Source organism: Erythrolamprus reginae, chromosome 2 (assembly GCF_031021105.1).
Source record: "Erythrolamprus reginae isolate rEryReg1 chromosome 2, rEryReg1.hap1, whole genome shotgun sequence".
In the NCBI taxonomy this organism is placed as follows: domain Eukaryota; kingdom Metazoa; phylum Chordata; class Lepidosauria; order Squamata; family Dipsadidae; genus Erythrolamprus; species Erythrolamprus reginae.
The window spans coordinates 19,412,597-19,556,775 of NC_091951.1; the positions used below are offsets into that span (position 1 = coordinate 19,412,597).

Genomic DNA, 144,179 nt, shown 5'->3' on the forward strand with positions numbered 1-144,179 from the left:
CTATCAGCTCTTTATGTGGAACCGTATCAAAGGCTTTGCTGAAGTCCAGATAGGCAATATCCACGGCACCACCTTGATCCAACACCTTTGTGACATAGTCAAAGAACTCAATGAGATTAGTCTGACACGATTTGCCTTCAGTAAAGCCATGCTGATTTGGGTCCAATAAGTTATTGGTTTTTAGGTGCTGATTTATCCTCTTTTTGAGTAGAGTCTCCATCATTTTAACTACAACTGATGTCAAGCTAACTGGCCTGTAGTTTCCAGCTTCTTCTCTACTGCCCTTCTTGTGGATAGGCACAACACTGGCCATTCTCCAATCCTCAGGAACATCTCCTGTTAACAGGGATTGGTTAAACAAATCAGTCAGGGGGGTAGCAATGACAGATCTGAGTTCTTTAAGAACTCTGGGATGGATGCCATCTGGACCCATTGCCTTATTTATCTTTAATCTTTCAAGTTCTTCTAAGACATCGGCTTCTAAGATCACTGGAGCTGAATCCGTACAGCTGGAAGCAATGCTATATCCCTCTATAGTATTATTTTGTAAGGTGTCCTTTGAGAAAACTGAACAGAAGTAGCTATTGAAATGGTCAGCGATCTCCTTATTCCCATTAATGCATGTATTATTCCCGGTACTAAGCTTTGTGATGCTGCAGTTTTTCTTCTTCCTATCACTAATATATCTGAAGAAGGTTTTATCCCCCTTCTTTACAGATTTTGCTATTTCTTCCTCTTTTGAGGCTTTAGCAACATATATTATCTGTTTCGCCTCCTTCTGTCTCATTTTATACACCTCTCTATCAGCTATACTTCCAGACTCTTTATACCTCCTATAGGCAGCCTTTTTTTCATTGACTATAGCCCTTACATCATTGCTAAACCATGGCGGATTCTAAGATCACTGGAGCTGAATCCGTACAGCTGGAAGCAATGCTATATCCCTCTATAGTATTATTTTGTAAGGTGTCTTTTGAGAAAACTGAACAGAAGTAGCTATTGGAATGGTCAGCAAATGTTTTATTATCTATCTATCTATCTATCTATCTATCTATCTATCTATCTATTTATTAGATTTGTATGCCGCCTCTCTCCGTAGACTCAGGGCAGCTCACAGCAATAATGCATAATTTGTATGCTCTAGTCAGTACTACCAGAGATGAAGCTACACAAGATGAGGTTTACAACTCTTTATGCTTGTTTGGCAATTATGGAGGAAATTGATTGCCCTTAAAATGGAATCCAAATGTTTGGTATCGATAAAAGCACTGTATATATGTAAGGACTTGTTTAGAGTGATGTTTGGTTCAATTTAAGAGCAATTCTTACCAAATGTAAAAGGAAGAGTGAATGTTTGTTGTAAGGCCCCATGAATCAAGAGAAACATAGAAGTTACTGCTGAGTAATTTTTAAATAGTTCTCTACAGTGCCAAGCTGTATGGGGGCTTTGAGAACCTCTTAGGATGTTTGCAGCAATCCACATTCCATTCTGAGGCTTTTCAAAGCTTCATTGCCTTGAAAACGTTCACAGGCTGGTTTCCTGCATTCCAGATATCTGTCAAGCTATCATCCCCTCTCCCTCCCCTCCCATTTATATTTTTTACTCACTTGCTCACCCCCTCCTGTTCTGGTTTCATCCAACAACACTCAGCTGTACATTTCCACCCCGTGCCAACCCAGTAAAGCAGTGGAAGTCATATGCCCGTGTCTGGAGGCTGTTAGGATTTGGATGGGTGCAGCGGCAAGCAGCCACTTACCTCACTACTCTGATGGCCCTGCATGAGATTTGGCTTCTGTGCATGCACAGCTAGCCAAATCTCGTGAGATTTCAGCTCTTTTCAGTGATTTTTTTGCTTCCATGCATGTGCAGAAGCAAAAATCAGCAAAAATCGATGAAATCCCACGAGTGCAAGTGAGATTTTCTTTTCAGCTTCTTCTTTGCACATGGAAACCTAGAAGTAGTTCAGGATCCCTAGAGGAGATGTTGCTTCTTACAGTAATTATTAAAATCCTGGGCTGTGAGATCTTGCCCGATATATCTCCAGTGATTGCCTTTGCTGCAAACATCAGACTGAAGCAACTTGAAAGGGATCTCACATCGGGAAAGGATAAATGTCTCAGGTCACATTCCATGTTGCACAAATTTTGGGAGCATTCAGGGTGAAGTTCTGTTTATCTCCCTCTCAGTCAAGAAATTCACTCTCATTTCCATCTTGTGAGAGTGCTTTGATTTCTTCAAACTCACTTGTTCTTCCTTAGAATTAGGAAGATAATTGATTCAGTCCCATGAACTATGGACCTTCTCCTTCTGTTTCTGCTTCTGCTAATGTCCCAGCCAGTCTCTGGGAAGCTGAGAAGGAAGTGCCTGAAGACTTTTCAGAAACATGGGGGAATGAAACTATGGAGCTATTACAGGCCAGGAGACCACCTCATCAGTATAGTCTCCTTTGCCACAATGATATCTGATATAATGCTGTCTTTCAACACAGCTCCTTATAATCAACGTCCCTCGTAAGTCATTCAGTAGGGATGGAGTTGCATTCATAATACTGTTTCCAGTCATAACACTCTTCTTTTCTTTCATTTACTGCTATATTGCAGGACTTGCTTTAATTTATTGAATCATTTGGATTACCATAGCTTCTCTCTTATATCTTATTTTTTGAGACCCAAATCAAGATCTACCGCCCCCCCCCAAGTCTTGTACAACCCTGAATTAATCACAACTAGTTTATTGAAAGGTTTGTATTTGCCTCTGTCCAATCCATTTCCTTATTTTTATAACCATTCATTGATATTCAATGCCTGATCCTAGTAAGAATAGATTGTGGTTTTGTTTTTAGAATTGCTCTTCTTGGTCACTTATGGTAAGTCCTCTTTGCTCATGATTCTATTTTAATGGTTGAATGATTTTGAATCTTGATCACTGCACAAATTAAACTGAGCACTATTACAAAGAATGATATATTTGTTAATATTACATCTTCATCCCACCTCCCTAACCTTAATAAAAATTAAACAGTAATTTATTTTACAGTATTGCATTTATTGCTCCAGAAAGAAACCTATACTTCATGTTTGCCATTCAACAAGTCAACAAGAATTCTCAGCTTTTGTACAATCTCACACTTGGCTACAACATCCATGACAATTGTTTGAACACCTGTGCCACTTCAGATGCCTTGCTGGACATGCTCTCAACTGGAGAAGCCAATGTTCCCAACTACAGCTGTGGCAAGAAGGACAACCTGATGGCTGCTCTTGATGGATCTCTTGATGACATTTCTATTCAGATGTCAACATTACTAGGCACCTACAAATTGCCACAGGTATGTTTATATGTTTCTCCATCTGGTAAAGTGAGCAGGTTGTTGTTGGGTAGGTAATAGATTTACTCATATCTTTTCTTTGGAATTCAACAAGTGCTTTTCACCACGGCCATTGTTGACTCGAGGAAGACATGGATAAACTGGACACAATGTTAAATATGGAATATTTCACCAAATCTCTAAAATCAACTGATTTGCAATTGAAGTGCTCTAGATATAACGTTTCTATTATCTGAATGTTAATTTTATTAGAAAAGAGAAAGGCCAGTATCTTAGATCCCAGATTAGAAAAATGATTATTATCAAACTTCCTAATATTCTGCATTTTGTATTATTTATCTTAAGTGTTATGAACCACAAACTATTCTAATAAGTTTGTGAGAACCACACTGGATGTGTTAAAAGCTTACATTTAATCTAAATATAATACACTATTATTTATTGCTTCTTCAGATAAGTTATGGAATTGTTTCAGAGGCTCTGAGTGATAAAAGTCAAATTCCTTTTTTCCATAAGATGCTCCCCCCAAATGGGTTCCAATACTCAGGAGTTGTCTATATTCTTCTCCATTTCAAATGGACTTTGATTGGTCTCTTTTCAACAGACACAGAGGAGGGAGAGAATTTCATGAGAACTATCACTCCAATGCTTGTCAGAAATGGAATTTGTGTTGTTATCTCACATCAATTCTCAATGGCTAGAGCTACAGAATCTCTCAGAAATGCCATCTCTAGGTGGAGAAAAGTCAATGTCTTTGTTCACTTCATAGAATTTCTTTCCCTTATGGATAGTGTTCGCCACATCTATTTAACATTTGATGGTTTGCCAGGACCCATTGAAGGGAAAGTCTGGATCACCACAACAGTTGAGAAAGTGACAATGACGAGGCATACACTTCACAAATATATGCATAGTTTTTGGGTCTTTTCTTTTCAGGAAAGAAAATGGACAGACAATGATGCCTTTCAACCAAATCTTTATAGGGATTCCAAATTTGAAGACCAGTCTTTTCGCTGTTCTTTTTCAAAGCATGTCCTTTCTGTCAAGGGCCGGAAACGATGTACACAGATAGCACCACTGGACATGCAAGAGAAAAAGAACAGAATTCTGATAAAGAATGACCACCGTGTTTATAGTGTTGTTAAGACTCTGGCCCATGCCTTGAATGTTGCACATTCCTCATTATCTAGGAAGAGAAAAATAAAAGAGAAACAGATGTTGGGGGCTCCAACGCTAGAGCCATGGCAGGTATGGGGTCCTGACAAGGATCCATTAAACTTAGTTTCTATTTAGAAAAAAAATCAAATGTCTATGTAGGGGAACCATTTCAAATTTCTTATTCTTTGAAACACCAACAGCTTTGGCCAACCTGAGGCCAGATTTAGTTCACATGATTATGTGCCAAAGAGCAGGCACTGCAACAATTATATTTGGATATTAAACACTACTGTTATAAAATTATTTAAATGTATACATTTTAAATATATTCCTGTGCTTATGTGTTTGTAATTAGCACGATAGAATTTTATATTCATAAATTTCAGCTAAACTGTGAATTTAGCCTACACCTCCTCACTGCAGGAATCAAATTAAAATTTATCAGACTGATGGCTGCTCAGTCTTTGCATTTAGCAGTGGTGGCACAGTGGTTACAATGTAAGTATTGCTGTCTAACTAACTGCTCACTGCCAGGAGTTTGATCCTGACCAGCGCAAGAGTTACGCAGCCTTTCATCTTTCTAGGGTTGGTAAAATGGGGGACTAGTTTGTTGGGGGTAATATGCTGAGTCTATAAAACACGTAGAGAGGGCTGTAAAAACACTGTGAAGTGGTATCTATGTAAGTCTAAGTGCTATTGCTATTTAGGCAAATAGTGAAAGGGGGTACTGAACATCTCTTATACACTGGTTGAGCTTTAAAATTGCTCCTCCTTTTAGGATGTTTTAAGTTGCTTTCAAAATTCTTGTATGTCTCAATTCTAGTTTCATCCCTTTCTGGAGAAGAATGAATTTTACAATTTTTCCTGGGAGAAACTGTACTTGGACCAAAGTGGAAATGTAGCAGCAGATCTGAATATCATAAGTTGGTTGCTTTTCCCCAAGAAGGATCCCATCAAAGAGCAACTGGGGAGTCTTGAAAGACAAAAGCTTCTTGTCAATCAGGATGCTCTTTCACGGATAAAGTTGCTCAACAAGGTGCTTCAAAATATTGAATGTTTTGAATGATTTGATGTTGATGTTAGTGTCCCCTGAAAGAGCAGGCTCAGATAGTTTGAAAGAGCCCATATCTGGCCAGAGTTATTTATGACTTTGTTTTACACCACTCGGATAAACTTCCTGCTGCTAGAGAGTAAACTCCAAAATTTTCAAACAAAATGGAACCACAATGACTTGCCTGATATCTGATAATGCCTTAATCTAGAAAAATGTAGGAATGAAAGTTGCCTTTATCCCCCAACCCAAAAGTCCCTTTTGACAATTGAAATAATGAGGGTTACTTTGTAATGAAATGCTACTTAGATGTGGTCTTTGGCTTCTAAGCCATCTACAAACCCCTTGAATGCAATTGCTAATCATGATTGTCAGTTACCTTAAGCTTCCCTCTAAAACAAAAAATTCTCCAAATGTAAGTCATAAATAAATGTGGGTCTGTTTTTCCAATTCATCTTCCATGTTTCTAATTTTGGGTAGTAGTGAAGGACAAGGGGTTCTGGAGTGCTATGGTTCTTGGGGCCTCAAAGAGTTGGACACAAGTAGTGACTAACAACAATAGAAAGGATCTTGTCTTGAATACCTAACTGGGCCTTATACACAGGGTTCAAATTCATAGTTCTATGTTTTCCTGATCTGTTGCTCAGAAGTTTCTTTCTTAAGGACAGTATCATTTTATTTTAATCAATCTAATGAACAAAAATTTGGCAGATAATTTGGAATGGATGTTGTTTTTCTCGTTAGTCTCTCCCTCAGTCCAAATGTGTGGACAATTGTCACCCTGGATTTGTCAAACGGGCTCGGAAAGAAGAACCAATCTGCTGCTATGATTGCATTCCTTGTCCAGAGGGGACCATCTCCACACAGGAAGGTGAGTGACACCAGAGGAAAACGCATTAGATTCAACCAGAACACTTGATCAAAGTGCATGTTAAAAGACATATCTGAACTTGACTATTTTATTCTTCATTGCTATTTTTAACATTAAATTTATTCCATAAATAAGAAATAAATACAAAGGAATAAGGTCATGTAGAATAAGACATGAAGAATGTAATGGATTGGGCAAGATGAATTCTGCTAAAGGAAGTATCTTTTCTATTTGTCACCTTGTTTACCTTGTTCCTTCCTTGTTTACCATCTAAATTCTTGAGGATTGGTTTCAGGTCAATGGGTTTTGCTCATTCAAACCAATTTTATCTTACAGGCCAAAAAGATATACCAGTCAGACATTCAGTCAGTCAGTCAATATTTATTAACAGAGCCACATAACAGAATGATCTCAAGAATAATAATCATCCAGAAATAATCATAACCATTTTCAATTATCTCATCCATAATAACCACAATAATCATAACTGTTTTCAATCTTTTCATTCATAAAATTCACTTTCAAAGCCCTACTTTGCATAGGACCAGTTACCTCTGGGACCTCTTCTCTGTGCAAGCCTGCCTTTTTTGTTGGAGCTCCTGCCTTATTGAACACCCTCCCCATTGAAACCCACCCTCCTAAACAGCCCCCACTCCTGAACCTCTGGAGGTTGTTCTTCCAAGCATTCAGATGTAGTGATTACAACAATATTTATTTATTTATTTATTTATTTATTTATTATTTATTTATTTATTAATAGAGTTGAAAGGGACCGTTAGGTCATCGAGTCCAACCCCCTGCCTGAGCAGGAAATACACACAGCATCAGTGAAGGGTGGTTGTGGTATCAATTATTTCACTTTTTGGATTTATTTATTGTTGTTGATATTTTCACAGTTGTGTATATATTGCATTTTAAAAACTGGACTGTTAATGGAGGAAGAGTAATTCCAAATCCAATCGAGCACTTGTAAGAGCTCATATTAAGACTTACAAAGTGGTGCTCAAGGCAGCAAGATGCGTGTATCATGCCGCCTTGATTGCATCAGTGGAATCCCGCCCGGCCACTCTGTTTAGGGTGACCCGCTCCCTTCTTAACCAGGGCAGAGTTGGGGAACCCTTACAGAGTAGTGCCGAGGATTTTAACACGTTTTTCGCTGATAAAATTGCTTGGATTCAGGCAGACCTCGACTCCAATTGGATAACAAAGTCGACTGACAACGAGTCAGTTGAGGTGACTGGGGCCCGTCCTTCTCCACCTGTCTGGGAAGAGTTTGATCTGGTGGCACCTGATGAAGTAGACAAGGCCATTGATTGGAGCTGTCAGTTCCGCCACCTGCTTACTGGATCTGTGTCCCTCCTGGCTGGTTTTAGCCAGCAGGGAGGTGACACGCAGCTGGGTCCGGGAGATTGTCAACGCTTCTTTGGGGAGGGGGTCCTTTCCGGATCCCTACAAGGAGGCACCTATGTGCCCCCTCCTCAAGAAGCCTTCCCTGGACCCAGCTATTCTTAACAACTACCGGCCAGTCTCCAACCTTCCTTTTATGAGGAATGTTGTTGAGAAAGTGGTGGTGCTCCAACTCCAGTGGTCCTTGGAAGAAGCCGATTATCTAGGTCCTCAGTAGTCAGGATTCAGGCCCGGCTACAGCATGGAAACTGCTCTGGTCGCGTTGATGGATGATCTCTGGCGGGCCCGGGACAGCGGTTTATCCTCTGTCCTGGTGCTTCTTGACCTCTCAGCGGCTTTCGATACCATCAACCATGAAATCCTTCTACGCCGGCTGGGAGTGGGAGGCACTGTCCTTCAGTGGTTCTCCTCCTACCTCTCCAGTCAGTCACAGTCTGTGTTAGTGGGGGATCAGAGGTCGACTTCTAGGCTTCTCCCTTGTGGAGTGCCTCATGGGTCGGTCCTCTCCCCCCTGGTATTTAATATCTACATGAAACCGCTGGGCGAGATCATCCAAGGGCATGGGGTGAGGTATCATCAGTATGTGGATGATACCCAATAGTACTTCTCCACCCCATGTCCAGCCAACGAAGAAGTGGATATCATGTGCCGGTGCCTGGAGGCTGTTGAGTTCTGGATGGGTGTCAACAGACTCAAACCTAACCCTGATAAGACGGAGTGGCTGTGGGTTTTGCCTCCTAAGGACAATTCCATCTGTCCGTCCATTACCTTGGGGTGGGGAATCACTGACCCCTCAGAGAGGGTCCGCAACTTGGGCATCCTCCTCGATCCACAGCTCACATTAGAGAAACATCTTTCAGCTGTGGCGAGGGGGACGTTTGCCCAGGTTCGCCTGGTGCACCAGTTGCGGCCCTATTTGGACCGGGAGTCACCGCTCACAGTCACTCATGCCCTCATCACCTCGAGGCTCGACTACTGTAACACTCTCTACATGGGGCTACCTTTGAAGAGTGTTCGGAAACTTCAGATCGTGCAGAATGCAGCTGCGAGAGCAATCATGGGCTTTCCTAAATATGCCCATGTTACACCAACACTCTGCAGTCTGCATTGGTTGCTGTTCAGTTTCCAGTCACAATTCAAAGTGTTGGTTATGACCTATAAAGCCCTTCATTGCATCGGACCAGGATATCTCCGGGACCTCCTTCTGACGCATGAATCCCAGCGACCAGTTAGGTCCCACAGAGTGGGCCTTCTCCGTGTCCCATCAACTAAACAATGTCATTTGGTGGGGCCCAGGGAAAGAGCCTTCTCTGTGGCGGCCCAGGCCCTCTAGAACCAACTCCCCCCAGAGATCAGAATTGCCCCCACCCTCCTCGCATTTCGTAAGTTCCTTAAAACCCACCTTTGTCGTCAGGCATGGGGCAATTTAGATATACCTTCCCCCCAGGCCTAGACAATTTATGCATGGTATGTTTGTGTGTATGCTTGGTTTTTAATAAGGTTCTTTTAGTAATTTAAATATTAGATTTGTTTTATGCTGTTTCTTCTTATTGTTGTTAGCTGCCCCGAGTCTACAGATAGGGGCAGCATACAAATCTAATAAATAAATAAATAAATAAATAAATAAATAAATAAATAATTGGCTACATTTGTTTCAAGATGGACAACCAGAATTTTTTCTTTCTTTCTATGTCTATATCTATATTTCAGTCTATGTCTTACTTGTCTCTCAGTATCAGCTGTCATCGAAATAAGGTCTTTCTTGCAATGTGAAAGGACAGACTATAAAAATAATATTACTTACTGTTTTCCCAGATACTGAAAAATGCACGAAGTGCCCAGATGATAAATATCCAACTGATGACAGAATCCAATGTATCCACAAAAGAATAACCTTCCTGTCCTATGAAGAACATATGGCCATCATCCTGACCTCCTTTGCTTTACTCTTGTTTCTAACTACAGCCCTTGTTTTAGTGATATTCCTTAAATACCTAGAAACCCCCATTGTCAAAGCTAACAACCGTGACCTGTCCTACATCCTCCTGGTTTCCCTCTTGCTCTGCTTCTTGTCCTCCTTTTTCTTCATTGGCCAACCAAGGAAAGCCACTTGCCTTCTCCGACAAACAATGTTCAGCATTATCTTCTCAGTAGCTGTGTCTTGTGTGTTAGCCAAAACAATCATGGTAGTGCTGGCTTTCCTGGCTACTAAACCAGGGAACAGGGTGAGGAGATGGTTGGGGAAGAGCTTGGCCAACTCCATCATCCTTTCTGGTTCTGCTGGAAAAATTTTAATTTGTGCAATCTGGCTGGGAATTTCTCCCCCATTTCCTGACTCTGACATGTATTCCCAGTCTGGAGAAATCATCCTTCAATGCAATGAAGGCTCTGTCACCATGTTTTATGTTGTTCTCAGCTACATGGGTTTCCTTGCTGCCATTTGTTTCACAGTGGCTTTCCTGGCCAGGAACCTGCCTGGGGCATTCAATGAAGCCAAACTGATCACCTTCAGCATGCTGGTCTTCTGCAGCGTCTGGATCTCCTTCTTGCCCACCTACTTGAGCACCAAAGGGAAATACATGGCGGCCGTGCAGGTTTTCTCCATCTTGGCTTCTGGTGCTGGCCTGCTGGGCTGCATCTTCTTCCCCAAGTGCTACATTATCATCCTGAGACCAGATCTAAATACTAAGGAACATTTAATGATAAAAGTCAGTATCTGATCATGAAATAGTTTCTCAGACTCATAACATTATTTACTTATTGCAGTTATTGTTGAGTTTGCCTGCTTTTTTTGACAAGGTTACCGTATTTTTCGGAGTATGAAATGCATCAGAGGATAAGATGCACCTTGGTTTTGGGGGAGGAAAACAGGGGGGGGGGATTCCACGTCATCCTACCAGCATCCTTCGCCTGTTCAGCTTCAGCATATTAGTTTGGTGGTTGTCAGTGTGTGCCCATGCATGTTTGCTTTGGTCAGGCATGGCTTCTTGGAGCTGCTAATCAGCTTCAAAAGCACAGCTGATCTTGTGTGGGGGAAAAAGATAACCATCAAAGTGTAAAATAAATTAATTAATATTTGAAATTGTCATGAAACTAGGGAAGGATAATATAAGAAATGATATTTTATTATGATATAAGACAAACAGATTGACTTAATAAACAAATAAACAGACAAATGTTTGAAACAAGTTTACTGGTCAGTGGATGGGATACTGTTCAGTTCATTTAAAAGGAAAGAAAATCAAATTTTTCCAACTTCATAAAATCTTTATTTTTTGTAATCTTTTGTAATAAACAACAAAGAGGTGATTTTACAGTTGTTTTTGGAAAACTTTATAAATGCTTTGTGAAAGTGATTTAATGACTATGAAGTTAATTACAAAGAATCTCTGGTGTGGGAAAAACATGTCTTGTTTGTTAATCAATTGAAAAACAAAACCTTGAAAAGGTTAAACTATTGCGGTTAATATGGGAAATAATTGGAGACAAAAAAGTAAAGAGTAAAGAGTTATATAGACAGAAAAGATAGAAGTACAGTCAAACCTCATCTTACGAACCTAATTGGTTCCAGGGGGAGGTTCGTAAGACAAAAGGTTCGTAAGACGAAACATTGTTTCCCATAGGAAACAACGTAAAGTCAATTAATCCATGCAACCCCAAAAAAAACCCCACAAAAAAACCGCTGCCGCCCGGCTGTCACCTTGTTTTAAAAGGTGACAGCCGGGCGGCGGGGCTTCCCAGCACCCCCCCAACCCCGAACTTTTGCCGAACTTCCGGGTTCGGGGTTGGGTGGGTGCTGGGATTCCGCGCGGCTGTTTTAAAAGGTCACAGCCACGCTGGGGGGCTTCCCAGCACCCCCCCGAACCCCGAACTTTTGCCGAACTTCTGGGTTCGGGGTTGGGGGGGTGCTGGGAAGCCCCCCAGCGCGTCTGTGACCTTTTAAAACAGCTGCGCGGCTTCCCAGCTGTCTCCCGAAGCCGAACACCAAAGCCGAACTTCCGTGTTCGGCGTTCGGAGACAGCTGGGAAGCGGCGCGGCTGTTTTAAAAGGTCACAGCCAGGCTGGGGGGCTTCCCAGGAACCTCCCGAACCGAACCCGGGGTTCAGAAAAATTTTGTCTCTTCTTATGAACTTTTTTTGAGTTATGAACCGGCGTTCGGGAGGCTGCTGGGAAGCCCCGCCGTCCGGCTGTCACCTTTTAAAACAGCCGCGCGGCTTCCCAGCTGTCTCCGAACACCGGTTCGTAACTTGAAAAAAGTTCGTAAGAAGAGGCAAAATTTTTCTGAACCCCGGGTTTGTATCACGAGTTGTTCGTAAGACGAGGGGTTCGTATCTTGAGGTACCACTGTATAAGGTTTATAGGAGAGGCACCATTAAATTAAAAATGTATGGCATATATCATCAGTCTGGTAAATATGAGATGAACAAGGTAAGAAGTACTCAAGGAGAGCAAAGAGAGAGAAAGAGGAGATAGAAAGATGAAAGGGGGGGAAAGGAGTGGAGAGAAGTAGGAGGGGAGAGAGAAGGAATAATATGATAGATGGAGGAGATGGAGATAGAAGGAGGCAAATGTAATGGAATGAAGGAAAACAGTCTGATGAACAAGATAAAAATAGGTGTGAAACAGGATATTGACGTTTGAATAAAAACACATAAATATGTATCTAATTGACATTTTAAGATATATGTGTTGACATAAAAATGGAAATTGTGGAGAAAAAATATAAAACGTTTAAAAAAGACAAGTGGGGTCTTCTCCCAAGTAATCCGGTAGATCTCTGTTGTTGTTGCTCGGGTTTAGTAGAGAAAGCATTTTCTCTTCCTCTTCCCTGATCATCTGCAAGCTTTCACCAGCTGAAGCCTCTTCTAAAATTCTTTTGGCCAGCTGTTTAGAGCCATTAATTAACCAGTTCCTGACATGGCAGGAATGAGCTCATCCTCCCTTGAGCTGACCTCTAAGGAAGAATCTGGGGAGTTGTCCAAGGGAGACATCACACAGCCAGCTTTCTGTATAATAAACAATGACATTTTAAAGTATAAAGGTACTTGGTGTTTTACATGAATAGAGAAGGGTGTGTGTAAAGGGAAAAAACATATTTGCTTATTATTTATTTATTTATTTATTTACTTATTTACTTATTTACTTATTTATTTATTTATCTATTTATTTATTTATTTATTTATTTATTTATTGTTCGTTTGTTTGTAAAATCCATATGCCGCCCAATTCTACTTGGACTTCAATTTCTATCTGTCCCTTAACCTATTCCATATTTACCCAAAGATAGAGTGGATAATTATCAATTTCCAGTCCCTTTGTCTCAAATACCATTCCAAAATTGATATTTCTAGGGTAAATGAGATTTTACTTTTGCATGACCAATTTTAAAATCACTTTCAATTTGGGATTAGTATATGGGGATCTAATAGAAAAGTAAATTACAAAGAGAACCCACAGCCACTCCATCTTATCAGGGTTGAGTTTGAGTCTGTTGACACCCATCCAGGCCCCAACAGCCTCCAGGCACTGGCACATCACTTCCACTGCTTCATTGACTGGACATGGGGTGGAGATGTACAGCTGGGTATCATCAGCGTACTGTTGATATCTCACCACATGCCCTTGGTTGATCTCCCCCAGCCGTTTCATATAAATATTAAATAGCAGGGGGGAGAGGACCGACCCCTGAGGCACCCCACAAGGGAGAGACCTCAAGGTCGACCTCTGACCCCCCACTAACACTGACTGTGACCGACTGGAGAGGTAGGAGGAGAACCCAACCACAGGTGGCCTCATTTTCTCTTGTAATAATCCTTCAGTTGTTGTCTTCTAGGCATCACTCTATGCATGCATGGATGTGTCATTAATTTTTGTTCAGAATCCAAGGATGATACAGATGATTGATCACCTCCTGGGCTGTCTGCCAAACTCCCCTCTTCCCTGTCACTCACGCTTCCTTGGTCAGAGGAGACTTCGTTGGCAGATTCCATCAGGAGCAAAACAGGCCTGCGGCATGTGGATGTTTCCCCCACACCCACCTGCACATTCCTTGGAGCAGGAGCTGGGCCAGAGCTAACCACAACAGAGATCTAATAGAAAAGTAAATTACAAACAGATCCTATTCTTAACATTAGGCAGGGGCAGTTGCCTTGTTCTCAGAGCAAGCAGATGAAGAGCAGGCGAAGCTGGATCTGGGAGGGGTGGAACCAGTTGGGCAGGGAGGGGCAGGGAAAGTGGTGCAATCAGCCAGATTTCCAAACTGGGCAAAATGTTAACAAACAGTTTGGTCTAACCGGTGTGAACCAGATTAATACCATTTCTGATTAATATATGAAGATATTTTATTTGTTTGTTTGTTTATTTATTTATTTTATTTGTCAAACAGGTATAGGATAGTAGTAGTTTGTTTTGTTTTTTAAATTTTATTTTTTTAAATTTTATTTATTTGTCAAACAATTATAGGGTGGTAATTTACAAATAAACATTAGATAGGTAATGATAAAAATAATGATAGAATACAATAGAACATTAGGACAGGGATGGAAGGCACGATGGTGCACTTGTGCATACCCCTTACAAACCTTTTAGAAAGCGGAAGAGGTCAATTGTAGATAATCTAAGTTTAAAGGTTTGGAGGTTCGGAGTAGAAACCACAGAGTCAGGTAGAGCATTCCAGGCGTTGATTGCTGAAGTCATATTTTTTTGCTGTCTAGTTTGGTGCAGTTGACATTTAGTTTAAATCTATTATGTGCTTGTGCGTTGGAGAATCTAATGGAAAAGTAAATCAAAAACAGGTCCTAGTCTTAACATTAGGCAGGTTTTTTTATTTTTTTATTTTTTATTAAATTTTATTTACATAAATAAATACATAAGACAATAGAAAAGACAAGACAATTACAAAAAATTAAAAACAATAGAAAGTGGGTGAGTGCACAACAGGTCTGTATATTAATATAAACCAAGTATATTCTCTATAGCCAATTTATAGATACCTTAATAATCTGAATTGCTGATAGAGTAACAAAAAATAGAAAAAGATATCAGAGAAAAAAGACGAGCAATAGTCTTAATCATTTACTCATAACTTTATCTTCTATATACATTAGACTTTCACCAGATAGGTTTCATTTGCATAGTTAGAAATTTACTGTTTGTTTGTTGGGCTGGATCTTTTGCCAAGCCAGTGATAAAGTAGATTCCAGCAATTATAAAATTGAGATTCCTCATTGCCTCGTAGTTCGAATGTTAATTTAGCCATTTCTGCGCATTGTGTAATCTTCTCCAGTATTAGTTCTTCCTGTGGTATTTTTTTTTAACATTAGGCGGTGTTCAAGGTTACAGATTTTTCCCTTAGAATCAGGAGACAGGCAGCACTGGAATTAATTGTGATCATTCTAAGATGGTGCCAAATTCTATAGTTTTGGGTGACCTTCCCCAGATGTTTCTGGAGACAAGAGAGTACATTGAAGGACAACACCAAATTTCCTGGGTGTCGAACTCTCTTCCTTCAGCATCATTTTCTAGAGATGTCCAGAAAACAAGGACCACAACCACTTCAATCCAATGCCCTCTAAGCATAGAGCTATGATTTTTCAGAATGTTTTTCTCCAGTTTCTCCTCCACACATGGTGTCCCAGAAGTAGTTCAGGATCCCCAGAGGAGGTGCTGCTTCTTACAGTAGCTATTAAAATCCTGGTTCTGCAAGATCCCTCTTGATATTCCTCCAGTGATTGCCTTTGATGTAAACATCAGACAGAAGCAACTTGAAATGGATCTCATCTTGCATCAGAAAAGGATAAATATCTCAGGTCACACTCCATGTTGCACAAATTTTGGGGGCATTCAGGGACTGAGCTTCTTGAATGTACTTTTCCTTTCTCCTCTTTCCAGGTGAAGTTCTGTTTATGTCCCTCTTAGTCACGAAATTCATTCTCATTTCCATCTTGTGAGAGTGCTTTGATTTCTTGGAACTTTCTTGTACTTCCTTAGAATTAGGAAGAGAATTGATTCAGCCCCGTGAATTATGGACTTTCTCCTTTTGTTTCTGCTTCTGCTGATGTCCCAGCCAGTCTCTGGGAAGCTGAGAAGGAAGTGCCTGCAGAGTTTTCAGAAACATGGGGGAAGAAACCTATGGAGCTATTACAGGCCAGGATACCACCTCATCAGTATAGTCTCCTTTGCCACAATGATATCTGATATAATGCTGTCTTTCAACACAGCTCCTTATAATCAACCTCTCTCGTAAGTCATTCAGTGTGATGGAGTTGCCTTCTCTCCGTTTCCAGTCATAATACTCTTCTTTTCTTTCACTTGGTCCTATATTGTAGGAGCTGTTTTTATTTATTGAGTCATTTGGATTACCATGGCTTCTCTCTTATATCTTATTTTTTGAGACCCAAATCTAAATCTAACCCCCACCCTCAAAGTCGTATACAATCCTGAATTAATCACAATTGATTTATTGAAATGTTTCTATTTATTTATTTATTTATTTATTAATCAGATCTGTATACCGCCCCTCTCCGTAGACTCAGGGCGGCTAACAACAATAATAATAATACAATGTAAACAAATCTAATATTTAAGTTAATTTTAAAAAACCGAATTTAAAAAAAAACAATCATACATACTGACATACCATGCATAAATTTTATAAGCCTAGGGGGAAGGGGAAGTCTGAATTCCCCCATGCCTGATGACATGTCCTTACCTCTGTCCAATCCATTTTCCTATTTTTATAACCATTCATTGATATTAAATGCCTGGTTCTAGTAAGAATAGATTATGGCTTTGTTTTTAGAATTGCATTTCTGGGTAACTTATGGTAAGTCCTCTTTGCTGATGATTCTATTTTAATGGTTGAATTATTTTAAATCTTGATCACTCCACAAATTAAATTGAGCACTATTACAAAGAATAATATATTTGTGAATATTACATCTTCACCCCACCTTCCTAACCTTAATAAAAATTAAACAGAAATTTATTTTACAGTATTGCATTTACTGCTCCAGTAAGACCCCTATGCTTCATTTTTGCCATTCAACAAGTCAACAAGAATTTTCAACTTTTGTACAATCTCACACTTGGCTACAACATCCATGACAATTATTTGAACACGCTTGGGACTTCAGATGCCTTGCTGGACATGCTCTCAACTGGAGAAGCCAATATTCCCAACTACAGCTGTGGCAAGATGGACAACCTGATGGCTGTTCTTGATGGATCTCCTGATAACATCTCCATTCAGATGTCAACATTAGTAGGCACCTACAAAGTGCCACAGGTTTGATTGTGTGTTTCTCTATCTGGTGAAGTGATCAGGTTGTTGGTGGGTGGGTAGTAGATTCAATCATATATTTTCTTTGGAATTCAAGAACTGCTTTTCAAAATGGCCATTGTTGACTCGAGTAAGACATGGATAAACTGGAACAATGTTAAATATGGAACATTTCACCAAATCTCTAAAATCAACTGATTTGCAATTGAAGTGCTCTAGATATAACATATCTATTGTCGGAATGTTAATTTTATTAGAAAAGAGAAAAACCAGTACTATAAATCTCTGATTAGACAAATGCTTATTATCAAACTTCCTAATATTCTGCATTTTGTATTCTTTATCTTATTTATTTATTCTTTATTTGTATTCTATTCTAATTTGTTTGTGAGAACCACACTGGATTTGTTAAAAGCTTACATTTGGACTTCATCTACCGGTAATCTAAATATAATACACTATTCTTTATTGCTTCTTCAGATAAGTTATGGAATTGTTTCAGAGGCTCTGAATGATAAAAGTCAAATTCCCTTTTCCCATAAGATGCTCCCCTCAAATGGGTTCCAATACTCAGGAATTGTCTATATCCTCCTCCATTTCAGATGGACTTTGATTGGTCTCTTTTCAACAGACACAGAGGAGGGAGAGAATTTCATGAGAACTTTCACCCCTATGCTTGTCAGAAATGGAATTTGTATAGTTATCTCACATCAATTCTCAATGGCTAGAGCTACAGAATCTCTCAGAAATGCCATCTCTAGGTGGAGAAAAGTCAATGTCTTTGTTCACTTCATTGAATTTCTTTCCCTTATGGATAGTGTTCGCCACATCTATTTAACAATGGAAGGTTTGCCAGGACCCATTGAAGGGAAAGTCTGGATCACCACAACAGTTGAGAAACTGACAATGGCAAGACATACACTTCACAAATATATGCATAGTTTTTGGGTCTTCACTTTTCAGGAAAGAAAATGGACAGATGATGATACCTTTCAACCCAATATTTTTAGGGATTCCAAATTTGAAGACCAGTCTTTTCGCTGTTCTTTTTCAAAGCATGTCCTTTCTGTCCAGGGCCGGAGACGATGCACCCAGATAGCACCACTGGACATGCAAGAGAAAAAGAACAGAATTCTGATAAAGAATGACCACCGTGTTTATAGTGTTGTTAAGACTCTGGCCCATGCCTTGAATGTTGCATATTCCTCATTATCAAGGAAGAGAACAATGGAGGAGAAAGGGAGATTGGAGGCTTTAAGGCTAGAGCCATGGCAGGTATGGGGTCCTGACATGGATCCATCAAAACTAGTTCTTCTTTAGAAAAAAATGCAATGCCCATGTAGGGGAACCATTTCAACTTACTTGTTCTGCAAAACGCGAACAGGTTTGGCCAAGTTGAGGCCAGATTTAGTTCAAAGGGTTGTGTTCCAAAGAGCAGGGATTATCACAATTACATTTTGACATTACATTCTTCTATTATAAAATTTTTAAAAATGTATACATTGTAAATAAAGTCCTGTACTTATGGGTTTATAATTAGCATGATAGAATTTTATATTCCTATATTTCAGCTAAATTTGGGAGCATTTAGCATAACCCCTCCTCACTGCAGGAGTCCAACTAAAGCTTTTCAGACTGATGGCTGGTCATTTAGTTGTGGTGGCACAGTGGTTACAATGTAAGTATTGTTGCCAGGAGTTCAATTCTGACCAGCTCAAAGTTGACTCAGTCTTCCATCCTTCCAAGGTTGGTAAAATGGGGAGCCAGATTGTTGGGGGCAATATGCTGATTCTGTAAACCATTTAGAGATGGCTGTAAAAGCATTGTTAAGTGGTATAAAGTTTAAGTGCATAGTGAAGGGAGGACTGAATATCTTTGTTTCACTGACTGAGCTTTAAAATTGACCCCTCTTTTAGGATGTTTCAAATTGCTTTCAAAATTCTTGGATGTTTCAATTCTAGTTCCATCCCTTTCTGGAGAAGAATGAGTTTTACAATTTTTCCTGGGAGAAACTGTACTTGGACCAAAGTGGTAATGTAGCAGCAGATCTGAATATCATAAGTTGGTTGCTTTTCCCCAAGAAGGATCCCATCAAAGAGCAACTAGGGAGTCTCGAAAGACAAAAGCTTATTATCAACCAAGATGCTCTTTCACGGCTAAAATTGCTCAACAAGGTGGTTGAAAATATTGGAAACTTTTCCTTATCTGTATAGTTTGTTTCAGTGTCCCCTAAAAGAGCAGACTCAGATATTTTTAAAGAGTCCATATCTGATGCCCAACGGCGTCATAAATGCCGCAATTTTGTTTTTCATTTCTGGGCATAATTTACTTAATTTATTCATTTATTTTATTTATTTGTCAAGACATGTAGAAGATAGTAGGCATTGGTATAAACATAAAGCAAAGTAGGTGCAGGTAAATTTGGCCAATAGGACAGTAAGACAGGGACTTACATACACCCCTTACAGACCTCTTAGCAATGGGGTGATGTTGACTGTAGATAGTCTAAGGTTAAAGTTTTTGGTAGTGCATTCCAGGCGTTGGTCACTCTGCTGCTAAAGTCAAATTTTCTGCAGTTGAGTTTGGAGTGGTTTACATTGAGTTTGAATCTATTGTACGCTTGTGTATTGTTGTGGTTGAAGCTGAAGTAATCATTGACTAGTAGGACATTGTGGCAGATGATTTTATGAACTACATTTAGATTAGATTGAAGGCGATGAAGTTCTATGCCAGTGATGGCAAACCTATGGCATGGGTGCCACAGGTGGTGTGCGGAGCCATATCTACTGGCACGCAAGATGTTGCCCTAGCTCAGCTCCAACGTGCATGTATGTGTCATCCAGCTGATTTTTGGGTCACACAGAGACTCTGGAAGGGCGTTTTTGTCTTCCAGAGAGCCTCCAGGGAGATGGGGGAGGGCATTTTCACTCTCCCCAGGCTCCAGGGAAGCCTTTGGAGCCTGGGGAGGGTGAAACACGAGCCTACTGGGCCCACCAGAAGTTGGGAGACAGGCCATTTCCAGCCTCCAGAGGGCCTCCAGGGAGTGGGTGAAGCTGTTTTTGCCCTTCCCAGGCATTGAATTATGGGTGTGGGCACTCACACATGCAAGATAGCACATCAGGGCCGCCGATAGGCCAGTATTACTGGTACTGGCGTCAGGGGCCCAGCCAAATTGAAAAATGGGAGGGGGCGGTTTGGCCCAGCACCATGTGACGGCTCCCTGGCGCCCGCAGGAGTCATTGTGCCCAGCACCGTTCCCTGCTGTAGGCTGCACACGCCTGCACCAGCACACCCCAAAATGCCCCCCCGAGCACCCTTTTCCAAGGGCGCGCATGGAGCCGTGGCCACCCCCCCTGCACCTCTAGCCCCTCGTGCCCCTGGCTACTTGCCGCTGCCCCCTGCCCGCCCGCCCGATCTGCCTCTCTTTCTCCTCCACTTCCCACCTTCACCGAGAGCACTTTTGTCCCGGGCTCTCAGCGAGGGGGCTACAGGAGAGGCGGGGACGGCATTCTCACAGCGGGGGCCAGCGAAAGTGATTTTCAATGTCGGGGGCGTGGGCCGACGTGCGCTCTCCCCATCCCCCTGTCAACCTGCCCAGAACATTCAAAGTAAGAAAAACCTTCGCCGGCGAAGGTTTTTCTTACTTTGAATGTTCCGGGCGGGCTGGCAGGGGGATGGGGAGAGCGCACGCCGGCCCGCACGCCCGACATTGAAAATCACTTTCACCAGACTCCGGAGAACAAGAGGGAGTGAGAGCAACAGAGCAAGATAGAGAGAAAGTGAGAAAGAGAGAGAGAGAGAAAGAGGGGGGAGGGAAAGAGATAGCAAGAGAGAGAGAACGAGAGAGAAAGAGTGAGAAAAAGAAAACAAGAGAGAAAGAGTGAGAGAGAGAAAGCAAGAGAGAGAGAAAGAAAACAAGAGAGGGAAAGTGAGAAAACCAGAGAGAGAGCAAGAGGGGGAGATAGAGGAAGAGAGAGAAAGAAAGAGAGAGAGAGATGAGAGAGGAAGGAAGAGAGTGAAAGAGAGGAAGAAAGGAAGATAGAGAAAGAGAGAGAGAGAGAGAAAAAGAAAGAAAGAAAGAAAAAGAAAGAGAGAGAGAGAGATAAGAGAGGAAGGAAGAGAGTGAGAGAGAGGAAGAAAGAGAGAGAGAAGAGTGGAAGGAAGAGAGAGAGAGAAATGATAGAAAAAAGGGGAGAAAAAAGAAAAATGAGAAAATGATTGAGGCAGAGAATGACAGGAAAGAGAGAAACAGAGAGAGAAGTGACTCTTGATTTAAAGCATATGGTAAAAGCACTTAAACAATAACAGAAAAAAACCCCAGCCCTCACCTGTTTTTATTAATAGTTTTGCTGGTTGTTTTAGTTTTAATAGTAATGGATTTTGGTTTTTTAAAATTATTAATTTATTTTAATAAAAAAGAAGGGATTTATTTATTTATTTGTTTGTTTGTTTGTTTGTTTGTTTGATTGTTCGTTCGTTCGTTCGTTCATTTATTTATTTATTTATTTATTTATTTATTTATTTATTTATTTATTTATTTATTTATTTATTTATTTATTTATTTATTTATTTATTTATTTATTTATTTATTTATTTATTTATTTCTATGCCGCCCAGTCCCAAGTTTTTCCTTATTTCCAGATTGCATTTCCTCTTGGTGAAGTTCCGCCCATTGCTTCTTGTACTGCCACAGGTGGCATGGAGAATAAATAGATGCCATCTGCTCTGTGGCAGCCCTTTAAGGATTGGGAAACTACTATTATATTCCCCCTCAGATTTCTATTTGTTGAGCTAAACATACTGGTTCTCTTAGCCCTTGGTCATAGGATTTAGCCTCTAGGCCAGGGGTGTCAAACTCGATTTCATTGAGGGCCACATCAGGGCTGTGTTTGACCTCAGAGGGCTGGGGGAGGGCTTGCCTAGGGTGTGTGGCCATGGTGGGCATGGCACGGGATTTGGGGGGCAGTAGTTTTAAAATGGCGGGCGGGGGGGCCAGACACTTAGGCTGTATGGGGCCCCAAAATTCCTGATGGCGGCCCTGTAGAACATGCACACGCTCTTTCAGCACCTGAGCAAAAAAAAAGGTTTGCCTTCACTGTTCTAGTTTCTCCAAGCCAAAAATGCCAAGTCTGATGGAATAAGGTATTGCGTTGAGAGTAGAGGAGTGGAGGACCATTCCTTTGAAATATTTCTGGACTCTCAATCATATTAATGTCCAATATGCAGTGCAGGTTCCAGACAGGTGAGCTGTATTCAAGAATTGGTCTAACAAATGCTTTGTATGCTCAGATTTATTTTATTTATTTATTATTTAGATTTTTATGCCGCCCCTCTCCACGGACTCGGGGCGGCTCACAACAAGGCATAAACAAATCGTAACAAATCCAAATAAATTTAAATATTTAAAAAAGTTTAAAAAGAACCCCAATATACTAACAAGCACACACACAAACATACCATACATAAATTGTACATGCCCGGGGGAGATGTTTCAGTTCCCCCATGCCTGACGACAGAGGTGGGTTTTAAGAACTTTATGGAAGGCAGGGAGAGTAGGGGCAGTTCTAATCTCCGGGGGGAGTTGGTTCCCGAGAGTCGGGGCCGCCACAGAGATGGCTCTTCCCCTGGGGCCCGCCAACCGACATTGTTTAGTTGACGGGACCCGGAGAAGGCCCACTCTGTGGGACCTAATCGGTCGCTGGGATTCGTGCGGCAGGAGGCGGTCTCGGAGATTAGCAGATTAGTTCAGATAATGTTGCCATTGAAGCAGCTATGCAAGATTAGAGCAAACTAGCAGTAACACAATCTGGGAGCCACCCCTGCTCCTGCTGCTAAGAAGTTGTTCAATCAAAGTAGAACCAAAATGACTGGTCAGATATGACATAATGCCTTAAACTAGAAATATGAAGGGATGAAAATGACTTTGACCCCCCCCCAAAAAAACTTTCTATAATGAGATAAAGAGTGTCAATGTGTAATGAAATGCTACTTAGATTTGGTCTTTGGCTTGTAAGCCATCTAAAACCCCTTGAATGCAATTGCTTATCTTGATTGTCAGCTGCCTTTTAAGTCTTCCACTAAAACAGAGAGTTCTCCAAATTTAAGTCATAAATAAATGTGGGTCTGTCTTTCTATGTCATCTAATTGTAGTTCTAATTCTGGGAGATAGTGGAAGCCAGGATTTTTTTTTTTTTTAAAAATCTATCTTTCTTGAGGGCTCAAAGAGTTGGACAAAAGTAGCAACTAACTATAAAACTGTAATTCTTCAATAGAAAGGACCTTGTCTTGAATACCTAACTGGGCTTTAGAAATATCCCTTTCCTACACAGAGCTCAACTTCATGTCCCATGTGCTGGAGCAAAAGTTAGCTGGCTTACCCTTGTTAAGTGACATGTTCTCATTATTTCATCTCTCTATGATTCTAGAAACAAGGCAGTAATCTTTAGTCTTATTTTACCAGCATGGCAGCTGAATGGATTGAAAATATAAATGTACAGATATGACTGAATAATACCTCATTTAAGATTGTCAGCACTAGTTTGTGAGGATTTTTTTCTTTATATCTTAACTGGAACAAGAATTTGGATTGTTTTCAAAGGGGAGTGGCTTTGCAATATTTTATGTTTTCCTGATCCGTAGTTCAGAAGTTTCTTTCTTAAGCAGTTTCATTTTATTTTAATCAATCTAATAAACAAAAAATTGGCAGATATTTTGGAATGAATTTTGTTTTTCTGCTTAGTCTCTGCCTCAGTCCAAATGTGCGGACAATTGTCACCCTGGATTTGTAAAACGGGCTCGGAAAGAAGAACCAATCTGCTGCTATGATTGCATTCCTTGTCCAGAGGGGACCATCTCCACACAGGAAGGTGAGTGACACCAGAGGAAAGGGCATTGGATTCAACCAGTACATTTGATCAAATGTTAAAAGACATATCCGAACTTGAGTATTTTATTCTTTATTGTTATTTTAAACATGTCCAGTTTATTCTATATTGGGAAGAATAAGATCTTGGAAAAAAAGGCAGGAAGAGATGGAAGAAAGTAGTGGATTGGGCAAGATGAATTCTTCTAAAGGAAGTATCTTTTCTACTTGCCAGCTTGAAAATTTCCTTCCTTGTCTACCATCAAAATTAATTGAAACTTGAGGATTGGTTTAGGTCAAAGGAGCTTTGTTCATCCAAGCCAATTTTATCTACAGACCAAAAGTTATACCAGTCAGTCAATCAATCAGACAGACAGACAGACAGACAGACAGACAATATTTATGAAGGTCCTAGAGCCACATAACAGAATGATCTACTTGGGAGGACTAGAGTGTTTAGGTTCAAGAGGCAAAAGAAAGCATAAGACTTGTTCTTCTTGGGCCTACTTGGATTGGAACAAAGAAGCACCCACTTGCATAAAATTCAAACCAAAAACAAAACTATATTTGAATGATCTCATTATGTCTGTATGTATGTTTGTATGTTTTTGGTAGTTTTTTTTCTCATTATAAATTTAAAAAAGTTCTATCTCTACCGACTGAATTTTGGTATTAAGTTCTGTTGTAGTTCAGACCATATCCAGTCTTGACCAAGATTGGTGCCTATCTGAATAGAAAGTGAATTTTTTAAGGTTAGGATTTCTGTCTCTCCAGCTGTCTTTAAGTTTTAATTCCTTAATTAAGTCAAAAAAGGCTTTGGGTAATATTCTTTTCTTATGATTATTCCTTCTATCGTTATTATAGTCCAGTTCCTTGTCGATTATTCCATTAAAATCCCCTAGTAAGCAAATATTATCCATGGCATATTCTTTTATGATATTAAGTAGTTTTTTATAAAATCTTTCTTGGCCTTCGTTCGGGGCATAGATATTGATTAAGGTTATTGTTTCCAGTTCTTTTTGTAATTCTAATATCAGGACTCTACCTTCTCTATCTTTATATTTCAATTTAGCTTGAATATTGGGATTGATATAACAAATCACACCTCTCTTTTTTTCCGGAGCTAGAGATGAAAACAGGTTTCCAAGTTTATTTCTTTTAAGAAGATGTTCAAATTTATTTTTGATATGTACTTCTTGCATTGCAATGATATCTAAATTTAATTTAGCAATTTTGTTCAGAATTTGATTTCTTTTTTTTGGTGCGTTCAATCCATGTTAGACGTTTTTTGTGCCAAATTTAAGTTATCTGTAATTTGGTCTAGTTGCCCTAGTACTTCTAGTCTCTTTTGGTAAGCCTGCGTAGCCATTATTTCCAGTAGTTAAATTATCAATAGCCATTGTTCCTTCCGATCTATTTGGGATCTGGTCCGCTAGTTGTTCGCTTGTTGGGGTAGGATTCCTGGTTTCTTTATTGTTTATTGTTTCGGTCGTCCGATCATTGGTAAAATGTTTTTCAAAAAATTCTTCGGCTTTATCGACCGAATCTATCTTTATCTTTTTATCTTGCCAGGACACAAGCATTCCCTCTGGGACAAGCCATCTAAAGTTAATATTGTGCCTGGTCAGTTTGGCTGATAAGAAAGTGTATGGCCTACGTAGGTCTCTGACGTGCTTCGGGACTTGTTTTAGGATAACCAATTGTCTCCCTTTGTAATCTATGGGGTCTTCCCATGCTCTATGAAGAATTTCGTCTCTGACTGATTTTTTAACTAGTTTAATATGGACTTCCTTGGGGAGGTTATGGCGTCTGGCGTAATTAGTGTTGATTCTATAGACTTCGTCAATTTCATTTAGCATTGTGTCCTTTTCAATGCCCAGCGCCTTTGAAAGGATGTCGGCCATAATGTCTGGTAAATCCTCACTTTTCTCCTCCCTAAGATTTTGGAATCTGAGAAAGTGGTTAGCTTTTTCTCTCTCTAGTTGGATTACGGTATTTTCTAGTTCTTTATTGGCATGTACTAATTTTTCAGTTAGGTCTTCCATTTGTTTATGATCCTGGTCAATCCTATCTTCCAGATCCTGAATTTTTTGTTCTTGTTTTAACATCTGTTGTTGAAAAGCCTCATGCCTTTTATCCATATTTTGCATCCTTTCTTTTAATTCAGATGTATCGCTTCTTACTTCACCTATTTCTTTTTTAATTTTATCTCAGACCACAATGCGCTTAAAGTAATATGGAAAGGAATCAAACAATGTCCCAGATGGACGCTTCAAAAATCTATACTTAACCAGGAAAGTTTTAAACAGAAACTCCAAGTGGAAATGAAATTTTTCTTCCAAGAAAACATTAAAGAACACACCAGTCTTCAAAATGTATGGGACACAGCCAAAGCCGTAACTAGAGGAATAGCTATTTCATACATGGCTAAAGAACATAAACTAAAAAAGCAGAAATCGATTAAACTAGAAGAGTACAGATTGCTAGAAGAAAACTTACAAAAATATCCCCCCAAAAAAGAATTTAAACAAAAAATGTCACAAATAAAACATGAGTTAAACTTAATCGAACAACAAAACCTAGCACAACAAATTAAAAGTAGCAATCAATACAATTTTGAAAATGCCAACAAACCTAGCAAATGGTTAGCCAATAAACTCAAAAAACAAAAAGAAAAGAAACTCATAAACTGTCTTAAGACAACAAACGGGGAAATATGTCATGACTTGGAAAGGAAAAAACAGATTGCCAGTGACTTTTATAGTAAGCTTTATGATAATACTGAAAATACACCTAATATTGAACATGACCAAAAAATACAAGAAATTTTAGAACAAGCTAATCTCCCTAAAGTACCTCAAGAAATGAAAGAAATAATAAATAAGCCGATCACTGACATAGAATTAAAAGAAGCAATCAAAGGGCAAAAAAATAACAAAGCCCCGGGCCCCGATGGTATTCCATCTGAATTCTACAAATATTTCCCCAAAGAAATGGAAAAGGCCCTGCTTGAAACCTTAAACGAGGCCTTAGATAGAGGCATTATTCCAACATCCTGGACAGAAGCAAACCTAGCGCTAATATCGAAAAAAGATACGGACCCTACACATATAGCTAACTACTGCCCTATTTCTCTTTTAAACGCCGACTACAAAATCTTTAGCTCCATTTTAGCTAGTAGAATTAAAGGATTCCTAAACCAATTCATACATTCGGACCAAAACGGCTTCCTCCCTGGGAGACAGCTAAAGAATAACATTAGAATAGTATTGGACACCCTGGAATACTACGAAGCCCACAGTGAAAAACAAGTGGCACTAATATTTCTCGACGCCCAGAAGGCTTTTGACAACGTGTCCTGGAAATTTATATTAAAACAACTTGAATATATGGAATTTGGCCCTAAATTCATAAACGCAATAAAAGCCATATATACCGATCAATCAGCATATATCATCCTTAATGGAGATATATCAACAAAAATTTCCCTACACAAAGGAACGAGACAAGGGTGTCCACTGTCCCCACTACTGTTTATACTAACATTAGAAGTACTAACTAGAATTATTAGAAAAAAGGAAGATATAAAAGGGCTAAAGTGCAAAAATGAAACCTACAAGCTACAAGCTTTCGCGGACGACCTGGTATTTATTATAGAAGACCCTTTAGAATCAGGACCCAAATTACTGACCATCCTACAGGAATATGGCACAGTGGCAGGCCTTAAAATAAATAAAACTAAAACTCAAATCTTAACCAAAAATATGAGAGAACCGCAGAAAGCTATCTTAACAGCCAAACTTGATATTCAAATAGTTAAAAAAATTAAATATCTTGGTATTAATTTGACTAATAAAGTGTCTAGCCTAAAAGAAAACAACTACAATAAATTAATAGATAAAATACAATCTGACTTGTTGAAATGGAAAAATTTACAACTCTCCTTACTAGGGAGGATTGCGGCTATAAAACTTAACATCTTGCCTAAATTACTGTTCCTATTCCAAACAATCCCAATTCAATTGAAACAGGATTTTTTTTATAAAATTGAACAAAATTACCAGTAACTTTATCTGGCAGAACAAGCGTCCTCGAATTCGATTAAAATATCTACAAGATAGAAAAGAAGAAGGAGGTCTGGCACTTCCAATTTGGAAAGACTATTACATTGCCGCATCACTAACTTGGATGACGGAATGGATGAGCTTATCCAACATCAGATTACTTAGCTTAGAAGGTCACGACCTCCATTTAGGATGGCACTACTATCTTTGGGACGAGAAGCCGAAGACCCATAAATACTTTACTAATCATCTGATTAGGAAATCATTAATAAATACCTGGAAAAAAAATCAAGTCTAAACTTTACAAAGGAATCCCCACATGGTATGCCCCACTAGAAGCATATGTGCATCCTAACTTCCATAAAAAAAATAATATAATAAGGTACAAGGATATATTAAATGCCAATGGTGAAATTAGGTCAAGAATAGAATTAGAAAACTTTGGACAAAAAACGGAATGGTGGGAATACTTACAGATACAAACTAAATTTAACAAGGATAAAAGTAATCCTGGAATAATTAAAAATGCCCCGCTAGATAAACTCTGTACAGATTCCCAGGAACAATTAATTAAAAAATTCTATTGTTACTTAAATTATAACGAATTGGACAATATTAACACAAAAATTAATGTAAAACAATGGAATCTGGACTTCAAAAAAGAGATTAAAGAAGAGGAATGGCAAATACTTTGGAGCAGAAATTATAAATTGACTATTGCCACATCCTACAAAGAGAATTTAGTTAAAATGTTTTACAGGTGGCATATTACCCCGATTAAATTAACTAAATTAAACAATAAACTCTCACCTTATTGTTGGAAGTGTCACCAAGAAATAGGCACCTATTTCCATTTATGGTGGCAATGCACAAAAGCTAAAACCTATTGGAATAAAATCAGAACCTGGATTGATGAAATACTTAATATGACAATAGAAAAAACTCCTGAATGTTTTCTTTTGGGCATTATTAGACAAAAGCTACCTAAATTCCAAATTCATCTAATCGTCCACTTAATAACAGCAGCCAGATTAACCTTTGCGCAGTGGTGGAAGAATGAGGAGATACCGTCGAACGACGCAATAATAAAAAAAATTACATACTGCGCAGAGATGTCGAAATTAACTATATTAGTGAGAAACTAAACTATGACTACATTCAATAATTGCTGGGATCCTTTCTACAACTGGTTGGGGGAAAAGAGTGAGAATAACCCATCATAAGATCGATACGATGATATAAACACGACCAGTTACAAATCTGGTATATAGCTATTTCATATTTTAGATAGTATTAAGAGACTTTATATATAGATTGATAGTATCTTCACCACTACTCCTTAAAATCTTATAACTTGATTAACTCAACACTAGCATCTACCAAACTAGATAAACAAGCCGAACCATGGTAACGAGCTAATGAAATAGGAATCAGTTCTCGTTTTTAGTACAGCTCCCCCGGACATTCGCCAATCCTTTAACTTTCCTACCTTTTCTCTCTGTTCTTTCTATCTTTTTCCCTCCTTCTCTCTACCCTTTTCCTACCTACCTCTTTCCCTCCCTCTTTCTTATTTTTAAGTTTGTATTTTGTTAATTGATATGTTACCTGATTACTTTCTATTGTTACGACCATTAATTTCATGTTTTGTATACGATGTTGTATTCTGTATTATTTATACAATAAATTTTTTTATTAAAAAAAAAAAAATTTTTAAAAGTAAAAAATAAAAAAAGAATGAAACAAAGTCAGTATTTCTTGGCAGCGTTCCCAGTTAAATTGGCTAATAGATAAAAGAGTGTCTGCGGCTGGGAGCCAAATCTAATTTAGACATTCTTCAGTGCTGTAATAGTTTTCTAATCACAGAGTCACCAATCTTCAGATGTTCCTCAGACAGTTGCATCTCTGCATAAACCTAAAGGGATAACAGCAGTTAGCCAGCAAAGCATTTCTGGAGCTATATCTGCTGGCACGTGAGCCATTGTCCTAGCTCAGCTCCAATGTGCATATGTATGCCAGCCAGCTGATTTTTGGATCATACAAAGGCTCTGGGAGGGCATTTTAGTTTCCAGAGAGCCTCTAGGGGATGTGGGAGGATATTTTTAAACTCCCCCACCTCCAGCAAAGCCTTTGGAATCTGGGGAGGGTGAAACATGAGCTTACTGGGCCCACCAGAAGTTGGGAAACAGGCCATTTCCGGCCTCCAGAGGGCCTCCAGGGGGTGGGGGAAGCTGTTATCACCATCCCCAGACATTGAATTAAGGGTGTAGGCAATCACGCATGCATGGTAGAAGGTGCCCACGCTCTTTCGGCACCTGATGAAAAAAAGGTTCGCCATCACTGGTATATCTTTTTATGTGACAACACTAAAGAAATGACATTTGGCTACAATTTAAAATAGTGAGTATACAGCTTGAATAACATTGTAATTGTGCTGTCCTCAGAAAATAATGCAACACACAGCCATTACAGGCTAAATTGCTAATATTAAACTGGACTGTAAGCTGTCTACATTTCATTTAAGAGGGGCAACCAGAAAAAAAACCCTGTCTATATCTATATTTCAGTTTACAAATTATTATGGCTTTCTTGTCTCTCGGCATCAGCTGTCATCCAAAGAAGGTCTTTGTTGGAATGTGAAAGGAGAGACGATAAAAATAATATTACTTACTGCTTTCTCAGATACTGAAAAATGCACCAAGTGTCCAGATGATAAATATCCAACTGATGACAGAATCCAATGTATTTCCAAAAGAATAACCTTCCTGTCCTATGAAGAACATCTGGGCATCATCCTGGTCTCCTTTGCTGTATTCTTGCTTCTAACAACAGGCCTTGTTTTAGTCATATTCCTTAAATATCTAGAAACCCCCATTGTCAAAGCTAACAACCGTGACCTGTCCTACATCCTCCTGGTTTCCCTCTTGCTCTGCTTCTTGTCCTCCTTTTTCTTCATTGGCCAACCAAGGAAATTCACCTGCCTTCTCCGACAAACAATGTTCAGCATCATCTTTTCAGTAGCTGTGTCTTGTGTGTTAGCCAAAACAATCATGGTAGTGCTGGCCTTCCTGGCCACGAAACCAGGGAACAGAGTGAGGAGATGGTTAGGGAAGAGCTTGGCCAACTCCATCATCCTTTCTGGTTCTGCTGGAAAAATTGTAATTTGTGCAATCTGGCTGGGAATTTCTCCTCCATTTCCTGACTCTGACTTGCATTCCCAGCCTGGAGAGATTATTCTTCAGTGCAATGAAGGCTCTGTCACCATGTTTTATGTTGTTCTCAGCTACATGGGTTTCCTTGCTGCCATTTGCTTCACAGTGGCTTTCCTGGCCAGGAACCTGCCTGGGGCATTCAATGAAGCCAAACTGATCACCTTCAGCATGCTGGTCTTCTGCAGCGTCTGGATCTCCTTCCTGCCCACCTACTTGAGCACCAAAGGGAAATACATGGTGGCCGTGCAGGTTTTCTCCATCTTGGCTTCTGGTGCTGGCCTGCTGGGCTGCATCTTCTTCCCCAAGTGCTACATTATCATCCTGAGACCAGATCTAAATACTAAGGGGCATTTAATGATAAAAGTCAATATCTGATCATGAAGTGGCTTCTCGAGCTCATAACACTTAATTATTTATTACAGCTATTATTGAGTTTGCCTGCTTGTTTTGACAATTGTTGACATGATGTGAGCCACCATGAATCCATGGAGTGGAGTGGCATACAAATCCAGTAAACAAACAAAGTAACAATAATGTGATTTATAGGCCGTTAAAGTGCTTGAACTTTTAAAAAAAATTCTTATCAAGAAATTATTAGTGAAGACAGACAAATCCTTTAGGAGACAAATGAAATGCGAGAAAAAAGGATTTTGACATATATACCAGTGTTTTTCAACCAGGGTTCTGCGGAACACAAGGGTTCCCAGGAATTCTGCAACTTAATAAGAAGGCAAGGCAAGGCAAGGCAGGTCCCCACTTCAATCCAGCCAGCTTCTGCAGCAGAGCAGCCTCTTCCTTGGTCTCATGTCTAGCAGATCAATTGTGCTAAGCAGCAGCAGCTGCCAAGCAGGAGGAGGAGTGGAAGCAGCGGCGGTGTTGGTGCTGACAGCAGCAGCAGCGCCCCTCCAGCCCCTTGCTGCAGCAGCAGGGCCAAAGTGCAGGCTGCAGCAGCAGAAGGCGGAAAAGGAGGAGGCAGGAGCAATTGCCTCTCCAGCACCTCTGACACGGAGCTTCCCAGTCCAGGGCCAAGGCACAGCAGGTGGCTCAAGGTTCACTCCCGCTCCTCCTCACGTCTCCTTCCCATGCCTGTCTACATACCGCTGTGCTCGGTCAAGCAGCCAACTAGTTATCTCCCTTTTCCCTTTGCAGGCCACTGTAAGAGAGTGCGCCCTACTACTTCCCTCAGGTTCCGGGCCTGAGAGGGCAGGAGGAATGGAAGGAGTGGAAACCTCCCATGGCCCCAGCAGCTGCCAAAAAATGGGGAGGGAAAGCAGGTGGAATGGACCGAACGGCCTCCACTTATTTCCTTGCTGAGGCCCGGCACTCCTGTCGAGGGTACATGGCTCAGCCTCTCTCTTTCTATCTCACCCTCTCTCTCCTACTCTGCGGCCATGGACCCCCATGCAGTAGGAGCCAGTGATCCCTCTAATTTTTTTTGGTGTGGGCGGAAAAGTATGGTGTCTGAGCGGCAGTCCCTTTGGGACTGGACGGCATAGATAGATTAGATAGATAGATAGATAGATAGAGAGAGAGAGAGAGAGAGAGAGAGAGAGAGAGAGATAATAGATAGATAGATAGATAGATAGATAGATAGAAAGATAGATAGATAGATAGATAGATAGATAGATAGATAGATAGATAGATAGATGATAGATAGATAGATAGAAAAAAAATTCTGGGTATCTCTCCCCCTTTTCTCTTTTATTTGTTTCCCATTTCTCCCTCTTCCTCCCTTTTTCTCTCATTCCTTCCCTCTCTCACTTCTCTCTTTTTCCATCCCTGTCTCTTCCCCCCTTCTCTCTGTCTCTCTCTGTCTCTCTCTGTGTGAACTCTTGAACCATTTCCAAAAACAGTTGAGGGCTGGGGGTTTTTTAATCTGTTATTATTTGGGTACTTTTTACCATATGCTTTAAATCAAGTCACTTCTCTCTCTCTTTTGTTTCTCTCTCTTTCCTCTCTTTCCTCTCATTCTCTGCCTCAATCATTTTATCATTTCTCTTTTTTTCTTCCCTTTTTGATCTCATTTCTCTCTCTCTCTTCCTTCCTCTCTTCTCTCTTGCTTGCTTTCCCTCTCCCCCCCCCCTACTTCTCTCTCCCCCCTTTTGCCCCCTCTTTCTCTCTCCCCACTTTCTCTCATCCCCCACTTGCCCCCTTTCTCTCTCCCAATAATAATAATAATAATAATAATAATAATAATAATAATAATAATAATAATTTATTAGATTTGTATGCCGCCCCTCTCCGAAGACTTGGGGCGGCTCACAACAAAGATAAAAACAATATTATACTGGCACAAATCTAATATTTAAAAAAAAAACGTAAAAAGCCTATCATAATTAAAAACCAAACAGCACATACATACCAAACATAAATTATAATAAGCCTGGGGGAAAGGTGTCTCAAATCCCCCATGCCTGGCGGCATAGGTGGGTCTTAAGTAGTTTATGGAAGACAAAGAGGGTGGGAGCAGTTCTAATCTCCGGGGGGAGTTAATTCCAGAGGGCCAGGGCCGCCACAGAGAAGGCTCCTCCCCTGGGGCCTGCCAGACGATATTGTTTAGTCAACGGGACCCAGAGAAGGCCAACTCTGTGGGACCTTATCAGCCGCTGGGATTCGTGCGGTAGCAGGTGGTTCTGGAAGTACTCTGGTCCAATGCCATGTAGGGCTTTAAAGGTCATGACCAACACTTTGAATTGTGACCGGAAACTGATCGGCAGCCAATGCAGGCCACGGAGTGTTGTAGATACGTAGGCGAATCTGGGAAGCCCCACGATGGCTCTCGCGGCCGCGTTCTGCACAATCTGGAGTTTCCGAACACTTTTCAAAGGTAGCCCCATGTAGAGAGCGGTGCAGTAATTGAACCTCGAGGTGATAAGGGCATGAGTGACTGTGAGCAATGACTCCCTGTCCAAATAGGGCCGCAACTGGTGCACCAGGCGAACCTGGGCATATGCCCTCCTCACCACAGCCGAAAGATGATGTTCCAATGTCAGCTGTGGATCAAGGAGGACGCCCAAGTTGTGCACCCTCTCTGAGGGGATCAATAGTTCCCCCCCCCCAGGGTAATGGATGGACAGATGGAATTGTCCTTGGGAGGCAATACCGACAGCCACTCCGTCTTGTCTGGGCTGAGTTTGAGTTTGTTGACACCCATCCAGTCCCCAACAGCCTCCAGGCACCGGCACATCACTTCCACTGCTGTGTTGACTGGACATGGGGTGGAGATGTACAACTGGGTATTATCCGCATATTGATGATACCTCTTGCCCCCTCTTTCTCTCCCCCCCCTCTTCCTACCTGTTTAACGTTGGCCGGGTCCATGCTCTTGATGCGGGCTGCCACTGTCTCGTACTGTGATTGGGTGGTGGCTGGCAGCCACCAGCACGGCAGCGGGGGAAGAGGTGAAGTTTGGCCCATCGCCCCTGGCTCCAATACCGGCATTGGGCAGCGGCAGGCAGCCCCTAGCGCACCGGCAGAAGAGGGGGCAAAGCTCATTCTTCAGCCACACCGGGGCCGAGACCGGGCCCATCGCCCCTGGCTCCAAGGGGCAGTCCCAGCACGGTAGCGGGGGAGGGGAGGTGAAGCCAGCTGCCCGGGGAAGTGGCACATTTTAAAAACGTGCTGCTTTTCAAATGCGCCGTTTCCGCAGACAGCCGGCTTCGCATCCAAGATGGAGCTGGCCACCGTTAAACAGGTAATAAGAGGTGGAAGAGAGAAAGAGGGGGCAAGAGGGGGGAGAGAGAAAGAGGGGAGAGAGAGAAAAGGGGCAAGAGGGGGAGAGACGTCAACTCAAAGCCGCGGCCTCCCCCCTTCCATCCCAGTGCAGGCCAGGGAAAGGGCGAAAGTGCATGATGGGTGCCACCATCTTTCCCTGAACTGGCGGGGGCAAAGTGGAATGGAGAATGCGCAGTTTTTCAAATGAAGAAAAACCTTGTCACTCCACGCCCCCAACTCCGAAACCCAGCTCAGCTGGGCACCCTTGGAAAAGGCTGTGCAGGGGAGTATTTTTCAGTGCGCGCCTGTGCACAGGTGCACCTTAAAGGGAACAGTGGTAGGAGCACTTGCTGATTCTGCCTCCATCCTCTAAGACTGCATTACTATTACTATTAATCTTCGTTCCTATCACTGATCTCCCACTTAGGTCTATGACTGTAACTTGTTGCTTGTATCCTTATGATTTATATCACACTTGGCCCATAAAAGAATTCTATTTCAGCTTCAGGATGTACAGCTTAATGCAATGTTTTTTAACCAGGGTTCCACCAGAAATCTGACGACACCAAAGGGTTCCTCTGACAAAAAAAGGTAGAAAAACACTGATATATACATTTGTATCTATCTATCTATCTATCTATCTATCTATCTATTCAATTTTTATGCCACCCTTCTCCTTAGACTCAGGGCGGCTTACAACATGTTAGCAATAGTACTTTTTAACAGAGCCAGTATATTGCCCCCACTATCTGGGTCCTCATTTTACCCATCTTGGAAGGATGGAACCTTGAGCCGGTGATGAGATTTGAACTGCTGACCTACAGATCTTCCTTCAGCATCAATTATATATGCATGCATGTATGTATGTATGTATGTATGTATGTATGTATGTATTTATTTATTTATTTATTTATTAAATTTATTTATTAATTAAATTTATTTATTTATTAAATTTATTCATTTATTTGAGTTGGAAGGGACCTTGTAGGTCATTTAGTCCAACTCCCGCTCAGGCAGGAATCCCTATGCCATTTCGGACAAATGGCAGTCCACTTTCCCTCTGAAAATCCCAGGTGTGGGCGCCCTCACAACCTCTTAACATGTCCAGAAATTAAGGACCACAGCCACTTCAGACCAGTGCCCCCTAGGGTATATCTATGATTTTCACTATTCTTTTCTCCAGCTCCTCTGCACATGGAGGCCCAGAAGTAGTTCAGGATCCCCAGCGGAAATGTTGCTTCTTACAGTAATTATTAAAATCCTGGTCCGTGAGATCGCACTTGATATATCTCCTGTGATTGCCTTTGATGTAAACATCAGACTGAAGCAACTTGAAAGTGATCTTGCGTCAGAAAAAGATAAATGTCTCAGGTCACACTCCATGTTGCACAAATTTTTGGGACATTCAGGGACTTTGCTTCTTGAATGTACCTTTCCTTTCTCTCCTTTCCAGGTTAAGTTCTGTTTATCTCACTCTCAGTCAAGAAAGTTACTCTCATTTACATCTTGTGAGAATGCTTTGAATTCTTCAAAATCTCTTTTTTTTCTTAGAAATAGGGAAGAGGATTGATTCAGCCCCATGAATTATGGACCTCCTCCTTCTGTTTCTGCTTCTGCTGATGACCAAACCAGTCTATGGGAAGCTGAGAATGAAGTGCTTGTTGAGGTTGGAGGAGGAGAAGGGGGAAAAATTACAGAGCTATTACAAGCAAGGAGACCACTTCATTAGTATAGTCTCCATTGCCACAATAATATCCGATGTAGCACTGTCTTTCAACACTGCTCCTTATTTTCAGTCTTTCTCGTAAGTCATTCATTGGGATGGAGATTCATTCCTTCCATTTCCAGTCCTAACACTCTTCTTCTTTTCTTTCAGTTACTCCTATATTGTAGGACCTGTTTGAATTTCTTGAATCATTTGAATTTCTGTGGCTTTTCTCTTATGTCTTCTTTTAAGAGACCCCCCTCCCAAGTCTTGTACAATCCTGCGTTAATCACAGCTAGGTTATTCAAAAGGTTCTGGTCGCCTCTGCTGAACCCATTTCCCTATTTTTATAACCATTCATTGATATTCGATGCTTGATTCAAGTAATAATAGAGGATGGTTTGTTTTTAGAATTGCTTTTCTGGGTCACATATGATAAGTCTTTTTTGTCGATTATTCCATTTTAATGATTGAATGATTTTGAATCTTGGCCATTACACAAATTAAAAATTAACACTACTACAAATAATGATATATTTGTGAATGATATATCTTTATCCCACCTTCCCAACCTTTATAAAAATTAAAGAGTGGTTTTTTTACAGAATTATATATACTAATCCAGAAAGAATCCTATGCTTCATTTTTGTGATTCAACAAGTCAACAAGAATTCTCAGCTTTTGTACAATCTCACACTTGGCTACAACATCCATGACAACTATTCAAACACCCGTGGCACTTCAGATGCTTTGCTAGACATGCTCTCAACTGGAGAAGTCAATGTTCCCAACTACAGCTGTGGCAAGAAAGACAACCTGATAGCTGTTTTTGATGGAGCTATTGATGATATCTCAATTCAGATGTCAACATTAGTAGGCACCTACAAAGTCCCACAGGTTGTTTGTGTGTTTCTCTATCTGGTAAAGTGAGAATGGTGGTGATGGGTGGGTAATAGATTCAATCATACCTTTTCTATGAAATTCATGTGCTGCTTTTCACCATGGCCATTGTTATGTCTAGGGACTGGGATTCACATTGGGACAGAGCATAAACATTGACTCAAGTAAGACTTGAGCAATTGGACACAATGTTAAATATGGAACATTTAAGCAAATCTCTAAAATGAACTGGTTTGAATTTGCAATACTTTAGAGATAGAAGACCAAGCACATCTATTATTTGACTATCAGTTTTATTAGAAAAGAGAAAGGGCAGTATCTTAAACCTCCAGATTGGACAAATATTTATATTCAAATATTTATTTAAATTCATTAATATTTTCCATTTTGTATTCTTTATATCTTAAGGGTTAAGAACCATAAACTATTTTAATACGTTCGTGAGAACCACACTGGATCCGTTAAAAGCTTACATTTGGATTTCATCTGATTTAAATATTATACACTAATCTTTATTGCCTCTTCAGATCAGTTATGGAATTGTTTCAGAGGCTCTGAATGATAAAAGTCAAATTCCCTTTTTCCATCAAATGCTCCCTAAAAATGGGATCCAGTATTTAGGAATTGTCCATATCCTCCTCCATTTCAGATGGACTTTGATTGGTCTCTTTTCAACAGACACAGAGGAGGGAGAGAATTTCATGAGAACTATCACTCCAATGCTTGTCAGAAATGGGATTTGTGTTGTTATCTCACATCAATTCTCAATGGCTAGAGGTATAGAAAATCTCAGAAATGCCATTTCTAAGTGGAGAAAAGTCAATGTCTTTGTACACTTCTTAGAAATTTTCTCTCTTGTGGATAGAGTTCAACACATCCATTTAACAATTGAAGGTTTGCCAGGACCCATTGAAGGAAAAGTCTGGATCACCACAACAGTTGATAAACTGACAATGGCAAGAAATACACTTCACAAACATATGCATAGTTTTTGGGTCTTTTCTTTTCAGGAAAGGAAATGGACAGATGATGATGCCTTTCCACCCAATCTTTTTAGAGATTCCAAATTTGAAGACCAGTCTTTTCGCTGTTCTTTTTCAAAGCATGGCCTTTCTGTCAAGGGCCGGAGACGATGTACCCAGATAGCACCACTGGACATGCAAGAGAAAAAGAACAGAATTCAGATAAAAAATGAACAGCGTTTTTTCAGTGTTGTTAAGACTTTGGCCCATGTCTTGAATGTTGCATATTCCTCAATATCTAGGAGGAGAAAAATGGAGGAGAAAGAGAAATTAGGGGCTCCAAGGCTAGAGCCATGGCAGGTATGGGGTCCTCACTAGGATTCATCAAACCTACCACAAAAATATGACTTTAGCAATCGAGTTGTCGAAGTGTGGAACTCATTATCGGACTTATTTATTTATTTATTTATTTATTTATTTATTTATTACTTAGATTTGTATGCCGCCCCTCTCCGAAGACTTAGTAGTGTCAACCCCTAACCCCCAACACTTCTCCCTTAGACCACCCACAATTGACTTCTCCAGGTTCCTAAGAGGTCAGTAAGGGGCGTGCATAAGTGCACTAGCCTGCCTTTCGACCCCTGTCCAATTGTCTCTCCTTATCCCATATATCACATATCTTTTCTTCCTTTCATATATCTTTTCCTCTACTTTTATATCTTTTCTTTATATATAATACTTCGTGTCTATCCTCTTAAATATGTATTGTGTATTGGACAAAATAAATAATTAAATAAATAAATAATTTTTTGGAGTATAAGATGCACCAGAGTATAAGATGCCACTTGGTTTTGGGGGAGGAAAATAGGTGGGAAAATCTACCTACCAGGTACTCCTCTGGCTAGCATCCTTAGTCCGATCAGCTGCAGCATATTATTTTATACCCTAGTTAGGGCTGGAAAAAAACTTCTTTGGAGGGAGTAGCAATGAAAACAAGCCCTCAAGGCTTGAGATGGTTTAAGATTAATTGGTCTTGTTTTTTTACATGCGTTTCTTGGAGACAGATTATATCTGCTTTTTGTTGTTCAATTTTGTAGAATGTTTTTTTCCTTTTACTAGGAGAGTTGAGGCCGTTGATATTGATAGAGAATAGTCTTATTTCATTATTCGGTAAGGGTTTTTTGTGATGTAAGTTAGTTTGCTGGTTCTCTTCTTTTCTCCTTTCTCGCCTCCGCTTGAGATCTTGCTGTTGGGCCGTCTCTGCCATATTCTTCCGTTAATTTAAGTCCAGTTTCCTTATCTGCGAGAGTGTCTTCAGAGCTGATTTCATCCAGGCTAGATTTATCTTTTGATTCTTGCTCCCTAATACATTCCTCATCTACCTTTTTGATGACTTGATTGTAAAAGTCTCTTGCATCTTCTGTCGAAGTTATTTTGTATTTTTTGTCAATTAAGGAGATAAGCATGCCCTCAGGTGTCAGCCATCTAAATGGTATCTTGTTTCTGTTGAGTTTATTAGCTAGGGTTTGATAGGGTTTCCGCTTTTCACGCACTCGTCTAGGAACTTGCTGAAGTCAAGAAAAGAGGAGTAGTACTATACATTAAACCTAAACTTAACCCTAAAGTAATTTACACAGACGACAACGGACAGATATTAATAGTACAAATTACATCAGGAACAAAAAAAATACATATAATCGCAATCTATGCTCCCACAATAAATCAATCCACTTTTTATGCAAAGCTACATCAAAAAATCACGGAATTAAACTTAACAAATATAATAATAACAGGCGACTTCAATGCAATATTAGACAGGAAAAAGGATCATAAAAGCACTAAGCAAATGAAAAAGAGAAAACAACTACCGACAACTTTTGAACAACTTACAACTGAATTAGCACTAAAAGACATATGGCGTCACTTTAATCCAAACAATAGACAATATACTTTTTTCTCTTTTCCTCACAAGTCATGGTCCCGCATTGATATGGCCTGGGCTGATTTAGAATTTATCAATGAAGTAACAGACATACAAATACTTCCAAACTCCTGGGCAGATCATAACCCCATATTGTTGAAATGGAGAGATTCAACTAATAACCATTCAAGACGATGGACTATGAACCAAACAATATTTAAAGAAGAAAACTTTCAAAAAATGTTAAAACAACAATTGGGTGAGTTTCTCCAAATTAACAATGATGGTAACACTTCCACACAAAACCTATGGGACACAATGAAAGCCTATGTGCGAGGAACCTATATTGCATACCAAAATAAAAAGAAAAAACAGAAACAAAACAGCCTATCCACACTAAAAATAAAACTTCAGAACCTTGAAAAAACCCTACAAATGAAACCAGACAACGCCGAAATTTTAGGAGAATTGAATATTACAAAACATTACATAAACCTGCAAACTCAAGAAGAACTCTCACATAAATTAAGGATTGCCAAACAAAAGCACTTTGAATTTGCAAACAAACCTGGGCGATGGTTAGCCTCAAAACTCACTCACCAAAAAGCAGATAAAATTATAGAGGCATTATATGATCATACAGATGCTTTAAAAACAACACTCAGCGATAAAAAACAAATAATTAAATCTTTCTTTGAGGAATTATATAAAAAAGATGACGTAAATGAACAATTAATAAGTAATCTATTCAAGAACTTAGAAAATACAGAAAAAATAAATAAGGAAGATCAGGATATGCTAAATGACAAAATAACATCAATGGAACTAACTAGTGCAATTACAAAACAAAAAAATAATAAAACCCCGGGCACAGACGGTATACCTGCCGAATTCTATAAACAATTTCAAGAAATTCTGGAGCCTATAATGTTACCCCTTGTTAATGAAATTCTCGAGGGTTCAAAACTTCCTTCCTCCTGGAACGAGGCCTACATAACTTTAATACCTAAAGATACACAAAATAGAGCTCACATTCAAAATTATCGTCCAATATCCCTGCTTAACTCAGATTATAAAATCTTTGCATCCATCATAGCCGAAAGATTTAAACGAATATTAACTGTTAGAATACATACAGACCAAAATGGCTTCCTTCCGGCAAGAAACATAACAACAAACACAAGAATTATTTTGGACTCTTTAGAATACTACGATAAAAACATAGATAAACCAGTAGCATTCCTATTCGTAGATCTACAGAAAGCTTTTGATAGTTTATACTGGCAATTCTTTACAACACAAATAGCGTCAATGCAATTTGGTAATAAATTTACAGAACTCATTAAAACTATATACTCAATACAAACAGCCAAAATACTGATAAACAATGATATGACAGAAACAATAAGTATAAAAAAAGGAGTGAGGCAGGGCTGTCCCTTAGCCCCCCTGATTTTTATCTTTGCACTAGAAGTTCTACTAAATAAAATAAGACACAATAAGGAAATCCAAGGATTAAAAATTAAAAATGAACATTATAAACTTCAAGCTTTTGCTGATGACATGGTGTTCATTGTACAAGACCCCTTAAAATCTGCACCTATCCTAATTAATGAAATAAATAAATTTGGAGAGATTGCTGGATTAAAAATTAATAGAGAAAAAACAAAAATGATAACAAAAAATATGACAAAACAGCAGATATTGAAATTAGAAGAATCCACTAAAATAAAAACCGCCAAAAAAGTTAAATACTTAGGATTATGGATTACCGCAAATTGCAGCACTATCAAGAAAGACAATTATGATAAACTAATCAATGAAATGGACAAAGATTTTTGCAGATGGTCGAAACTCCCACTCTCTATAATGGGGAAAATTGCTGTAATTAAAAGCAATATACTTCCTAGATTTCTATACCTTTTCCAAACTGCACCCATTAAACTAAATAGGACCTTTTTCAAAAACTTACACAAAAAAATTCGCAAATTCATATGGACAAAAAAAAAGGCCAGGATAAAACTTAAGGACCTACAAGACCATAGATCAAGGGGTGGATTTGGGTTACCAAACATGGAACTATACTACCATGCCTCAATTGTAAACCTACTGAAAGAATGGATAATACTTAAAAATTCTAGAATATTAACACTTGAAGGCTATGACCTTCAATCCGGGTGGCATAAGTTTCTGATGACAGACATAGATAAAATACCAACATATTTCAGATCACACTACATCCGAAAAACCTTAATTAACACCTGGCACTTCATTAAAAAAACCCACTACCTCTGCATCCCAAAATGGATTTCACCAACAGAAGCCATTATATACCCGAATGCATTAACCCCTGATAAAATTATAACATACGACCAACTACTAAACGAAAATAATGAGCTAATCCCTAAGCAAAAACTCATGGAAAAAGGTATTAAAGTAGATTGGCTACACTACCTACAAATAAAATCAAAATATAATGAAGATAAGAACAAATCAGACTTCCAAAAAAATAACCCCCTCGATAAAATAATTTTTGGTCCACAAAAAAAGCAAATATCAAATATATACAATATCCTCCTTCAACACGATACTGTTGAAGAAATAGTTAAAGGATCTATGATAGCGTGGTCACAAAACTTTGGGTACACAATTTATTTAAACGAATGGGAAAAAATTTGGACTGCTAACTATAAACTAACGATGGCAACCTCATATAAGGAAAACCATTATAAAATGTTCTACAGATGGCACTTGCCACCTGCTAGACTTGCAAAAATGTATCCAAATCTATCACCATTATGTTGGAAATGCAGAGAAAAACCAGGTACATATTACCACATCTGGTGGACATGTGAAACCACCCAAAAATATTGGGAAAAAATTAAAACTATACTAGAACAATTTACTTCTCAGACTATCCATGCGAAACCCGAACTATTTCTACTAGGAATCACAAGACAAAATTTTAGTAAAGAAAACAGATATATTATAATCCATATTATTACAGCCGCACGGATTTTATATGCACAATTTTGGAAGCAAGAAAAAACCCCAACTACTCTATCACTCTTGATTAAAATAATGGAATGCGCAGAAATGTCCAAACTAACAATGGAACTGCAAAACAAGGATGAGACAGATTTCTACAAAGCTTGGGATAAATGGTACCTCTGGTTAAAAAAAGGGAATTATTTAAAAATTACTCATCAAGAAAAATATCCAACAAAAACAACTTGAAAAAATAGCAATTTACATCACAAATCATAACATCAAACTGAAACAACAAACTGTAAACATCGATCGACACGAACTCCAACTTTACAAAGAAAATAAACCCCTAAATGAATTATATATATTGGCACTAAAAACTACATTCAAAACATATCGATAAAGCCTTAGGGTAAAACACACCAACTACGAGATCAAACTACAGGCCGCAAATCATGAAAGACCCAGCTCTAACGCTGGTTTTCGCCTCTCTATCCCCCCCTCCTTCTTTTCCCTATCCCCCTTCCTTCTATATCTACTTCCCTCACTTCACAACCCCCTTTTCCCACTCCCCAATTACTACATAAGTAGAGTGTAAAAAATGTACAATATGCATATCTCTTTTGTCTTTATGTATTTGGTTTTTATTGTATATATTTAATAAATTTATTTTCAAAAAAAAAGAAAACAAGCCCTCAAAGGGCTGGAAAAACTTCTTTGGGGTAGCAATGAAAAAAAATCCTGCAAGCCGCAAAGATCGTTAGCACCACAATATGGCTGGGGAACAATGTTTTTTAAAAGCCCTACATTCAGAATATAAGACACACCCAAATTTTCAGCCTCTTTTGGGGGGGAAGATGCTCCCAAAACTACCGTAGTTCCTATTTAGAAAAAAATTTAGTGGCCACGTAATGATGATGATGATGATGATGATGATGATGTTAATAATAATAATAATAATAATAATAATAATAATAATAATAATAATAATAATATATTAGATTCGTATGCCGCCCCTCTCTGAGGACTCGGAACAGCTCACAACAAAACAATACATAGTATACAAATCCAATGATTAAAAAACAGTTTAAAACCCTTGTAAAAAGTAATCATACAACCTAAATAAACCATACATCAATCATAATAGCTAATGGGTATATTAATTTCCCCATGCCTGGCAACATAGGTGGGTTTTCAAACACAGAGCTAGCCGTTCCAGGGGAACGAGAGACCGTTGCTTAATAACGGTCCCTTGTTCTGGCTCCGTGAGCCCAATCTTGGGTACTGGTGATGAGTGTAACTCTGGCCCTGGGCTCAGGTTGCTGCTGCTTAATGCCAGGTCGGTGGTAAATAAAGCTCTCCTCATCCGGGATCTGATCCTGGATGAGGAGGCCGACCTGGCATGTATTACTGAAACCTGGCTGGGCCCAGAGGGAGGTGTTCCTCTCTCTGAAATCTGCCCAGCTGGGTTTCAGATATGGCATCAACCTCGACCCCAGGGAAGGGGGGGAGGAGTGGCTATTATAGCCAGGGAGAGCCTTTGCCTACGTGGACTCATTGCTCCGGAAATTGCAGGTTGCGAGTCACTCTTGATGAAGTTGGACTTAGGGGTTCAGGTGGGCTTATTTCTCACGTACTTGCCTCCCAGCTGCGTGTCAAAAGCCCTGCCTGTGCTACTCGAGGAGGTAGCCGGGTTGGCGGTGGAGTTCCCAAGACTTATTGTCTTGGGGGACTTCAACCTGCCGTCACTCGGCGAAACCTCTGGGCTGGCACAGGAGTTCATGGCCACCATGACAGCCATGGACCTGACTCAAGTAGTACAGGGTCCGACTCATGAAGGGGGGCACGCACCCGACATGGTATTCCTTTCCGAGCAATTGAGTAATGGTCTGAGACTAAGGGGCTTAGAAGCAGTGCCTTTGTCATGGTCAGACCATTTTCTACTACGGCTTGACTTCCTGGCTCCAATCCTTCCCCGCAGGGAGGCGGAACCAATTAAGATGTTCCGCCCCAGACGCCTGATGGACCCAGAGGGCTTTCAGACGGCGCTTGGGGTTATTCCAGAGGCACTTGTCCACAGTTCGGCAGAGTCTCTTGCGAAAGCCTGGAACGAGGCTGCAGCAGAGGCTCTTGACCGGATTGCGCCTTTGCGACCTCTCCGTGGCGCTAGACCCCGTAGAGCTCCATGGTTCAACGAGGAGCTCCGGGAGTTGAAACGCCAGAAGAGACGTCTAGAGAAGCGATGGAGGAAGAGTAGGTCTGAATCTGATCGAACACTTGTAAGAGCTTTTATTAAGACTTACAAAGTGGCGCTCAAGGCGGCAAGATGCGCGTACCATGCCGCCTTGATTGCATCAGCGGAATCCCGCCCGGCCGCTCTGTTTAGGGTGACCCGCTCCCTTCTTAATCAGGGGGGAGTTGGGGAGCCCTTGCAGAGTAGTGCCGAGGACTTTAACACGTTTTTCGCTGATAAAGTCGCTCGGATTCGGGCCGACCTCGACTCCAATTGTAAAACAGAGTCGACTGACAACGAGTCAGTCGAGGTGACTGGGGCACGTACTTGTCCACCTGTCTGGGAAGAGTTTGATCTGGTGACACCTGATGAAGTGGACAAGGCCATTGGAGCTGTGAGTTCCGCCACCTGTTTACTGGATCCGTGTCCCTCCTGGTTGGTTTCGGCCAGCAGGGAGGTGACACGGAGCTGGGCCCAGGAGATTACCAACGCTTCCTTGGGGAGGGGAGTTTTTCCATCACTCTATAAAGAAGCGCTTGTGCGCCCCCTCCTCAAGAAGCCCTCCCTGGACCCAGCCGTACTTAACAACTATCGTCCAGTCTCCAACCTTCCCTTTATGGGGAAGGTTGTCGAGAAGGTGGTGGCACTCCAGCTCCAGCGGTCCTTGGAAGAAGCCGATTATCTAGGTCCCCGGCAGTCGGGTTTCAGGGCCGGTTACAGCACGGAAACCGCTTTGGTCGCGTTGATGGATGATCTCTGGCGGGCCCGGGACAGGGGTTTATCCTCTGTCCTGGTGCTCCTTGACCTCTCAGCGGCTTTCGATACCATCGACCATGGTATCCTTCTGCACCGGCTGGAGGGGTTGGGAGTGGGAGGCACTGTCCTTCAGTGGTTCTCCTCCTACCTCTCTGGCCGGTCGCAGTCGGTGTTAGTGGGGGGCCAGAGGTCGACTCCTAGGTTTCTCCCTTGTGGGGTGCCTCAGGGGTCGGTCCTCTCCCCCCTGCTATTCAACATCTACATGAAACCGCTGGGCGAGATCATCCAAGGACATGGGGTGAGGTATCATCAATATGCGGATGATACCCAGCTTTACATCTCCACCCCATGCCCAGTCAACGAAGCGGTGGAAGTGATGTGCCGGTGCCTGGAGGCTGTTGGGGCCTGGATGGGTGTCAACAGACTCAAGCTCAACCCGGATAAGACGGAGTGGCTGTGGGTTCTGCCTCCCAAGGACAATCCCATCTGTCCGTCCATCACCCTGGGGGGGGAATTATTGACCCCCTCAGAGAGGGTCCGCAACTTGGGCGTCCTCCTCGATCCACAGCTCACATTAGAACAACATCTCTCAGCTGTGGCGAGGGGGGCGTTTGCCCAGGTTCGCCTGGTGCACCAGTTGCGGCCCTATCTGGACCGGGACTCATTGCTCACAGTCACTCATGCCCTCATCACCTCGAGGTTCGACTACTGTAATGCTCTCTACATGGGGCTACCTTTGAAAAGTGTTCGGAAACTTCAGATCGTGCAAAATGCAGCTGCGAGAGCAGTCATGGGCCTACCTAGGTATGCCCATGTTTCACCATCACTCCGCAGTCTGCATTGGTTGCCGATCAATTTCCGGTCACAATTCAAAGTGTTGGTTATGACCTTTAAAGCCCTTCATGGCATCGGACCAGAATATCTCCGAGACCGCCTCCTGCCGCACGAATCCCAGCGACCGATTAGGTCCCACAGAGTGGGCCTTCTCCGGGTCCCGTCAACTAAACAATGTCGGTTGGCGGGCCCCAGGGGAAGAGCCTTCTCTGTGGCGGCCCCGGCCCTCTGGAACCAACTCCCCCCGGAGATTAGAACTGCCCCTACTCTTCCTGCCTTCCGTAAACTCCTTAAAACCCACCTTTGCCGTCAGGCATGGGGGAACTGAAACATCTCCCCCTGGGCACGTTTAATTTATGCATGGTATGTCTGTGTGTGTGACTGTTAGCATATGGGGTTTTTTAAATATTTAAATATTTTAAATTTGTCTGATTGCTTATGATTTGTTTTTACATGTTGTGAGCCGCCCCGAGTCTTCGGAGAGGGGCGGCATACAAATCTAAGTAATAAAATAAATAAATAATAAATAAATTTATAAAAGGCAAGGATGGTGAGGGCAGTCCTAATCTCCAGGGGGAGTTGGTTCCAGAGGGCTGGGACTGCCACAGAGAAGGCTCTTTCCCTGGGTCCCGCCAGATGGCATTGTTTGGTCAACGGGACCTGGAGAAGGCCAACTCTGTGGGACGTAATCGGTCGTTGGGATTCGTGCGGCAGAAGGCGGTCCCGGAGGTATTCTGGTCCAATGCCATGTAGGTCTTTATAGGTCATAACCAACACTTTGAATTGTGACCGAAAACTGTTGACACCCATCCAGACCCTAATAGCCTCCAGGCACCAGCACATCACTTCCACTGCTTCGCTGACTGGACATGGGGTGGAGATGTACAACTGGGTATCATCAGCATACTGATGATACTTCACCCCATGCCATTGGATGATCTCACCCAGATTTACTTTTCCTCCACCGCTTCTCCAGATGTCTCTTCTGGTGTTTCAACACCCAGAGTTCCTTGGTAAACCAAGAAGCTCTCTGGGGTCTAGTGCCACAGAGAGGTCTTAATGGCGCAATCCGGTCAAGAGCTTCCGTCACAGCCTTGTTCCAGGCCATGGCCTGGAAACAGTAGGAAAACCATTTACACTTACTTGTTCTTCAAATCACCAAGCTGAGGCCAGATTTATTTCACAGGATTATGTTCCAAAGAGCAGGCACTATGACAACTATATTTTGATATTAAACACTGCTTTTATAAAATTATTTAAAATGAATACATTTTAAATAAATTCCTATAATTATGGGTTTGTAATTAGAATGATAGAATTTTATATTCCTATATTTCAGCTAAACCTGTGAGCATTTAGCCTAACTCCTCCTCATTGCATGAATCCAATTAATTCTTTTCAGACTGATGGCTGCTAGGTGTTTTCTTTTAGCCCTGGCGGCACAATGGTTACAATGCTAGTATTGCTGGCTAACTCAGTGCTCACTTCCAAGAGTTCCATCCTGACCAGCTCAAGATTAACTCAGCCTTCTATCCTTCCAAGATTCTAAAACGAGAAGCCAGATTGTTGGAGGCAATATGCTGATTCTATAAACCGCATAGAGAGACTTATAAATTACTGTTGTGGTATAAAGTCTAAGTGCTATTTCTATTTAGGGAAATAGTGAAGGGAGAACTGAAAATCTCTTGTACACAGGTTGAGCTTTAAAATTGCTCCTTCTTTTAGGATGTTTCAAGTTGCTTTCAAAATTCCTGGATTTTTCAATTCTAGTTCCATCATTTTCTGGAGAAGAATGAATTTTGCAATTTTTCCTGGGAGAAAATATACTTGGACCAAAGTGGAAATGTAGCAGCAGATCTGAATATCATAAGCTGGTTGCTTTTCCCCAAGAAAGATCCCATCAAAGAGCAACTGGGGAGTTTTGAAAAACAGAGGCTTATTATCAATCAAGATGCTCTTTTACAGCTAAAGGTGCTTAACAAGGTGATTGAAAATGTAGAAAACTTTTCAGTCTCTATAGTTGGTGTTAGTGACCCCTAAAAGAGCAGGCTCAGATATTTTTAAAGAGCTCATATCTGGCCAGAGTTATTTATGCCTCTGTTTCACCATTGGGATAGGCCTCCTGCTGAAAGGAAGGTGATCCAAGGTGTTCAGTCAAAATGGAACCACAATGACTTGTCAGATATAAGATAATGCCTTAAACTAGAAAAATGAAGGATTGAATGTTGCCTTTTGACGATTGAAATAATGAGGGACAGTTCATAATGAATTGCTACTTAGATTTGCTTTCTGTCTTCTAAGCCATCCTAAAAGCCCTTGAATGCAACTGCTTATCTTGATTGTCATCTACATTGAGTCTTCCATTGAAACAAAGAATTCTCCAAATTTAAGTCATAAATAAATATGGGTCTGTCGTTCCATGTCATCTAATTGTAGTTCTAATTTTGGGAGAGAGTGGAGGACAGAGGTTTTTGGAGTGCTATGATTCTTGGGGACTCAAAGAGTTGCACAAAAGTAGCGAGTAACAAAAAAAGTGTAATTCTTCAATAGAAAGGACCTTGTCTTGAAAACCTAACTGGGTCTCAGAAATAATCCTTTCCCACACAGGGATCAAATTCATGTCCCATGTGCTGCAGCAAAAGAAGCCTGGCATATCCTTTTTAAGTGACATGTTGTCATGATTTCACCTCACTATAATTATTGAAACTAGGCAGTAAGTCCAATAAATACATACATATATACATACATACATACATACATACATACATACATACATACATACATAGTCTTATTTCACCAGCGTGGCAGCTGTATTGAAAATGTATCTTAACTGGAACAAGTGTTTGGAGTATTTTCAAAGGAGAGTAGCTTTGAAATACTTTATGTTGTTCAGAAGAAACCTTTTCCTGATCTATTGCTCAGACGTTTCTTTCGTATGCACAGGTTTTTTAATTTTAATAAACTTAATGAATACAAATTTGTTTTTCTGCTTAGTCTCTGCCTCAATCCAAATGTGTGGACAATTGTCACCCTGGATTTGTAAAACAGGGTCGGAAGGAAGAACCAATCTGCTGCTATGATTGTATTGCTTGTCCAGAGGGGACCATCTCCACACAGGAAGGTGAGTGACACCAGAGGGAAGGGCATTGGATTCAACCCGAACTTCAACTAAATCAAAGTGCATGTTAAAAGTCATATGTGAACTTGACTATTTTATTCTTCATTTCTATTTTGAATATATTCAATTTATTCCATAAATAAGGAATAAATAATAAGGAATAAAATATTGAAGAATAAGGCAGGAAGAGATGGAAGAAAGTAGTGGACTGGGCAAGATGAATTCTGCTAAAGGAAGTATTTTTACTACTTGTCAGATTGGACATTTCCCTCTATGTTTACCATCTAAATTCTTCGAAACTTGAAGATTGGTTTCAGGTCAATGAGTCTTGCTCTTCCAAATCAATTTTATCTTACAGGCAAAAAACCCCAAAACCCAATCAGTCAGCCAATCAGTCACTCACTCACTTACTCACTCACTCACTCACTCACTCACTCACTCACTCATTATTTATTAAAACCATAGAGCCACATAACAGAAATATTTATTTGGGAGGACCAGAGTTTTAGGGCTCAAGGAAAAAGAAAAAACAAAAGATTCAATATTGAAATTTACAGAAAACCCACAAACAGTGATTAATATTTACATTTTGATTCTCATTACCCACTGAAGCACAGAATAGGAATTATTAGAACAGCACCAGGATGAAAGTTTCCCTACCAGCAAAGAGAAGGGGGAAAAAAACCTAAGACACATCAAGGAGACCTTCAGAATATATGACTATCCGAACTGTCCCTTCATCAAATCCAAAAAAGACCCAGCAGGAGCTCCTCCATAACAGGCAAGGAAGAGAGCAACAAAGAAAGCAACATTGTCAATCCATAGGTTGCAGAAATATCTGAAGAGCTCAGGACGATTTTGAATCAACACAACATATATCCACACTTTAAACCAGTGGTGAAATCCAATATTTTTTTACTACTGCTTCTTTGGGCATGGATGGTGGGAATGGCAAGGGGAAAATATTGCAAATTCTCAATTTTCACCCCAATTTTCCAAGCTACTCAAAATTTCTGCTACCGGTTCTTCAGGACATGTCAGAATCTGCTGGATTTCACCCATGGATTAAATCCAAAAATATACATCTACACTTTAAATCAAAAACTACACTGCCAGAAGAGCTAGTATTCCAAGCAGTGCACCTTAGACCCAGAGGTGGTCATGTTGGAGGCTTCAGGGTTCCCAAGAAGCTTGTCTACTCCAAGGATAAAATACCTAGACACAAATGACCTAGATGATGGAATATAGGTGGAACTAATCAAATTTGTAGACGATACCAAGCTGGTGGGGGTAACCAACACCCTAGAGGATAGGCTCAAAATACAGAAGGACTTAGATAGATTAACACTGTGGGCCCAAACTAACAAAATGATGTTCAACATCAAGAAAAGTAAAGTCCTTCATCTAGATTAAAAAATACCCTAGACAGTATACAGACTGGGAGGAGTCTCATTTAGCAGTAGTGACTCTGAAAGAGATCTTGGAGTCTTGGTGGATAACCAACTAAATATGATCCAGCAATGTGCAGCAGCGGCAAAAAAAAGCCAACACAATCTTAAGCTGCATTAATAGAGGGATACATTCCAAGACTAGGAAGGTATTCATGCCACTCTATAATACCCTAGTCAGACCACACTTGGAGTATTGCATTCAGTTCTGGTCACCACACTTCAAAAGAGACATAGAAACTCTGGAAAAGGTGCAGAAAAGTGGAACCAAAATGATAAGGGGACTAGAAACCAAGACATATGAAGAGAGATTGCTGGAACTAGGCATGGGTAGTCTAATGAAAACAAGGACCAGGGGGGACATGACAGCAGCATACAGGTACTTGAGGGGTTGCCCCAGAGAGGATGGTGTCACACTATTTTCAAGGGCACCACAGGGCCAGACAAGGAACAATGGATGGAAGCTTACCAAGGAGAGATTCAACCAGGAAATAAGGAAGAACTTCCTGATGGTCAGAGCAATCAACCAGTGGAACGGCCAGCCAGCGGAGGTTGTGAATGCCCCAAATCTGAACATTTTAAAGAAGAGATTGGATTGCCATCTGGCTAGGGAGGTGTACGATTTCCTGCTTGAGCAGGCGGTTGGACTTGATGACCTTCAGGGTCCCCTTCAATTCTAATAAACAAACAAACACATAAATAAATAAATAAATTGAGCAATGTGGTTTATTTATTTATTTATTTATGCATTTATTTATTTATTTATGCATTTATGCATTTATGCATTTATGCATTTATGCATTTATGTATTTATGTATTTATGTATTTATGTATTTATTGTTAGAATTGAAAGGGACCAGGTGGGTCATCAAGCCCAACCCCCTGCCTAAGCAGGAACCCTATAGCATCCCAGCCAAATGGCAGTCCTATTTCCTCTTTAAAATGTCCAGAGTATTGGAGTTCACAACGTCCGCTGGTAGGTTGTTCCACTGGTTGATCGTTCTGATCGTCAGGAAGTTCTTCCTTATTTCCAGGTTGAATCTGTCCTTGGTCAGCTTCCAGCCGTTGTTCCTCGTCCAGCCCTCCGGTGCCCTGGAGAATAAAGTGATCCCCTCCTCTCTGTGGCAACCCCTCGTATACCTGTAGACTGCTATCATGTTCGCTCTGGCCCTCCTTTTCTCTAGGCTATCGATGCCCAGTTCCTGCAGTCTCTCTTCGTAAGTCTTGATTTCTAGACCCCTGATAATTTTGGTTGCTCTTTTCTGCACCTTCTCCAGAGTTTCATTGTCTTTTTCGAAGGGTGGTGACCAGAACTGAACACAGTACTCCAGGTGTGGCCTGACCAGGGAATAGTAATAGAGTGGTATTAAGACTTCACTGGTCTTGGATTGTATTCCCCTGTTGATGCAGTTTAGGATTGTATTGGCTTTTTTGGTTGCTCCTGCACATTGTTGGCTCATGTTTAGTTGATTATCCACCAAGACTCCGAGATCTCTTTTGCCGTCGCTACTGCTGAGAGGGGTTTCTCCCATGCTGTATGTGTGTCCAGGTTTTTTTTTACCTAGGTGTTGAACATCATTTTGCTGGTGTGGGCCCACTGTGTTAGTCTGTCCAGGTCTTTCTGTAATTTGAGCCTGTCTTCAAGGGTGTTGGCTACCCCCACCAGCTTGGTGTCGTCTGCGAATTTGATTAGTTACCCTTCTATTCCTCGTCCAGGTCATTGATGAAAATGTTGAAGAGCACAGGGCCCAGGACAGAACCCTGTGGTACCCCGCTGCCTACTTTCTTCCATGTGGATTTGGAACCGTTGAGGACAACTCGGTGGGTGCGGTGAGTCAGCCAACTATTAATCCATCTGCATGTGTTTTAATCTACTCCGCTTTTTTCTAATTTGTTGATTAGGAGATTGTGGTCAACTTTATTGAAAGCTTTGATGAAGTCTAAGTATATGAGGTCCACTATGTTGCGCTGGTCTACTGATTTGGTTATGGTGTTGAAAAAGGATATGAGATTGGTTTGGCATGATTTGTTTCTGACAACACCGTGTTGGCTGTTGGATATTATCCTGCTTATTTCCAGGTAGTGGCAAAGCTGTTTTTGTATTATTTTCTCCAGTATTTTTCCAGGTATTGAAGTCAGACTAATAGATCTGTAGTTGTCTGGATCCGTCTTTTTACCCTTTTTGTGGATGGGAACTACATCACCTTGTTTCCAGTCATCTGGTAGGTCTCCAGTGGCCCAAGATTTTTGGTAGATGAGGAGAAGAGGTTCCGCTATGGTTTCTGCCAGTTCTTTTAGGACTCTGGGGTGAAGTCCATCAGGTCCCGGTGATTTGTACTCATTGAGCTCCCACAAGTAGTCCCTAATAGTAGCTTTATCTGCAGTGAGTTCGATTCTGGGGCAGTTTGTTGCAGTTAAGTTGTAGCTTGGTTGGTTGGTTCCTTTATGTGTGAAGACTGATGTAAAGTAGGCATTGAGCAGCTGTGCTTTATCTCTGTTGTCTGTGATTTCATTACCATCTTAATTTTTAATATAGTGACTGTTTCCTTGATTTTCTTCTTGTTGTTTATGTGATTGAAGAAACTTTTTTTGTTGTCATTAACTTTCATTGCGAGGTATTGTTCGTGTTGAGCTTTTGCTGTTTTTATTTTTTGTTTGCAGGTTCTGGCTGTTTGCTGATATTCCACCTTGGTTATTGTTCTGTCTGGGTTCCCCCAGACCTCCACACCAACTGGAAAAAACAGCCAGACACGCTGGTAAAAGCAAAAGTACTTTATAGCTTGAGAAATAAACACAGAGAAAAACCTGTTCTTCCCAACAGGCAGGCTAGGAGACTTTACAGCAGAGTCCTGATGTCCAGACAATACAGCAAACTTCTTGCTGGCACACCCACCACTGTAGAGCATAACACCCCCACCTTTTCCCCCCAAGGTTTCAGTATTCAAAGTCACAAACCAGAATTCCAAGACGCCAAAGATCACAGCCAGGTCCCAAGACTCCCAAAGATAATACTCCACAAGCCAGGAAGGGTGGGTCTGCCTTTTAGCCTTTCCAGAGAGCACCACACCCAAACCCAGCTGTTGCCTCTTTAGTGCTGAAAGTACCTAACTAATTGCTCCCTTCTTTGTGTTGCTCTTCTCTGTCGCAGATCTATTATTGCTTGTGCATTTTCCTCTAAGGAATCCAGGCTGCTTGCTGGGGAGAGCTCCCTCTCGGGGGCCTCTGACTGTTCCCCCTCTTCCTCAGCCTGGGATTCCTCCTCCTCGTCTGCCTGCACCTCCTGTTCCTCATCCTCCCCCTCTGAGCAGGAAACTGACAGAAGATCAGCCGTTCCCTGAGGGGCCTCGGACGGAATCACAACAGTTATGAGTCCTTCTTTCCATTTATTGTGCTTGGCTTTTTTTTCTTTTATGTTGTCTATGAGGTCCTTGTTTAGCCATGCTGGTTTCATTTTAGTTTTTCTTCTTTTCTTTTTCATGGGGATTGAATTGTTTTGGGCCTCAATGATAGTGTTTTTTTGGGCTTCCCAGGCTTCCTGTGTGGATTTACTCTTTAGAAGTGCCTTCCAGGGTTTATTTTTCAGGTTCACTCTGAGCTTGTTAAAGTCCACTTTTCTGAAGTCTGAGACTGTAATGGAGTTGGGTGTTGTAGTTAGTGATTGCACAATGTTGAATTTTAGGATGATGTGGTCACTCTCACCTAGCGTCCCTTCTCCTTCTATTCCCTCTATCATTTCTTCCCTGTTTGTTAGAATTAGGTCTAGTATTGCAGTCCCCCTGGTTCCTGTTTCCACTTTTTGAGTTAGAAAGTTGTTGGTGAGGCTGGTGAGAAATCTGTCAGACTTTCCACTTGGTACTGAGTTTGTTTTCCAGTTAATGTCGGGGTAGTTAAAGTCCCCCATTATTGTTGTGCTGTGCTTGTTGCATATTGCTGATAGTTGGGTTGTAAAGAGGTTATCCATTGTATCTGTTTGGTTTCGTGGCCTGTAGTATACCCCAATTGTAACATTGCCCTTTTTTTCTTTTATGTTAACCCATATGATTTCTAGGGGATTATCTTCTTTGGATTGATATAGCTCAGTGGCAGTGTAGTGATCTTTTATGTATAGTGCAACTCCACCTCCTTTCTTGTTTGACCTGTTTTTCTTGAAGAGATTGTAGCCCTTTATCTGTGTGTTCCAGTCATGCGATTCATCCCACCATGTTTCTGTAATACCAATTAGATCGTATTGGCCCTCGTGTATTAGTAATTCCAGTTCATCTTGTTTGTTCCCCAGGATTTGTGCATTAGTGTACAGGCATTTTAGGAGTTTGTGTCTGATTCTGGGTGGACATTTTTTATCCTCTGGTTTATTTGTGGGCTTAACTTGTACCCCTTTCTTGTTTTGTTCATTATTCAGTCTCTTACTTTGGTCAACCACCCCTCTCAGTTCTAGTTTAAAGCCCTCCTGATAACTTGGGCTAGTCGATTTCCAAGGAGGTTCTTTCCAGCTTTGGTAAGGTGTAGCCCGTCTCTTGCTAGGAGCCCTTCTTGAAGGTATTGTAGACCGTGGTCAAGGAATCCAAAGTTATTTTGGAGACACCATCTCTTTAGCCAGAGGTTTATTTGTGGGATTTTGCATTCTCTGACAGGATGTTGTCCTCTTGTGGGTAGAATAGAGAAGAAGACAACCTGTGCCCCTATCGTTTTGACTGTATTGCCCAAGTGGTCGTAGTCTTTCATAATTTCATTCATGTCTTTCCTTGTGTCGTTTGTCCCTGCATGGATCACCAGTAGGGGGTAGTAGTCAGTGGGCTTTAGGATTTTTGTGAGGTTTAGCGCTATGTCAGAGATTTTGGCTCCAGGGAAGCAGCTCACCTCTCTGGATTGATTGTCTGGTCTGCAGGTGGCAGGTTCAATTCCCCTGAGAATTGAGTCACCAATTACCACCACTCTCCTTTTCTTTTTGGTTGGGTTGGGGAGAGGGGGGCTAGCCTTTGTTATGACTGTGTTTGATGGTGTTGTATTGTTGTACTTGGTTCTTGGTGGCTCCTTGTCAGGTGTTTGTTGATCTTCTTGTGCCAGGAGTACTACATATTTGTTACTTGTAGGCACTGGGGTTGGAGGGAGGTGGGTTGGACTTGGTGGGAGTTTGGGGATGGTTTGTTTTTTTCTTCTTTGGGTGATGTGTGTCCAGTCATTTTCAACCTCAGGGGAAGGGGGTTGGTTCTGATCTGCTCTTCTGTGGTGTTGGATGTGTTGGGAGTATATCAGTCTTTCTTGTTTTGTTGTTGGTGCTGCAGGGTTTTGAGGTTATATATGCAGTACAATGCAGTGACATATGTGCAGACCTTTTTTGCAGAAAAAAACAATCATTTCACAAATGCATGGCACAACATAGAAGAAGAAACTTATCAGGACAAGATTCAGCAATCCATTTGGACAATAAAGGCCACTCTTTTGAAGACAGTAAAGTCAGACCTACAGTACATGCATACAATATACAGGTATGCAGATCTGTTCCCTAAAACACTGCCACCATGTGGAACCTCAAAGGCCTGGCTTTTTTCTTTCATCTCCTGCCGTATTGAACACCCTGCCCATTGAAACCCAACAGCCCTCCCCTAATCATCTGGAGGTTGTTCTTCCAGGCATTGTGATAAATTAATTTCTACAAAGTAGTCATATATAGTGTGTCTTTTTAAAAATTTAACTGTAATCTGTCTACTGGTTTAAGATGGGCAACCAGAAAAAAAATCATTTTATATCTATATCTATATTTCAGTTTACCAATATCTATGGTTTTCTTGTCTTTCACTATCAGCTGTCATCTAAAGAAAGTCTTTCTTGAATGTGAAAGGAGAGACGATAAAAATAATATTACTTACTGTTTTCTCAGTTACTGAAAAATGCACCAAGTGCCCAGATGATAAATATCCAACTGATGACAGAATCCAATGCATTCCCAAAAGAATAACTTTCCTGTCCTATGAAGAACATCTGGGTATCATCCTGGTCTCCTTTGCTGTATTCTTGTTTCTAACAACTGGCCTTGTTTTAGTCATATTCCTTAAATATATAGAAACCCCCATTGTCAAAGCTAACAACCGTGACCTGTCCTACATCCTCCTGGTTTCCCTCTTGCTTTGCTTCTTGTCCTCCTTTTTCTTCATTGGCCAACCAAGGAAAGTCACCTGCCTTCTCCGACAAACAATGTTCAGCATAATCTTTTCAGTAGCTGTGTCTTGTGTGTTAGCCAAAACAATCATGGTAGTGCTGGCCTTCCTGGCCACGAAACCAGGGAACAGAGTGAGGAGATGGTTGGGGAAGAGGTTGGCTAACTCCATCATTCTTTCTGGTTCTTCTGGAAAAATTGTAATTTGTGTAATCTGGCTGGGAATTTCTCCTCCATTTCCTGACTCTGACATGCATTCCCAGCCTGGAGAGATCATTCTTCAGTGCAATGAAAGCTCTGTTACCATATTTTATGTTGTTCTCAGCTACCTGGGTTTCCTTGCTGCCATTTGTTTCACAGTGGCTTTCCTGGCCAGGAACCTGCCTGGGGCATTCAATGAAGCCAAACTGATCACCTTCAGCATGCTGGTCTTCTGCAGTGTCTGGATCTCCTTTCTGCCCACCTACTTGAGCACCAAAGGGAAATACATGGTGGCTGTGCAAGTTTTCTCCATCTTGGCTTCTGGTGCTGGCCTGCTGGGCTGCATCTTCTTCCCCAAGTGCTACATTATCATCCTGAGACCAGATCTAAATACTAAGGAACATTTAATGATAAAAGTCAATAACTGATCATGAAATAGTTTCTCAGACTCATAACATTTAAATATTTATTGCAGTTATTATTGAGTTTGCCTGCTTGTGTTGACAAGGTTACTGTATTTTTCAGAGTATGAGATGCATCAGAGGATAAGATGCACCTTGGTTTTGGGGAGGAAAACAAGGGGGGGAAATTCCACCTCATGCTACCAGCATCCTTCTCCTGTTCAGCTTCAGCATATTAGTTCGCTGGTTGTCAGTGTGTGCCCATGCGTGCTTGCTTTGCTCAGCTTGGCTCCTTGGTGTTGTGGTTAGCTCTGGCCCAGCTCCTGCCCCAAGGACTGTGGATGTGGGGGAGACATCCACATGCTGCAGGCCTGTTTTGCCCCTGGTGGAATCTGCTGATGAAGGCTCCTCTGACCAAGAAGACATGAGTGACAGGGAGGAGGAGAGTGTGGCAGACAGCTCAGAAGGAGATCAATTATCTAGCTCATCCTTGGATTCGGAACAAGAGTTAATGATACAGCCACGCATGCAGAGAGCGATGCATAGGCAACAACAACTGAGAGATTATTATCAAAGAACTTGAGGCCACCTGTGGTTGGGTGGGGCTGTGGTAATTAGTGAGGCTGCTATAAATAGCAGCCTGTGGGTTTGGCCATTGTGGAGGATTATCTGATCGTTGTGTTTCGTGACTGCTTTACTGACTTTGACTTTTTGTGTGCTGATTTTTCCCCGCTTTGAAACTAAACCAGAGCAAAATGTGTTTCACTTTGTGAAAGAAGAAGGACTGTGAATTGCCTCACAGCTGCAAGCTAAGTATCACAGAACTGATAAGGGACTTGTACAAATTACCAGTTTGTTTGGAGACCAGTGCTCTTTGCTATACCAAAAGAGGGCTTAGGTTAGGTGAATTTTCATTATAAAGAACATTGTTTTGAATTTTCAAACGTGTGTGTGTCTGAAATTTGTACCTGTGAATTTTTGAGAGAAGTCTACCAGAGAGCCCGACAGAACACTTGGAGCTGCTAATAAAGCTTCAAAAGCACAGCTGATCTTGTGGGGGGGGGGAAAGATAACCATCAAAGTGTAAAATAAATTAATCAATATTTGAAATTGTCATGAAACTAGGGAATAAAAATATAAGAAATGAGATTTTATTATGATATAGGACAGGACAGATTGACTGAATAAGCAAATAAACAGACAAATGTTTGAAACATGTTTACCAGTCAGTGGATGGGATCCTCTTCTGTTCATTTAAAAGGAAAGAAAATCAATTTTTTCCAACTTTTGAAATCTTTATTTTTGGTAATCTTTTGTAATAAACAGCAAAGAGGTGATTTTAGAGTTGTTTTGGGAAAACTTTATAAATGCTTTGTGAAACTGATTTAACAATTATGAAGTTAATTACAAAGAATCTCTGGTGTGGGAAAAACATGCCTTGCTTGCTAATCAGTTGAATAAACAAAACCTTGAAAACTAATTAATGGAACACAAGATGACTACTTTAAAGGAAACATGTGATCTATGGGCCAGTGAAGTGCTTGAGTTTTTAACACTTTACTTCAACCAGAAAGTGAAGGCAAACCAATCCTTTAGGAGACTGCATCATTAGTGTGATCATCAGTGCAATAATAATATTGTATGTAACATTGATTTTCAAGATGGCTCCTTCTATTAAGTGTCAATTAATAATAATAATAAATATTATTATTTAAGAGACAATAAATATTCTGGAAGTTAAATTATTGCGGTTAATATGGCAGCCATCAGGTTGTCCTTCTTGCCACAGCTGTAGTTGGGAACATTGGCTTCTCCAGTTGAGAGCATGTCCAGCAAGGCATCTGAAGAGGCACAGGTGTTCAAACAATTGTCATGGATGTTGTAGCCAAGTGTGAGATTGTACAAAAGCTGAGAATTCTTGTTGACTTGTTGAATGGCAAACATGAAGTATAGGTTTCTTTCTGGAGCAATAAATGCAATACGGAAAATAAATTACTGTTTAATTTTTATTAAGGTTAGGGAGGTGGGATGAAGATGTAATATTAACAAATATATCATTCTTTGTAATAGTGCTCAGTTTAATTTGTGCAGTGATTAAGATTCAAAATCATTCAACCATTAAAATAGAATCATCTGCAAAGAGGACTTTCCATAAGTGTCCAAGAAGAGCAATTCTAAAAACAAAACCACAATCTATTCTTACTAGAATCAGGCATTGAATATCAATGAATGGTTATAAAAATAAAGAAATGGATTGGACAGGGGCAAATACAAACTTTTCAATAAACCATTTGTGATTAATTCAGGATTGTACAAGACTTGGGGGGGGGCGGTAGATCTTGATTTGGGTCTCAAAAAATAAGATGTAAGAGAGAAGCCATGGTAATCCAAATGATTCAATAAATGAAAACAAGTCCTGCAATATAGCAGTAAATGAAAGAAGAGTGTTATGACTGGAAACAGTATTAGGAATGCAACTCCATCCCTACTGAATGGCTTACGAGGGAGGTTGATTATAAGGAGCTGTGTTGAAAGACAACATTATATTAGATATCATTGTGGCAAAGGAGACTATACTGATGAGGTGGTCTCCTGGTCTGTAATAGCTCCATAGTTTCCTTCCCCCATGTTTCTGAAAACTCTTCAGGCACTTCCTTCTCAGCTTCCCAGAGACTGGCTGGGACATCAGCAGAAGCAGAAACAGAAGGAGGAAGTCCATAATTCATGGGACTGAATCAATTCTCTTCCTAATTCTAAGAAAGGACAAGAGAGTTCGAAGAAATCAAAGCACTCTCACAAGATGGAATTGAGAATGAATTTCTTGACTGAGAGGGAGATAAACAGAACTTCACCTGGAAAGGGGAGAAAGGAAAGGTACATTCAAGAAGCAAAGTCCCTGAATGCTCCCAAAATTTGTGCAACACTGAGTGTAACCTGAGACATTTATCCTTGCAAGATCCCTTTCAAGTTGCTTCAGTCTGATGTTTACATCAAAGGCAATCACTGGAGATATATCAGGCAAGATCTCACAGACCAGGATTTTAATAATTACTGTAAGAAGCAACATCTCCTCTAGGGATCCTGAACTACTTCTAGGTTTCCATGTGCAAAGAAGAAGCTGGGGGGGGGGGGGAAATCTCACTTGCACTCGTGGGATTTCATCGATTTTTGCTGATTTTTGCTTCTGCACATGCATGGAAGTAAAAAAAAATCACTGAAAAGAGCTGAAATCTCACGAGATTTGGCTAGCTGCACATGCACAGAAGCCAAATCTCATGCAGGGCCATCAGAGTAGTGAAGTAGGTAGCTGCTTGCCGCTGCACCCATCCACACCCTAACAGCCTTGAGACACTGTTGTACATACTCTTGATCAGTTGGAGGATGATGAAGATATTGAGGACTCAGATTCAGATAGTGTTTATGAAGTAGTGGGGGCCCCAGGATTACAGGTAGTAGAACAGGTGGGAGGCTAGCGACAGGATGGGGCTATGAGTTCAGGATCTAGCGAGGGAGAATCAGATGCATGTTGGGTTAATCCTAAATTCAGAAGAATTCAGAAACGTAGAGAGCAAAGGTATGGAAGAAGATATTAAGGAGAGGAATGGGTTAAATATTGTAGTGAGGTAATTGGCACATCAGGGGGCAAGTGGAGAAGAAGGGTGGAGTTTCAACGTTGCCGAACAGAAATATGGAGGGGGGTTTTCACCACGCTAAAGTAAGCCAAAGTATTTTGTATTGTATTTAGTCAGTGTGGCTGTTTTTTATAGCTATGTAGTTAGGAAATAAAACTTGTCTAAGTTAACCAGGAAAAGGAATGTGAGGAATGCAGCTAGAAGAGATATAAAGGACCGATTGATGTCAGGAATGTGTTGAAGTACAAGAGAGCAGAGAAATAAATGGAATTACTTTATTCATGAAATGATGCATTTAATGAGAGTTATTTGTAATTACTAAACTTCTACCAGAAACCAGAACAGACACCGGCACATCACTTCCACTGTTTCACTGGGTTGGCACAGGGTGGAAATGTACAGCTGAGTGTTGTTGAATGAAACCAGAAAAGGAGGGGGTGAGCAAGTGAGCAAAAAATATAAATGGGGGGTGGGTGGGAAGGGAGAGGGGATGATAGCTTGACAGATATCTGGAATGCAAGAAGCCACCCTGTGAATGTTTTCAATGCAATGAAGCTTTGAAAAGCATCCGAATGGAATGTGGATTGCTGCAGACATCCTAAGAGGTTCTCAAAGCACCCATACAGCTTGGCACTGTAGAGCAGTGTTTCCCAACCTTTTTTGAGCCGCGGCACATTATTCACATTTTCAAAATCCTGGGGAACATTGAGCGGGGGGGGGGGGGGTTTGCAAAAAGTTTGGACAAAAAAATCTCTCTTCCTCCCTTTCGTTCTATTTCTCTCTCCCTCCCTCTTTCTCTCTCTCTCCATCCCTTTCTTTCTCCCTTCCTTCCTCTCTTTTGCTCTTTCTCTCTCCCTCCTTTCCTCCTCTTGCTGTCTCTTTCTTTCTTTCTTTCCTTTCTTTCTCTCATTCTGTCTCTCTTGCTATCTCTTTCTTTCTCGCTTCCTTCCTCTCTCTTTTGCTCTTTCTCTCTCCCTCCTTCCCCCCTCTTGCTGTCTCTTTCTTTCTTTTTCTCTTTCTCTCTCTCTCTCATTCTGTCTCTCTTGCTGTCTCTTTCTCTCTCTCATTCTTTCTCTCTTCCTTCCTCTCTCTTTGCTCTCTTTCTCTCTCCCTCCTTCCCCCCTCTTGCTGTATCTTTCTTTCTCTTTCTCTCTCTCTCTCATTCTGTCTCTCTTGCTATCTCTTTCTTTCTTTCTCTCTTCCTTCCTCTCTCTTTTGCTTTCTCTCTCCCTCCTTCCCCCCTCTTGCTGTCTCTTTCTTTCTTTCTCTCTCTCTCTCTCATTCTGTCTCTCTTGCTATCTCTTTCTTTCTTTCTTTCTTCCTTCCTCTTTCTTGTTCTCTCTCTTCCTTTCTTCTCTGCGGAGGCCGGCAAAGCTTTTTCCGGGTAGGCTGGCTGGGGGATAGGGCGCACTCACGCACGCACCCCCGACGTTCCAAAGAACCTTCTCCGACTTCCGCTGTGAGAAGGTTTTCTCCAAGCACTCGCCGCCATTGCAGCCACCACTGCGGGAGGAGCTGGAGAAAGGGGCAGATCGGGCGGGCGTCAGTGGCGAGAAGCCAGGGGCACGAGGGGAGCGGAGGCACTGGGGGGTGGGGGCAGCCGCGGAGCCAGCCTCCGCACTTTCATTGCTCCCCACCCCAAACTCCAACGCCCAGCTCCTTACGCGGAAGAATTAAGCTCTCCTTTTTCCTGCCTTCCTTCTTTGGGGCCCAACAGGTTTGTGCTGGAAGCAGCAGCATCGGACAGGAGCCGGGGGACAGCTGCGAATGGGAGCTCCAGATCGGAGTCACCGGCAGCGCCCCGCCCAGCTGGAGCTTCCCTAGTAACTTCGCGGCACACCTGCCTGTGTCTCGCGGTACACTATTGTGCCGCGGCACACCGGTTGGGAAACACTGCTGTAGAGAACTACCGCCCGATAGTAAGACAGTGTCTTACTTTCTTTTTACCCCCAAAAGCCCCCCTATGTCTTACTTTCGGGGTATGTCTTATATTGGAAAAAATAAGACACACCCGGCCAACCCACCTACCCGAACCCGCAACACCCGTGTCCGGTAAAAAGTAGTAGCACCCTCCCCCCCACACACAAACACAAGGAGACACATCCGCATCCCTGCCTGCCCGCCCTGTCCAGGCCCCGCCATGATGTGGCAGCCGCGTCCGGTGCACACGTCGGCCTTGACACGTGTCCGCCCACCCGGCGTCTCCGAAGCTTACCGGTCTCTGGCGGGCGCCTGTCGGCAGGAGAAGCCTTAGCCGGGCTGCTTCGCTGCTTGTTGCTGTTCCTGCTGCTCCCACTGCTCCCACTGGCATCTCAAGCGGATGCCGTGTTGCCCGTCCCGGCCGGTAAGCTTCGGAGACACCGGGTGGGTGGGCGAGGCGAGCGGCCGGAGCTGCGCCCTCCTTCGCCCACCTCCTTTCCGGCAGCTCCCCGCGCGCCCTTCGCCTCGCCGCGGCGAGGTGAAGGGGATGGGCGCGCGGGGAGCTGCCGGAAAGGAGGCGGGCGAAGCAGCGGGCGCAGCTCCGGCCCTGGCCGAAGCGGCGGAGCAGTTCACGGCGCTGGCGAGGGAGCTGCGCGCCCAGGAGAATCTCCCTTACGCAGCCTGGTGCCAGCTGGCGGTGGCGCGCTGTGTAAGGGAGACTCTCCTGGGCGCGCAACTCCCTCGCCAGCGCCGCGAACTGCTCCGCCGCTTCGAGAAGACCCAGGGAAGGTTTCTTCGGCCGCCCAGCAGCTGATCTGCTCGACAGCACGGCAGAAGCCCTGGCGGCGGTTCCCTCGGCCCCAGCGCCGTCCTTCGCTTTGCCAAGAGTTCGCGGCGCTGGTGAGGAAACTGCCGCCAGGGCTGCTGCCGCGCTGCTGAGCAGATCAGCTGCTGGGCGGCCGAAGAAACCTTCCCTGGGTCTTCTTGAAGTGGCGGAGCAGTTCGCGGCGCTGGTGAGGGAGTTGCGCACCCAGGAGAGTCTCCCTTACGCAGCGCGCCACCGCCAGCTGGCACCAGGCTGCGTATGGGAGACTCTCATGGGCGCGCAACTCCCTCGCCAGCGCCGTGAACTCTTGGCAAAGCGAAGGACGGCGCTGGGGCCGAGGGAACCGCCGCCAGGGCTGCTGCCGCGCTGCCGAGCAGATCAGCTGCTGGGCGGCCGAAGAAACCTTCCCTGGGTCTTCCCGAGGTCATCGGGCTCCCCCCCTGCAATACCCCAATGTTTCCCCGAAAGTAAGACATATGTCTTACTTTCGGGGTATGGCTTATATTAGCCGACCCCCATAAAACCCCTCATATGTCTTACAATCGGGGGTGTCTTACTATCGGGGAAACACGGTATTTAAAAATTACTCAGGAGTAACTTCCATGTTTCTCTTGATTCTTGGGGCCTTACAACAAACATTCACTCTTCCTTTTACATTTGTTAAGAATTCAATTCAATTCAATTCAATTTATTAGATTTGTATGCCGCCCCTCTCTGAAGACTCGGGGTGGCTCATAACAATAATAAACACAGTATTCCAGTGAAAACAAATCTAAAATTAAAAAGCACACAAAACCCTATGGTATTTAAAATAGCAAACAACATATACATACCCAAACATAAACATAAAAAAGCCTGGGGAAAAGGTGTCTCAACTCCCCCATGCCTGGCAGTATAGATGGGTCTTGAGTAATTTACGAAAGACGAGGAGTGTGGGGGCAGTTCTAATCTCTGGGGGGAGTTGATTCCAGAGGGCCAGGGCTGCCACAGAGAAGGCTCTTCCCCGGGGGCCCGCCAAACGACATTGTTTGGTTGACAGGACCCGGAGAAGGCCAACTCTGTGGGACCTTATCGGTCGCTGGGATTTGTGCGGTAGCAGGCGGTTCCAGGGGTACTCTGGTCCAATGCTATGCAGGGCTTTAAAGGTCATAACCAACACTTTGAATTGTGACCGGAAACTGATCGGCAGCCAATGTAGGCCACGGAGTGTTGCAGAAACGTGGGCGAATCTAGGAATTGCTCTTAATTGAGCCAAACATCACTCTAAACAAGTCCTTACATATATACAGTGCTTTTATCGATAGCAAACATTTGGGTTCCATTTTAAGGGCAATCAATTTCCTCCACAATTGCCAAACAAGCATTAAGAGTTGTAAATGTCATCTTGTGTAGCTTCTTCTCCGTTAGTACTAACTAGAGCATACAAAATATTTGCTAGACCAATTCTTGAATACAGCTCATTTGTCTGGAACCCGCGCTGCATATCGGACATTAATACAATTGAGAGAATCCAGAGATATTTCATGAGAAGAGTCCTCTACACCTCTGCTTGCAACAGAATACCTATGCCACCAAACGTGAAATTTTGGGTTTAGACCTATGCCACCTTAAGTCTGACCTAAGCATAGTACATAACATTACCCACTACAATGTCCTGCCCATCAATTATTACTTTAGCTTCAACCACAACAACACACGAGCACACAATAGATACAAATTTAAGGTAAACCACTGCCTTCAAATTATTCCAACTAGCATGACTGGAGGACTGGAGGAGGAATTCTGGGAGTTGAAGTCCACTAGCCTTAAAGCTGTCAAGTTTAAAGTTTGTAAAAAGTGTACAAGGTTGTAAAAATATTCATGTTTATAAAAATTATTCTGCTACACTAGTGTTTCATTAAATAGTACTTTACTACACCATTTGTTTCAGAATTTTTTTTCCTTCTTTTCCACTTCTAATATCTAGGTGTGTTTTAAACTCCGGTGAGTCTATTCCAAAAAGTATGGTATATATTGCTTCGCATTATTTTTTAAAAAAATTTTTTTATTGCAATTTTCCAATTAAAAAAGAACAATAAAACAAACAAACAATATTACATACAAACAAACATGTACATTATATATATGAAGAACTCTGTTCCTGCTAAGCTGCGTGCATCTGTGCGCGCGCACCCCAAAACACCCCTCCGCGCATCTTTTTCTAAGAGCACGCAAGGAGCCGCAGCCGCCCCTGCCCCCCGTGCCTCTGCCCCCCCACGCCTCCGGCCCCCTTGCACCCCTGGCTTCTCGCCACTGCCCCCCACCCGCCCACCCAATCCGCCTCTATTTCTTCTCCTCTGCTTCCCGTCTTGGGGCGCGGCTCCTCCCGCAGCGGGAACGCCCGCCTTGCCCCTTTCGCAGTCCCTTCACCAAGAGCGATTTCGTCCCAGGTTGTCAGCGAGGGAGCTGCAGGAGAGGCGGGGCAGGTGTTCTCACAGCGGAGGCCGGCGAAGGTGATTTTCAATGTTGGGCGCGCGGGTTCCCCATCCCCCTGCCAGCATGCTTGGAACATTCAAAATAAGAAAAATCTTTGCCGGTGAAGGTTTTTCTTATTTTGAATGTTCCGGGCAGGCTGGCAGGGGGATGGGGAGCGCGCGCGCCCACGCGCCCAACATTGAAAATCACTTTCGCCACTCTCCGCTGTGAGAAGAATGGAGAGAGAACGAGAGAGAGTGGGAGCAACAGACAGAGCAAGATAGAGAGAAAGTGAGAAAGATAGAGAGAGATAAAGAGGGGGAGAGAAAGAGGGGGAGAGAAAGAGATAGCAAGAGAGAAAGAACAAGAGAGCGAAAGAGTGAGAGAAAGAAAACAAGAGAGAAAGAGAGAGAGAAAGAGAGAGAGAAAGCAAGAAAGAGAAAGTGAGAAAGAGAGAGAAAGAGGGGAGAGAGAAGGAGATAGCAAGAGAGAGAGAACAAGAGAGAGAAAGAGTGAGAGAAAGAGAGAGAAAGAAAACAAGAGAGAAAGTGAGAAAAAGAGAGAGACAGAAAGAGGGGGAGAGAGAAAGAGAGAGAGAGAGATGAGAGAGGAAGAAAGCAAGAGAGAGACAGAGAAAGCAAGAGAGAGAGAGAGGAGTGGAAGGAAGAGAGAGAGAGAAATGATAGAAAAAAGGGGAGAAAAAAAGAGAAATGAGAAAATGATTGCGGCAGAGAATGACAGGAAAGAGAGAAACAGAGAGAGAAGTGACTCTTGATTTAAAGCATATGGTCAAAGCACTTAAATAATAACAGAGAAAAAAAAACCCAGCCCTCACCTGTTTTTATTAATAGTTATGTTTTTGGTTTTGCTGGTTGTTTTAGTTTTAATAGTAAAGGATTTTGGTTTTTTTAAATTATTAATTTCTTTTAATAAAAAAGGGATTTTATTTCTTATTTATCTATCTATCTATCTATCTATCTATCTATTTATTTATTTATTTATTTATTATTTTTTCTATGCCGCCCAGTCCCAAGGGGACTGCCGCTCAGACACTATACTTTTCCGCCCACACTGAAAAAAAATGAGAGGGAACATTGATGAAGAATTTAATTCCATTAATACAGCTTTACACCCTTGTATTTCCTTCTCATTTCTATATTTTCCTAGTTATGGCTATTGTTATATGCTCAAATATTTTTACTCTTTTCCTGTTCAATATATTCTTCTTCACATTCTTTACAGCCCTCTCTAAGCAATTTACAGAATCAGCATATTACCCCTAACAATCTGGCTCCTCATTTTACTGATCTCGAAAAAATGGAAATCAACTTTGAGCTCTGGTGTGATTCCAACTCCCAAACTGCTGGCAGTCGGCAGGAAGGACCGCAACTATTACAGAACAAGTGTCTCTTGGGGAATAGCTGTGACATTTTACTAATATATTTTTCTCCAGCTGCCCCTTTACACATGGAGCTCTGAAAGACCGTCAGCATTCCAAGAGGAAAAATTGCTCCCCAGTGTAATTATTACTATCCCAGCATTGAGATTTGTTCTGCTACTTCTCCAAGGTCTGCTTTTGATATAAACATCACAGGGAAGCAACATGGAAGGGATCTTACATCAGGAAAGAATAAATTCATTAAGCCATACTCTTTGTGCCACATTTTTGTTGAGACAAGCAGCGTCTATACTCTCGAGTCTATCTTTCTCTCCTTTCCAGTTGAAGCTTGGTTTGCTGATATCAGAATCAGGAAAGCCACTTTCATTTCCATCTTGTGAGAATGCTTTGAATTTTCCCCCTAACTCTTCTTGTTCTTGTTTCAAAGGGGTTGATTCAGCCATATCAGTTATGGACTTCCTGATTCTGCTTCTGACTCTGCTGTTGTTGCAGCCAGTCTCTGGGAGGCTAAGAAATGAGTGCAGTCTGAATTTAGAGAACCAGGATAGAAAAAGACCATGGAGCCATTACAGGCCAGGAGACCATCTTATTAGTGTGATCATCAGTGCAACAAGAAAATTGCCTGCAACTTTGTCTTTCAGCATGGATCCTTCTAGTCAATCTCAAACGTAAGTCATTCAGTGTGGTACAGTTAGAATAGAATTGAATGACGGAGTTGGAAGGGACCTTGGAGGTCTTCTAGTCCAAACCCTTGCTCTTGTAGGAAACCACTTCAAACGAAGGTTTATTCAATCTCTTCTTAAAAACATCCAGCATTGGAATATTTATAATTTCTGGAGGGAAGCTGTTCCACGGATTAATTGTTCTAACTGTCAGGAAATTTCTCTTTCGTTCCAGGTTTCTTATCTCCTTGTTTAGTTTCCACCCATTGCTTCTTGTTCTACCCTCAGATGCTTTGGATAATAGTTTGACTCCCTCTTCTTTGTGGCAGCCCCTGAGATATTGGCATATAAATTTAATAAAAAATAACAACAACAACAACACTGCTATCATGTCTCCCCTGGTCCTTCTTTTCATTATACCCAATGCCAGCAATAATTCTTTATAACTTTTAACCTCCAGTCCCCTAATCATCTTTGTTGATCTTCTCTGCACTCTTTCTAGAGTCTCAACGTCTTTTTTACCTCATGACGACCAAAACTGGAATGATGTATTCCAAGTGTGGCCTTACAAATGCATTCTGTCCAATTGCAGTTCTAATTGCTTTTCTTTTCTGCTTTCTTTTTCATTCATTTCTATGTTGCAGGGGCATTTCTATTTTTTTGAACTTTTTTTATTGTTCCAGCTGGCTTTTTTTGGTCTTATTTTGTGTAAGAGAGTAAAATCCAAATATAGAGCAGGGGGAAAAACCCTGAAAAAAGTCCAGATTCCCCCCCCCTTCTTGTCCAGTGCTGAATTTATCACTTGATTCTAGACCACTGCCAAAAGTAGATGTTGAAAAGGTTGTAGTTGCCTCTGTCTAACCTATTTCCACATATTCATAATGACTCATTTTTATTCAATGTCTAATCCTCATAGGAATTGATGACATTCTTTAGACATTGCTTTTCTGGTTGATTGATCAAAAATCCTCTTCCTCTTATTCTCCTTGAATAATTGAATTATTTTACAAGCCAGCTACCAGCTTGGGCGTCCTCCTCAATCCACAGCTCACTTTAGAGAAACATCTTTCGGCTGTGGCGAGGGGGACATTTGCCCAGGTTCGCCTTGTGCACCAGTTGTGACCCTACTTGGACCGGGAGTCACTGCTCACGGTCACTCATGCCCTCATCACCTCGAGGCTTGACTACTGTAATGCTCTCTACATGGGGCTACCTTTGAAAAATGTTCGGAAACTTCAGATCGTGCAGAATGCAGCTGCGAGAGCAATCATGGGCTTTCCTAAATATGCCCATGTTACTCCAACACTCCGCAGTCTGCATTGGTTGCCGATCAGTTTCCGGTCACAATTCAAAGTGTTGGTTATGACCTATAAAGCCCTTCATGGCACCGGACCAGATTACCTCAGGGACCGCCTTCTGCTGCACGAATCCCAGCGACCAGTTAGGTCCCACAGAGTGGATCTTCTCCGGGTCCCGTCAACTAAGCAATGTCACCTGGGGGGACCCAGAGGAAGAGCCTTCTCTGTGGCGGCCCCGGCCCTCTGGAACCAACTCCCCCCAGAGATTAGAACTCCCCCCACCCTCCTTGCCTTTCGTAAACAACTTAAAACCCACCTCTGCCGCCAGGCATGGGGGAATTGAGATCCTCTTTCCCCCTAGGCCTTTACAATTCTATGCATGGTATGTATGTATGTATGTATGTTTGGTTTTTATACTAATTGATTTTTAATCATCAATACCAAATTACTATTGTACACTGTTTTATTGTCGCTGTCAGCCGCCCCGAGTCTCTGGAGAGGGGCGGCATACAAATCCAATAAATCCAATAAATAAATGATAAAAATTGGTACTGCTACAAATAATGGTATATTTCTAAGAAATGGTGAAAGACTATCTCTATCCCTAAAACTCATGAAAACTCGGTGGTGATGGGTGAATACCATCTTGCTTTAGGTCAATATTGGATTAAGAGGCTTTGGAGACAAATAGAAATAAAATAGAATAAATACATATTTTGTTGTTGATATTGATGTTGATGATGATCAAATTTATATTATTTTACAGTATTTTACCTTTTGATGCATCAAGAATCATACGCTTCATTTTTGCCATTCAAGAGGTCAACAAGAAATCCCAGCTTCTGCACAACCTCACACTTGGCTACAACATCCATGACAACTCTTTGAGCACCATTGGCACTTCAGATGCTTTGCTGGACATGCTCTCTGTTGGAGAAGTCAATGTCCCCAATTACAGCTGTGGAAGGAAAGATAATCTTTTAGTTCTTCTGGATGGAGCCGATAGTGATGTCTCCATCCAGATGTCAATGTTAGTAGCCACCTACAAAGTCCCACAGGTTTGTGTCTGTGTTTTACTCTCTGCGCATGTGTGGATCTGATAGCAGTAAATTGTAGTGATGATACAGAAATATGGTTTGCATTCTTCTTTTTGTTTAATTTGATCCTTTTATTTTTTATATTACCGGTATGTTTTTTAAACTTTATTAATATTTTCTGATTTGTATTTTGTATAGCTCATGATTTTTTTTAACAATAAATTATTCTAACATGAGCTCAAAAATCGAGATTTATTTATTAAATATTTTTTATCTTGATCTAACTCCGAATATAACCAAACATTCTGCATTGTTTTTTTCAGATAAGCAGTAGAATGTCTTCAGCAGATCTGAGTGATAAAAGTAAATTTCCCTTTTTCTATCGTATGTTCACCAAATTAGGGTTCCATTATCCAAGAATTGTCCAACTGCTCCTCCATTTCCAATGGATCTTGATTGGTCTGTTTGCTTCAGACACAGAGGAGGGAGAACATTTTTTGAGGACACTTACTCCTATGCTTTTCAGGAATGGAATTTTTGTTGTTATATCACAGCGATTCTCAGTGAATGGACATACAGAACCCATCAGGAATGTCATCTCTAAGTGGAGACAAGTCAACATCTTTGTCCACTTCATGGAATACCTTCCTTTGTTGGACAGAATTATCCCTCATCATTTAATAATTGAATGTTTCTTAGGATGTATTAAAGGGAAAGTGTGGATCATCGCTGTCTTAGGACAATATCAGATGGGAAGGCACAAACTTTTCAAAAGTGTCCATAGTGTTTGGACCTTTAATTTTCAGGGGAAAACAAGGCTAGAAGATGATGACTTTGAACCCAATCTGTTTGTGGAACGCCACTTTGAATATAAGACCTTTAATTGTTCTTTTTCAAAACAGGTCTTTTCTGTCAAAGGTCGGAGAAGATGCACCCAGAAAGGACCATTGGAGACCCAAAAGAAAAGGAATAAGTTCTGGATCCGAAATGAGCACCATGTGTATGCTCTCATTAAGACTCTGTCCCATGCCTTGAATGCTGCATATTCCTCCAGATCCAGGTGGAAAAGGAAGAAAATGGAAAAGAGATTGGGAGCTCCAATGCTGCAGCCATGGCAGGTATGGGGTTGCAGTGAGGATCCATCAAACTTAGTTCCATTTGAGATGGGGTGTTGGATCTTCCCAATACGTCCTTTCTCAAGGGGTGGAGCTAGCCTCCAAAGGAAATGCAGGTGGCTCATTCATGGCGGGGGGAGTCCCCCTTTCTGGGCTTTTTATTTTAACAACAATAAAAAAGACAATGTAAACAAATCTAATATTAAAAATAATCTTTAAAACCCCAATTTAAAGAAACAATCATACATACAAACATACCATGTATAAATTCTATAAGCCTAGGGGGGGAGGGAAATTTCAATTCCCCCATGCCTGATGGTAGAGGTGGGTTTTAAGGAGCTTGCGAAAGGCAAGGAGGGTGGGGGCAACTCGGATATTTGGGGGAGTTGGTTCCAGAGAGTCGGGGCCGCCACAGAGAAGGCTCTTCCACTGTGTCCCGCCAGATGACATTGTTTAGTCGACCGGACCTGGAGAAGGCCAACTCTGTGGGACCTAACTGGTCGCTGGGATTCGTGCGGCAGAAGGCGGTCCCGGAGATATTCTGGTCTGATGCCATGAAGAGCTTTTTAGGTCATAACCAACACTTTGAATTGTGACCGGAAACTGATCGGCAACCAATGCAGATTGCGGAGTGTTGGAGTAACATGGGCATATTTAGGAAAGCCCCTGATAGCTCTCGCAGCTGCATTCTGCACGATCTAAAGTTTCTGAACACTCTTCAAATGTAGCCCCATGTAGAGCGCATTACAGTAGTTGAGCCTTGAGGTGATGAGGGCATGAGTGACTATGAGCAGTGAGTCCCGGTCCAGGTAGGGGCGCAACTGCTGCACCAGGCGAACCTGGGCAAATGTCCTCCTCACCACAGCTGAAAGATGGTTCTCTAATGTAAGCTGTGGATCGAGGAGGATGCCCAAGTTGCGGACCCTCTCTGAGGGGGTCAATAATCCCCCCCAGGGTTATGGACAGACAGATGGAATTGTCCTTGGGAGGCAGAACCCACAGCCACTCCGTCTTATCCGGGTTGAGTTTGAGTCTGTTGACACCCATCCAGATCCCAACAGCCTCCAGACACCGGCACATCACTTCTACGGCTTTCCCAGGGCCTTCAGGTGAAAGGGAGAGGAGGGGATGGGCGGGCTCAGGCCGTCCAGGGGAGAAAAGTAAAGTTGTCGCTCTGCTCTCCGCCAATGCTCGCGTGCTATGTCTGCCATGAGAGTGAATGTGGGTAGCCGCCCATGACACCCAAAACCCTTCCTGGCTGGTCAGTCTATTTGGCTCTTAGCTGTTACGAGAAAACCCCCCACTCAGAACATCTCCTCGGCTGGGGGCTTTTGCTCGCCTATTGCCACAAATATTGCCTCCTTTTATCCCGTCAGCGGTTAAGCCGGCAGGTGGGGAAAAAACTCTCGCCCGGGCAATCCCAATGTTTTCTTTTTTTAAAGGGGTCAGGGAGGCCTGTTGTTTCATCAAAAACAAAATAAGGTTAAAGTAAAGTTCGTCCAACTCCTTCAGTATTGATCAAGAGGAAGGAAAGCACACATCCTTCTAGGTCAAGGACTGAATCTAAAGAGGGGGATTACAGGAAGTAAGGCAGTTTTTAATTATATCAGATTCAGTCCTCATTGATCATAACCCATACTTGGAGGCTAACTACATCCAACTTGGAGAAAGAATCTAAAGGAGAATAAAGAGAACCATCTTATCCACCGTCTGCTACAAAAAGGCAACAGGTTTGGCCAATCCAATCACTTGGAGAATATTATTCAACAGAAATTGCACTATGGCAGTTTTATCTCAAAATAAAACAATATTAATGTTTAAAATGAGAAGAGAGGACTCATTGGGCACACACCTCCCCCCCCGGCATTAGGAAAGATTAAAGGCAAAAGGAGAAGGGGATGGCAGAGGGTCAAATGGTTAGATAATATCATTGATACAATGAGCATGAGTTTGGCCAAACTCTGGGGGTCAGTGGAGGATGTTTTGGGGTGGGTGGCATGTCCTTTTTATTTATTTATTTATTTCATTTATTTATTTATTAGATTTGTATGCCGCCCCTCTCCGCAGACTCGGGGCGGCTCACAACAAAATAAAACAGTTCATGACAAATCTAATAATTATAATTTAAAATATTTAAAAAACCCCATTTACTAAGCAAACATACATACAAACATACCATGCATAAATTGTATATGCCCGGGGGAGATGTCTCAGTTCCCCCATGCCTGATGACAAAGGTGGGTTTTAAGGAGTTTACGAAAGGCAAGGAGGGTAGGGGCAGTTCTTATCTCTGGGGGGAGCTGGTTCCAGAGAGTTGGGGCCGCCACAGAGAAGGCTCTTCCCCTGGGGCCCGCCAACCGACATTGTTTAGTTGACGGGACCCGGAGAAGGCCCACTCTGTGGGACCTAATCGGTGGCTGGGATTCATGCGGCAGAAGGCGGTCTTGGAGATATTCTGGTCCGATGCCATGAAGGGCTTTAAAGGTCATAACCAACACTTTGAATTGTGACCAGAAATTGATCGGCAACCAATGCAGACTGCAGAGTGTTGGTGAAACATGGGCATACCTAGGGAAGCTCATGACTGCTCTTGCAGCTGCATTCTGCACGATCTGAAGTTTCCGAACACTCTTCAAAGGGAGCCCCATGTAGAGAGGTGTGTCAAAGTAAAGCAACTGAATAATACAAATATATATGTTGCCAACATATGATTGAAAACTTTTGTTTTCACTTTTAAAGATAATGCAAAACCTTGTTCTCTCACCTTGGGATATTTTCAACTTACACAGCTGTAGTAGAAAATTTCAAATGTGAAAATATCACATGGGAAAGAAACTTTTAAAAGACCTGTTTTTTAAAAATCCTGATTGTTTCCATTCCAGTTTCATCCATCCCTGAGGAAGAATAAATTTTACAATTTTTCCTGGAAGGATCTCTACTTAGATAAAAATGGTGATATTACAGCAGACCCAAATATCTTGAGTTGGGTAGTTGTCCCCAACAAGGGTATCATCACACAACAAATGGGATGTTTTGAAAGAGAGAGACTTATTATCAGCCAAGATGCTCTTTCACAGCTGAAGTTGTTGAACAAGGTGGGGAAAATACTACTACCTCTTCACTGTTTTCAAAAGAGTTAGGGTCTATTTCAAATGTTCTAATTCAAGTTTGATGAGCTTCACTGACAATTGAACGTGGCAAGTAGAAGGCTTGATAGGCCTCAGAACTATTGAACACAGTATCCTTCAGATTTTATTTTATTTTATTTTTATTTATTTTATCAAGCATGTACTAGATAACAGATATAGGTATAAACATGGTTATTAATACATCCATTGGATAAAAATAAAAGAGGGCATTAGGGACGGTAGGCACATTGGTGCGCTTATGCACGCCCCTTTCACACCTCTTAGGAATGGAGTGAGGTCAACAGTAGATAGTCTAAGGTTAAAATTTGGGGGGTTTGGGGAAGAAACAATAGAGTCAGGTAGTTTATTCCAGGTGTTCGACCATTCTGTTTCTGAAGTTGTATTTCCTGCAATTGAGTTCAGTACGGTTTACCTTAAGTTTGTATCTATTGTGTGCTTGTGTACTTTTTTTTTAAAATAAAAACATTAATTTTTTTAAACAAACGCACATACAAACAAACAATGCATTATCTCTGAACAGAGTATTGTCCAAGTCAAAACATCCACACACACAATGTATATATTTCAATTTCTGTCATAATATTCCTTCTGTGTTTTTATTTTACTTTCTTCCTGTACAGTATCTTCTAACATTAAAATAATATCACTATTTGCACTAACCCCAAATATTTCTTATTCCCTCTTTCAAATTGAAACCCTATCACATTCAATATTTTCTTTCCTTTTATTTTTGAAATCTCCTACAATCATTCCAATTAATTATAATAATATAATACCATCCAATTTTGCTCTTCAGAATTTTTCCATTTATCTTAGAAAACAATACATTTCTTAAAAAGTGCTTTTTGCCTCTCCTTTTTCAATTGTACACCACTTAATCAATAATCAATGGAACACTCACAAATCTCCTTCAATAGCCATAATTAATTATAATAATATAATGTCACTTAATTTCTTCTTCAAACATCATTTGATACATATATAAATCACTTATAACTATGGACATTACTTTGATTAAATTCATTTATTACCATCCTAACTACTAAAATTTAAACAATTTTAAGTATATATCACATTTCCTTTCTGCCTTTCTATTTCTATTTCATCATCATGTCAACTTATTCAATTCTTGCAAATCTTGTGCTCGTGTACTGTTGTGATTGAAGCTGAAGTAGTCATTGACAGGTAGAACACTGTTGTAGATAACTTTGTGTACTACGCTTAGGTCAGACCAAAGGAGGCATCAACAAATTAGAAAAAAGCAGAGTAGACTACAACACATGCAGATGGATCAATAGCTGGCTGACCAACCACACCCAACGAGTTGTCCTCAGTGGTTCCAAATCCACATGGAAGAACGTAGGCAGTGGGGTACCACAGGGTTCAGTCCTGGGCCCTGTGCTCTTCAACATTTTCATCAACGATTTGGACGAGGGAATAGAAGGGCAACTGATCAAATTCGCAGATGACACCAAGCTGGTGTGGGTAGCCAATACCCTAGAAGACGGGCTCAAATTACAGAAAGACCTGGACAGATTAACACAGTGGGCCCACACCAACAAAATGATGTTCAACATCGACAAGAGCAAAGTTCTTCACCTAGGCAGAAAAAACCCTGTACACACATACAACCTGGGAGAAACCCCTCTTAGCAGTAGTGACTGCGAAAGAGACCTCGGAGTCTTGGTGGACAATCAACTAAACATGAGCCAACAATGTGCAACAACAGCTAAAAAAGCCGACACAATCCTAAGCTGCATCAACAGGGGAATACACTCTAAGACTAGGGAAGTCTTAACACCACTCTACTACACCCTGGTTCGACTACACCTGGAGTACTGTATTTAGTTCTGGTCACCACACTTCAAAAGAGACATTGAAACTCTGGAGAAGGTGCAAAAAAGAGCAACCAAGATGATTAAGGGATTGGAAACCAAGACTTACGAAGAGAGACTGAGGCAACTGGGCATGGATAGCCTAGAGAAAAGGAGGGCCAGAGCGGACATGATAGCAGTCTCCAAGTATACGAGGGGATGTCACAGAGAGGAGGAGATCACTTTATTCTTCAGGGCACCAGAGGGCCGGACGAGGAACAACGGCTGGAAGCTGACCAAGGAGAGATTCAACATGGAGATAAGGAGGAATTTCCTGACGGTCAGAGCGATCAACCAATGGAACAACCTACCAGAGGACATTGTGAACTCCAACAGTCTGGACATTTTTAAGAGAAGATTGAACTGCCACTTGACTGGTGTACTACAGGGTTCCTGCTTGGGCAGGGGGTTGAACTCGATGGCCTTATGGTCCCTTTCAACTCTAACAATAAATAAAAATAAATAAATAGTTCTAAGTTGTCTAAGCCCAAAATTTCAACTCTGGTGGCATAAGGTATTCTGTTGCAAGCAGAGGAGTGGGGGACTCTTCTCGTGAAATATTGCTGTCAATTGTATCAATATATGATATGCAGTGCAAGTTCCAGACAGATGTGCTGTATTCAAGAATTGATATTGCAAATATTTTGTATGCTCTAGTTAGCAGTACAATATTACCAGAGAAGAAGCTATGCAAGATTAGATTAACAACTCTTAATGTTTTTTTTACAATGCTGTTACAGTGGGCTTTAACACTTAGATCATTAGTGATGAGAACTCTAGGGTCTTAGACAGAGTGAGGGTCATCTACAAGATTGTGTCCATCCACTTTGTACTTTATGTTCTGATATATTTTTTTTGCCAATATTCTTTTGACAGGAATGCAACCATCCAATTATGCAGGGGTCCAGAATTGCCATAAGATTTTAGTTTTAGAAGTAATTTATCATTTTATGGTTTCATCATTACAACCTTTTAGGTATGGGATGGATCTTGAATCTTTAAATTTGTTGTTTACAAAATTATAGAAGGCATGGGTGGATTTCATGCACAGGAGGTTTTTCCTCTTGTTTGATGTGATAATTGGTGCATTTAATCTTTATCTGGTAGCATATGTTTTTGTAGTGGCTTTTAAAGTTAAAGCAAGTTTTGTTTTTTCACCAAATAATTTGAGGGGGGGGTGTTGGATCTTCCTTATTATGAGTAATTTGTTTTTCCTGGTTTTCAGGATTATTAGTGGTACATATAGTTTAATGACTCCTTTCACTTTGAATTAAAAATTGTTGTAATGGTCTTCAGCAGTATTACATCCAGTAAATAGAATTTGCCAATCAAGAGATGAGAGATCGGTGTCTATGAGATCTCAGTTGACTTTTTAAAAGTTATAATTGGGCATGCCATCATTATGGTGATTTTTGTAAAGACATATGTTGAGACAAAAGGTAATCATGCTGTGGTCATTATTTGAAAAGGATCATTTTTTGCCTCCTGAAGCCCCACCTCTGCATCCAATTTTTGTGAAAAATGGTCCCATCTTTTACACAAATAGAGTGTGCAGAGGGTGTGGGAGGTCTGCAGAGTGCTCGTGGGGGTTGGGGAAAGGCAAAAGCAGCCCCGTTTTTGTGAAAAAATGGCAAAAAACAGGACAGTTTTGCCTTTCCCTAGCCCCTAGGAACATTCTGTAGGACCCAAACCCTCTATGCACCCAATTTTTCACAAATGGGGATGTTTTTGCCTTCTCCCAGTCCTTAGGAGCAGTCCGCAGCAGCGTTCCCCATAAGCTGCACGCGTGAGCAGGCGCGCGCCCCAAAATACCCCCCGCACACCCTTTTCCATGGGCGCGCACTCCCCATCCCCCTGCCAGCCCACGGGGGGCGAGGGCAGGGAGGCGCCGACAGTAGAAGGGAAGGGAGCCGCGGCCGCCCCTGCCTCCCCGCCGTTCCTCCGGCCCCCTCGTGCCCTGGCCTCTCGGCACTGCCCCCCGCCCGCCCAATCCGCCCCCTCTCCTCCTCTTCTGCTGAAAGAAAAGCATGGAGGCTGCCTGCTTGAGCCTCCCGTTGCTCCGCTTCGCCCTGTCTGTCATCCTGGACCTCCGTTGTGTTTTCGGGGGGAGCGGTGGGAAAGCCCTGTGCCGGCCAGGAAAGCCAGTTTTTCTGGAAAACAGCACACCTTTTAAACACGCTGCTTTCCTGCACCTCTTTCCTGGGGGGGGGGCTCCTCCCCCCCTGCCCAGGAAAGAGTTGCAGGAAAGCAGCACATTTGAAAAGCGCGCTGCTTTCCCAGGCGGCACAGAGCTTTCTTGCCGCTCCCCCCAAAAACACAATGGAGGTCTAGGATGACAGGCAGGGCGAAGCGGAGCAACGGGAGGCTCAAGCTGATGGCGGCAAACTTCTGTTGTGTCTTCGGCTGGGGGTGGCAGGAGGACCTTCCTGGCTTTCCCGGGCAGAAGGGAAAGAGAGGGAGGGAAAGAGAAGTGGAGAGGAAAGAAGGAGGGAGGGAGGGAAGGAAGGGAGAGAAAAGTGAATGAGAGGGAGAGAGAATGGGAGGAAGAGAGGAAGGAAGGAAGAGATAAATATAAAGGGAGAGAGGGAGAAAGAGAGGGAGGGGAAGGAAGGAAAAGAGAGAGAGAAAGAGAAAAAAGGGGAAGGAAGAGAGAAGGAAAGAAAGGAAGGGGGAGAGAGAGAGAAGATAGGAAGGAAGATATAGAGTGAGAGAGAGCAAGAAAGAAAGAGTGAGAGAGGAGAGATCACAGAGAAGGAGAGAGGAAGGTAGTGCTTTTTACATTTGTATCTTTTGAATTCAAGGGGGAGGGGCAGATACTACTGGCTGTAAGAGACAATTATATTAGCAGTTTGTGTTCAAGCACAGACCAATCAGATTAGGCTGGGGCTGGATTAGACTGGGAAGGATAAAAGGCAGGAAAAAGCCATTTTAAGTTGCACTTCCAGATCACAGAGAAGGAGAGAGGAAGGTAGTATAGCTATAAACCACAATCAGCAAAGTTTGGTAGCAATAGGAGTTGTGGATTTTCTTGCTAAGGACTTGTATTTCAATACACTGTTAAGATGACTGGCTTGGTGCAGTGTAACACTTGTTTGGCTGTTGTCTTCCGTAGTACCTTGTGGAACTTGGGGTACTGCCCTCTTTGCATAAGGACATCTAGGTTAGATGGCGAGATCTCTAGATTGCAGTCCTTAGTTTGTAGCTTGCAGTCTGAAGTGGAAAGATTGTCCCAGCCACGTGCTGTAATGCAGCCATGTGTGCAGCCTCCACTTCCACAGCGCCCCCCGAGGAGGAGGACTGTGTGGACAACTGTCGGTTCAGGAAGATTGCGTGCAGTTGAGCAAAAACATAGTAATTTTGGTCTCTCTGTATTGAATTCGTATAATGTTCTTGCGGATTTAAATAGTAAGGATGTTGGAGATATTAGCAAGGTCCCTCAGGCAGAGAATGAGGGGATGTTCAAAGGGGAAGTTGTTCTAAGTGAGGTACATAGTGTCACCAAACCATCAAGTGCAGTTAGTAGAAATAAAAAGAGGACACATTTTCTTGTGGGTGATTCGACTGTTAGAGGTGTTGATTTGGGACAGAGCAAGGATGTGGTGAAGGAGATGAGGTGTCTCCCAGGGGCCACTGCCAGCAGGGACAGGAGGCGGATTACAAACATCCTCAAGGCTGTGAGTAAAGGCAATAACGTTGATGTGGTGGTGCATCTTGGCACAAATGATTTGTCCCAGAGAAATGTTAATGTAGTAAAAAGAGATTTTCAATGTCTAAGTGTGGAGCTGGGTAAAATAACTAATTCAGTGACTTTCTCAGAGGTGTTACCGGTTTGTGGCCAAGAGGATAAAACAATGTGTATCAGAGAGTTTAACGTGTGGTTAACTCAGTGGTGTAAAGCTGAAGGTTTTGGCTATGTAAGTCATGATGTCAGTAGGTGGTCTAATAGGGAGTTGTTTAAGAGGGATGGTTTGCATCCATCATACAGAGGTACCCAGGTGCTCGGTGAGGAATTCAGAACTTTTTTGGACAGGCATTTAAACTAGGTAAAGGGGACAGAGATGTAACTGATGTGGGTGATTTCTGTCCCCGACCAATGAGGATAAATCAGTTTTTGAAAGCTTATGAAAAGGGAGCTGCAAATAAAATAGATGTAGTTGTTGATGATAAGGGGCACACTAATAATGAAAATAATGTTCTTCGGGTAATGTGCACAAATGCTTGAAGCTTGAGCAACAAGCTCTGTGAGTTAATGGCCATAATATCTAGAGATAATTTGGATCTGGTTGCCATAACTGAGACATGGTTTAAGGATTCCAATGAATGGGAAATATCCATACCAGGATATACACTGTATAGGAAGGATAGAATAGAGAGAAGGGGAGGTGGAGTAGCCATTTATGTTAAAGAAAGTCTAAAAACAACACTAATTCAAAATATATGTCAAGATCTAGAGACTCTCTGGATTTGCATGCAAAATAAAGAAGGTTCTGTCATTAGAATTGAGGTGATCTATAGGCCTCCAGGGCAATCTGAGGAATATGACAACAAGATGGTGGATGAAATTACCCAAATGGCAGTAAAGGGAGATACAGTGGTACCTCAAGATACGAACCCCTCCTCTTACGAACAACTCGAGATACGAACTTCCGGGTTGGCTTCGGAGGTTGCTGGGAAGCCCCCCAGCCCGGCTGTCACCGTTTAAAACACGAGCAGCTCCCCAGCAGTCTCCGAAAGCGGTTTGCTCTCCATGTGTCCTCAACCTTTCACGGAGGGTTTTCCACCTCTCCTCTTCCCAGTTTGCTCTCCATGTGTCCCAAACCTTTCACAGAGGGTTTTCCACCTCTCCTCTTCCCAGTTTGCTCTCCATGTGTCCCCAACCTTTCACGGAGGGTTTTCCACCTCTCCTCTTCCCAGTTTGCTCTCCATGTGTCCCAAACCTTTCACGGAGGGTTTTCCACCTCTCCTCTTCCCAGTTTGCTCTCCATGTGTCCCCAACCTTTCACGGAGGGTTTTCCACCTCTCCTCTTCCCAGTTTGCTCTCCATGTGTCCTCAACCTTCCACGGAGGGTTTTCCACCTCTCCTCTTCCCAGTTTGCTCTCCATGTGTCCTCAACCTTTCAGGGAGGGTTTTCCACCTCTCCTCTTCCCAGTTGGCTCTCCATGTCTCCCAAACCTTTCACAGAGGGTTTTCCACCTCTCCTCTTCCCAGTTTGCTCTCCATGTTCCCAAACCTTTCACAGAGGGTTTTCCACCTCTCCTCTTCCCAGTTTGCTCTCCATGTGTCCTCAACCTTTCAGGGAGGGTTTTCCACCTCTCCTCTTCCCAGTTTGCTCTCCATGTGTCCTCAACCTTTCAGGGAGGGTTTTCCACCTCTCCTCTTCCCAGTTTGCTCTCCATGTGTCCTCAACCTTTCACGGAGGGTTTTCCACCTCTCCTCTTCCCAGTTTGCTCTCCATGTCTCCCACACCTTTCACAGAGGGTTTTCCACCTCTCCTCTTCCCAGTTTGCTCTCCATGTGACCCCAACCTTTCACGGAGGGTTTTCCACCTCTCCTCTTCCCAGTTGGCTCTCCATGTCTCCCAAACCTTTCACAGAGGGTTTTCCACCTCTCCTCTTCCCAGTTTGCTCTCCATGTGTCCTCAACCTTTCACTGAGGGTTTTCCACCTCTCCTCTTCCCAGTTTGCTCTCCATGTGTCCTCAACCTTTCATGGAGGGTTTTCCACCTCTCCTCTTCCCAGTTTGCTCTCCATGTGTCCTCAACCTTTCACTGAGGGTTTTCCATCTCTCCTCTTCCCAGTTGGCTCTCCATGTCTCCCAAACCTTTCACAGAGGGTTTTCCACCTCCCCTCTTCCCAGTTTGCTCTCCATGTGTCCTCAACCTTTCACTGAGGGTTTTCCACCTCTCCTCTTCCCAGTTTGCTCTCCATGTGTCCTCAACCTTTCACGAAGGGTTTTCCACCTCTCCTCTTCCCAGTTTGCTCTCCAAGTGTCCCCAACCTTTCACTGAGGGTTTTCCACCTCTCCTCTTCCCAGTTGGCTCTCCATGTCTCCCAAACCTTTCATGGAGGGTTTTCCACCTCTCCTCTTCCCAGTTTGCTCTCCATGTGTCCTCAACCTTTCACGGAGGGTTTTCCACCTCTCCTCTTCCCAGTTTGCTCTCCATGTGTCCCCAACCTTTCACGGAGGGTTTTCCACCTCTCCTCTTCCCAGTTTGCTCTCCATGTGACCCCAACCTTTCACGGAGGGTTTTCCACCTCTCCTCTTCCCAGTTTGCTATCCATGTGTCCCAAACCTTTCACGGAGGGTTTTCCACCTCTCCTCTTCCCAGTTTGCTCTCCATGTGTCCCCAACCTTTCACGGAGGGTTTTCCACCTCTCCTCTTCCCAGTTTGATCTCCATGTGTCCCCAACCTTTCACGGAGGGGTTTCCACCTCTCCTCTTCCCAGTTTGCTCTCCATGTGTCCCCAACCTTTCAGGGAGGGTTTTCCACCTCTCCTCTTCCCAGTTTGCTATCCATGTTTCCCAAACCTTTCACGGAGGGTTTTCCACCTCTCCTCTTCCCAGTTTGCTCTCCATTTGTCCCCAACCTTTCACGGAGGGTTTTCCACCTCTCCTCTTCCCAGTTTGCTCTCCATGTGTCCCCAACCTTTCACGGAGGGTTTTCCACCTCTCCTCTTCCCAGTTTGCTCTCCATGTGTCCCAAACCTTTCACAGAGGGTTTTCCACCTCTCCTCTTCCCAGTTTGCTCTCCAAGTGTCCCCAACCTTTCACGGAGGGTTTTCCACCTCTCCTCTTCCCAGTTTGCTCTCCATGTGTCCCCAACCTTTCACTGAGGGTTTTCCACCTCTCCTCTTCCCAGTTTGCTCTCCATGTGTCCCCAACCTTTCACTGAGGGTTTTCCACCTCTCCTCTTCCCAGTTTGCTCTCCATGTGTCCCCAACCTTTCACGGAGGGTTTTCCACCTCTCCTCTTCCCAGTTTGCTCTCCATGTGTCCCCAACCTTTCACGGAGGGTTTTCCACCTCTCCTCTTCCCAGTTGGCTCTCCATGTCTCCCAAACCTTTCACAGAGGGTTTTCCACCTCTCCTCTTCCCAGTTTGCTCTCCATGTGTCCTCAACCTTTCACGGAGGGTTTTCCACCTCTCCTCTTCCCAGTTTGCTCTCCATGTGTCCTCAACCTTTCACGGAGGGTTTTCCACCTCTCCTCTTCCCAGTTGGCTCTCCATGTCTCCCAAACCTTTCACAGAGGGTTTTCCACCTCTCCTCTTCCCAGTTTGCTCTCCATGTGTCCCCAACCTTTCACGGAGGGTTTTCCACCTCTCCTCTTCCCAGTTTGCTCTCCATGTGTCCTCAACCTTTCACTGAGGGTTTTCCACCTCTCCTCTTCCCAGTTTGCTCTCCATGTGTCCTCAACCTTTCAGGGAGGGTTTTCCACCTCTCCTCTTCCCAGTTTGCTCTCCATGTGTCCCAAACCTTTCATGGAGGGTTTTCCATCTCTCCTCTTCCCAGTTGGCTCACCATGTCTCCCAAACCTTTCACAGAGGGTTTTCCACCTCTCCTCTTCCCAGTTTGCTCTCCATGTGTCCTCAACCTTTCACTGAGGGTTTTCCACCTCTCCTCTTCCCAGTTTGCTCTCCATGTGTCCTCAACCTTTCACGGAGGGTTTTCCACCTCTCCTCTTCCCAGTTTGCTCTCCATGTGTCCTCAACCTTTCACTGAGGGTTTTCCATCTCTCCTCTTCCCAGTTGGCTCTCCATGTCTCCCAAACCTTTCACAGAGGGTTTTCCACCTCCCCTCTTCCCAGTTTGCTCTCCATGTGTCCTCAACCTTTCACTGAGGGTTTTCCACCTCTCCTCTTCCCAGTTTGCTCTCCATGTGTCCTCAACCTTTCACGGAGGGTTTTCCACCTCTCCTCTTCCCAGTTTGCTCTCCATATGTCCTCAACCTTTCACGGAGGGTTTTCCACCTCTCCTCTTCCCAGTTTGCTCTCCAAGTGTCCCCAACCTTTCACTGAGGGTTTTCCACCTCTCCTCTTCCCAGTTGGCTCTCCATGTCTCCCAAACCTTTCATGGAGGGTTTTCCACCTCTCCTCTTCCCAGTTTGCTCTCCATGTGTCCCAAACCTTTCACGGAGGGTTTTCCACCTCTCCTCTTCCCAGTTTGCTCTCCATGTGTCCTCAACCTTTCACGGAGGGTTTTCCACCTCTCCTCTTCCCAGTTTGCTCTCCATGTGTCCTCAACCTTTCAAGGAGGATTTTCCACTTCTCCTCTTCCCAGTTTGCTCTCCATGTGTCCCCAACCTTTCACATGTGTCCCCAACCTTTCACTGAGGGTTTTCCACCTCTCCTCTTCCCAGTTGGCTCTCCATGTCTCCAAAACCTTTCACGGAGGGTTTTCCACCTCTCCTCTTCCCAGTTTGCTCTCCATGTGTCCCCAACCTTTCACGGAGGGTTTTCCACCTCTCCTCTTCCCAGTTTGCTCTCCATGTGTCCTCAACCTTTCACGGAGGGTTTTCTACCTCTCCTCTTCCCAGTTTGCTCTCCATGTGTCCCCAACCTTTCACTGAGGGTTTTCCACCTCTCCTCTTCCCAGTTTGCTCTCCATGTGTCCTCAACCTTTCAGGGAGGGTTTTCCACCTCTCCTCTTCCCAGTTTGCTCTCCATGTGTCCCCAACCTTTCACGGAGGGTTTTCCACCTCTCCTCTTCCCAGTTTGCTCTCCATGTGTCCCAAACCTTTCACGGAGGGTTTTCCACCTCTCCTCTTCCCAGTTTGCTCTCCATGTGTCCTCAACCTTTCACGGAGGATTTTCCACCTCTCCTCTTCCCAGTTTGCTCTCCATGTGTCCTCAACCTTTCATGGAGGTTTTTCCACCTCTCCTCTTCCCAGTTTGCTCTCCATGTGTCCCCAACCTTTCACTGAGGGTTTTCCACCTCTCCTCTTCCCAGTTTGCTCTCCATGTGTCCCCAACCTTTCACGGAGGGTTTTCCACCTCTCCTCTTCCCAGTTTGCTCTCCATGTGTCCTCAACCTTTCACGGAGGGTTTTCCACCTCTCCTCTTCCCAGTTTGCTCTCCATGTGTCCCCAACCTTTCACGGAGGGTTTTCCACCTCTCCTCTTCCCAGTTTGCTCTCCATGTGTCCCCAACCTTTCACGGAGGGTTTTCCACCTCTGGCACAGCTGGTTAAGACACCAACTAGAGGGGAGAATATTCTAGATTTAGTTTTTACGAATGGGAATTGGGTTTCAGAGGTCAAGGTGGGAGAAAATTTAGGTTGCAGTGACCATCTATGTTTGTGGTTTGATGTAAAAACTCATTGTGAGCAATCCTATAATGCAACCAAATTATTGGATTTCAGAAAAACAAATTTTAATGCAATGGGGGAATATTTAGATAATGAATTAAAGGGGAGGGATAAAATGGCAGGAGCGAGAACCCAGTGGACTGTATTAAGAAAGGCCATCTTAAAAGCCACTGGTCTGTATGTAAGACAAATAACTACAGGTAAAAGGAAGAAGAAACCGCTATGGTTTAGCAATGATGTAAGGGCTATAGTCAATGTAAAAAAGGCTGCCTATAGGAGGTATAAAGAGTCTGGAAGTATAGCTGATAGAGAGGTGTATAAAATGAGACAGAAGGAGGCGAAACAGATAATATATGCTGCTAAAGCCTCAAAAGAGGAAGAAATTGCAAAATCTGTAAAGAAGGGCGATAAAACCTTCTTCAGATATATTAGTGATAAGAAGAAGAAAAACTGTGGCATCACGAAGCTTAGTACCGGGAATAATACATGCATTAATGGAAATAAGGAGATCGCTGACCATTTCAATAGCTACTTCTGTTCAGTTTTCTCAAAAGACACCTTACAAAATAATACTATAGAGGGATATAGCATTGCTTCCAGCTGTACGGATTCAGCTCCAGTGATCTTAGAAGCCGATGTCTTAGAAGAACTTGAACGATTAAAGATAAATAAGGCAATGGGTCCAGATGGCATCCAACCCAGAGTTCTTAAAGAACTCAGATCTGTCCTTGCTACCCCCCTGACTGATTTGTTTAACCAATCCCTGTTAACAGGAGAAGTTCCTGAGGATTGGAGAATGGCCAGTGTTGTGCCTATCCACAAGAAGGGCAGTAGAGAAGAAGCTGGTAACTACAGGCCAGTTAGCTTGACATCAGTTGTAATTAAAATGATGGAGACTCTACTCAAAAAGAGGATAAATCAGCACCTAAAAAACAATAACTTATTGGACCCAAATCAGCATGGCTTTACTGAAGGCAAATCATGTCAGACTAATCTCATTGATTTCTTTGACTATGTCACGAAGGTGTTGGATCAAGGTGGTGCCGTGGATATTGCCTACCTGGACTTCAGCAAAGCCTTTGATACAGTGCCACATAAAGAGCTGATAGATAAATTAGTGAAGATTGGACTTAATCCCTGGATTGTTCAATGGATTTGTAGCTGGCTGAAGCGTAGACATCAGAGAGTTATTGTTAACGGCGAGTATTCTGAGCAGAGTCAGGTTACAAGCGGTGTGCCACAAGGGTCTGTTCTGGGTCCTATTCTTTTTAATATGTTTGTGAGTGACATAGGGGAAGGTTTGGTAGGGAAGGTTTGCCTATTTGCCGATGACTCTAAAGTGTGCAATAGGGTTGATATTCCTGGAGGCGTCTGTAATATGGTAAATGATTTAGCTTTACTAGATGAATGGTCAAAGCAATGGAAACTGCAGTTTAATGTTTCCAAATGTAAAATAATGCACTTGGGGAAAAGGAATCCTCAATCTGAGTATTGTATTGGCAGTTCTGTGTTAGCAAATACTTCAGAAGAAAAGGATTTAGGGGTAGTGATTTCTGACAGTCTCAGAATGGGTGAGCAGTGCAGTCAGGCGGTAGGGAAAGCAAGTAGGATGCTTGGCTGCATAGCTAGAGGTATAACAAGCAGGAAGAGGGAGATTGTGATCCCCCTATATAGAGCGCTGGTGAGACCACATTTGGAATACTGTGTTCAGTTCTGGAGACCTCACCTACAAAAAGATATTGACAAAATTGAACCGGTCCAAAGACGGGCTACAAGAATGGTGGAAGGTCTTAAGCATAAAACGTATCAGGAAAGACTTAATGAACTCAATCTGTATAGTCTGGAGGACAGAAGGAAAAGGGGGGACATGATCGAAACATTTAAATATATTAAAGGGTTAAATAAGGTTCAGGAGGGAAGTGTTTTTAATAGGAAAGTGAACACAAGAACAAGGGGACACAATCTGAAGTTAGTTGGGGGAAAGATCAAAAGCAACATGAGAAAATATTATTTTACTGAAAGAGTAGTAGATCCTTGGAACAAACTTCCAGCAGACGTGGTAGATAAATCCACAGTAACTGAATTTAAACATGCCTGGGATAAACATATATCCATCCTAAGATAAAATACAGAAAATAGTATAAGGGCAGACTAGATGGACCATGAGGTCTTTTTCTGCCGTCAGACTTCTATGTTTCTATGTTTCTATGTTTCTATGAGAGAGGAAGGAAGAAAGTGAGAGAGCGTGAGAGAGAGGAAGAAAGTAAGAGAGAGAGAGGATTGGAAGGAAGAGAGAGAGTGAGAAATGATAGAAAAAAGGGGAGAAAAAAGAGAAATGAGAAAATGATTGAGGCAGAGAATGACAGGAAAGAGAGAGAAACAGAGAGAGAAGTGACTCTTGATTTAAAGCATACGGTAAAAGCACTTAAATAATAACAGAGGGGAAAAAAACCAGCCTTCACCTGTTTTTATTAATAGTTATGTTTTTGGATTTGCTGGTTGTTTTAGTTTTAATAGTAATAGACTTTTGTTTTGTTTTATTATTAATTTCTTTTAATAAAAAAGAAGGGATTTATTATTTATATTTATTTATTTATTTATTTATTTATGTATTTATTTATTCATTTATACTTCTATGCTGCCCAGTCCCAAGGGGACTGCCGCTCAGACACTATACTTTTCCGCCCACCCCGAAAAAAAATTAGAGGGAATATTGGTCCGCAGGCTTCCGAAATCTTTTGTGTGCCCTGTTTTTCACAGAAATGGGGGAGAAATGCACCCATTTTTGCAAAAAATGGGGCATGCAGTGAGTTTGGGAGACTTGCGGAGTACTCTTGGGGGCCGGGGATAACAAAAACTTTTTTTTCTTACTTACCTCTTTGGAATCTTGGTGTGTCTTACACACCAGTGCGTCTTATAGTACGAAAAATACAATATTGTATGTTGCCCCTCTAAATAAATAAATAAATAAATATATTTTCTTTGTCATTCCTTGCTATTCTGTTTAGTCTCTGCCCCAGTCTAAATGTGTGGAAAATTGTCATCCTGGATTTGTCAAACAAGCTCGGGAAGAAGAACCAGTTTGCTGCTATGACTGCATTCCTTGTCCAGATGGGACCATCTCCACTCAGAAAGGTGGGCAATACTGATGGAAAGAGTATTAGATTCATGCAGATCATTTTGATCAATGTGCATAAAGTTAATAACACACATATGCTTGACTATTTTGTTGTTTTTTATTCTCAACATGTCCAATTTCTTCCATAATTTCAAGTATAAGAAGAAGATCTTGAAATATGAGATAAGAAGTGGTACAAGGGCATGGTGAATTGGGCAAGATTACTTTTGCCAGAGGAAATCATTTTTACTTGTCACTTTGGAAATGTCCCTCATCTTTCTTTTCCTAGGAACATTTGACTTTTTTTATATTTGAGGAATGGTAGCAGATCAATGGAATAACAGAACAGAATAACAGAGTTGGAAGGGGCTCTGTGTTGTGGCCCGTCCACATCCTGCTCAGCTGATCATGGATTTTGAGGATCAAGAGACGAGTGTGTTTCAGTGTACTTGGCACTCGAGTCTGAGAGTGGAAATGATGTGGAGTTAGAGGCTGAAAGCCAACTAGAGACTGTGGCACCTCCAGAGGTGTTCTTGAATGACTCAGGAGATGACAAAGAGCCCCTTATAGACGCAAGGATATGCAGGACTATGAACAGACAGGATTTTTGAGGAGAAAGAGGTTTGGATTTGAATAGATCTATAGAACACTTGGCCATGCCTTGTGGCTATATAAGGGGAGGTCTCACAATGAATTAGTGTGAATGACAACATTCAAATAATGAAAGGGTGTGGACTCCGTGATTTTAGAGATCATTTCTGCTAAAAGACAGCTTCAAATATCTACAATCTGCTCCTCCAGGACTTCTGACAAGATGCTGTGAGTTTGAGTGATTAATAAACCTTCAAAGAGACTTTTAATGAGTTCTTGGATTCCGGCCTGAGAAGGTCATTAGCCATGCACTGCTGTCCATAAGTTTTTGATAACGTTCTTTTTACCTTTAACCATTTTATGCTATCAACATTTTTGACCATTATATTGACATCTTATACCTTTCCGACTGTGTGTGTGTGTGTGTGAATTTATTTTCTGGGTTTTCCTTGCTTAGACAGAACATCTTGAAGGTCTTCTAGTCCAATACCCTGCTTAAGCAGGAAATGCTACATCACTTCAGACAAATGTTTATGCAATCTCTTCATAAAAACTTCCAGCATTGGAGCATTCTCCAACTTCTGGAGGCAAGCCGTTCCACTAATTAATTGTTCTAACTGTCAGGAAATTTCTTCTTAGCTTCTCTCCTTGATTACTTTCCACCCATTGCTTCTTGTCCTACGGATGGATTTTGGTCACCCAAGCCATTGTTTTACATTATAGGCCAAATAATAGAATACAATATTTTATTGGCCAAGTGTGATTGAACACACAGGGAACTTGTCTGTGGTGCATAAACTCTCAATGTATTCTACATGAGGTTGTTCTTGAACAGGGGTGGGCAATTAATTTTGCCATGGGGCCGCATGAGAAATTGGGATGGTTTTAGAGGGCCGGATTAATATAATTAACTCAGTTTTACCCAATACTGTATATTATTGGGTAGAACTGAGTTAATTATATTATAATTATAAATTATAAATATATATTATGTTATGTTATGTTATATTATGTTATGTTATGTTATGTTATGTTATGTTATGTTATGTTATGTTATATATAATATAATATAATATAATATAATATAATATAATATAATATAATATAATATAATATAATATAATATAATATAATATAATATAATATAATATTATATTATATTATATTATATTATATTATATTATATTATATTATATTATATTATAATATATTACAGTAATACCTCGTCTTACAAACGCCTCGTCATACAAACTTTTCGAGATACAAACCCAGGGTTTAAGATTTTTTTGCCTCTTCTTACAAACTATTTTCATCTTACAAACCCACCGCCGCCACTGGGATGCCCCACCTTTGGACTTCCGTTGCACTGCTGGGATTCCTCTGAGGCTCCCCTCCATGGGAAACCCCAAATCCGGACTTCCGTGTTTTTGTGATGCTGCAGGGAATCCCAGCAGGAGAATCCCAGCAGCACAAAAACAGGCACTTCGCTGGCAATGGAAGTCTCGGAGTGGAGTTTCCCAGCGAGGGGAGCCTCAGTAAAATTGCAGCATCGCAAAAACACAGAGGTCCGGAGGTGGGGTTTCGAGGACTTCAGTGTTTTTGTGATGCTGCGATTTCTCTGATGCTCCCTTCGCTGGGAAACCCCACCTCCAAACTTCCATTGCCAGCAAAGTGCTCGTTTTTGCGATGCTGGGATTCCCCTGCAGCATTGCAAAAACACAGAAGTCCGGAGGTGGGGTTTTCCATGGAGGGGAGCCTCAGGGGAATCCCAGCAATGCAAAAACGGGCGCTTCGGCTGGCAAAAGGGGTGAATTTTGGGCTTGCATGCATTAATCGCTTTTCCATTGATTCCTATGGGAAACATTGTTTCGTCTTACAAACTTTGCACCTTAAGAACCTTGTCCTGGAACCAATTAAGTTTGTAAGACAAGGTATCACTGTACAGTGGTACCTCATGATATGAACCCCTCGTCATACAAACTTTTCAAGATACGAACCCAGGGTTCGGAATTTTTTTGCCTCTTCTTACGAACTTTTTTCACCTTACGAACCTGCCGCCGGCCGCTGGGATGCCCCACCTCCAGACTTGAGTTCCTCCCATTTTTTCCCACCCTTTCCTGCCCCATTCTCCTCTCTGGATCTCAATGGGTTTCCTCCGTTTTTCTCCACTCTGTCCTGCCCCATTCTCCCCTCTGGATCTCCATGGGTTTCCTCCATTTTTCTCCATTCTGTCCTGCCCCATTCTCCCCTCTGGATCTCCATGGGTTTCCTCCATTTTTCTCCACCCTGTCCTGCCCCATTCTCCCCTCTGGATCTCCATGGGTTTCCTGCATTTTTCTCCACCCTGTCCTGCCCCATTCTCCCCTCTGGATCTCCATGGGTTTCCTCCATTTTTCTCCACCCTGTCCTGCCCCATTCTCCCCTCTGGATCTCCATGGGTTTCCCCCGTTTTTCTCCACCCTGTCCTGCCCCATTCTCCCCTCTGGATCTCCATGGGTTTCCTCCATTTTTCTCCACCCTGTCCTGCCCCATTCTCCCCTCTGGATCTCCATGGGTTTCCTCCGTTTTTCTCCACCCTGTCCTGCCCCATTCTCCCCTCTGGATCTCCATGGATTCCTCCCGTTTTTCTCCACTCTGTCCTGCCCCATTCTCCCCTCTGGATCTCCATGGGTTTCCTCCGTTTTCCTCCACCCTGTCCTGCCCCATTCTCCCCTCTGGATCTCCATGGGTTTCCTCCATTTTTCTCCACTCTGTCCTGCACCAATCTCCCCTCTGGATCTCCATGGATTCCTCCCGTTTTTCTCCACTCTGTCCTGCCCCATTCTCCCCTCTGGATCTCCATGGGTTTCCTCCGTTTTTCTCCACCCTGTCCTGCCCCATTCTCCCCTCTGGATCTCCATGGGTTTCCTCCGTTTTCCTCCACCCTGTCCTGCCCCATTCTCCCCTCTGGATCTCCATGGGTTTCCTCCATTTTTCTCCACTCTGTCCTGCGCCAATCTCCCCTCTGGATCTCCATGGATTCCTCCCGTTTTTCTCCACTCTGTCCTGCCCCATTCTCCCCTCTGGATCTCCATGGGTTTCCCTCCCCCCACTCCGTTCGCCTCAGCTTCGTCTGCCGGCAGCTTTTTTTAAAAAAACCTTAATGTTTTGGATTTTCCTAATCGGCTTGCACGCATTATTGGCTTTTCCATTGATTCCTATGGGAAACATTGTTTCATCTTACGAACTTTTCACCTTACGAACCTCGTCCTGGAACCAATTAAGTTCGTAAGATGAGGTATTACTTTATATGGAGAGAAGCTTCTGTCCCTCTGATTTTCTCTGTCTTCTATTTCTGCTTTTGGGCAATTCTTTACTTCTCTTTCAAAATATTCCTTTCAGGTGCCTCTCTTCAACTGACCTACATTGTCAGTTGAGAAAGCACAGTGGAGGCTTTGCCTGAAAGTAGCTTTGGATTCCTCTTCTTCCTCCAGCTCCCTTTTTCCCCCCTGAGAGGTGGGGTGGGGGATTTGCTTTAAATTTCTTTGAAAGGCCAATGAAACCAATGAACAATTAGAAAATGAGCATTTATTGGAATTTTGCAAAAGGGCACGGAAAGAGAATTTCTCCTTCTTTCTTTCCTCCATTTCTCCTTCCTTCCTCCCTCCATTTCTCCTTCCTTCCTTCCTCCATTTCTCCTTCCTTCCTTCCTTCCAGCCTCCGTGGGCTGGTCACAGACAGCGGGTGGGCCGCATCTGGCCCCCAGGCCACACTTTGCCCAGGTCTGTTCTTGAAGATCATCTGGAATTTAGAAATTATCCAGAATGCAACGACATGCTCATGTTGAGTTTTCCGATATTTTATCATGTTATACCCTTATGGTGTGAGCTGCACAGATTCCCAGTTTCTTTCTAACTTTAATTTAATTCACCTTTAAAGCTCTACTTTTCATAGGACCAGGGTATTAGTGGGACAGGGTGGGCTACTGCTCGGATGGGGGGAACACAGTGGGGTGGCGAAAATGGAGGTCCACCCCAGAGCACCCAATTTGCACTGAAGGATATTGAAAGGAAATGCAGGGCATTCTGCCATGTCCACAGTGTGGTAGTAAACATTTTTGATAGCTCTTCACTGCAATGGGACCTCACCTCCCTTGAGTTATGTTCCTTTCTGACCAGAGCAGATATAATATACATGTTCCAGATGTTTTAGATATTTTTCTTGCAATCTGTCTTTTTTATCTAAACACCACCATTATTGAACTCCTTCCCATTCTTGAATTGCAACAGGCCCTTTTGAAATCCTGGAGATATAGTTCTTCTTCTTCCAGGCTTTGGGATAAGGCAAATTGATGCAGAATGAAAATGTGATGATTTGCATTGATGAAATTTAGTTATGACACCAGTTATTTCACTTTTGACCTTTTGAGGGGGGGTGTTTTTACAGTTTTATATATATTGAAGTTTTTTCCTGGGATATAATACCCAAAGTTTGTTTTAAAATGCTCAGCCAGATAAAATGCTCAGCCAGGTAAAGATATTCTGGCTGCTATTTACCATTTACTATGGCTTTCCTACCTCTCCTATTTCATAGAACATAGAAACATAGAAGATTGATGGCAGAAAAAGACCATATGATCCATCTAGTCTGCCCTTATACTATTTTTGTATTTTAACTTAGGATGGATCTATGTTTATCCCAGGCATGTTTAAATTCAGTTACTGTGGATCTACCAACCACGTCTGCTGGACGTTTGTTCCAAGGATTTTATTTAATTTATTTATTTTATTTATTGCTAGAGTTGGAAGGGACCATGCGTGTCATCAAGTCCAACACCCTATCTAAGCAGGAACCCTATAGCATCCTAGTCAAATGGCAGTCCAATTTCCTCTTAAAAATGTCCAGAGTATTGGAGTTCACAACGTCCACTGGTAGGTTGTTCCACTGGTTGATCCTTCTGACCGTCAGGAAATTCTTCCTTATTTCCAGGTTCAATCTCTCCTTGGTCAGCTTCCAGCCGTTGTTCCTCGTCCAGCCCTACTACTACTCTTTCAGTAAAATAATATTTTCTCATGTTGCTTTTGATCTTTCCCCCAACTAACTTCAGATTGTGTCCCCTTGTTCTTGTGTTCACTTTCCTATTAAAAACACTTCCCTCCTGAACCTTATTTAACCCTTTGACATATATAAATGTTTCGATCATGTCACCCCTTTTCCTTCTGTCCTCCAGACTATACAGATTGAGTTCATTAAGTCTTTCCTGATACCTTTTATGCTTAAGACCTTCCACCATTCTTGTAGCCCGTCTTTGGACCCGTTCAATTTTGTCAGTATCTTTTTGTAGGTGAGGTCTCCAGAACTGAACACAGTATTCCAAATGTGGTCTCACCAGCGCTCTATATAGGGGGATCACAATCTCCCTCTTCCTGCTTGTTATACCTCTAGCTATGCAGCCAAGCATCCTACTTGCTTTTCCTACCGCCCGACCGCACTGCTCATCCATTTTGAGACTGTCTGAAATCGCTACCCCTAAATCCTTCTCTTCTGAAGTTTTTGCTAACACAGAACTGCCAATAAAATATTCAGATTGAGGATTCCTTTTCTCCAAGTGCATTATATTACATTTGGAAACATTAAACTTCAGTTTCCATTGCTTTGACCATTTATCCAGTAAAGCTAAATCATTTACCATATTACAGATGCCCTATTGCACACTTTAGAGTCATCGGCAAATAGGCAAATCTTCCCTACCAAACCTTCCCCTATGTCACTCACAAACATATTAAAAAGAATAGGACCCAGAACAGACCCTTGTGGCACACCGCTTGTAACCTGTGTCTGCTCAGAATACTTGCCATTAACAATAACTCTCTGATGTCTATGCTTCAGCCAGCTGCAAATCCACTGAACTATCCAGGGATTAAGTCCAATCTTCACTAATTTATCTATCAGCTCTTGGAACCATATCAAAGGCTTTGCTGAAGTCCAGATAGGCAATATCCATGGCACCACCTTCATCCAACACCTTTGTGACATAGTCAAAGAAATCAATGAAATTAGTCTGACTCATGCCAGGATTGGGGCCTACCTGACGCAATATTCCAAATTGGGGAGAGAAGAATTGTAATGACTTCAACAATGTAAAATTGCTTAGTCACAGTGAATATTGGCTGAAAAAAGCACTGTATTTTTGGTGTATAAGACGCACCTTTTCCCTCCCTAAAATAGGCTCATAATTAGGGTAATAATAATAATAATAATAATTTATTAGATTTGTATGCCGCCCCTCTCTGCAGACTTATACTCTGAATGTAGCTCCATCCCCCAGCCCTAGTTAGCTGCTAATGATCATCCCAGGTCTTACCTTGCAGACTCTTTCATTGTTTCTCTCTGTGAATAATGTTTTCCAAGCCCTAAGTCTTTGCAGGGGTTTCTTCATTACTCTAACTTGCTCTGAGTAAGTTTCTTTCTAGCCCTAACCAGGTGCCAACGATGTTCCCAGCTCTTACGGGCTTGCAAACTGTTTCATTGTTACTCTCTGCCAAGAATGTATTCCAAACCCTGTCTTTGTAGGGGGGGGGAGGTTCCATTGCTTTACTTGCTCCAGATATTTCTTTCGAGCCCTAACCAGGTGCTATTAAGGTACCCAAGCTCTTTCATTGTTACTCTCTGTGAAGAATATATTCCAAACTCTGTCTTTGTAGGGGGGGGTCATTGTTTTACTTGCTCCAAATGTTTCTTTCCAGCCCTAACCAGATGCTAGCAATGTTCCCAGCTCTTACCCGCTTGCAAGCTCTTTCACTGTTACTCTCTGCAAAGAAAAATGTTTTCCAAGCCCTAAGTCTTTGCAGGGTTTTTCCATTGCTCTACTTGCTCAGACTGTTTCTTTCCAGGTGCTAATGATGTTTCCAGCTTTTACTGGCTTGCAAGCTCTTTCATTGTTACTCTCTCAGAATAAAAAAAAGCCCTTAACCAGGGGATAAAATGCTGAAGCTAACCAGATTAAGGATGCTAGCCAGATGAATACCTGGTGAGCAGATAATTTCCCCTATTTTCCTCCCCCCAAACTAAGGTGCGTCTTATATTCTGGTGCGTCTTATACTCGGGAAAATATGGTGGGGTGTGTGTATATATACATAATTACCTTTGCATAGGTGTGGTTTGTGGCTTGGCTTGAAGGTATTGTGGCTTAGTATGGTATAGAGTGAATTAGTATGGCCTGTGGAGGCTGTAGCTGAATATTGTATATTTGTATGCCGCCCCGAGTCTACAGAAAGGGGCGGCATACAAATCTAATAAATAAATAAATAAAATAAATACATAAATTGTAACTGAGAATAGTAGATAGAGAATTGTGAGTACTTTGTATAGTAACTGCTAGAGAGATAGCTACAGTGTAAATAGTTAGTGTAGTTTTGCTATGAAAGAAGAAAATATTTTCCTAAGAAACTCTGCAGTATGTGTCTTCAATTATCTTCAAGAAAAAGATTCCTGATATTATGGTCTAAGGCAGGCTGGTTAGCTGCTTTGGCTATCTGGGTTGGCTAGCTTCTGCAAAATGTTACTCCAACATTTCATGAAATGTAAGAGATGATTAAAAATATTTCTGTTTTTTCAGATACTGAAAAAAATGTTGAAATAAATGTTTTATATATGTATGCAGACACAGATTGATCATTTACTATGACTTTCTTGCCATCCAAAGAAAGTACTTTGTAAAAGTAAATGCAGAAGAAACAGTATAAAAGAAAGGTTACTTTCTATTTTTTCAGATACTGAAAAGTGCACCAAATGTCTAGATGATCAATATCCAACCAAGATCAGAGTCCAATGTATCCCAAAAAGAATAACCTTCCTGTCCTATGAAGAACATTTGGGTATCATCCTCGTCTCCTTTGCCCTACTCTTGTTCCTAACCACAGGAATCATTTTAATTATATTCATTAAATACCTAGAAACCCCCATTGTCAAAGCCAACAACTGCAACCTCTCCTACATCCTCCTCATCTCCCTCTTGCTTTGCTTCTTGTCCTCCTTTTTCTTCATTGGACAGCCAAGGAAAGCCACCTGCCTTCTCCGACAAACAGTGTTCAGCATTGTTTTCTCAGTAGCTGTGTCTTCTGTGATGGCAAAAACAATCACAGTAGTGCTGGCATTCCTGGCATCCAAACCGGGGAATAAAGTAAGAAGATGGTTGGGGAAAAGCTTGAGCAATTGCATCATATTTTGTGGTTGTGCTGGTCAAATTTTCATCTCTATCATGTGGCTGGTAATTTCTCCCCCATTTCCTGATTCTGACTTGCACTCCCAGCCAGGAGAGATCATCCTTCAATGTAATGAAGGTTCTGTTATCATGTTTTACATTGCTTTCAGCTACATGGGTTTTCTAGCTGCCATTTGTTTCATGATGGCTTTCCTGGCCAGGAACCTGCCTGGGGCCTTCAATGAAGCCAAACTCATCACCTTCAGTATGCTGGTCTTCTGCAGTGTCTGGGTCTCCTTCCTACCCACCTATCTGAGCACCAAGGGGAAATACATGGTGGCTGTTCAGGTCTTCTCTATCTTGGTCTCCAGTGCTGGTCTGCTGGTCTGCATCTTCTTCCCCAAGTGCTACATTATTATCCTGAAACCAGACCTAAACACAAAACAACATCTCATGATTAAAGTAGGAAAGTAGAAATAAAGTTGTTTCTTGGGCTCATAGGCTCCCTTTGCATCCTGTGAGATAAATTAATAGGAGACCAGAAGAATAATAAAAGAAAAAGCTTTTTATTACAAAACATTCTTATACAACATTATTGGCAAGCTTTTAGATGGTCATTTTCATTAATCACTTATTTTTCCACTTATGTTCCAAGTGTATGTCTTTATTAGGTCAGCTTTCCCCGAATCTCCCACATATTCTCCATAAACCACACCCCTCTAGAAACAAACAACAAAATAGAGTTGCACGCATGGCGGTGATGGAGTTGTGTGCGCAACTCCATTTTTGCTGGTGGAACGGCGTTCCATTAGGAGCCCATCCCTGAGCCCACCCTGGTTATGGTCTACTTCAGTCAAAAGCCTTACGGAAGTCCAGGTAAACCACATTGACAGCATTCCCATGGTCCACTAATTTTGACACTTTGTCAAAGAATGCTATAAGATTAGTCTTGCATAATCTGTTTTCCTAGACACTTAGCAGAATTACCAGCTTTGGGGTTTTTAAATGCTTTCAGGAAGAATGCAGAGGCAGCCCAAAGAAGATGCCCTGCATTTTATTTCAACATTTTTCGATGCAAATTGGGTGCTCTGGGGTGGAGCTCCATTTTCGCAACCCCATTGAGTCTCTCCCCCCACCATCCAGGCAGCAGCCCAGCCCTGGTGTGGGTGTTAAGGTGCCCAAGGACTTCCTGTTCAGCCTTCTCAGAGACCCCCAAGTCCTCACAAGCTGTGGGGCTGCACCTCCTCTTTTCTCACCCACTGCAGCCCCACTCCACACCTGATCGGTGGGGAGGGCAAAAGGAAGTCCACACTCTCCACAGGGCTCCTTAAAAAAAGACTAAATGGATCCCACCCCCCTTTCTCCACTTCTCTCTCTGTGCAGAACTCTCTCCACCAGGTGTTCTGGTTTCTGGTAGAAATTTAGCAATTACAAATAACTCTTATTAAATGCATTGTATCATGAATAAAGAAACTCCATTTATTTCTCTGCTCTTCTGGAATTCAAACACATTTCATACACGCACTTATCTGTTGGTCCGTTATCTCCCTTGATCATATTTCTCACATTCCTTCTCCTTCTCCACTTAACAAGATTTATTTTCCTAAATTCATGATCTCTAAAAACAGCAGCCCTGACTGTTAATCACACAGAATACTTTTGCTTACTTGAGAGTGGCAAGAAAAACATCAATTTTTCTCATCGGCAACGTTGAAACTCCACCCTTCTTCCCCACTGACCCCTGATGTGCCAAATACATCACTACAGTATTTAAACCATTCCTCTCCTGACGGCAGAGGGGGGTCTTAAGAAGTTTACAAAAGGCAAGGAGGGTGGGGGCAATCCTAATCTCTGGGGGGAGCTGGTTCCAGAGGGTCGGAGCTGCCACAGAGAAGGCTCTTCCCCTGGGTCCCGCCAGCCGACATTGTTTAGTCAACAGGATCTGGAGAAGGCCAAGTCTGTGAGACCTAACTGGTCACTGGGATAGCCTTCCTGGCTATTCTCAATTGCAAAGTTCAAGGAGCCCCTCCATCCCTTTAATCAAGCGTCCTGTGAATGGAAGGGGCATCTCTCCTGTGTGGGGTGTGGAGGGGGGCTCCCTACAATAATGCTGTGCATAGCAGCACTGGTCTAACTCCTTTTCAAATCACTAGCAGCACGGAGTTTTCCCCCAAACCTAGGGAACACCTTTCATCAGTATCCCTAACTGAATAGATGGAGGGGTGGGAAAATACCAAGTGTGCCCTACAGGAAGCAGCAAAAACATAAACTTTAAGTTTTATTAAATTTATAGGCCGCCCTATTCCTGACGGACTCTGGATGGCGTACAATAATAAAAATGATATATAACGTTTAAAATCCCCATGCAAAAAACAATCATCCCTTCTGGGGCGGAGCAGGATAGCTCAATGGCTCCAGGCCTGCTGGCAAAGCCATGTTTTTAAGGCTTTCCAGAAGGCCTGGAGGATAGGGGTGGTGCAGATCTCTGGGGCTAGTTGATTCCAGAGTGCTGGGGTCACCACAGAGAAGGCCCTCTACCAAAGTCCCACCACTTGGCACTGTTTGGCCGAAGGGACCTGAAGGAGGCCAACTCTGTGGGTTCTGATAGCCCTCTGGGAAGTGTGAGGCAGAAGGTCCCGTAAAATATCTGGTCCTAAGCCATGTAGGGCTTTATAGGTGATAATCAACATTAAAATTGCATCCAGAGACCGATTGGTAGCCAGGGAAGCTTGCAGCATGTTGGTGTTATGTGGGTGTACCTGGGCACATCCACAACAGCTTGTGAAGCTGTGTTCTGGACTAATTGTAGTCTTCTAACATTCTTTAAGGGTAGCCCCATGTAGAGCGCATTGCAGTAGTCGAGCCATGAAGAGACAAGGGCATGAGTGACTGTGAGAAGAGACTCCCTATCCAAATACGGCCACAGCTGGTGCAGACCTGTGCAAAGGTTCCCCTAGCCACAGCTGAGAGATGTTGTTCTAATCTCAGCTGTGGATCTAGGAGGACTCCTAGATTGTGGTCCTGCTCTGAGGGGTTTAAAAAATCCCTCGAATTATAGTCTAAATGCTATTGTTATGGATGGACAGGTGCAACAGTCCTTGGGAGGCAAAACCTACAGCCACTCAGTCTTGTCAAGTTGAGTTTGAGTCTGTTGATTTCCTTCAGACCCTCACAGCTTCCAGGCACCAGCACATCACATCCACCATGTTTTTTTAATTTATTATTTATTTTTTATTATTTAGATTTGTATGCCGCCCCTCTCCGCAGACTCGGGGCGGCTCTTTGATAGACTCCTCCCAAAAATTCACAGGTACAAATTTCAGACAAACACACATTTGAAAATTCAAAACAATGTTCTTTATAATGAAAATTCACTTAAACTAAGCCCTCTTTTGGTATAGCAAAGAGCACTCGTCTCCAACCAAACTGGTAATTTGTACAAGTCCCTTATCAGTCCTGTGATACTTAGCTTGCAGCTGTGAGGCAATTCACAGCCCTTCTTCTTTCACAAAGTGAAACACACTTTGCTCTGGTTTAGTTTCAAAGCGGGGGAAAATCAGCACACAAAAAGTCAAAGTCAGTAAAGCAGTCACGAAACACAACAATCAGATAATCCTCCACAATGGCCAAACCCACAGGCTGCTCTTTATAGCAGCCTCACTAATTACCACAGCCTCACCCAACCACAGGTGGTCTCATTGATAATAATCTCTCAGTTGTTGTTGCCTATGCATCGCTCTCTGCATGTGTGGCTGTATCATTAACTCTTGTTCTGAATCCAAGGAGGAGCTAGATAATTGATCTCCTTCTGAGCTGTCTGCCCCACTCTCCTCCTCCCTGACACTCATGTCTTCTTGGTCAGAGGAGCCTTCATCAGCAGATTCCACCGGGGGCAAAACAGGCCAGCAGCATGTGGATGTCTCCCCCACATCCACAGTCCTTGGGGCAGGAGCTGGGCCAGAGCTAACCACAACACCCCACTTCACTGAATTGACATGGGGTGGGGATGTACAGTTCAGTGTCATCAGCATACTTATGCTGAAGAATTATCTCACCCAGCAGTTTCATAGAGATATTAAACAGTAGGGGGGAGAAAACGACCCCTGAGGCACTTCACCAAAAAGGGGCCTAGGAGTCGACCTTCGTCCCCTTACCAACACCAACTGTGACCGATCGGAGAGGTAAGAGGAGAACCACCGCAACACGGTGCCTCCCACTCCCAGCCCTTCCAGTCGACACAGAAGGATACCATGGTTGATGGCATTGAAAGCCACTGAGAGGTCAAGAAGCACCAAGATAGAGGAATATCCCCTATCTCGGGCCTACAGACATCATCCATTAGCATGACAAAAGTAGTTTCAGTGCTGTAGCAGTAAAAACATTTCTGGTTTTGACTCCAACTTAACCGCTGTAATTTCTGTTAATCATCTTCATATTCTTTTCCAATAAATCTTAGCTTGTGGACAAGTCCACCACATGTAGTAATAGCTCCTAGTTCTGTTTTACATTTCCAACATTTGGGAGCTAATTCAGGTGGAATTTTTGCCAGCCTTGTCAGAGAGAGATGCCAATGGTAAAACATTTTATATACATTTTCTTTATTTGCAGTGGACATTGTTAATTTAAGGTTCCAGTTCCATACCCTCTCCCAGTTATCAAGATTGATTGTATGGCCTAAATTCTGGATCTATGCTATCATAACTCCCTTCACTCTTTCATCTTCCATTTTATAATTTAAAATACAGTGATACAATTTCGATATTATTTTCTCTTTTTTTATTATTTTCTCATCGGGGCCTACTAAACTTTTTTCTAGCACTTGATAATTTTAACTGAAAACCAAATTGAGCCAAATCTGATTTATATTTATTTTGTATCTGGAAATGTGGCCACCAATCAATATTTATTTATTTATTTATTTATTTATTTATTGGACTTGTATACCGCCCCTCTCCGTGGACTCAGGGCGGCTCACAACAAACATAGAATACATAATAAAACAATTTGATCCAATTAATAACAGTTAAAAGACATCCTAAAAGGTTAAAGACATTCAATTCTCATTCACTCAATCCATAGATTATTCTAAACACATTTATGCCAATTAAACCCAAATTTCCCCTTGTTTTTAATTTGTTTTGCTTATCAAGCAATTGTTTATATATACTTTTTTAAAGCTAAGTTTAATTCATTGGATTAGATAGTGGCCTTCATTCAGGGCCGTCGATAGGCTGGTACTACTGAGAGTGGCATCAGGGGCCCGGCCAAGTTGAAAAATGGGGGGGGCAGCGCCCGCCAAAAACTCTCCAACCCCGATTGCGATGGGGAAAAGCGCGCCAAGGCGAGCAAAAGGACCAAAGACACCTTGACGAACTTCGCCTCTGCGGAGCTTCTCCGACTACAGCCCGCACCTTCTTCCCACCCCCGCGAGGAAAGAAGGCAGGGAGGCCGGCAGACAGTCAGGGAGCCCCGATGGCAGCCGCAGAAGGAGGAGTCACTGCCCACCACCCGGAGCCAATGGCTTCTTTTGGGCAGGCACAGGCTTACTCACTCGCCTTCCTGCTGCTGGAGCTGGGAGCAGGTAAGCGCGCGGGGGCAGCCGGGAAGGGCGAGGCGCGAGGGGGAGGCAAGTGGAGATCCCGGTCCCTCTTTTCATGCATCCGCTCAGTGAGCCTTTCTTTGGAGTTGCCTTTCTTTCTTTCTTTCTTTTTCTTTCTTTCTCTCTTTCTCTCTTGCTCTTTCATTCTTTTTTTCTTTCTCTCCTTCTCTCCTTCCTTCCCTCCTTCCATTTCTTTCATTCCCCCTCTCTCTTTTTATTTCTCTTTCATTCTCTTTCTTTCTTTTCTCTTTCTTTCTTTCTTACTTTCTTTCATTTCTTTTTCTTTTTGTCTTTCTCTCTTTCACTCTTCCTCTTTCATTCTTTTTTTCTCTTTCTTTCTTTCTTTCTTTCTTTCTCTCCTTCCTTTCCTCCTTCCATTTCTTTCATACCCCCTCTCTCTTTTTATTTCTCTTTCATTCTCTTTCTTTCTTTTCTCTCTCTCTTTCTTTCTTTCTTTCCTTCTTTCTTTCTTTCTTTCTTTCTTTCATTTCTTATTCTTTCTCTCTCTTTCTCTCTTTTTCTCTTGCTCTTTCATTCTTTTTTCTTTCTCTTTCTTTCTTTCTCTTGCTTTCTCTCCTTCCTTCCCTCCTTCCATTTTTTTCATTCCCCCTCTCTCTTTTTATTTTTCTTTCATTCTCTTTCTTTCTTTTCTCTTTCTTTCTTTCTTTCTTTCTTTCCTTCTTTCTTTCCTTCTTTCTTTCATTTATTTTTCTTTCTTTCTCTCTTGCTCTTTCATTCTTTTTTCTTTCTCTTGCTTTCTTTCTTTCTCTTGCTTTCTTTCTTTCTCTTGCTTTCTTTCTTTCTCTTTCTCTCCTTCCTTCCTTCCTTCCATTTCTTTCATTCCCCCTCTCTCTTTTTATTTCTTTCATTCTCTTGCTTTCTTTCTCTTTCTTGCTCTTTTTCTTTCTCTCTTTTACCTTCCCTTACTCTATTTCTTCTTTTCTTTCTCCTTCCTACCTTCTTCCCTCCCTCCCTTCCTTCAGTCCTTCCTCTCTTACTCTCCCCTTTCATAAGTTTCCTTGCTTCCTTCCTCTGTTCCTGTCCCTTCCCCCTTTCTTTCTTTCTTTCTTTCTTTCTTTCCTTCCTTCCCTCCATTTCTTGCTTTCCTTCTCCTTCCTCCCTTCTTTTCTCCCTCAATCCCTTCTTTAACTCCTTCCTCTCTTACTCTCCCCTTTCACACCTTTCCTTGCTTCCTTTGCACCCTTCCTCTGTTCCTGTCCCTTCCCTCTTTCCTTCCTTCCCACCCTCCATCCATTCATTCACCCATTCCTCTCTTGATCGCCCCTTTTACCATTCCTTCCTTCCTTCCTCTTTCCTTCCTTCATGGCTCACCCTCGCCTTTCTTCCCTTCCTTCCAGGTGGGAGTGCCCCCTCAAGACACCTGCCCAACTGCTGGTGCCCTGCTTTTTCTCTCCCCTTGTCCTTTCCAGCTCCTCTCCTGTGGCTGCCGGGTGTGGGATCCCCCTTCCCTCTCCCCACGCTAGAAAGCACATGGTTTTGTCAACAAGGCCTCTTCCAAGAAGGGAGAAGTGCCAAGGAGCCGTAAATAAGCCATGCTCCGCCTGACCGATGCCAGGAGGCTCTTTCTTTCCCTCGCCGCTCCCGCTTCTTTCTTTCTCCTGGATGAGTCCACACAATCAGCTTAACCCAGTTCCTGAAATAGCCTATGGCAGTGCTTCCCAACCTTCACAACTTGAAGATATCTGGACTTCAACTCCCAGAATTTCCCAGCCAGAATTCGCTGGCTGGGGAATTCTGGGAGTTGAAGTCCAGATATCTTCAAGTTGCCAAGGTTGGGAAACACTGGCCTATGGGACCGCCTCGCTTGGTGTAAAGTGGGAAATGATCCCCGGGGGATGGAGTGGCTCGGCAACTTAAAGTAGTTTTAAAATGGCGGGGGGGGGGCAGACACTTAGGCTGTATGGGGCCCCAAAATTCCTGATGGCGGCCCTGCCTCCATTGGAGATATCCATTTGGAATTTCATTGTAAAATTTCTTCCTAATATCCATCCAATCTTCTATCAGGACTCCTCTTACATAATGTTTTTTAAAGTAATTATTAATTTTGTTTTCTTCATTCCAAAGGTATTTATGCCACCCCATTTTTTGTTTGTGCCCTTTAATATTATTTTATTTGTCAATTTGCCCATGTTGCTGTTGCTGCTTGATGATATATTCTCCAAATAAGTAGACCCATTCTTCCTTGTCTTTTTTTATCCTGAAGTAATGTATATTTTATTCTATGGTTTTTTAATCTTTCCATACAAAATTCCGAAATTATCTATCTCACATTTCAACCTTTCTTCTGGTCGTAAGATGCTCCTTTGTATTCAGTTCTGGCCTCAGGATGATAATGTAGCACTTGGGGATGAAGATGCAGCCCAGCAATCCAGCACTGGAGGCCAAGATGGAGAAGACCTGAACAGCCACCATGTATTTCCCTTTAGTGCTTAGGTAGGTGGGCACAAAACTCACCCATACACTGCAGAAGACCAGCATGCTGAAGGTGATCAGCTTGGCCTCATTGAAGGCCCCAGGCAGATTCCTGGCCAGAAAAGCCACTGTAAAGCAGATGGCAGCCAGGAAACCCATAAAACTGAGGGTGATGTAGAACATGACAACAGAGCCTTCATTGCACTGCAGGATGATCTCTCCAGGCTGAGAGTGGAAGTCAGAGTGAGAGAATGGAGGAGAAACTCCCAGCCAGATGGAGCAGATGACAATTTGGGCAGCAGAACAAGAAAGGATGATGGAGATGGGCAGACTCTTCCCCAACCATCTCTTGACTTGGTTTCCTGGTTTTGTAGCCAAGAAAGCCAGAACCACTGTGATGGTTTTGGCCAAGAGAGAAGAAATTGCAACGGAGAAGACGATGCTAAACACTGTTTGTCGGAGAAGGCAGGTGGCTTTTCTTGGTTGACCAATGAAAAGAAAAGGAGACAAGAAGCAAAGCAGGAGGGAGACCAGGAGGATGTAGGAGAGGTCCCGGCTGTTGGCTTTGACAATGGGAGTTTCTCTGTATTTAATGAATATGATTAAAATAAGGCCTGTGGCTAGGAACATGAACAGGGCAAACGAGACCAGGATGGTTCCCAGATGTTCTTCATGAGAAAGGAAGGTTATCCTTTTGGGGACACATTGGACTTTGTCCTCATTTGGATATTTATCATCTGGACACTTGATGCATTTTTCTGTATCTGAATAAATCAAAAAGCAATATTTCTTTTATATTCTGTCCTCTTACATTTCATGAAATACTTTCTTGGGACAACAACTGTTACCAGCAGCATTTTCCAAGAAGTGTTGCATAAAATCACCAGTGAAAGAAGGTAAGAAAAATATCATTTTCCTTTTTTTTTTTTCTTTTTTTTTTTTTAAGATATTTTTATAGTCTATGATATTGGAAGAATTCCTGACCTGAGTGCCTTCTTGCAGAAGCTACATAGGAATTTACCTTATTAGAGGTAAAAAAAATGAATTGATTAATCTTTCTAGGCACATTTCCGGGGTCCTGCCATATGGCACTTCTTAATATACAACAACAATGAAGGGACCTTGGAGGTTTCTCATCCAACCCCCTGCTTAGGCAGGAAACCCTACACTACTTCAGGCAAACGGTTGTCCAACATCTTCTTAAAAACTCCCAGTGTTGGAGCATTCACAACTTCTGGAGGCACAAGAGACATTTTCTCTGGAAGTAGAGAATTGCCCAATCTGCCAAACCCAGTTATTTATTCCCATGCACTCCCTCCAAGTATTTCTGCTATTCCTCCATCTAGATCTAATTTTAAAAAAAGATGCAGTTTGAAGATAAACAACCCCCCACCCCAACAATTGAGCTTCAATCTGTCTTTTAATGTGCACTTTCATGACAATGTTTTGGATGAACCCACTTCTACAAAGTCCATCGTTATCTTTGGAGTCCCCCACCTTCCTGAGTAGAGATGGTGCCCTCCGGACAAGGAACACAGTCATAACAGCAAGCAGGCTCTCCTTCTCGCTTTTGCTTGACAAATCCAGGACAACAATTTTCCACACATTGGGACTGAGGAAGAGGCTGAGCAGAAAAACAAGGGAAAAGGGAAAAATGTTAGAAGTGATCATCAATGGGAAATAGATGTATGTTAGCAGGATAGTCCCTCAGCTTCATTTGGGTAAATCACGGTCTCTCATTCTAAGCGGATTGAAGAGAAATAATTGCTGACAGATTGCATTTAGTTCCTCACTTTTGCTTTTGGCATCTAACATTGAAACAAATGATTTTTGCACCTAAGAAAGTCTGGAGGGATGGAATTGAAAAGATTTAAGCCTTAAGTGACAACCACTTCAGTTCCTCCTCATAACTTCTTCAGTAACTCCTCATAATAATTTCTCCATTCTTCATATATCTATGATTTTAAAGTATGTTTATGTTTATGTTTGTTTATGTTTATTTAGATTTGTATGCCGCCCCTCTCCGCAGACTCGGGGCGGCTCACAACAAAGTGCAAAAGACAATTTATGGTATAGTATGGTGATCTTGAATAAGAATAAAATAGAGTAACAGAATTGAAAGAAACCTTGGAGGTCTTCTAGTCTAATCCCCTGCTCTGGTAGGTAACCCTACACTACTTCATACAAATGGTTATCCAACATCTTCTTGAAAACTTTCAGTGTTGGAGCATTCACAACTCCTGGAGGCAACTTGTTCCATGGATTAATTGTTGTAACTGTCAGGAAATTTCTCCTTAGTTCTAAGTTGCTTCTCTCCTTGTTCTATCCTCAGGTGATTTGGAGAATAGTTTGACTTCCTCTTCTTTATGGCAACCCCTGAGATATTGGAATTTGGAACACCGCTATCATGTCTCTCCTAATCCTTTTTTTCTGTTAAACTAGATACACCCAGTTACAGCAACCATTTTTCAAATGTTTTAGCCTCCAATCCCCTAATCCTCTTTGTCGCTCTTCTCTGCACTCTTTCTAGACTACACCCCAAAGAATCATCATTCAGCATTAATACTGGACATGGCTAAATCTTTTTTTTAAAGTTTCTTTATCATGGAATCTGAAGGACACATTGGTGGAGTTGTAGTGAAATCCACACAAGCAATCTAACAAAATGTTAAATATTCCCTTTTTTACATTCTCAATGAAGGTCATACACCATGGTGATTAGAGTTAACCCACTTGAAATGGGTCCTAATCTTTATGGGGAGAACACAGTAATATTTACCCACCTTGTTGTATAACTTAAGCCGCGAAAGAGCTTTTTGTTCGATAATAAGTCTCTGTCTTTTAATGCTTCCCAGTTTAATTTTGATCAACCTCCCATTGGGAAAAACTGCCACGCACTCAACATCCATATCTGTAGTTAATTCTCCATTTTTGTCCAAGTACAGTTTCTTCTGGGAAAGATTATAGAACTCATTGTCCAGAAAGGGATGGAACTAGAATGAAAACATCCCAGAATTTTAAAAGCAAAAAACTTTGTTAGTTAACCCACCTGGCGTTTTCATTTTTAAAATTTCTTTATTTTATTAATTAGATTTGTATGCCACCCATCTCTGAGGATTCGGGGTGGCTCACAGCATATAATATAACAATACAATGCAATGGCAAATCTAATTAAATTTAAAAATCCAATATTTAAAAACAATCACACCAGTTCAATCATACATCATACAACATATATCTCATTTTGTTGGCCAGGGGGCTGAAACCTAATTGCCCCAAGCCTGGTGACATAGGTGAGTCTTAAGACTCTTATGGAAGGCAAGGAGGCAGTGCGAATCTCCAGGGGGAGCTGATTCCAGAGGGCCGGCCCCCCCACAGAGAAGGCTCTTTCCCTAGGCCCCACCAAGCGACATTGTCTGGCTGACAGGACCTGGAGAAGGCCAACTCCATGGGATCTAATCGGTCACTGGAACTCATACGGCAGAATACAGTCCTGTAAGTAATCTGGCCCGATGCCATGTAGGGCTTTATAGGTCATTACCTGTTCTGTCAGGCTCTCTGGTAGACTCCTCCCAAAAATTCACAGGTACAAATTTCAGACACACACATGTTTGAAAATTCAAAACAATGTTCTTTATAATGAAAATTCACTTAAACCAAGCTCTCTTTTGGTATAGCAAAGAGCACTCGTCTCCAAACAAACTGGTAATTTGTACAAGTCCCTTATCAGTTCTATGATACTTAGCTTGCAGCTATGAGGTAATTCACAGTCCTTCTTCTTTCACAAAGTGAAACACACTTTGCTCTGGTTTAGTTTCAAAGCGGGGAAAAATCAGCACACAAAAGGTCAAAGTCAGTAAAGCAGTCACGAAACATAACGATCAGATAATCCTCCACAATGGCCAAATCCACAGGCTGCTATTTATAGCACCCTCACTAATTACCACAGCCCCACCCAACCACAGGTGGCCTCATTTTCTTTGATAATAATCTCTCAGTCGTTGTTGCCTATGTATACTGTATCATTAACTCTTATTCTGAATTCCTCCCTGTCACTCATGTCTTCTTGGTCAGAGGAGCCTTCATCAGCAGATTCCACCGGGGGCAAAACAGGCCTGCAGCATGTGGATGTCTCCCCCACATCCACAGTCCTTGGGGCAGGAGCTGGGCCAGAGCTAACCACAACATTACCATGATGATTTTTTGTTTAATGTGCAAACATGCTTATGTAGGACTATTTAATAAGTGTTCATAAGTTCACTTGTGTCATTAAATTCATAAAATGAAAAAAAAACTTTCAGCAAAATTGGTCAATTGTATATTAACAAAATACATATCGAGAAAGTACAATAGACATGTGTAATCAATTAGAGGGGACATTGTACTGCAGGTATCAAATAAATTCAACAACAACAAAAATAGATTATTCATAAACACCTTGATTACCAGGTTGATTACCAGAAAGCCTGGATTTGTCAAGGCAGAAGTTCCCAAGCTAGTCTGCTCTCAGGTAAACCAGACAAGAAACATGACTATTTGAACTAATGCTTCTTTATTGGAGCACTATCAGTGATGGGTCGCTTCAGTGATCAAGTGCTTCGTGCCTATTGTGATTCTGTGCAGCCTTCAAAATACAGCAATTTGAAGCTCAGCTGCTTGCCTTCTAAGGCAGCCCCAGTAAGTAGAACAGCGGAGGTGCCGAAATCAGCTCTGCTACGTGAATCGGCTGAGCCACAAAGAAGGAAATACCTCGTCATACAAACTTTTTGAGATACAAACCCGGGGTTTAAGATTTTTTTGCCTCTTCTATTTTCACCTTACAAACCCATGCCGGCACCAGTGGGAAACCCCACCTCCGGACTTCCGTGTTTTTGCGATGCTGCAGGGGAATCCCAGCAGCACACAAACGGGCGCTTCGCTGGCAATGGAAGTCCGGAGGTGGAGTTTCCCAGCGAGGGGAGCCTCAGCGAAATCGTAGCATCACAAAAACACGGAGGTCTGGAGGTGAGGTTTCGAGGACTTCCATGTTTTTCCAATGCTGCAATTTTACCGAGGCTCCCCTCGCTGGGAAACCCCACCTTCGGACTTCCGTTGCCAGTGAAGCACCCATTTTTGCACTGCTGTGATTCTCCTGCAGTCAAAGTTCGCTCTAATTTTTTTTCGATGTGGGCAGAAAAGTATAGTGTCTGAGCAGCAGTCACGTTGGGACTGGGCAGCATAGAAAATAAATAAACAAGCAAACAAGCTAACAAACAAACAAACAATAGGTAAAAAATCTGGGTACCTCTCGTATCTCTCCTCCTTTTCTCTCTCATGTTTCTCATTTCTCTCTCTTCTTCCCTTTTTCTCTCATTCCTTCTCTCTCACTTCTCTTTTTCCATCCCTGTCTCTTCCTCCCTTGTGTGTGTGTGAATTGTTGAACCATTTCCAAAAACAAATGAGGGCTGGGGGTTTTTTCTTCTGTTATTATTTGAGTGCTTTTTACCATATGCTTTTAATCAAGAGTCACTTCTCTCTCTCTTTTGTTTCTCTCTCTTTCCTCTAATTCTCTGCCCCAATCATTTTCTCATTTCTCTTTTCTTCCCTTTTTGCTCTCATTTCTCTTTCTCTCTCTTCTTTCTCTCTCTTTTCTCTTTCTTGCTTTCTTTCTCTTTCTTCCCCTCTTTTGCTCTTACCTCTCTTGCCCCCTTTCTCTCTACCCCCTCTTGCCCCCTCTTTCTCTCTCCCCCCTCTTCCTACCTGTTTAACAGTGGCCGGCTCCGTCTTGATGTGGGCGGCCGCCGTCTTGTACTGGGATTGGGTGGTGGAGGGGACCCGGCGGCGGCGGGCACCCCCCAGCATAACGGCGGAAGAGGAGGTGAAGCTCGTGCTTCAGCCACACCGGGGCTGAGACAAGGTCCATCGCCCCGGCTCCACGGGACAGCCCCAGCATGGCAACGGGGAGGAGGAGGTGAAGCCGGCTGCCTAGGAAAGTGGTACATTTGAAAAACTCGCTGCTTTTCAAGCGCGCCACTTTTCAAATGCTCCGTTTTCCCGGGCAGCCGGCTTCACCTCCTCCTCCTCTGCTGCCACGCTGGGGCTGCTCCCTGGAGCTGGAGGCAATAGGCCTGGCCTTGACCCACTCGGCCCAGATGTGGCCAAAGCATGAGCTTCGCCTCCTCTTCCGCCACCATGCTGGGTGCTACCCACCGCCATTGGGTCCCCTCCGCCACCCAATCCCAGTACAAGACGGTGGCTGCCCGCATCAAGATGGAGCCGGCCACCATTAAACAGGTAGGAAGTAGGGGGAGAGAGAAAGAGGGGGCAAGAGGGGGGGAGAGAGAAAGAGAGAAAGGGGGCAAGAGGGGAGAGAGACGTCAGCTCAAAGCCCTGCAGAGCTGCTGCCGCCGCCTCCCCCCTTCCATCCTAGTGCAGGCTGAGCCTCAATTACTCAGGGGAAGGGCGGAAGTGCCTCATGGGCACTGCCATCTTTCTCTGAAGTGGAATGGGGAGCGTGCGGTTTTTCAAATGAAGAAAATCCTTGTTGCTTCCTGTCCCCGCGGGGGGATATTTTTCTGTGGGCGCCCGCGCAGGCGTGCACTTGAAAGGGAACTATGCCTGCAGCATCACAAAAACACAGAAGTCCAGAGGTGGGGTTTCCCATGGAGGGGAGCCTCAAGGGAATCCCAGCAATGCAAAAACGGGCACTTCGGCTGGCAAAAAGGGTGAGTTTTGAGCTTGCACGCATTAATCGCTTTTCCATTGATTCCTATGGGAAACATTGTTTCGTCTTACAAACTTTTCATGTTACAAATCTTGTCCCGGAACTAATTAAGTTCATAATACGAGGTATCACTGTATAGGACAGGATAGGATGGAGGCAGGTGACAGAGGCCAGCCGATCATCGGACCTACCAGTTTTCCCAAACAGTCCAAACTGGCAGTAGCCCCTCACTATGTTATTAAGAGGATCTTGCAAGTCTAAAAGTACATATCTTCAACCAATTCATTTTTAGCTGAAAAGTTTAGGGAGGATCCTTTTTGAAGTTTTTTTAAAATAAATTTTATTCCATTTTTAAAACAAAAAACAGAAATACAAAAACAAAGGTAAAACACATAAACATATTTACATTTTACATTTCTGTGTCTTTGGTATGCGACCTATATGTATTCATGTTAATCTGTTGCTTTTATTAATTTGCTATTATATTGACATTCTCAATTTTATGAAATTGCTTGTTATTGTTTTTCCCCAAGCCAATTGCAGAATTTTTCCCACACAGTAAAGAATTCTTTCTCTTGACAGTTCCGTAATTCTAAGGTAAGCCTATCTATTGCTGCACAATCCAACATTTTGTGATCACCATGCTCTCTGTCGGAGGATTTTCATCCTTCCATGTCTGTGTGGAGGATAATCTAACACCTGTTAAGATGTGTATAATAAGAGAGTAATTTGCTTTTGTGTGTTGCCCTCTCACGATCCCTAAGAAATACTTCGTATTCTATCATTTCCTTTATCTAGTTGCTAATCATGTTCCAATTTTTTCTTGCCATTGGGCATGGCCACCATAGATGATAATATGTACCATGAGCTATTTTGCACTTTTAACATGTTGGATCTAGATTAGGGTTTATTTCTGCAAGTCTGACCAGAGCAAAGTGCCAATGATAGAACATTTTATAACAACAATATAAATATAATATACATAGATTCAAACCAATAAAAAGACGTTGAACATTATCTAAGAATAAAACACCATCTAAAACTAAAACCCCATGAAAAAAGGTTATTATAAAAGGAACAGTCACAATCATATACATACACACCATTCATACAGTTGGCCATCAGAGATGTCAATTTATGGCCTCCAGGCCTGTCGAAAAAGCCAGGTCTTTGTGGCTTTACAAAAGGCCAGCAGGGTGTGAGCAGTACGGACATCAGGCAGTAGTTGGTTCCATAGAGCTGGGGCAGCCACTAAGAAGGCCCTCCCCCATGGTCCCGTCAACTTGCATTGCTTAGTCGACGGGACCCAAAAGAGGCCAACTCTGTGTGCACTTATTAGTCCATGGGAGGTATGTGGCAAGAGACAGTCCCATAAATAGTCTGTCCCTGAGCAATGTAGGCAGTGAAGGGCTACCCAAATTTTTACTACCACGCTGTGGGCGTGGCTTATGTATTTTCTTTCAACATCTTTCAGTGCAAATTGGGTGCTCTGGAGTGGAGCTCCATTTTTGGTACCCCACTGCGTTCCCCCCCATCCAGACAGTAGCCCACCCCTGCATGTAGGTCTTTATGTATGTAGGACTAATAAGGCAATGGGTGCAGATGGCATCCACCCCAGAGTTCTTAAAGAACTCAGATCTGTCATTGCTACCCCCCTGACTGATTTGTTTAACCAATCCATGTTAACAGGAGATGTTCCTGAGGATTGGAGAATGGCCAGTGTTCTGCCTATCCACAAGAAGGGCAGTAGAGAAGAAGCTGGTAACTACAGGCCAGTTAGTTTGACATGAGTTATAGTTAAAATGATGGAGACTCTACTCAAAAAGAGGATAAATCAGCACCTAAAAAACAATAACATATTGGACCCAAATCAGCATGGCTTTACTGAAGGCAAATCATGTCAGACTAATCTCATTGATTTCTTTGACTATGTCACAAAGGTGTTGGATCAAGGTGGTGCCGTGGATATTGCCTAACTGGACTTCAGCAAAGCCTTTGATACGGTTCCACATAAAGAGCTGATAGATAAATTAGTGAAGATTGGACTTAATCCCTGGATAGTTCAGTGGATTTCAATCTGGCTGAAGCTTAGACATCAGAGAGTTATTGTTAATGGCGAGTATTCTGAGCAGAGAGAGGTTATAAGCGGTGTGCCACAAGGGTCTGTTCTGGGTCCTATTCTTTTTAATATGTTTGTGAGTGACATAGGGGAAGGTTTGGTAGGGAAGGTTTCCCTATTTGCTGATGACTCTAAAGTGTGCAATAGGGTTGATATTCCTGGAGGCGTCTGTCATATGGTAAATGATTTAGCTTTACTAGATAAATGGTCAAAGCAATGGAAACTGCAGTTTAATGTTTCCAAATGTAAAATAATGCACTTGGGGAAAAGGAATCCTCAATCTGAGTATTGCATTGGCAGTTCTGTGTTAGCAAAAACTTCAGAAGAGAAGGATTTAGTGGTAGTGATTTCTGACAGTCTCAAAATGGGTGAGCTGTGTGGTCGGGCAGTAGGAAAAGCAAGTAGGATGCTTGGCTGCATAGCTAGAGGTATAACAAGCAGGAAGAGGGAGATTGTGATCCCCGTATATAGAGCACTGGTGAGACCACATTTGGAGTACTGTGTTCAGTTCTAGAGACCTCACCTACAAAAAGATATTGACAAAATTGAACGGGTCCAAAGACGGGCTACAACAATGGTGGAAGGTCTTAAGCATAAAACGTATCAGGAAAGACTTAATGAACTCAATCTGTATAGTCTGGAGGACAGAAGAAAAAGGGGGGACATGATCGAAACATTTACATATGTTAAAGGGTTAAATAAGGTTCAGGAGGGAAGTGTTTTTAATAGGAAAGTGAACACAAGAACAAGGGGACACAATCTGAAGTTAGTTGGGGGAAAGATCAAAAGCAACATGAGAAAATATTATTTTACTGAAAGAGTAGTAGATCCTTGGAACAAACTTCCAGCAGACGTGGTTGGTAAATCCACAGTAACTGAATTTAAACATGCCTAGGATAAACATATATCCATTGTAAGATAAAATACAGGAAATAGTATAAGGGCAGACTAGATGGACCATGAGGTCTTTTTCTGCCGTCAGACTTCTATGTTTCTATGTTTATAAGTAACAACCAACACCTTGAATTGTGCATGGAGTCTAATAGGAAGCCAGTGCAGCTCGCGGCGCATTCTGCCCTATTTGCAGTTTCCAAACACTTTTTTTAAAAAAAATATTTTTTTTTATTATTTTCAAAGATGGAACAAGACATGCACACATGAAGAAAAAACAACAAAACATGTAACACAAAAGGATGAGCTTCAATCGCTCCGCTCTTGATCGAAGTCTCTAGTAAAAACCTATTTGTTGATTAGATCATAATAAAGGCAAAATAACATATTTCATATTTCTGTTATATATAATTTCCAAAGCCACAAAACCAACAATTAAATCAATGAGGACTTGGACTGAGGAAGCAAAGTTAAAGCTACAGGCTTGCTTTGACTGCACAGACTGGAATATTTTTAAAGACACCTCTGCAGATCTAGATGAACTCACAGATACTGTAACATCATATGTCAGCTTCTGTGAAGACCTATGTGTACCAACCAGAAACTTGCAAATAGACAGCAACAATAAACCTTGGTTCACAGCCAAACTCAAGCAGTTACGTCATTCCAAAGAGGAAGCCTGCAGAAAAGGTAATAGAATGCTGTACAATCAGGCCAGAAATATATTAACAAGGGAGATCAGAGCAGCAAAAAGGAACTACTCTGAAAAGCTAAAGAATCCATTCTCAACAAATGAACCAGCAAACATGTGGAAAACTCTCAAAAACATCACCTGTTACAGCAAACCACCTTCCCAAACTGAAGGAGATCAACAATTGGCAGATGACCTGAATGTGTTCTACTGCAGGTTTGAAAAGAAACCTCAACCACTTATCTGCACAACCTCCATCCCAGACACACCAACAACAGCTAAATCTTCTACAACTGAACGCATCCCATTGTGTTTACAACCCCTAGTGATCACAGAAAAGGAAGTGAAAGATCTATTTCTCAGACAGAAGCCTGGAAAAGCACCAGCCCCAGACAAGATAACTCCTTCTTGCTTAAAAGTCTGTGCTGACCAATTGGCCCCCATCTTCACCCAAAATCTTCAACAAATCACTAGAGTTGTGCTATGTTCCTTCCTGCTTCAAACGCTCAACTATCATCCCAGTGCCGAAGAAGCCCTCCATCAAGGAACTGAATGACTAAAGACCAGTTGCTCTAACATCTGTAGTTATGAAAACCTTTGAAAGGCTAGTGATGTTTCACTTGAAAACCATCACGGATCCACTGTTAGACCCCCTGCAATTTGCATACCGAGCAAATAGATCAACAGATGATGCTGTTAATATGGCTCTACATTACATCCTTCAACATCTTGAATCTCCAATGACCTATGCTAGAGTCCTCTTTGTGGACTTCAATTCAGCATTCAATACCATCGTACTGGACATTCTTTTAACCAAACTAAATCAGCAAGCTGTACCTGAACACACTTGTAAGTGGATCACAAGCTTCCTAACAGACAGGAAGCAGCAGGTGAAGCTAGGAAAAATCACATCAGATACATGTACGATTAGCACAGGTGCCCCCCAAGGCTGTGTACTCTCACCATTTCTCTTCTCTCTATACACTAATGACTGCAACTCAAATGATCCATCTGTTAAACTACTGAAGTTTGCAGATGATACAACAGTGATCGGACTCATTCGAGACAATGATGAATCCACATACAGACGGGAAGTTGAACAACTATCCTTGTGGTGTGACCAGAACAATTGAGAACTGAACACACTCAAAACCGTAGAAATGGTGGTAGACTTTAAGAGAAACCCTTCCATCCTTCCTCCTCTCACAATACTAGACAACACAGTATCAACAGTAGAGACTTTCAAATTTCTAGGTTCTATCATATCTCAAGACCTAAAATGGTCACCTAACATCAAAAACATCATCAAAAAAGCACAACAAAGAATGTTCTTTCTGCGCCAGCTCAGGAAGCTCAAACTGCCCAAGGAGCTGCTGATACAGTTCTACAGAGGAATCATTGAGTCTGTCATCCGCACCTCTATAACTGTCTGGTTTGGTGCTGCAACCCAACAGGACCGACACAGACTTCAGAGGATAATCAGAACTGCAGAAAAAACAATTGCTGCCAACCTGCCTTCCATTGAGGACCTGTATACTGCACGAGTCAAAAAGAGGGCGGGGAAAATATTTACTGACCCCTCACATCCGGGACACAAACTGTTTCAACTCCTACCCTCAAAACGTAGCTACAGAGCACTGCACACCAAGACAACTAGACACAAGAACAGGTTTTTCCAAACGCCATTACTCTACTAAACAAATAATTCCCTCAACACTGTCAGACTTTCTACTAAATCTGCACTTCTATTCTACTAGTTTTTCTCATCATTCCTATCTCCCACTTCCTCCCATGTTGACTGTATGACTGTAACTTGTTGCTTATATCCTAAGATTTTTATTAATATTGCTTCTTCATTGCCTATTTCAGCGTTTCCCAACCGGTGTGCCACGGCACACTAGTGTGCCGCGAGACACGGTCAGGTGTGCTGCAGGAAGCTGCAGCTGGGCGGGGCACTGCCAGTGCCGGACCGCCAGTGCCTCCGACCTGGAGCTCCCACTCGCAGCTGTCCCCTGGCTACTGCCCGATGCAGCTGTTTCCGGCACTTTCCTGCTGGGCCCCAAAGAAGGAAGGCAGGAAAAAGGAGGCAGGGGCGGGGAGGTCCAGCAGTAGGAGTAAAGGGAGCCGCGGCCGCCCCTGCCTCCCCACGGTGCCTCTGGCCAAACGCGCCCCTGGCTTCTCTGCCCTGCCCCATTGCCAGCCCGATCTGCCCACTCTCCTCCGCCGCCGCCGCCGCCACCTCCTGTCTTGGGGCGCGATCCGCCCCCTCTCCTATGCTGCCGGAGAGAGAATGGAGGGCGCCATTGTCTTCACCTCCGCCCTCCGGCTCCCCTCGCCCTCCCAGACGTCCCCAGCGCCCGGCCACGCGCCGCCTCCTGTTAGCCCGGCCGACCTTTCCCTGCTGCCGTTTTCTCTTCATGGCGCAAAGCCACACAGTCCCGGACTCCCAGATTGCTCGCTTCTCCGGTCAGCAAAGCCATCTGCCCAGGAAAGCGCTGCGCCGCGCTTGCTAGCCGGAAAAGCGAGCGATCCGGGAGTCCGGGACTGTGTGGCTTTGTGCCATGAAGAGAAAACGGCAGCAGGGAAAAGTCGGCCGGGCTAACGGGAGGCGGCGCGTGGCCGGGCGCTGGGGACGTCTGGGAGGGCGAGGGGGCTGATGGCTGCTGCCTCTTTGCTGCAGAGCCGGCGGGCGGAGGCGAAGACAACGGCACCCTCCATTCTCTCTCCAGCTCTCTCTCTCTCTTTCTTTTTCTCTCTGTTGCCGGCGTGGTGAACGAGAGAGAAAGAGAGAGAGAGAAAAAGGAGGGGAGAGAGAATGAGAGAGAAAGAAAGCAAGAGAAAGAGAGGGAAAGAAAGCAAGAGAGAGAAAGAGAGGGGGAAAGGAGGGAGAGGGAAAGACATGGAGGGAGGGAAGGAGGGAGAGAGAAAGAGCAAAAAAGAGAGGAAGAAAGAAAGAGGGAAGGAAGAGAGAGAAAGAGGGAGGGAGAAATAGAGCGAAATGGAGGAAGAGATATTTTTTTTGTCCAAACTTTTCTTTAGCCCCACCCCCCCGCTCCCCCTTCAGTGTTCCCCAGAATTTTGAAAATATGAATAATGTGCTGCGGCTCAAAAAAGGTTGGGAAACACTGGCCTATTTGACCCCTATGACAATCATTAAGTGTTGTACCACATGATTCTTGACAAATGTATATTTTATTTTATGTACGCTGAGAGCATATGCACCAAGACAAATTCCTTGTGTGTCCAATCACACTTGGCCAATAGTGGACTGATTTATTTCTTGGATGTTAATTGGGATGTTGATATAAGGAGGTTGAGAGGATTTCTTTTTTTTCTTATGAATTCCTTTTGTGAGCCGCTCCGAGTCTCCAGGGAGGGGCGGCATACAAATCTAATAAATTAAATTAAAATTAAATTAAAGGAACTTAGGTTTTTAGATTCTTGTTGGGACTTTATACCTGCCATGGCTGCAGCTTTGGAGCACCCAATGTCCTGTAGGATTCCTCCCGTCTCCTCCAGGATGTGGTGGAATATGCAGCCTTCAAGACATGGGCCAGAGTCACAAAGAGATAAAAGTAAAGAGATTCACTGTCCTTTTTCCCTTGGGTCTTCACTGGAATTTTTTGGATGCATCTTCTCCGCCCCTTGACAGAAAACCCATGCTTTGAAAAAGAACAGTGAAAATGCTGAGGTTCATACTCGTAATCTAAAGGAGGATAGGCTTCAAAATCACCATGATCTGTCTTCATACTTTGCAGAAAATTAAAGTTCCAAATACTGTGAATGTATTTGAGCGAACCAAGATGACACATTAAAGATTTTCCCAAAGTTGTGGTGATCCAGATTTTCCCTACAATGGATCCTGGTGAATCTTGAAGCGATACTTGGAAAGAATAAAATGTGTGGTACACAATAATATTTTCTACAAAGTGAACATAGACATTGACTTGTTTCCACTTAGAGCTGCCTTCCCTGAGTGGTAATAATGGATGATAAGTGAGTGTGAATAGTTGTGTTATAACAACACAAATTCCATTCCTAACAGCCAAGGGGGTAAAATTAATCAGGAAATCCTCTCCTTCCTCTGTGGCTGGACCAAGGAGACCAATCAAGGTCCATCTGAAATGCAAAAGCAGTTGGACAATTGCTAGGTACTGAAACCCTTCTTTGGGGAGCATCTGGTGGAAAAAAGGGAAATTGCTTTTATCACTCAGAGTTTCTGAAGCAACTCCAGCCCTCATCTGAAAAAGAAGCGAAAATTTCTGGTTTATATTTATATTTGGGGTCGGATCAAGTACAAAACATGAGCTTTTAATAAATCTAACTTTTGACTTATTAAATCTATGTTGGTTTTAATAAACATATTAGAATAGGGATAGGGATCTATCACACATTCACTAACACCCCACTTACTTTACTAGATAGAGAAAGTGATACACAAACCTGTGCAACTTTGTAGGTGCCTACTAATGTTGACACCTGGATGGAGATCGCCCTGTCAGCTATATCAAGAAGAACCAAAAGGTGATCCTCCCTTCCACAGCTGTAGTTAGGAATATTGGCTTCCCCAGTAGACAGTATGTCCAGCAAGGCATCTAAAGTGCCAAGGGTAGTCAAAGAGTTGTCATGGATGTTGTAGCCAAGTGTGAGATTTCCCAAAAGCAGGCTATCCTTATTGATCATTTCAATGATGTAAACAAAGGGTTTTATTCCAGCTCCATAAGGTAGTCTAATATTTTTTTAAAATGTTCCAGTTAATATCAGCATGAAGAACAATAATTAATATATTTTACCATTTTCATTCTCTTTGACAATACATGACTATTGAATCTGAAACAAATGCTCCTCCAAATCCAGATGCAAATGATAGTCATCAAACAACATTTAATACATTTATTATTATTATTATTATTATTATTATTATTATTATTATTATTATTCAGATTTGTATGCCACCCCTCTCCGCAGACTCGGGGCGGCTAACAACAATAAAAAGACAATGTAAACAAATCTAATATTAAAAATAATCTTAAAAACCCCAATTTATAGAACCAATTATACATACAAGCATATCATGTATAACTTCTATAAGCCTAGGGGGAAGGGAAAATTTCAATTCCTCCATGCCTGATGGCAGAGGTGGGTTTTCAGGAGCTTACAAAAGGCAAGGAGGGTGGGGGCAACTCTGATATCTGGGTGGAGTAGGTTCCAGAGGGGCGGGGCCACCACAAAAGAGGCTCTTCCCCTGGGTCCCGCCAGACGACATTGTTTAGTCGACGGGACTCGGAGAAGGCCAACTCTGTGGGACCTAATTGGTCGCTGGGATTCGTGCGGCAGAAGGCGGTCCCGGAGATATTCTGGTCCGATGCCATGAAGGGCTTTATAGGTCATAACCAACACTTTGAATTGTGACCGGAAACCGATCGGCAACTAATGCAGACTGCGGAGTGTTGGTGTAACATGGGCAAATTTAGGAAAGCCCATGATAGCTCTCGCAGCTGCATTCTGCACGATCTGAAGTTTCCGAACACTTTTCAAAGGTAGCCCCATGTAGAGAGCGTTCCATTAGTCGAGCCTCGAGGTGATGAGGGCATGAGTGACTGTGAGCAGTGAGTCCCGGTCCAGGTAGGGCCACAACTGGTGCACCAGGCGAACCTGAGCATTTAATACAACATTGTCTGCTGCAATGTCTTACCTGTCAATGAATTTTTCAGCTTCAACCTCAATAATAATTGAGCAAACAATCAATACAAACTCAAGGTAAACCGCTCCAAACTCAATTGCAGAAAATAAGACTTTAGCAACAGAGTGGTCAATACATGGAATGCTCTACCAGACTCCATTGTTACATCCTCAAATCCTCACAGGTTCAATCTTGCATTGCCTACCGTAGATCTCACCCCATTCCTAAGAGATCTGTACAGGTGGTGTGCATAAGGGCACCACCATGCCTACCATCCCTGTCCTACTGTCCCCATTTATTTGTATTCATTTCCTTCCTTCATGTTCATATTCATACCTGCTACCTTGTACATGTTTGACAAATCAATGAAACAAATAAATTAATTAATATTTGTAAATATTGAGCAAATGGGATGGAGAAAGTTCTTCAACAGGGTCAGGAATAACAAAAATCCACTATTTATAGCAGCACTAATTTTCATCAGTCCAGTACCCAATTTGCAAAATAATTCAACCCTTAAAGTAAAGCCATCATATTTTGAGATGGATATTTCATAACTGACCCAGAAATGCCATTCTAAAAACAAGTCATGCTCTAATTCTACAAGGATCAGACATTGAATAGCATTGAGCATTTATTTTTAAAAAATGAAACTCAGGGTCAGGGGAAACTACAACAATCACTACTTTAAACAAAAATCAGTATTCAAGTCATGAATTCAGGAAAGAGAAAAATAGTATGACCTCTTTCAGGTGATTTTATGCGGATCTCTGCATTTGTTTCTTCCAAAAAATAACACAAAAGAGGGAACACAGGTAAATCAGAACTATTCAAGAAATTAGGTAGTTCCTGCAATTTAGCAATAAGTGGAATATGAGGAAAAGGATGGGGGTGTTAGAACTGCAGATGGAGGGAATACAACTACATTACACTGAATGACTTACAGGGTAACCATGTGAGGAGCCTTTTTGAAAGTGAAGATTTCACGTACTATTGTTGATTTACTGAGGATTATACCAGTGAGATGGTCTCCTTGCCTATAGAAGCTCCATGGTCTGTTTCTACTCTGGTCGTCCAAATTCATTGTGCACTTCATTCTAGGTTTCCCAGAGACTAGCTGAGATATCGGCAGCATCAAAAGCAGAAGCAGGACATACATAATTCATAGACAGAATGAATTTCTATTTCTGAAAAAGAGTTAGAAGAATGAACCAGCACATCATTCAAATGGAACCTCCAGTGTCTTTCCTTATCTAGTTGGAGACAAACTGAGCTTCATCTGGAAAGGAGAGGAGGTGCCTTCAAAAGCATAGGCTATGCCTGTCTTAAATCTCTTGCAAACCATTCAGGATGAATCGATGATGCAAGATCTGATGCAAGATCCCTTCCATGTTGCCTCTGGCTGATGTTTGCATCAAAGGCTCCACTGAGGAAGAAACAGCAGCAGAGATCTCAAAGTCTGGGATCATGATAATTATTATGAGTGATAATTTGTCCCCTGGAACTTCTGAGCGTCTTCCAGAATTGCCTGCACAAAGGGACAGCTAGAGAAAAGAATGTTTTTCAAAAATCAAATAAATATCATTGGGGGATACTTTTCTACCATGATTGTCATCCTTCTTGCCAGGACATGACCAGGAATTAATGCTGCACAAAGATGCTTCAATATTCATATATTGAATTTCTGCTGTCCTCCATTGTGATATTATCATTATTATTATTATTATTATTATTATTATTATTATTATTATTATTGTTATTATTAATATTATTATTATTAATAGTATTATTATTATTATTAATATTAGTAGTAGTAGCAGCTGTAGTAGTAGTTGTAGTTGTAGTGATAGTATTATTATTATTGTTGTTGTTGTTGTTGTTGTTATTATTATTATTATTATTATCATTATTATTTAAAATTGTATCACGGGGGCCAGTTATTTCACCAGATTTGGCATTACTTACTAGTTGAGTCCCACACAGAGATCTAGAACAGTGGTTCTCAACCTGGGGGTTGGGACCCCTTTGGGGTTCGAATGACCATTTCACATGGGTCGCCTAAGACCATGGGAAAAGACAAATTTCCCGTAGTGTTAAGAACTAAAGCTTCTATTCTGGTGCCTTGGAACCTATTTTTACAATCCAACCAATCAGGCATTTACATTGGGGGTGTCCCTGTGACACTGATGGGCTACCAAAAATTTTACTACCACACTGTGAGCCTGGCTTATGCATTTTGTTTCAACATGTCTGCGGAGAGGGGCGGCAATGAAATCAAATCAAATCAAATCAAATCTCAAATCAAATCAAATCTCAAATCAAATCAAATCAAATCTCAAATCTCAAATCTCAAATCCCAAATCCCAAATCTCAAATCTCAAATCTCAAATCTCAAATCTCAAATCTCAAATCTCAAATCTCAAACCTCAAATCTCAAATCTCAAATCAAATCAAATCAAAAATCAAATCAAATCAAATTTAAAAAATCAAATCAAATAAAAAAAATTAAAAAAAATCAAATAAATAAAATAAATAAAATGAAATGAAATGAAATGAAATGAAATAAAATAAAATAATAAATAAACATCATTCATTGCAAATTGGGTGCTCTGGGGTGGAGCTCAATTTTTGCTACCCCACTGTGTCCCCACCCTCCATCCGGGCAGTAGCCCACCCCTGCCCTCTCACCTTCCTGCCAGGTGCTCGATTTATGGTTGGGGTCCACCACAACATGAGGAACTGTATTAAGGGGTTGCGGCATTAGAAAGGTTGAGAACCACTGATCTAGGACGTTGCAATAGATTTTCGAAGAATATGTGCTGAACCAAGCTGTGCAGCTTTCTGTGTTTGATGGTGATTTTGTCAATTTTAAAATGTTTTAAATGTAATTCCAGTGCTTTTCGGAGAGCACCCAGTGTTCCAATCATCACTGGAATTACCACTACTGGTCTGTTGTTGTTATTGACAGCTGTAGAAGATCACCTGGAACTATGGAGCTTGGTGTTGGTCTAGGACTAAGTTATTGGCACTTTAGTGCCGCCTCCCTTTTAACACCAAGGCAGAAATCTGTACCCTTGAACCCAGCTTAAAGTTAATACTTAGTCCTCTTTGGGATTTTCTTTTCCACAAGATTCCCATACTTTAGTCCTAAATTTGGATTACTAGCTTTTGTTTGTTTGGATAGTGTTGTGGTTAGCTCTGGTCCAGCTCCTGCAACAGAGAATGTGGATGTTGGTTTAGGAGAATCCTCAGGTTCCCAGAGCTGAGTTTTACTGCCAGCAACTTCTGACAGTGAGGATTCACTGCCAAGGTCAGACGCTGGGGGAGAAGAATCGGATGGAGAGATGGATGCAGCCAGCCCATTAGGTAATGACTCCATTAGTACGTCATTGGACTTGGATCGATGGATAGATGCCATAATGCGCAGGCTCATGTCTAGAAGGGACCAACTGCACAGGTATCATTGTCGGAGATAAGGGAGAACACCTGTTGTTGAGACAATTAGGCTAATGGGGTTGCTGATAAATTACCAGCATTGCAGAGAGCGCTTAGTTTATCCATATGGAGAAAGACGCGTGTTGTTTGGTTTGGACTGTTCCTGGACTTACAAAGACTTTTTGGATATTTCACAGCTAAGTACATCTTGTGGACTCTTGAAGGGGGGATGGCTGTGACGCCTTCACAGCTGCATATATTTGCTCTGTTTTGTTTTTGCCTCTCGCAGCATTCCAGGCTTGGTGTTTGTGGAAGAGCACTTTTTGGCTGTTTAAAGTGTGTGCGTACAATACTTTTTTTTTGATAAACTGACTTTCTTTTTACTCTGAGATGGTGTGTGTGTCTGAGTTTACTTTGCTAACTCATTAGAGGGGCCTGCATAACAGGTAAGGAGTCTCTTCTCACAATCCCTTCATGGCATCAGGCTAGAATATCTCTGAGACCACCTTCTGCCGCACGAATCCCATCAACCAGTTAGGTCCCACAGAGTTGGCCTTTTCCGGGTCCCATCGGCAAAACAATGTTGTCTGGCGGGACCCAGGGGAAGAGCATTCTCTGTGGTGGCTCCGACCCTCTGGAACCAGCTCTCCCCGGAGATTAGAATTGCCCCCACCCTCCTTGTCTTTCGTAAACTTCTTAAAACCTACCTCTGCCGCCAGGCATGGGGGAATTAAGACATCTCCCCCGGGCCTATACAGTTTATGCACATTATTCATGTGTGTATGTTTTCTTTTTAATAAGGGGTTTTTAATGACTTTTAATTATTAGATTTGTTATATATTGTGTTATTATTGTTGTGAGCCGCCCCGAGTCTAGGGAGAGGGGCAGCATACAAATCTAATAAATTGAATTGAATTGAATTGAAACTCTCACGCCCTCATCACTTCAAGGCTTGATTGCTGCAACACGCTCTACATGGGTCTACCCTTGAAGAACGTTCGAAGACTTCAATTAGTCCAGAATGCAGTTGCGCGAGCTGTTGTGGATCTACCCAGATACACCCACATAACTCCATCACTCTGAGCTGCACAGGCTTCCGATTGGTCTCTGAATGCAATTTAAGGTGTTGGTTATTACCCATCAAGCCCTACATGGCTTAAGACCGGATTACTTATGGAACCGTATTCTGCCTCATACATAGCAGCAACTGATTAGATCCCACAGTTGTTGGCCTCCTCCAGGTCCCGTCAGCCAAGCAATGCTGATTGGTGGGACCACAGGGAAGAGCCTTCTCTGTGGCGGCTTCAGTCCTCTGGAATCAACTTCCCCCCCCCCCAGAGATTGGCATTGGTCCCACCCTCCTGGCCCTCCTAAATGACATTAAAAACATGGCTTTGCCAGCAGACCTGGGGCCATTGAAGAATAACAATCTGCTCCAGCCAGTAGTAAATGAATGATTGATGAATGAATGTTTTTAACATGGAGGGGAGAAGGTTTCCCCTTTTCAGGACACCCAGACTCCCCCGCAGTCAATCCCCCCACAATCATATGAACTGGCTGTGGACCCTTGCTCAAAGCAGGACCCCAGCCAGGCCACAGCAGGATGCCAGGATAAAAGGGTGGCAGCATCAGGATTTGAACCCAGGACCAGCTGGTTTCCCAAAGGGAGAAGCTTCGCCTCCCATTCTCAACTGCGATCCTTGGGCTGCTGCACCAGGAAGCAACTTGTGGAGGGAGGGTCTCTTCCCAAGGCCCAGCGCAGCGTCCTGGGTGCTGAAGGGGCGTCTCACCTGTGTGGGGGGTCAGGAGGGGGGCTCCTGGGGACTCCTTCGCTCTGGGCTCTTTGGGGGAAGAAGGTTTCATCTCTCCAGGAGCTTCTCCTCGGATGGGAACTTGTGAATTTAACCAGGGCAGAAAATGAATGGAAAAACGGGGTTGCAGGGAGGAGTTTCTGGGGATCCCAGCCTGGTTTGTTTCAAGTTGATTCAAGTTGAGAATCATGGGAGGGGGCAGAATAGGAAGTCAACAGTGCCCTCTGGTCCTGGCATGAAGCAGCTCCTGAACAGCCCCCCTGATGCTGCAACACCCCCCTCCAACTGAAAACATTCCCCTCTACGGTTCTACGGGAGAGGGGTTCTGAGTTGTCCTTCCAAACTCTTCCTTTAGTGGGGGGTGCTGGGGCCCCTCCCTTTTAGAAGCTCTTGGGGGGGCTACAGGTGGTCTACTGGGGGGGGTAAAAAATGAAAGCGAGGGGCGATGGAGATTGGTGGGGAGAAGGAATGTTTGGGGTATCCAGGGAAAGTGGGAGTCAAAGGACTGGGAGAGCCCAGGATTATGGGTGTAGGTATCGTTATTGTGACCCCCTGCCCAGATTCACACACCCCCAAAGGAAAACAAAGAACATAGAAACATAGAAGATTGACGGCGGAAAAAGACCTCATGGTCCATCTAGAATGCCCTTATACTATTTCCTGTATTTTATCTTAAGATGGATCTATGTTTCTCCCAGGCATGTTTAAATTTAAACTGTGGATTTACCAACCACGTCTGCTGGAAGTTTGTTCCAAGGATCTACTACTCTTTCAGTAAAATAATATTTTCTCATGTTGCTTTTGATCTTTTCCCCAATTAACTTCAGATTGTGTCCTCTTGTTCTTGTGTTCACTTTCCTATTAAAAACACTTCCCTCCTGAACCTTATTTAACCCTTTGACATATATAAATGTTTCAATCATGTCCCCCCTTTTCCTTCTGTCCTCCAGACTATACAGATTGAGTTCATTAAGTCTTTCCTGATACGTTTTATGCTTAAGACCTTCCACTATTCTTGTAGCCTGTCTTTGGACCCGTTCAATTTTGTCAATATCTTTTTGTAGGTGAGGTCCCCAGAACTGAACACAGTATTCCAAATGTGGTCTCACCAACGCTCTATATAAGGGGATCACAATCTCCCTCTTCCTGCTTGTTATACCTCTAGCTATGCAGCCAAGCATCCTACTTGCTTTTCAGACCGCCTGACCACACTGCTCACCCATTTTGAGACTGTCAGAAATCACTACCCCTAAATCCTTCTCTCCTGAAGTTTTTGCTAACACAGAACTGCCAATACAATATTCAGATTGAGAATTCCTTTTTTTCCAAGAAATTTTGGGGAGGAGTCTACAGAGAGCCCGACAGAACAGGAGCTAATTCAGGTGAAATTTTTGCCAGCCTTGTCAGAGAGAGATGCCAACAGTAAAACATTTTATATACATTTTCTTTATTTGCAGTGGACATTGTTAATTTAAGGTTCCAGTTCCATACCCTCTCCCAGTTATCAAGATCGATTGTATGGCCTAAATTCTGGATCTATGCTATCATAACTCCCTTCACTCTTTCATCTTCCATTTTATAATTTAAAATACAGTGATACAATTTTGACATTATTTTCTCTTTTTTTATTATTTTCTCATTGGGTCCTACTAAACTATTGTCTAGCACTTGATAATTTTAACTGAAAACCAAATTTAGCCAAATCTGATTTATATTTATTTTGTATCTGGAAATATGGCCACCAATCAATATTTATTTATTTATTTATCTATCTATCTATTTATTTATTTATTTATTTATTTATTTATTGGGCTTGTATACCGCCCTTCTCCGTGGACTCACAACGAACATAGAATATATAATAAAACAATTTGATCCAATTAATAACAGTTAAAAGACTTTAAAAGCATCCTAAAAGCTTAAAGACATTCAATTCTCATTCACTCAATCAATAGATTATTCTAAACACATTTATGCCAATTAAACCCAAATTTCCCCTTGTTTTTAATTTGTTTTGCTTATCAAGCAATTGTTTATATATACTTTTTAAAATCTAACTTTAAAAAATTGGATTAGATAGTGGCCTCCATTGGAGATATCCATTTGGAATTTCAGTGTAAAATTTCTTCCTAATATCCATCCAATCTTCTATCAGGACTCCTCTTACGTAATGTTTTTTAAAGTAATTATTAATTTTGTTTTCTTCAATCCAAAGGTATTTATGCCACCCCATTTTTTGTATGAGCCCTTTAATATTTAATATTATTTTATTTGTCAATTTGCCCATGTTGCTGTTGCTGCTTGATAATATATTCTCCAAATAAGTAGACCCATTCTTCCTTGTCTTTTTTTATCCTGAAGTAATGTATATTTTATTCTAGGGTTTTTTATCTTTCCATACAAAATTCCAAAATTATCTATCTCACATTTCAGCCATTCTTCTGGTCGTAAGACGCTCCTTTGTATTCAGTTCTGGCCTCAGGATGATAATGTAGCACTTGGGGATGAAGATGCAGCCCAGCAATCCAGCACTGGAGGCCAAGATGGAGAAGACCTGGACAGCCACCATGTATTTCCCTTTAGTGCTCAGGTAGGAGGGCACAAAACTCACCCACACACTGCAGAAGACCAGCATGCTGAAGGTGATCAGCTTGGCTTCATTGAAGGCCCCAGGCAGATTTCTGGCCAGAAAAGCCACTGTGAAGCAGATGGCAGCCAGGAAACCCATGAAACTGAGGGTGATGTAGAACATGACAACAGAACCTTCATTGCACTGCAGGATGATCTCTCCAGGCTGAGTGTGGTGGTCAGAGTCACAGAATGGAGGAGAAACTCCCAGCCAGATGGAGCAGATGACAATTTGGGCAGCAGAACAAGAAAGGATGATGGAGATGGGCAGACTCTTCCCCAACCATCTCTTCACTTGGTTTCCTGGTTTTGTAGCCAAGAAAGCCAGAACCACTGTGATGGTTTTGGCCAAGAGAGAAGAAATTGCAACGGAGAAGACGATGCTAAACACTGTTTGTCGGAGAAGGCAGGTGGCTTTTCTTGGTTGACCAATGAAAAGAAACGTAGACAAGAAGCAAAACAGGAGGGAGACTAGGAGGATGTAGGAGAGGTCCCGGTTGTTGGCTTTGACAATGGGAGTTTCTCGGTATTGAATGAATATGATTAAAATAAGGCCTGTGGCTAGGAACATGAACAGGGCAAAAGAGACCAGGATGGTTCCCAGATGTTCTTCATGAGAAAGGAAGGTTATACTTTTGGGGACACATTGGACTTTGTCCTCATTTGGATATTTATCATCTGGACACTTGGTGCATTTTTCTGTATCTGAATAAATCAAAAAGCAATATTTCTTTCATATTCTGTCCTCTTACATTTCATGAAATACTTTCTTGGGACAACAACTGTTACCAGCAGCATTTTCCAAGAAGTGTTGCATAAAATCACCAGTGAAATAAGGTAAGAAGAATATCATTTTCTTTTTTAAAACAAAAATAGATATTTTTATAGTCTATGATATTGGAAGAATTCCTGATCTGAGTGCCTTCTTGCAGAAGCTACATAGGAATTTACCTTATTAGAGGTAAAAAAAAATGAATTGATTAATCTTTCTAGGCACATTTCCGGGGTCCTGCCACATGGCACTTCTTAATATACAACAACAATGACAACAACATCATCAACAACAACAGAGTTGGAAGGGACCTTGGAGGTTTCTCGTCCAACCCCCTGCTTAGGCAGGAAACCCTACACTACTTCAGGCAAACGGTTGTCCAACATCTTCTTAAAAACTCCCAGTGTTGGAGCATTCACAACTTCTGGAGGCACAAGAGACATTTTCTCTGGAAGTAGAGAATTCCCCAATCTGCCAAACCCAGTTATTTATTCCCATGCACTCCCTCAAAGTATTTCTGCTATTCCTCCATCTAGATCTAATTTTTAAAAAAAGATGCATTTTGAAGATAAACAAACCCCCCCCCCCCCCAACAATTGAGCTTCAATCTGTCTTTTAATGTGCAATTTCATGACAATGTTTTGGATGAACCCACTTCTACAAAGTCCATCGTTATCTTTGGAGTCCCCCCACCTTCCTGAGTAGAGATGGTGCCCTCCGGACAAGGAACACAGTCATAACAGCAAGCAGGCTCTCCTTCTCGCTTTTGCTTGACAAATCCAGGACGACAATTTTCCACACATTGGGACTGAGGCAGAGGCTGAGCAGAAAAACAAGGGAAAAGGGGAAAATGTTAGAAGTGATCATCAATGGGAAATAGATGTATGTTAGCAGGATAGTCCCTCAGCTTCATTTGAGTAAATGTTTTTGGCTTCACATTCACTTTTGCTTTTGGCATCTAACATTGAAACAAATGATTTGTGCACCTAAGAAAGTCTGGAGGGATGGAATTGAAAAGATTTAAGACTTAAGTGACAACCACTTCAGTTCCTCCTCATAACTTCTTCAGTAACTCCTCATAATAATTTCTCCATTCTTCAAATATCTATGATTTTAAAGTATAGTATGGTGATCTTGAATAAGAATAAAATAGAATAACAGAATTGAAAGAAACCTTGGAGGTCTTCTAGTCTAATCCCCTGCTCTGGTAGGAAACCCTACACTACTTCATACAAATGGTTATCCAACATCTTCTTGAAAATTTCCAGTGTTAGAGCATTCACAACTCCTGGAGGCAACTTGTTCCATGGATTAATTGTTTTAAATGTCAGGAAATTTCTCCTTAGTTCTAAGTTGCTTCTCTCCTTGTTCTATCATCAGGTGATTTGGAGAATAGTTTGACCTCCTCTTCTTTATAGCAACCCCTGAGATATTGGAATTTGGAACACCGCTATCATGTCTCCCCTAATCCTTTTTTTCTGTTAAACTAGACACACACAGTTACAGCAACCATTTTTCATATGTTTTAGCCTCCAATCTCCTAATCCTCTTTGTCGCTCTTCTCTGCACTCTTTCTAGACTACACCCCAAAGAATCATCATTCAGCATTAATACTGGACATGGCTAAATCTGTTTTAACGTTTCTTTATCATGGAATCTGAAGGACACATTTGTGGAGTTGTAGTGAAATCCACACAAGCAATCTAACAAAATGTTAAATATTCCCTTTTGTACATTCTCAATGAAGGTCATCCAAAATGGTGATTAGAGTTAACCCACTTGAAATGGGTCCTAATCTTTATGGGGAGAACACAGTAATATTTACCTACCTTGTTGTATAACTTAAGCCACGAAAGAGCTTTTTGTTCGATAATAAGTCTCTGTCTTTTAATGCTTCCCAGTTTAATTTTGATCAACCTCCCATTGGGAAAAACTGCCACGCACTCAACATCCATACCTGTAGTTAATTCTCCATTTTTCTCCAAGTACAGTTTCTTCTGGGAAAGATTATAGAACTCATTGTCCAGAAAGGGATGGAACTAGAATGAAAACATCCCAGAATTTTAAAAGCAAAAAACTTTGTTAGTTAACCCACCTGGCGTTTTCATTTTTTTTATTTCTTTATTTTATTAATTAGATTTGTATGTCACCCATCTCCGAGGATTCGGGGTGGCTCACAGCATATAATATAACAATACAATGCAATGGCAAATCTAATTAAATTTAAAAATCCAATATTTAAAAACAATCACAACAGTTCAATCATACATCATACAACATATGTCGCATTTTGTTGGCCAGGGGGCTGAAACCTAATTGCCCCAAGCCTGGCAACATAGGTGAGTCTTAAGACTCTTATGGAAGGCAAGGAGGCAGTGCGAATCTCCAGGGCGAGCTGATTCCAGAGGGCCGGCCCCCCCACAGAGAAGGCTCTTTCCCTAGGCCCCACCAAGCGACATTGTCTGGCTGACGGGACCTGGAGAAGGCCAACTCCGTGGGATCTAATCGGTCACTGGGACTCATACGGCAGAATACAGTCCTGCAAGTAATCTGGTCCGATGCCATGTAGGGCTTTATAGGTCATTACCTGTTCTGTCGGGCTCTCTGGTAGACTCCTCCCAAAAAGTCACAGGTACAAATTTCAGACACACACACGTTTGAAAATTCAAAACAATGTTCTTTATAATGAAAATTCACTTAAACTAAACCCTCTTTTGGTATAGCAAAGAGCACTCGTCTCCAAACAAACTGGTAATTTGTACAAGTCCCTTATCAGTTCTGTGATACTTAGCTTGCAGCTATGAGGTAATTCACAGTCCTTTTTCTTTCACTAAGTGTAACACACTTTGCTCTGGTTTAGTTTCAAAGCGGGGAATAATCAGCACACAAAAGGTCAAAGTCAGTAAAGCAGTCACGAAACACAACAATCAGATAATCCTCCACAATGGCCAAACCCACAGGCTGCTATTTATAGCAGCCTCAGTAATTACCACAGCCCCACCCAACCACAGGTGGCCTCATTTTCTTTGATAATAATCTCTCAGTTGTTGTTGCCTATGCATCGCTCTCCGCATGCGTGGCTGTATCATTAACTCTTGTTCTGAATTCAAGGAGGAGCTAGATAATGGATCTCCTTCTGAGCTGTCTGCCACGCTCTCCTCCTCCCTGTCACTCATGTCTTCTTGGTCAGAGGAGCCCTCATCAGCAGATTCCACCGGGGGCAAAACAGGCCTGCAGCATGTGGATGTCTCCCCCACATCCACAGTCCTTGGGGCAGGAGCTGGGCCAGAGCTAACCACAACATTACCATGATGATTTTTTGTTTAATGTGCAAACATGCTTATGTAGGACTATTTAATAAGTGTTCATAAGTTCACTTGTGTCATTAAATTCATAAAATGAAAAAAAAGTTCAGCAAAATTGGTCAATTGTATATTAACAAAATACATATTGAGAAAGTACAATAGACATGTGTAATCAATTAGAGGGAACATTGTACTGCAGGTATCAAATAAATTGAACAACAACAAAAATAGATTATTCATAAGCCCCTTGAAAACAACAGGTTGATTACCAGAAAGCCTGGATTTGTCAAGGCGGAAGTTTCCAAGCTAGTTTGCTCTCAGGTAAACCAGACAAGAAATATGACTATTTGAACTAATGCTTCTTTATTGGAGCACTATCAGTGATGCGTCGCTTCGGTGATCAAGTGCTTCGTGCCTATTGTGATTCTGTGCAGCCTTCAAAATACAGCAATTTGAAGCACAGCTGCTTGCCTTCTAAGGCAGCCCCAGTAAGTAGAACAGCGGAGGTGCCAAAATTAGCTCTGCTACGTGAATCGGCTGAGCCACAAAGAAGGAAATACCTCGTCATACAAACTTTTTGAGATACAAACCCGGGATTTAAGACTTTTTTGCCTCCTCTATTTTCACCTTACAAACCCAAGCCGCCACCACTGGGAAACCCCACCTCTGGACTTCCGTGTTTTTGCGATGCGATCCGGAGGTGAGGTTTCGAGGACTTCCGTGGTTTTCCAATGCTGCAATTTTACCGAGGCTCCTCTCGCTGGGAAACCCCACCTTCGGACTTCCGTTGCCAGCGAAGTACCCATTTTTGCGCTGCTGGGATTCTCCTGCAGCCAAAGTTCACTCTAATTTTTTTCGGTGTGTGCGGAAAAGTATAGTGCCTGAGCGGCAGTCATTTTGGGACTGGGTGGCATAGAACGAAGCGGTGGAAGTGATGTGCCGGTGCCTGGAGGCTGTTGGGGCCTGGATCGGTGTCAACAGACTCAAACTCGACCGGGATAAGACGGAGTGGCTGTGGGTTTTGCCTCCCAAGGACAATTCCATCTGTCCGTCCATTACCCTGGGGGGGAATTATTGACCCCCTCAGAGAGGGTCTGCAACTTGGGCGTCCTCCTCGATCCACAGCTCACATTAGAGAACCACCTTTCAGCTGTGGCGAGGGGGGCGTTTGCCCAGGTTCGCCTGGTGCACCAGTTGCGGCCCTATCTGGACCGGGACTCATTGCTCACAGTCACTCATGCCCTCATCACCTCGAGGTTCAACTACTGTAATGCTCTCTACATGGGGCTACCTTTGAAAAGTGTTCAGAAACTTCAGATCGTGCAGAATGCAGCTGCGAGAGCAGTCATGGGCTTACCTAGGTATGTCCATGTTACACCAACACTCCGCAGTCTGCATTGGTTGCCGATCAATTTCCGGTCACAATTCAAAGTGTTGGTTATGACCTTTAAAGCCCTTCATGGCACTGGACCAGAATATCTCCGAGACCGCCTCCTGCCGCACGAATCCCAGTGACCGATTAGGTCCCATAGAGTGGGCCTTCTCCAGGTCCCGTCAACTAAACAATGTCTGTTGGCGGGCCCCAGGGGAAGAGCCTTCTCTGTGGCGGCACCGGCTCTCTGGAACCAACTCCCCCCAGAGATTAGAACTGCCCCTACTCTTCCTGTCTTCCGTAAACTCCTTAAAACCCACCTCTGCCGTCAGGCATGGGAGAATTGAAACAGCTCCCCCGGGCATGTTTAATTTATACATGGTATGCTTGTGTGTGTGTCTGTTACTATATGGGGTTCTTTTAAATCTTTAAATATTTTAAAGTTATTTGAATTATTTATGATTTGTTCTATCTTGTTGTGAGCCGCCCCGAGTCTTCGGAGAGGGGCGGCATACAAATCTAAATAATAAATAAATAAATAAATAGAAAATAAATAAACAAGCAAACAAACAAACAAACAATAGGAAAAAATCTGGGTACCTCTCGTATCTCTTCCCCTTTTCTCTCTGATGTTTCTCATTTCTCCCTCTTCTTCCCTTTTTCTCTCATTCCTTCCCTCTCACTTCTCTTTTTCCATCCCTGTCTCTTCCTCCCTTGTGTGTGTGAACTCTTGAACCATTTCCAAAAACAAATGAGGGCTGGGTTTTTTTTCTTCTGTTATTATTTGAGTGCTTTTTACCATATGCTTTTAATCAAGAGTCACTTCTCCCTCTCTTTTGTTTCTCTCTCTTTCCTCTAATTCTCTGCCCCAATCATTTTCTCATTTCTCTTTTCTTCCCTTTTTGCTCTCATTTCTCTCTCTCTCTCTTCCTTCTCTCTCTTTTCTCTCTCTTGCTTTCTTTCTCTTTCTCCCCCTCTTTTGCTCTTACCTCTCTTGCCCCCTTTCTCTCTACCCCCTCTTGCCCCCTCTTTCTCTCTCCCCCCTCTTCCTACTGTTTAACAGTGGCCGGCTCCATCTTGATATGGGCTGCCGCCGTCTTGTACTGGGATTGGGTGGTGGAGGGGACCCGGCTGCGGCAGGCAGCCCCCAGCATAGCAGCGGAAGAGGAAGCGAAGCTCGTGCTTCAGCCACACCGGGGTTGAGACCAGGCCCATTGCCCCCGGCTCCATGGGACAGCCCCAGCATGGCAACGGGGAGGAGGAGGTGAAGCCGGCTGCCTAGGAAAATGGTACATTTGAAAAACTCGCTGCTTTTCAAACGCGCCACTTTTCAAATGCTCCGTTTCCCCGAGCAGCCGGCTTCGCCTCCTCCTCCTCTGCTGCCATGCTGGGGCTGCTCCCTGGAGCCGGAGGCAATAGGCCTGGCCTTGATCCACTCGGCCCAGGTGTGGCCGAAGCATGAGCTTCGCCTCCTTTTCCGCCACCATGCTGGGGGCTACCCACCGCCACCGGGTCCCCTCCACCACCCAATCCCAGTACAAGACGGTGGCTGCCCACATCAAGATGGAGCCGACCACTGTTAAACAGGTAGGAAGTGGGGGGAGAGAGAAAGAGGGGGCAAGAGGGGGAGAGAGAGAAAGAGGGGAGAGAAAGGGGGCAAGAGGGGAGAGACGTCAGCTCAAAGCCCTGCAGAGCTGCTGCCGCCACCTCCCCCCTTCCATCCTAGTGCAGGCCGAGCCTCAATTACTCAGGGGAAGGGCGGAAGTGCCTCATGGGCACTGCCATCTTTCTCTGAACTGGTGGGGACAAAGTGGAATGGGGAGCGCGCGGTTTTTCAAATGAAGAAAAACCTTGTTGCTCCCTGCCCCCAACTCCGATGCCTGCAACATCACAAAAACACAGAAGTCCAGAGGTGGGGTTTCCCATGGAGGGGAGCCTCAAGGGAATCCCAGCAGCGCAAAAACGGGCGCTTCGGCTGGCAAAAAGGGTGAGTTTTGGGCTTGCACGCATTAATCGCTTTTCCATTGATTCCTATGGGAAACATTGTTTCGTCTTACAAACTTTTCATCTTACAAACCTTGTCCCGGAACCAATTAAGTTCATAATATGAGGTATCACTGTATAGGACAGGATAGGATGGAGACAGGTGAGAGAGGCCAATCACTAAGTGTTATTAAGAGGATCTTGCAAGTCTAAAAGTACATATCTTCAACCAATTCATTTTTAGCTGAAAAGTTTAGGGAGGATCCTTTTTGAGGTTTTTTTAAAATAAATTTTATTCAATTTTTAAAACAAAAAACAGAAAAACAAAAACAAAGGTAAAACACATAAACATATTTACATTTTACATTTCTGTGTCTTTGGTATGCGATCTATATGTATTCATGTCAATCTGTTGCTTTTATTAATTTGCTATTATATTGACATTCTCAATTTTATGAAATTACTTGTTATTGTTTTTCCCCAAGCGAATTGCAGAATTTTTCCCACACAGTAAAGAATTCTTTCTCTTGACAGTTCCGTAATTCTAAGGTAAGCCTATTTATTGCTGCACAATCTGAAATTTTGTGATCACCATGTTCTCTGTCGGAGGATTTTCATCCTTCCATGTCTGTGTGAAGGATAATCTAACACCTGTTAAGATGTGTATAATAAGAGAGTAATTTGCTTTTGTGTGTTGCCCTCTCACGATCCCTAAGAAATACTTCGTATTCTATCATTTCCTTTATCTAGTGGCTAATTATATTCCAAATTTTTCTTGCCATACGGCATGGCCACCATAGATGATAATATGTACCATGAGCTATTTTGCACTTCTAACATGTTGGATCTAGATTAGGGTTTATTTCTGCAAGTCTGACCAGAGCAAAGTGCCAACGATAGAACATTTTATAACAACAATATAAATATAATATACATAGATTCAAAACAATAAAAAGGCGTTGAACATTATCTAAGAATAAAACACCATCTAAAACTAAAACCCCATGAAAAAAAGTTATTATAAAAAGAACAGTCACAATCATATACATACACACCATTCATACAGTTGGCCATCAGAGATGTAAATTTATGGCCTCCAAGCCTGTCAAAAAAGCCAGGTCTTTGTGGCCTTACAAAAGGCCAGCAGGGTGTGAGCAGTATGGACATCAGGCAGTAGTTGATTCCATAGAGCCGGGGCAGCCACCAAGAAGGCCTTCCCCCATGGTCCCGCCAACCTGCATTGCTTAGTCGATGGGACCCAGGTGAGGCCAACTCTTATTTGTCCATGGGAGGTATGTGGCAAGAGACAGTCCCGTAAATAGTCTGTCCCTGAGCAATGTAGGCAGTGAAGGGCTACCAAAATTTTTACTACCACGCTGTGGGTGTGGCTTATGCATTTTCTTTCAACATCTTTCAGTGCAAATTGGATGCTCTGGAGTGGAGCTCCATTTTTGGTACCCCACTGCATTCCCCTCCCCCCCATCCAGGCAGTAGCCCACCCCTGCATGTAGGTTTTTATAGGTAACAACCAAATATTATTTTACTGAAAGAGTAGTAGATCCTTGGAACAAACTTCCAGCAGACGTGGTTGGTAAATCCACAGTAACTGAATTTAAACATGCCTAGGATAAACATATATCCATTGTAAGATAAAATACAGGAAATAGTATAAGGGCAGACTAGATGGACCATGAGGTCTTTTTCTGCCGTCAGACTTCTATGTTTCTATGTTTATAAGTAACAACCAACACCTTGAATTGTGCATGGAGTCTAATAGGAAGCCCGTGCAGCTCGCGGCGCATTCTGCCCTATTTGCAGTTTCCAAACACTTTTTTTTTTAAATATAATTTTTTTTTTTTCAAAGACGGAACAAGACATGCACACATGAAGAAAAAACAACAAAACATGTAACACAAAAGGAGGAGCTTCAATCACTCCGCTCTTGATCGAAGTCTCTAGTAAAAACCTATTTGTTGATTAGATCATAATAAAGGTAAAATAACATATTTCATATTTCTGTTATATATAATTTCCAAAGCCACAAAACCAACAATTAAATCAATGAGGACTTGGACTGAGGAAGCAAAGTTAAAGCTACAGGCTTGCTTTGACTGCACAGACTGGAATATTTTTAAAGACACCTCTGCAGACCTAGATGAACTCACAGATACTGTAACATCATATGTCAGCTTCTGTGAAGACCTATGTGTACCAACCAGAAACTTGCAAATAGACAGCAACAATAAACCTTGGTTCACAGCCAAACTCAAGCAGTTACGTCATTCCAAAGAGGAAGCCTACAGAAAAGGTAATAGAATGCTGTACAATCAGGCCAGAAATATATTAACAAGGGAGATCAGAGCAGCAAAAAGGAACTACTCTGAAAAGCTAAAGAATCAATTCTCAACAAATGAACCAGCAAACATGTGGAAAACTCTCAAAAACATCACCTGTTACAGCAAACCACCTTCCCAAACTGAAGGAGATCAACAATTGGCAGATGACCTGAATGTGTTCTACTGCAGGTTTGAAAAGAAACCTCAACCACTTATCTGCACAACCTCCATCCCAGACACACCAACAACAGCTAAATCTTCTACAACTGAACGCATCCCATTGTGTTTACAACCCCTAGTGATCACAGAAAAGGAAGTGAAAGATCTATTTCTCAGACAGTAGCCTGGAAAAGCACCAGGCCCAGACAAGATAACTCCTTCTTGCTTAAAAGTCTGTGCTGACCAATTGGCCCCATTTTCACCCAAATCTTCAACAAATCACTAGAGTTGAGCTATGTTCCTTCCTGCTTCAAACACTCAACTATCATCCCAGTGCCGAAGAAGCCCTCCATCAAGGAACTGAATGACTAAAGACCAGTTGCTCTAACATCTGTAGTTATGAAAACCTTTGAAAGGCTAGTGATGTTTCACTTGAAAACCATCACAGATCCAATGTTAGACCCCCTGCAATTTGCATACCGAGCAAATAGATAAACGGATGATGGTGTTAATATGGCTCTACACTACATCCTTCAACATCTTGAATCTCCAATGACCTATGCTAGAGTCCTCTTTGTGGACTTCAGTTCAGCATTCAATACCATTGTACCGGACATTCTCTTAACCAAACTAAATCAGCTAGCTGTACCTGAACACACTTGTAAGTGGATCACAAGCTTCCTAACAGACAGGAAGCAGCAGGTGAAGCTAGGAAAAATCACATCAGATACATGTACAATTAGCACAGGTGCCCCCCAAGGCTGTGTACTCTCACCACTTCTCTCTATACACTAATGACTGCAACTCAAACGATCCATCTGTTAAACTACTGAAGTTTGCAGATGATACAACAGTGATCGGACTCATTCGAGACAATGATGAATCCGCATACAGACAGGAAGTTGAACAACTATCCTTGTGGTGTGACCAGAACAATTTAAAACAGAACACACTAAAAACCGTAGAAATGGTGGTAGACTTTAAGAGAAACCCTTCCACCCTTCCTCCTCTCACAATACTAGACAACACAGTATTAACAGTAGAGACTTTCAAATTTCTAGGTTCTATCATATCTCAAGACCTAAAATGGTCACCTAACATCAAAAACATCATCAAAAAAGCACAACAAAGAATGTTCTTTCTGCGCCAGCTCAGGAAGCTCAAACTGCCCAAGAAGCTGCTGATACAGTTCTACAGAGGAATCATTGAGTCTGTCATCTGCACCTCTATAACTGTCTGGTTTGGTGCTGCAACCCAACAGGACCGACACAGACTTCAGAGGATAATCAGAACTGCAGAAAAAACAATTGCTGCCAACCTGCCTTCCATTGAGGACCTGTATACTGCACGAGTCAAAAAGAGGGCGGGGAAAATATTTACTGACCCCTCACATCCGGGACACAAACTGTTTCAACTCCTACCTTCAAAACGTCGCTACAGAGTACTGCACACCAAAACAACTAGACACAAGAACAGTTTTTTTCCAAACGCCATCACTCTACTAAACAAATAATTCCCTCAACACTGTCAGACTTTCTACTAAATCTGCACTTCTATTCTACTAGTTTTTCTCATCATTCCTATCTCCCACTTCCTCCCATGTTGACTGTATGACTGTAACTTGTTGCTTATATCCTAAGATTTTTATTAATATTGCTTCTTCATTGCCTATTTGACCCCTATGACAATCATTAAGTGTTGTACCACATGATTCTTGAGAAATGTATATTTTATTTTATGTACGCTGAGAGCATATGCACCAAGACAAATTCTTTGTGTGTCCAATCACACTTGGCCAATAAAAATTCTATTCTATTCTATTCTATATAATTTCCTGTATAATCATTAAATTCATTATTTCTTGTATTCAACCAACTATATCCTTTTTTTTTGTAACCTACAATTTGACTCAAGTCTGCAGTTTCCGAACACTTTTTTAAGGGTAGCCCCATATAGAGCGCATTGCAATAATCAAGACGGAAGGTGATGAGGGCCTATCCTCCCAAAAATACAAGATCATCCTTTGTTCAGCACCAGCCAGAAGTACAGGGGAGGATCGTGGTCGTTGAGAGAACCAGAGTGGTCCACGTGATGAACTTGTGGGTGTGGGGACAAGGGATGAAACTTAACCTGGGTGGGGAAGTGTAGGAAAAGTTGTGTTGGGTTGACTACATCTCATATCCAACATGGCTCTGTTAATAAATTGGAACTTCGAAAAAGGCCAAAGTATTTACTGATTTATTTCTTGGATGTTAATTGGGATGTTGATATAAGGAGGTTGAGAGGATTTCTTTTTTCTCTTATGAATTCCTTCTGTGAGCCGCTCCAAGTCTCCAGGGAGGGGCGGCATACAAATCTAATAAATTAAATTAAAATTAAATTAAAGGAACTTAGGTTTTAGATTCTTGTTGGGACTTTATACCTGCCATGGCTGCAGCTTTGGAGCACCCAATGTCCTGTAGGATTCCTCCCGTCTCCTCCAGGATGTGGCGGAATATGCAGCCTTCAAGACATGGGCCAGAGCCACAAAGAGGTCAAAGTAAAGAGACTCACTGTCCCTTTTCCCTTGGGTCTTCACTGGAATTTTTTGGATGCATCTTCTCTGCCCCTTGACAGAAAACCCACGCTTTGAAAAAGAACAGTTAAAATGCTGAGGTTCATACTCGTAATCTAAAGGAGGATAGGCTTCAAAATCACCATGATCTGTCTTCATACTTTGCAGAAAATTAAAGTTCCAAATACTGTGAATGTATTTGAGCGAACCAAGATGACACATTAAAGATTTTCCCAAAGTTGTGGTGATCCAGATTTTCCCTACAATGGATCCTGATGAATCTTGAAGCGATACTTGGAAAGAATAAAATGTGTGGTACACAATAATATTTTCTACAAAGTGAACATAGACATTGACTTGTTTCCACTTAAAACTGGCTTCCCTGAGTGGTAATAATGGATGATAAGTGAGTGTGAATAGTTGTGTTATAACAACACAAATTCCATTCCTAACAGCCAAGGGGGTAAAATTAATCAGGAAATCCTCTCCTTCCTCTGTGGCTGGACCAAGGAGACCAATCAAGGTCCATCTGAAATGCAAAAGCAGTTGGGCAATTGCTAGGTATTGAAACCCTTCTTTG

General features: G+C 42.3%; 3 protein-coding genes across 3 annotated transcripts; all 3 read left to right on the top strand.

Moving 5' to 3' along the window:
• The first annotated feature begins 3,074 nt into the window (after positions 1-3,074).
• On the top strand, positions 3,075-10,536 carry LOC139163208 (vomeronasal type-2 receptor 26-like). Its single transcript, XM_070744169.1, has 5 exons — positions 3,075-3,329; positions 3,783-4,577; positions 5,311-5,523; positions 6,283-6,409; positions 9,632-10,536. Exons 1-5 carry the CDS (start codon positions 3,075-3,077, stop codon positions 10,534-10,536), a joined length of 2,295 nt encoding a protein of 764 aa, XP_070600270.1.
• Positions 10,537-16,964: 6,428 nt separating this feature from the next.
• On the top strand, positions 16,965-31,606 carry LOC139163209 (vomeronasal type-2 receptor 26-like). The gene is made up of 5 exons (XM_070744170.1): positions 16,965-17,102; positions 17,577-18,371; positions 19,058-19,270; positions 23,836-23,962; positions 30,702-31,606. Exons 1-5 carry the CDS (start codon positions 16,965-16,967, stop codon positions 31,604-31,606), a joined length of 2,178 nt encoding a protein of 725 aa, XP_070600271.1.
• Positions 31,607-34,901: 3,295 nt separating this feature from the next.
• On the top strand, positions 34,902-99,599 carry LOC139163210 (vomeronasal type-2 receptor 26-like). Its single transcript, XM_070744171.1, has 11 exons — positions 34,902-34,925; positions 38,078-38,872; positions 49,015-49,227; positions 50,239-50,365; positions 57,689-58,581; positions 63,916-64,054; positions 64,351-64,542; positions 71,577-71,815; positions 72,849-72,912; positions 73,961-74,018; positions 99,296-99,599. Exons 1-11 carry the CDS (start codon positions 34,902-34,904, stop codon positions 99,597-99,599), a joined length of 3,048 nt encoding a protein of 1,015 aa, XP_070600272.1.
• Positions 99,600-144,179: the final 44,580 nt, after the last annotated feature.

Bases quoted from the DNA above. Each gene is read 5' to 3' on its own strand.
- LOC139163208 (XM_070744169.1), top strand. From the start codon at position 3,075: ATGTTTGCCATTCAACAAGTCAACAAGAATTCTCAGCTTTTGTACAAT. The intron at 5,524-6,282 runs GTGCTTCAAAAT...TTTTCTCGTTAG, and splicing joins GGATAAAGTTGCTCAACAAG to TCTCTCCCTCAGTCCAAATG. The intron at 6,410-9,631 runs GTGAGTGACACC...CTGTTTTCCCAG, and splicing joins GACCATCTCCACACAGGAAG to ATACTGAAAAATGCACGAAG.
- LOC139163209 (XM_070744170.1), top strand. From the start codon at position 16,965: ATGCTCTCAACTGGAGAAGCCAATATTCCCAACTACAGCTGTGGCAAG. The intron at 19,271-23,835 runs GTGGTTGAAAAT...TTTTCTGCTTAG, and splicing joins GGCTAAAATTGCTCAACAAG to TCTCTGCCTCAGTCCAAATG. The intron at 23,963-30,701 runs GTGAGTGACACC...CTGCTTTCTCAG, and splicing joins GACCATCTCCACACAGGAAG to ATACTGAAAAATGCACCAAG.
- LOC139163210 (XM_070744171.1), top strand. From the start codon at position 34,902: ATGGAGCTGGCCACCGTTAAACAG. The intron at 34,926-38,077 runs GTAATAAGAGGT...TTGCCTCTTCAG, and splicing joins AGCTGGCCACCGTTAAACAG to ATCAGTTATGGAATTGTTTC. The intron at 38,873-49,014 runs GTATGGGGTCCT...TTTCAATTCTAG, and splicing joins CAAGGCTAGAGCCATGGCAG to TTCCATCATTTTCTGGAGAA.